Below are 144,179 nucleotides of genomic sequence, written 5' to 3' on the forward strand. Positions count from 1 at the left end.
CCTAGTACATTCATATCACTGATGAAGTGATGTACCACTTGGAAATGTGCAACTGGATGTGAAATAAATGCATTGCCCGACTTACTGGGTGATGCCTGTTGCGGTGTGGGCACTCTCCCGCCAGCGATCATGAAGGCAGGAGGCTTCTTCTTCCCAGAAGCCTCTGTGCCGCAGTGACTTTTTTCTGCCAGTTGGCCAGCTGGCCAAGCAGTGGCAGTGGCAGGCCCTGTCCTGTCCTAGGATTGTGGAGACCAAAATCCGCTGATAGTGGTGATATGAAAATAACTAAATTAACTCAATGTATATATTACAAATATACTAGGCCTGGGTAACAACGGAAAAATTTGTTTCTAAAATCGATTTGTATTTGGGTTTTTTTTTTTTCGATATTTAAAATAATTACAAAATTTTCCTTTTAAAAAGTTCGATATTTACGAAATTTCGTAAATGGTAAAAAATTAACGAATCGATTTCCGAAACAATAAAAAATCGATTCGTTAATGGCGGACGCGACCGCGAAATACGCTAAAAAACCTCCAAAACCTTCTGAAGCTTCCCTCTCCCTCTGTTCTTGACTGTTGGTGTGATATTATAATTTTTTTTCACTAATTAAACCATAAAACTGGCCCAGACATGCGGAAATAATAACGAAACGACCTCAGAACAATAACGAAACGAATACAATAACGAAATATGAAGCATTTACAAAACGTGTTTAAAAATTCGTTTTTTTTAATAATTGCTCCAGAATGGTTCGTTATCGTTTTGTAATTGGAAACATTAACGAATTATTAACGGATTACGAATTAACGAAACGAAACCGCCCAGGCCTAAAATATACATATCAAAAACTGCCACATACATATAAGTAGAAACAATAGGTTCTTCTCTTGAAGTATAAAGCAAAGTCTTCATTTGAGAAAATGTCCTTTCTATATTACATGTGAGTAGACTCCAGTAGTCACATGAAATGACTCCAACCTGCTATCGGTTTCGACTCACAAGAGTCTTCGTCAGGCGGTTGGGTTCAAATTATATATATATAAAAAAAGGCTCAACTTTTAAGTTGAGAAATTCACCAACAGTCTTCTGGTGGGGTGGATCAACTATTCTTTGTTGAGCAGTGCACTCTGCAAGAGGTTTTATTCTGTGGCGAGTGTGTATTCTGTGTAGAACCTATTGTTTCTACTTATATGTAAGTGGCAGTTTTTGATATGTATATTTGTAATATATACATTGAGTTAATTTAGTTATTTTCATATCACCACTATCAGTGGATTTTGGTCTCCACAGTTTCAGGGGAACCCATTTTTCTTTTTGATACTGTCCTAGGATTGGCCAGGGCCAGCCTCCTCCCTCCTCGCAGCAGCCCTAAAAGGGCTGCCCCGGGTACCGGCAGGCACAATGCCTGCTTCAACTTGCCATCCCACCCACCCTGCATGCCTGTTTGGTTTGGATATTGTTGCCTGTGTTGGGGTTATTGTTATCTCATCACAACTTCAGGAGCATGTGGAATGGGTTCTGGATCTGGTTTCCTTTCCTCACCTAATGGATTGGGGGGGAATGTCCGGTGGTTCCCAGGGGTGCCGAGTGATGCAACCCAGTATTGTGCTGGTGGCACCCTGACATATATGATCCAGAACCCATTCCTGGCAGCCAATCCTCAGTTCCTGTAATCAATAAACAAACAAATTGTAGCCAGTTTCTTCCCAGCTTGGTGCTTGTGTCTTCTTTCGTCCTGTCGGTGGGAGGGGTGTTGCACTTCCACACACAATTACAGCTGTGGAAATCTATACAACTGTGAACATTTCACTATGATTAAAAAAGTACAACCACATGCAACAATACAAAAACCTTAGTGTTAAACACTAGTAGGATGCCAACTATAATCATCACCCTGCATGGGTCAAATTTTCCTACTCCTGGTCTCATTGTAATCTTTTCCTCAGGGCTTCCTGGGTTCACTTGCTGAATGTGAACAAACACGTATTTCATTGCTCAATTCTATGAACCTAAATCACTTTTTTGTGAAGTGGTATTGCTTTAGCCTTTGTTGAGTCAAGCTGTTTTCATGTTTTTCAAACAACATATTTCAGAATGCCTTGTTTTCACTTAACCTTTCGACTTCAGTTCTGCCCAGCGTAAGGCACTGAATGATGTTTGATATGCTGGCTGGCCGCATATATCCAAGAATAACACAAATTACATAGCCTAAACCTGAGGCTGTTACACCTGTTAACACTGATTACATAACTGGGGTGTGTGTGTTATTTTGATGGTAAAAGTGTTAAAGCCAAAGGACTTCTATGAGCAATAACCTTTCCAGTTTTCTTACAAGTCAGCAAGTCCTGTATTGTCCTGGCAAATCCAATGCAAGAGTACTTCACCATTGATTTTTGGCTTCTTATTTTTGGTAATGATGAGAATGATGATAGAATTTGCTTTTCTCGTTACCCCTCAATCCCTTTAGCTATGTTTTCAAAGTAATATTCTACATTGGCTACTTAGTTAGATCTGTGTGATTTAGAGTGCATCTACACTGTAGAATTAATGAAGTTTGACACTGCTTTACTGCCAGGGATCAATATTATGGAAGTATGGGAATTGTTGTCTTTTAGCCTTCTCTGCAAGAGGGCTGCTTTCTTACCAAACTACAGCTCATGATTCCATAGCACTGAGCCGTAGTAGTTAAAATGGTGCATTAAATTTACAGTGTAAATGCATCCTTAGTAATACCTCCTGTCTTCCACCACCTCATCTTAAAAGCCAGCAACCAGATTGAACAATCAAAAGCAGGACCCCTGTCACAAATCCTTTTCATGGTTTTGGTCACCAGTTGGAGTAGAGTGGAAATGTCATCTTTCTTGGAACCTTTGCTTGATTCAGCTGTTAGATCATAATGAATTGTATTTACATAGCTTTATAGGAAGACTGCATAATGTTATTTATTTATTTGTTTGTTTATATGTTTGTTTACCATATTTGTACCCCACTCTTCTCACCCAGAAGGGGATTCGGGGCAGCCTTACAACAGGAAGCAATTTGATGCCATACACACAATTAAAATTAAAATTAAAGAATTAAAACATGAATTATTAAAACATCAGTTAAACTCACGCCATCCAAAACATAATCCAGGACTATTCCACTTATCAAACACACTGATTCATGGTCACTTATTGCACTGCCAATTTCTTATCCCAAAGCTTGGTCCCAAAGCCATGTTCTATTTTTTTTCCTGAAGGTCAGGAGAGAAGGGGCTGATCTGAATTAATTGCAGAGGGAGTTCCATAGATGAGAGGCCACCACTGACTACTAACGGGTGCTGGGTACAGGGAGCACACCACTCCGCTGTTACACCAGCTCCACTGGCTGCCAATTAGCTTCCGAGCACAATTCAAAGTGCTGGTGTTAACCTATAAAGCCCTAAACGACTCCGGCCCGGTTTACCTCTCCGAACGTATTCTCCCCTATGAACCATCAAGATTATTAAGATCGTCTGGAAAGGCCCTGCTCTCGGTCCCACCGGCCTCGCAAGCGCGTCTGGTGGGGAGGAGGGACAAGCCCTTCTCGGTGGTGGCCCCTCGACTCTGGAACTCTCTCCCACTGGAGATCCGAACCGCCCCGTCTATCCTGACATTTAGGAAACAGGTGAAGACTTCGTTATGGAGACAGGCCTTCGACGAGTGAGCCAACACCCTGAGATATGGATGGAGGATGATGAGCAACAATTTTAGTGTGATGACTGACCATTATAGTTATTGATTGTAATTGCTGTTTTAATGTTTTACTGTAATATGTATTATGATGTTTTATTGATTGTATGTGATACTATGGTTGGAAACCGGTCTGAGTCCCTCAAGAGAGGTAAGAAGGTCGGTATACAAAACTTTTAAATAAATAAATAAATACTGAGAAGGCCCTGTCTTTCGTCATGCTCGTCATGCCTATGAAGAAGGTGGGAACCAGAGTAGGGCCTCCCTGAATGATCTTAACCTCTGAGATGGTTCATAGAGGGAGATACATTCAAATATGTAATGTGCCGTCGCGCCTGGGGCTATAGAGAAAGAGGCATGGACGTGACTTCTTTCCCCAGGGGATTGCTTCTTGCCCTCCTTTAGGGAAACTGGAACTCCCAAGGACCAGAACACAGCAATTGACTTGAAATGATGTTTATTGTTAACAGTTCTCTTTATTAGGCACAAACTTTATGTTTCAACTGGGAAAAAAATACTTTATAAACTCTAAGTCCAGGAGTAATAAGCTGAGAAGCTTTTCCTGTTCCCTCTCTCTCAATGGCTATGGATGCCGGAGCAAACCACAACCCCAGTTCAGTGGCCTAAATTGAAGGACAAGACCTTCCTATGGTGCCAAAGAACTGGTGTGAGGGCGCCTGAGGTCTTCACATGTTCGTTCAGGGGGTTTGAACATAAAGAATAAGACTCAGGGGTAAAACTTAAGAACTGGTAGTAAAAAATGCCTTGACCAGGGGCTTTTGGGCCAAGCTTTTGGACACGTCCATCCAATGAGTCTTTTACTGAGGTAAAAAGGGTGAGGGAGAAACCTTCCCTTTCTCCCTTGGAAGGGGAAACAAACAACTGAACTGGGGAAACAAACCAATTGGTGCACAACAACAATAAAATTGACAGCTATAGTAACCAATGAAATTTAACTATACATGTACAAGGTAGACAGAAATAAAATGGCAGTTTAAAATTCTGCAACTAACAGTTCTAAATATATGAGGCGCCACACGCGCCGTCACATGTAAGCTGGGCTGGAACCGTTTAGGGCTTTATAAGAGCAGTTCTAATCCATTACTCTGGATTCAAAATCCATATTTGCAATACTGAACTCCAACTTTTTATTTGTTGTAATGTTTTTATTTATTGCACTTTGTTAATCAGCATCAAATTCAGCACCAAATTCACTCAGTACAGCTGCCTGGCTTTTGAGATGGCCTTTAGGGCAGTGGTTCTCAACCTGTGGGTCCCCAGGTGTTTTGGCCTACAACTCCCAGAAATCCTAACAGCTGGTAAACTGGCTGGGATTTCTGGGAGTTGTAGGCCAAAAACATCTGGGACCCCAGGTTGAGAACCAGGTTTTAGGGGGTTGGATTGGAGATGTATCATAGTTGCAACACCACAGCTGTGTATCTCATACGGGATCTCAGCCAATATTTTCTGCGCAGAAAATTTTGCAACCCTTTTTGATTATATTCAACACTTTCCATCCCTAGAATAAAGTCAGTGAATATTTATGTATAGGATGAAGTAGGTGCGAAAGACATTCATGTTTGGAAGCAGGGCCAGAGAAACTGCAAAAGGGGTAGCTTGGAAACTGAAAGCGGATTCATCATCCCAACATAATAGAAATACAGTATACATCCTAAATGTATTAGAAGCCTTCCCATTGCTTCATTCAACCTTTGGATAGTCTAGCTGAATCAACATTTTGTAAATCTCATTGATTCAGTTCACATTTCTGTGGGATACCGCTTGGACAGTTATTTTATAAAAGTAACTCATTCCCACTTTTCAATATCTAAATCCTGTTGTTAGTTCTGTCTAAAAGTAGACTGGATGGGATTTACCTGTGTGTTGATTCACCATCCTACCATTCATAGAATCATAGCATCATGGAGTTAGAAGAGATCATAAGGGCCATCCAGTCCAACCCCCTGCCATGCAGCAATAATGCAAGAATTAGAGCTCTTGTAGCCAGGATTAACCAACAAGATGCCAACCACAGTGTTTTAAAAATAGTTTGTTTTCATGCTGTTTTCCCTGATTGTAGTGCTTAGGAAGTTATTCACTTGTTGTACTGTTCGACACCTTTCCGTTGCTTTTTTTGCAACTGGGGTGGGGGTGAAACCATGAGATTGACAAGTGAATAGTTTAAGGCTTGCAATGATCCCATCAAAATGTCTTTAACATGCCCTTTAAAAGCAGGCTTGAAAAACAACCAGAAGACATACATCATTGCAACACTAAAATTACCCTGTTCATATGCATCATGTTTCTTTGGAAATGCAACAGTGCTATGCCATCAATTCGGACGAGAATTTTCAACCATTAGAAAGGAGTAGCAAATGCAATACAGTGGTTTAATTGTCAGAGTGCAGATTCAAAAGGTTCATTCAACTGCTAGTTGATCAGTGGCCAATCTTAAATTAATGCATCTCCTGGGATGATGTCAGGATCAACTGATTTGAGGAAATGTCATGGCCAAACTCCTACATTGAGGAGTTGAAGTGTTATACTATTGGAGAGATATGGTGGTTGCACAAATCTGTCTTGTTAGTGAATTGTGATGCTAGGCAAATGAATGTTCAATCTAATGTGCTTGTACATCTACATATGCAATGTTCAATGCACATCAGTGCACAATCAAACTGCATGCAGAAGATTCCTTTTTTGTTTTTGCCTTGAACCAAAAGCAATCATTTAGCAAAAGACATACATATCAAACCAGTTCTATGGGGAAATTATGCATGCATTAAGACACCAGCAGGAGTCCAAACTAGAGTTGGTTAGGTTCGCTTCGTTAAAACCTTAAATTCGTGAAGACCTATTGAATTTGGTCTTTTAAATCAATTTTGAACCATGCAGGAAAAGTAAGAGGTGTAATTACGATTTGAACCACTTACCCTTTTTATTCATAAATATTTTGTAATGTTCGGAACTCTACCAAGGTTATTTTAATTTTCACAAGCATGAAGTAACTTTTGTAAAGTTTTGCTTCCCCTCCCGGGTGATGCAAAGGAGGGATGAGGTGGGTGTGCCTAAGCACAGCCATTGTTGTAGTTTGTGAAGGGAAGGCCCCCAATGGTAGAGATTGCAAATGGTCCTGTTGTTAAACTACATTTCCCATTTCCTGCCTTGCTGTGCATTCGCCAAAATGGCCGAGCAGCAGGCTCCTCCTCCTCCTTTTCTGCATAACCCCCTTCTCACCTCAATCTCAAGGTTTGGCAACTGGGAGTTTAGCCAGGCAGGTTATCGATCAGTGGCACTAAAGGTTGATTGGGCTTCCTCTCTTCCTTCCTTCCCTCCTTCCTTCCTTCTTTCCTTCCTTCCTCCCTTCCCCCTTCTCTCCTTCCTTCCTTCTTTCCTTCTTTCCTTCTTTCCTTCCTCCCTTCCCCCCTCCCTCCTTTCTTCCTTCAATCCCTCTCCTGCCTCCCTCCAGATAAATCAGGCAGATCTTATCGAGGAACCACTTACAACTGCTTTGCCTCAATGCTGCACAATCCGGGGAGCTGTAGTTTTGCATGGTTTTTTAGCCTCCTTTGCCAAAGAGTGCCATACTACAAACCCCAGGATCCCATAACTGTGGCATGGCTGCATCTAATCCAGGCCTGGGAAAACTTTGTCCCCTCCAGGTGCTTTGGATTTCCACTTACATTATTCCCAACAGCCTGGCTGCCTGGCTGGAGCCTCCTCCTCCTGGCTGGAGCCTCCTCCTCCTCCGCTGCCTCCTCCTCCTCAGCATTGACAGCAGAGGTAGGCCTGGAGTGGAAGAGCCCCTCGGTCAGGAGTGCCCTGAGTGGAAGAGCCCTGAAATCTCCCCAGTGCTAGTGCTGTTTTTTCCTACTGCACATGTGTATCTGCCATTAACGAAGCTTTTTCAGAAGTTTCGGAAAGTTTTGGAAAATATTTTCAAAGGAAGTGACTTTAGAATCGAACCACCAGCGGCCCCTACAGCCGAAATGAGTTTTGAACCATTTTTTTTAATCAAACAAGCCTAGTCCAAACAATCCAATCCACTATTGTTCTGTGAGGAAATGGTCAGTTAATAATAATTGAAATGCTACACTACTGATTTAGATATAGATGTGTCAACTCATTTGCGATATAGTGCTTAGAAAGCAGTTTTTGATACTGTGGACTGCTAAAATAGAAATAAATGGGTCCTAGAACAGATCAAATCTAAACCTTCTCTAGAAGCCAAAATGACTAAACTGAGGCCTTTCTACTTTGTACATTTCATGACAAGAAAGGACTCACTAGAAAAAATGAAAATGCTTCATAAAGTGGAGGACAGTAGGAGAAAAGGAAATTATATTCTAGATGGCTAGACTCAATCACTGAAACAGTGTCCTCAAGACTGCAAGATCTGAGTAGAGCTGTTAAAGATACAACAACTTGGAGGTTCCTAACTCAACATAAGTTGAAGTCAACTTGAAGGCAATTATCAACAATTAGTAATGTACTTGTCAAGCCTACCAGCATCCATCTGTGAACTGTGGACCATGGGTGATGATATTTCCAACCTTTGCCTATGATGGTTGAAAGCAAGGAGGAGGAGCTGAGAAGGCTTCTAACCAATGTGAAAGAATAAAGTGCAAAAGCTGGGGTTGCAGTTAAACATAAAAACACGATAATGGCAGCCAGACTGATTAATAACTGGCAAATAGAGGGAGAAAATGTGGAGGCAGGGACAGACTTTATATTTCTAGGTTCGAAGATTACTGCAGATGCAGACTGCAGCCAGGAAACCAGAAGATGTTTACTTCTTGGGAGGAGAGTAATGACCAATCTCAATAAAATAGTGAAGAGTAGAGACATCACACTGGCAACGAAGACCCGCATAGTTAAAGCAATGATATTCCCCATAGCTACCTATGACTGTTGGGCCATAAGGAAAGCTGAGTGAAGGAAGATAGACGCTTTTGAACTGTGGTGCTGGAGGAAAATTCTGGGAGTGCCTTGGACCGCAAGATCTAACCAGTCCATACTCCAGGAAATAAAGCCCGACTGCTTACTTGAGGGAAAGATATTAGAGGCAAAGATGAAGTACTTTAGCCACATCATGAGAAGACAGGAAAGCTTGGAGAAGACAGTGATGCTGGGGAAAATGGAAGGAAAAAGGAGGAGGGACAGACCAAGGGCAAGATGGATGGATGAATGGCATCCTTGAAGTGACTGGATTGACCTTGGAGGAGCTGGGGGTGGCCACGGCTGACAGGGAGCTCTGGTGTGGGCTGGCTCATGAGGTCACAAAGAGTCGGAAATGACTGAAAAAATAAACAACAACAACTCCTATCAGTGAGCAAGGTTGTGGCAACCACAAGGATGATCTCTGTTGCAATTATTCATATTTGCTGGTGAAAGTGGGGTAGAAACACTATCTTCATTAAACCCCAGTTGAACATACCTTTGTTTAATATGATTGATGGATATTAGGTTGGGCTTGGGATTGCAGTTATGTCCTTAGTAATTGCACGATGATCTTCACTATACAGTCTTATGGAATACAAAGCAGTTCCGCATTTGTATCTCTAGATTACAAATTCATAACTGCAATACAGAATGCCAGCAAATATTCACAGCTAACAAAATCAGAATGGACCTTTCTGGAACCACGCTGCCACAATTTTCTTTTGGTTGAGCAAAAATGTATAGAAATTGCCTTTTAAAAAAAGAAAAGGGAGAAAAAAGAAGTGGACAATATCATTTCATGGCTGTGTGAATGGATGAATAAATAAAATGTCTACCCAAAAGTGTGTCTTAAATAGACTTTATGACAGTAGCAACTGCAGATGTGCCAAGTAAATAAATACACACTTTAGAATGAGGGATATTTAGGAGGAGAAAGAAGATTCAAAAATCAATTCTTTCCCCTCTTGCTCCATATCACTTTATGGCCACTCTGGAAGGGGCTATAAAAAGCTTATTTTTGGAGGAGGAGGGGAAAAAGGTTGGAACACGGATCAGTTTCAGATTATTATAGGATACTATGCAAATGAAAGCCTGTCACTCCTGTTGACCAGGGGAGCAACTATAAAAAATAATGGGAGCTATGGGATCTTGTCCTCAAATATATTGTCATGAAAAGGTAAAGTGGACAGAACTATTCAAATATTTGTTCCTCAAAATAGGAAAAGCACATGAATTAAAGAATTTCCGGATTGTGGTGAAATGGAATGAAATATTTATAATATAGCATACTTTATGTACATACACACATTTGTGCTCTTAATAGGAATTGCTCATATGATTCGGTGGGACTAGCATATATCACAAATGTATCCCAAAAGCACAGAAAAGCTGAGATCTGAACATCATATTCATATCCGAAGGAATCTGAATCATACTAGAGCTGAGTTGAAATTTCTCCAAAGACATTTTTCTGAAAATCTTTCTGATATTTTTCTGTTTCATACACCCTACACTTCACACTCTCTGAGACATAAACATTTGTATTTTTCAATATTTTTGTTAATCGGGAACTACCATTTCCCTCCCTCAGAATTATTCAGTATGGGACAATGTCAGCAATGCAAAACAATATTCATGCTTCTACTGCAGATGCTAGTTGAAGAGGCAGAGAGAAAAAATACAATTGCTTTCCACATCCATACCATCCACATCTTGAAAATATTTTTAAAAAATCCAAAATCAAACATCAATTTTTCAATTTTAGATGAGGGACATTATTTTACTATGGCACTGCATAGAGAGGAACTTAAACATCCATGGATTTTTGTATCCACAGTGAGAACTAGGAACCAAAGCCCAATGATACCAAGGGTCCACTGTACATGCATGCACACATGCACACACACACACACCAGTGCCTTAGAATAGCATTACAATCACTACTGATGGATCCTTCCTTCAGAAATTATTGAGACACGACCTCCTGTAGAAATATGGTACACCTGACTTCTCAATGTTTTTATCCATAAACAGGGTGGAAACATTTCAAATCCCATTTTAGTTTATCTCCACAGGATTCATTCTGAACCCAAACAGACTGATCGTGGCATAAATTGAATGGCTTCTCCCAATAGAATAACAAAATCTACATTAATACAAATCCTAATGTGCCACAAAACTTCAATGTGCAAATTTGATAAATGTGAATTTAATGATGTGTGAGAATGAATGGAAGAATGGAAGGATTTATGGCTGGAGCTAATAATTTTGGAAACACCAGTAAAAGATTAAGGCCTGCAACGATTAACTACCTGCTAGCTGGACTGTGATTAAAAGTTGCTAATAAGAACTGAAAAGTTAACTCTGATAAGAACTGGGGCAGTGATAACAGAAATGTTTACAATGTTAAGAAGGAAGTCAACACAAGCCTTGTGTTTGTGAACACCAATCAAGAAGATCAACATCTGGCCAGGAAACTGAGATGGAGCCAGGATGGAAGATATCTATCATTAACTTACAACTTCAGGGGACTACATCAGTAGAATATTCCTATAAAAGGCTCAATCTAATAATGTTCAAATTGTGATTGACCTGAGGAGTCTGGTTCACCCGCCATGCTCTGCTCCATGGGAAGGAGAGAGATGGTGTATTTGGAGAGTGGCAGATTTGCAAGGGAGCAGTCTGGTCACTTAGGGGCTTCTTTCTTAAGAGAAGAGGAAGAAGTGTACTTTTGGAGCCTTAGATTTTGTGCAGGGAGTCAGATTCTGCTGTATGGAAAACAGAGAACTAATCCTTGGCACTGTGCTTAGAGAAAGGATGCATTTTGAGGTTTTGAAATTTTGAAGTTATGGAAGTTTTGGAGCTATGCGTTGGCAGGCTGCAGGGAAGCAGGGTCTGGCCTAACAGGTGCTTCTCCAAAGAGGGAGAAAATGGTATGGTAATATTTGGATGCATGATGATGAATGCATGTACATGTGTGCGAATGGTGATTGAAAATGTAGTTCTCCTTTGTTTTTTATTTGTTTTTTTTGCTAGCCATGTAATTGTAAATCCAATGAAGTTGCACAGAATCTGTATGTATGTCTAATGTCATTCTTTCTGTAATCCTATATACCCTCTCACACTGGAAATTGCAATAAAAAGAAACTATGCTTTAAAGTCATTGAAAAGTCATTCATGACAATTTTACATAAAAAAATAACTATCAATTGGATTTAGACTTAAATAACCTGCTAAAGTCTATTGGTTCATGGGTTTCAACTGCCTCCCCATACTTGGATTTAACTATTTTCCTGAAAACAAAACATAAGCAGTGTGAGAAATAGATGAAATTGATAATATAATGTTTTCTCTATTTTGTTAGTCCACTAGCATCTAGTCACATAAACTATGCAGTCAACTCAATCTTCCACTTCACTCAATTCATGAGAATGGAAACTTGGTGTATACTGATGTGCATATATAAGAGAAACCTATGAGATAGTTGTTATTATTGAATGAAATGTCTGGGAGACCAGAGTTCAAATTTTCAATTACCACAGGTGTCTACCATCTTAAAGGAAGATAATGGAAAACCTTCTCTGAATCTTGCCAAGAAAAGCGTATCATGGGGATATTATTGGTTCGAGTCAACAGAGAGGTGCCCAACAACACATATGATCCATTGATCATAATACATTCTTAGACAATGATGGTTTGAGGGAGAAGGAGACACAGAAACCATGCTTTAGGTTGCAGTCAAGTGTCATCCTGCCTTTGTGTTTTCAGTCTTCCAGGAAAAAAAGAAACACATATATAGAATGTCATGAAACTCTAGGCTAAGATTTATTCTTTTGCTTCTCTCTCTCTCTTTTTAAAGAGAGAGAATTGAATTGACCTGCTTTGGTAAATTCCTAATGTAGTGTGGAAATAGGTTTATTGCCCATAGACGGTGTCATCTGGTTACCTGCCAAGCAATGTTAAGACTCTCTGGAAATCCTATTCAGTGTCAATTTGGAAATCCCAGTGAAACTAAATGGCTGTTAAATGAAAGGGTCAAAGGAGTGAGGATCATCAGCTGGATTTCAACTCTTTTCATTGCTATCTGTGTGTGCCATTCAGTTAGGCTTTGTCCGCTAATCCGAATGGGTTCTATTGGCGCTCTTCTTATTAATGCAACATGGTATTAGTAGAATGCAAAGTCTCCTGTCTCTGCAATGCACAATCACACTAGATTTTAGGACTGGTTGCTTGGCTTTGAGCACAAGTTCATGAGGAGAAGACATTCAAGTCAGGAAAAAACATTGTCTTGTCATGCAACTTTAAAAGGCATATATATATGTATGATCACTATAAGGGACAAGGGAGACACTTTTTAAATTTTAATGTGAAGGGAAATATTATACTTATTTAAAGATGCAGCCTCTCCTACCTGATGATTAATTAAAAAGTCTAAGATGATATGGTTGTTGTTGTTCAAGTTAGTTTTGATTTATGGAAAACTTATGAATGAGAGACCTCCAAGAGCCCTGATCACCAACAGCTTTGTTCAGCTTTAAGGCTGTGCCTTCCTAACTTTCTACTTCATCAGATGGGGTGATGTTAGTTGTCTAGGATGCTTTCACTCCATCTGGGGGATGGAGACAATGTTGTGTGACATTCAGCAGAGACCCTGCATACAACTAGGGTGAAAGTGTTGCTGGACACTTCCACCCAAACACAGAAATTGTATTGTGCTGGCTCCAATGGTACCAGCACAGGGCCTTCCCGCAAGGGTGATGCTTTCTCCATGTGATGGAGAAAGCGTTGTGGTGAGGGAGCTGTGCACAGAGGGACACGATTCACCCCGCTGCTCCCTCTTTCCTCACAGAAGCCCAGTGAAGCGGGACACTTTGCCTGGCTTTTCTGTTGAGATCCTGAGTCAATCCATCTGAAATGCTATCTTCCTCTTTTTCTATTGACTCCCCTTTACCTAGCATTAGTGGACTTTTTAATTAATTAATTAATTTATCGTACCAGAAGCAAACCAAGGGTATAGTTGTAATGTATTTAAAAAACACAAAGCTTAAAAACTTGGCATTATATTAAGTGTTCTTTGACCAGGAACTGGCCACTTGGAAGTGCCTCTATAAAAAGGTCCTCCATTATGCATGTGGCAGAGCTCAGACTGCATTGTAATAGGTGGTCTGTGGTTTGCTCTTCTCCACACTCACATGTTGTGGACTCCATTTTGTAGCCCCATTTCTTAAGGTTAGCCTGCCACTTTTGGACTCTCACATGCTGAGGTGTTCCTGTGAGTATCTCTGTAAATCTTATAAAACTATTTCTTAGAATATTTTAGAACTCTACTCCAGCACCGCATTCAAAATGAGTTAATTTTCTTCTGTGAGCATTCTTCATTGTTCAGCTTTCATGAGCATATATAAAAATCATAAAAATGGTGGCACGAATGATCCTGAATTTGGTATTTGATATCTAATCAAGGTGAAAGAAGAAAGTGCAAAAGCTGGGCTGCAGATAAACATAAAAAAAAAACCCAAGATTATGGCAACAAGTATGATTGACAACCATTGTCTTGTGGGGTTCATCAGGGTTCTATTCTGTCTCCCATGCTGTTTAACATCTACATGAAGCCGCTGGGTGAGATCATCCGGAGTTTCGGGGTACGGTGTCACCTGTACGCAGATGATGTCCAACTCTGTCACTCCTTTCCACCTGCTACTAAGGAGGCTGTCGAGGTCCTGAACCGGTGCCTGGCTGCTGTGACGGTCTGGATGAGGGCGAACAAATTGAAGTTGAATCCAGACAAGACAGAGGTACTCCTGGTCAGTCACAAGGCCGAACAGGGCATAGGGTTACAGCCTGTGTTGGATGGGGTTGCACTCCCTCTGAAGACGCAGGTTCGCAGCTTGGGTGTGACCCTGGATTCGTCGCTGAGCCTGGAGCCCCAGGTCTCGGCGGTGACCAGGGGAGCATTTGCACAGCTCAGGCTCGTGCGCCAGCTGCGCCCGTACCTTGGGAAGTCTGACTTGGCCACGGTAGTCCACGCTCTTGTCACATCCCGCCTAGACTACTGCAACGCTCTCTACGTGGGGCTGCCCCTGAAGACGGCCCGGAAGCTGCAATTAGTCCAACGCGCGGCAGCCATGATTCTAACAGGAGCGGAGCGCAGGGAGCACACAACCCCCCTGTTGCACCAGCTCCACTGGCTGCCGATTTGCTACCGGGCCCAATTCAAGGTGTTGGTATTGGCCTATAAAGCCCTAAACGGTTCCGGCCCAAGATACCTATCTGACCACATCTCGGCCTATGAACCCACCCGGACTTTGAGATCTTCCGGGGAGGCCCTGCTCTTGATCACGCCAGCCTCTCAAGCACGGTTGGCGGGGACGAGAGATAGGGCCTTCTCGGTGGTGGCTCCTCGGCTGTGGAATGCCCTTCCTGTAGACATTAGGCTGGCATCATCTCTCATGACATTCCGTAGAAAGCTGAAGACCTGGATGTTTGTGCAGGCGTTTGAGTAATTCAGTGCAATTTTGGTAATTTGAACATAGGAACGGAACAATGGACGACGAATTTGGATCATGCTTGGATGATGAGGCGATCGGAGATGGGATTGTGATACCTGTGTATTGATGATTGCTTATTAGTTATTAAGGGAAATGTGTAATTTAACTGTTATTGTATATTAATTATTGCTGTTTTTATTGTCTTTGCTGTTTGGAAACCGCTGTGAGTCGCCCTCGGGCTTGAGATACAGAGGTATACAAGAATAGTAAATAAATAAATAAATAAATAAATAAATAAATAAATTGGGAAATAGAGAGAGAAAATGTGGAGGCCGTGACAGACTTTGTATTTCTAGGTGCAAAGATTACTGCAGATGCAGACTGTGGCCAGGAAATCAGAAGACGCTTCCTTCTTGGGAGGAGAGCAATGGCCAATCTCGATAAAATAGTAAAGAGTAGAGACATCAGACTGGCAACATTGATCCGCCTAGTCAAAGCCATGGTATCCCCTTAGTAACCTACAGATGTGAGAGCTGGACCTTAGGGAAGGCTGAGAGAAGGAAGATCGATGCTTTTGAGCTGTGGTGTGGTGTTGGAGGAAAGTGCTGAGAGTGCCTTGGACTGCGAGAAGATCCAACCAGTCCATCCTCCAGGAAATAAAGCCTGGCTGCTCATTGGAGGGAAGGAGACTAGAGGCCAAGATGAAGTCCTTTGGCCACATCATGAGGAGATAGCAAAGCCTAGAGAAGACAATGATGCTGGGGAAAGTGGAAGGTAAAAGGAAGAGGGGCCGACCAAGGGCAAGATGGATGGATGGCATCCTTGAAGTGACTGGACTGACCGTGAAGGAGATGGGGGTGGTGATGGCTGACAGGGAGCTCTGGCGTGGGCTGGTCCGTGAGGCCACGAATAGTCGGAGACGACTGAACAAATGAACAACAACATTTCTTGATACTAGAGAATCTTGAGTAGTTCTTTTACAGTTGAACTCCTTGTCTGACTCCATCATGGGGTTTGTAATTTGGTGAGGCATCAGTACTCTTTGACAGAAGAGGCTAAAAACCTTGTAAAAAATATGATTTGATAGCATTCAGTCATGGCAATTAAAGTGGTGGCAAACATCATTAACCTTACTGTGTAGATCTACCAATCCTCTTCTGATTCTTGACTACAAGATCCATTTTGATTCATAAATGAGGCAAAGAAGAGAAAGTTTTTGACTATATCAGTGTCTTCGCCATGCATTTCAAAGTTTCATAAATCATTCATGGCCATTATTTTTCTTTAATGTTCAGCTGTAACCCTGCTTTTACGTTCTTATCCCTGAATTTCTTCAGTAGTTGACTGTAAACTATTCTAAATGCAGCGTCTCAGTTACCATATAGTCATCACCCAACTTCCTAGCATTTATTTTATAACCTTTTAAAATATTCTTCTTTGGGAAGAAACTAGACATATCAAATCATGACCACATTCTTTGTTGGATTTAGGAGCCTCTGTTGGAAAAATGCCAGGCCTTCTCTCTCTGTGGCTAATGTAAGACATGACTTAATTTGTACATATAAATGGAAGAGGAATTTATCACAGCTCTTTGCTCTATGCAAATATGCATTTCATTAGCTACGTTTGGAATTTATTTCTTCTGAAAATAAAAAAGCACAGTTAACATTATTCTGAGATATACATTTACACTTTAAATAGCTTGTGGGAATGAAAAAAAGAGAAGAGGTGGGACATTGGAGATGATGATTCATGCTCAGGTTTCTTCTTGGGAATTCATAAGTGATTTATGGAAACATTTTTCTCTCATAGGAAAACCTTGCACTGTTTCCTGTGAGTGTTATTGTGCAGTGTGGGAAAGAGGCCTTTGCTGTTGTTTGCAAGTATTGGTCAACGTGAGGTTATCTCTTTAAGTTCTAACCTGGCCTTGCCTTCGAACTGTCCCACATTGGAAGAAGAATATAATTGGTCCTCCACATTTGCAGGTTTTACTTTTGGAAATTTGATTATTCATTGATTTCAGGTTCAACTTCCAGAGGAGAACAATGGACCCGTCCAGACAATGTTCTGGGTAGTCCCGCATTAACACTTCTGCAATAGAAAAGGGGCTGTCCAGACAATGTTCTGGGTAGTCCCGCATTAATTCTCTACAAACCAGGAAAACCCTGGTCCATAGCGAATTAATCTATTAATGCATTTATTGTATTGTCGAAGGCTTTCATGGCCGGAATCACTCAGTTCTTGTGGGTTTTTTCAGGCTATATGGCCATGTTCTAGAGGCATTTCTCCTGACGTTTGGCAAGCTTCCTCAGAGGTGAGGTCTGCTGGAGCTGGGAAAAAAGGGGTTTATATATCTGTGGAATGACCAGGGTGAGACAAAAGGCTTTTGTAAGTTGGGTTGGGTGTGAATCTTTCAACTGACCACCTTGATTAGCATACAATGGGCTGACTGTGCCTGGAGCAAACTCTTCTTGAAGGGTGATTAGATGTCCCTGCCTGTTTTTCTCCCTGCTGTTTTTGCTGTTGTAATTTTAGAATTTTTTAATACTGGTAGCCAGATTTTGTTCATTTTCATGGTTTCTTCCTTTCTGTTGAAATTGTCCACATGTTTGTGGATTTCAATGGCTTCTCTGTGTAGTCTGACATGGTGGTTGTGAGAGTGGTCCAGCATTTTTGTGTTCTCAAATAAAATGCTGTGTCCAGGCTGGTTCATCAGGTGCTCTGCTATGGCTGATTTCTCTGGTTGGAGTAGTCTGCAGTGCCTTTCATGTTCCTTGATTCTTGTTTGGGCGCTGCGTTTGGTGGTCCCTATGTAGACTTGTCCACAGCTGCATGGTATACGGTAGACTCCTGCAGAGGTGAGAGGATCCCTCTTGTCCTTTGCTGAACGAAAATCCAACAAATGCTACACTAGAAATGATGCACTAGGAGAGCGGTGGGGAAAGGAAAATCACTCCCCCACCCGCTCTCTTGGTGTGTCATTTCTATACACTGGGAAAGCTCAATGGAGCTTCTACTGGAGAGCATGTATGTTTTTCTTAGTTTTCTAAGAGGTCTGGGGGCTTAGGGGAAGGGGTAGGGCCTTCAGGCGTTCTCTCAGGCTAGTCCTGAGAGAACGTCTGAACACCCAACCCAGAAAGTGCGTGCTTTCTGGGGTGGGTGTGGACAAGCCCCTGGGAAAATCTGTGTTTTTCAGACCTGGGTTCTCCCTTTATTTTATTCTTCCTTACTACAGAAGTTGTGCTGTCGTGTGCTGGGCCTATGACAATGTCTGTTTATAGGACGTGCTTTCTGTATGCCCAACGGGATGCCGGGTTGCCTCAGTTAAAGGGTCCCTTAGGTTTCCCAAAACAAAGTTCTGTAGAGGCTCAAAATAAGTCCAACAAAGTTCTTTATTAAGGCTTAAAATCTTCAAACAAATAAGTAAAATGCCATATAATTTTGGAAAACTGGTAGCTTTCTCGATTTGCCAACAAGGGACAGGCAACTGCTTGATAAACTGTTCCTATCTTCTTTAGGGAAACCTTCTGACCCCTCCTTGGGCAAACTTTCTTAACCTTGCTGATGTGAGACCCCAACTCCTGGCTCCAAGCTGTGTTATGGATAGCCCGAGTGTCCCTTACCAGGCAATGGTTGTGCAGATCTGCCAAGCTAGTGTCCTTTTAGTTTCTCCACAAAGGCTGTAGAACTGTAACTTTACTCTTCAGCAAAGCTGTAGAGGTTTTCCTTTTTCCCCAGCAAAGGCTGGCTGTAGATCTATACCTTTGGCACTGGCAGAGCTGTAAGAAGCAAAGCTTTTTACAGGTGGGGTAGAGAAAAGCCCACACGTCCTACTGTAGGGCTCCAAACTGTGAGACTGAACTGAAAGTCCCCTTTTCCCTCCAAAACCTGGGGAATGGGGTGGATCTAAAAGCTGTAGCGATGACTGATAGGTTGTTGGCCCTATGATTGCAATCTGGGGAAGCCACCTGATTGCAAAAAAAAAAAACAAACAAAAAAAACATAGCTTGAATAGATTCATGCAAACTGACAGTGCAAGATAAAGAATCAAATCTCCTGGCACAGCCGTGCCAGCACAGAAGTTGTTAAGATCCTCATTTTTTTTTTTTTGGGGGGGGGGGGGGGTTCATGTGGAAATCTCTAGAGAATTATGAAAACATCAAGTCTCTGTCAAAATTTGAACTCAGCTGCCTTTAGAACACATTCAGTGCTCTGCTCTATCCGCATTAGTTAGTAATGTCTTCAGTTTAAAAGTTTTCAATTTAATTGTCTTTGTTCCTAGGATTTCTCATGTAACAATGTAGTCAAGGAGTAATGCACCTGTTTTTTGAAAAAAAAATCTGACAATATATCAAATGTCTTATTAAAATTGCCTATCAGTGTAATAAATAATGATCGCATTTACATTAGTGGCATTAGTGGAATTCATTGTATTATCTACAAAGTAAGTGATATAATACCACTTTTCCTGTCAAAGCAATGTCGTAGAAAACCTAACAAAAGAGAGGTGTCCTTTGTTCACAGATACCACATGCAGAATCATATTTAGTACTGGTGTGCTGTCACGTGCTGGGCCTATAACAGTTGGCTTTTGAACAGGACGTGCTCTTTGTGCCCAGCGGGAAGCCGGGGTGCCTCGAGTGAGAGGCCCTAAGGATTTTCCTATACAGTCTTTAGAAGCTTGAAAGGTTTAACAAAGTCCTTTATTATTGCTTAAGTCTACAACAAACAATCAAATACTTCTCAGATCTTCAGCAAATTCAACAAATGCTTCAAGGCTTTGAATCAACTGGTGGCTTTCTTAATCTTGTCCACAAGGGACAGGCAACTGGCTTCATGAACTGTTTCTTTTCTTTAACAGGAAAACCCTTTTTAACCCCTCCTTGGGCAGTCTACTTTCTAAACTTTGCTGGTGTGGGCTCAACTGTGGACAAGTCTACATAGGGACCACCAAACGCAGCAGCATTGCCCAGACACGGATCAAGGAACATGAAAGGCACTGCAGACTACTTCAACCAGAGAAGTCTGCCATAGCAGAGCACCTGATGAACCAACCTGGACACAGCATATTATTTGGGAACACAGAAATGCTGGACCACACTCACAACCACCATGTCAGACTACACAGAGAAGCCACTGAAATTCACACGCATGTGGACAATTTCAACAAAAAGGAAGAAACCATGAAAATGAACAAAATCTGGCTACCAGTATTAAAGGACTCAAAAATCACAACAGCAAAACAACAGAGAGTAAACAATCAGGCAACAAAAGATTCCCCCCAGGCACTTCCAAACCATTAAATGCTAATCAAGGTGGTCAGTTGAAACATTCACACCTAGCTCCAGCAGACAAAAGTCCTTTGTCCCACCCTGGTCATTCCATAGATATATAAACCCTTTTTCCTACTTCCAACAGACCTCACTACCTCTGAGGATGCTTGCCATAGATGCAGGCGAAACGTCAGGAGAAAATGCCTCTAGAACATGGCCATATAGCCCGGAAAAACCTACAACAACCCATGTATTTAATAATAATAATAATAATCCAGTTCTTGTGGGTTTTTTCGGGCTATATGGCCATGTTCTAGAGGCATTTCTCCTGACGTTTCGCCTGCATCTATGGCAAGCATCTTCAGAGGTCTGCTGGAGCTGGGAAAAAAGGGTTTATATATCTGTGGAATGGCCAGGGTGAGACAAAAGGCTTTTGTAAGTTGGGCTAGGTGTGAATCTTTTCAACTGACCACCTTGATTAGCATACAATGGGCTGACAGTGCCTGGAGCAAACTCTTCTTGAAAGGTGATTAGATGTCCCTGCCTGTTTTTCTCTCTGCTGTTTTAATTTTAGAGTTTTTTAATACTGGTAGCCAGATTTTGTTCATTTTCATGGTTTCTTCCTTTCTGTTGAAATTGTCCAAAAACAGGCAGGGACATCTAATCACCTTTCAAGAAGAGTTTGCTCCAGGCACTGTCAGCCCATTGTATGCTAATCAAGGTGGTCAGTTGAAAAGATTCACACCTAGCCCAACTTACAAAAGCCTTTTGTCTCACCCTGGCCATTCCACAGATATATAAACCCTTTTTTCCCAGCTCCAGCAGACCTCTGAAGATGCTTGCCATAGATGCAGGCGAAACGTCAGGAGAAATGCCTCTAGAACATGGCCATATAGCCCGAAAAAACCCACAAGAACTGGATTATTATTATTATTATTATTATTATTAAATACATGGGTTGTTGTAGGTTTTTCCGGGCTATATGGCCATGTTCTAGAGGCATTTTCTCCTGACGTTTCGCCTGCATCTATGGCAAGCATCCTCAGAGGTAGTGAGGTCTGTTGGAAGTAGGAAAAAGGGTTTATATATCTATGGAATGACCAGGGTGGGACAAAGGACTTTTGTCTGCTGGAGCTAGGTGTGAATGTTTCAACTGACCACCTTGATTAGCATTTAATGGTTTGGAAGTGCCTGGGGGGAATCTTTTGTTGCCTGATTGTTTACTCTCTGTTGTTTTGCTGTTGTGATTTTTGAGTCCTTTAATACTGGTAGCCAGATTTTGTTCATTTTCATGGTTTCTTCCTTTTTGTTGAAATTGTCCACATGCGTGTGAATTTCAGTGGCTTCTCTGTGTAGTCTGACATGGTGGTTGTGAGTGTGGTCCAGCATTTCTGTGTTCCCAAATAATATGCTGTGTCCAGGTTGGTTCATCAGGTGCTCTGCTATGGCAGACTTCTCTGGTTGAAGTAGTCTGCAGTGCCTTTCATGTTCCTTGATCCGTGTCTGGGCAATGCTGCTGCGTTTGGTGGTCCCTATGTAGACTTGTCCACAGTTGAGCCCACACCAGCAAAGTTTAGAAAGTAGACTGCCCAAGGAGGGGTTAAAAAGGGTTTTCCTGTTAAAGAAAAGAAACAGTTCATGAAGCCAGTTGCCTGTCCCTTGTGGACAAGATTAAGAAAGCCACCAGTTGATTCAAAGCCTTGAAGCATTTGTTGAATTTGAAATTGTCCACATGTTTGTGGATTTCAATGGCTTCTCTGTGTAGTCTGACATGGTGGTTGTGAGAGTGGTCCAGCATTTTTGTGTTCTCAAATAAAATGCTGTGTCCAGGTTGGTTCATCAGGTGCTCTGCTATGGCTGATTTCTCTGGTTGGAATAGTCTGCAGTGCCTTTCATGTTCCTGGATTCTTGTTTGGGCGCTGCGTTTGGTGGTCCCTATGTAGACTTGTCCACAGCTGCATGGTATACGGTAGACTCCTGCAGAGGTGAGAGGATCCCTCTTGTCCTTTGCTGAACGTAGCATTTGTTGGATTTTCCTGGTGGGTTTGTAGATTGTTTGTATGTTGTGTTTCCTCATCAGCTTCCCTATGCGGTCAGTGGTTCCTTTGATGTATGGCAGGAACACTTTTCCTCTGGGTGGATCTTCATCTTTACTCTTGTGGCTTGTTCTTGGTCTTGCAGCTCTTCTGATGTCTGAGGTGGAGTATCCATTGGCCTGGAGAGCCCAGTTGAGGTGATTCAGTTCATCTTGGAGGAGGTGGGGTTCGCAGATTCTTTTTGCACGGTCTGCCAAGGCTTTAATGGTGCTTCTTTTTTGACTTGGGTGATGGTTGGAGTTTTTATGTAGATATCTATCTGTGTGTGTGGGTTTTCTGTAAACGGTGTGACCCAATTGTTGATCAGGTTTGCGGATGACTAGGACATCTAGAAAAGGCAGTCTTCCTTCCTTTTCTTTTTCCATAGTGAACTGGATGTTAGGGTGGATGCTGTTAAGATGTTCCAGGAACCTGTTGAGTTCTTCATCTCCATGGCTCCAAATGGTGAAAGTGTCATCCACATATCTGAACCATATAGTGGGCTTTTTGGTTGCTGTTTCAAGAGCTTGTTTTTCAAATTGTTCCATGTAGAAGTTAGCTATGACCGGGCTGAGAGGGCTCCCCATAGCTACTCCATCTTTCTGTTCGTAGAATTCATTGTCCCACTGAAAATAGCTGGTGGTGAGGCAATGGTGAAACAGCGCCGTGATGTCTTCTGGGAACCTCTGGTTGATGAGTGCCATGGTGTCTGCAACTGGGACCATGGTAAATAGAGACACCACATCGAAGCTGATCAGTTTGTCATTTGGATTTAGCTTGAGATTGCTGATTTTTTCAATGAAGTGGGCTGAGTCCTTGATGTAGTGTGTTGTGAGCCCAATGTGGCTTTGTAACTGTGCAGCAAGAAATTTGGCTAAGTCATATGTGGGGGACCCAATGGCACTCACGATTGGTCTGAGTGGGGTGGAGTCCTTATGGATTTTGGGGACAAGACAAGAGGGATCCTCTCACCTCTGCAGGAGTCTACCGTATACCATGCAGCTGTGGACAAGTCTACATAGGGACCACCAAACGCAGCGCCCAAACAAGAATCCAGGAACATGAAAGGCACTGCAGACTACTCCAACCAGAGAAATCAGCCATAGCAGAGCACCTGATGAACCAACCTGGACACAGCATTTTATTTGAGAACACAAAAATGCTGGACCACTCTCACAACCACCATGTCAGACTACACAGAGAAGCCATTGAAATCCACAAACATGTGGACAATTTCAACAGAAAGGAAGAAACCATGAAAATGAACAAAATCTGGCTACCAGTATTAAAAAACTCTAAAATTAAAACAGCAGAGAGAAAAACAGGCAGGGACATCTAATCACCTTTCAAGAAGAGTTTGCTCCAGGCACTGTCAGCCCATTGTATGCTAATCAAGGTGGTCAGTTGAAAAGATTCACACCTAGCCCAACTTACAAAAGCCTTTTGTCTCACCCTGGCCATTCCACAGATATATAAACCCTTTTTTCCCAGCTCCAGCAGACCTCTGAAGATGCTTGCCATAGATGCAGGCGAAACGTCAGGAGAAATGCCTCTAGAACATGGCCATATAGCCCGAAAAAACCCACAAGAACTGAGTGATTCCGGCCATGAAAGCCTTCGACAATACAATAATAATAATAATAATAATAATAATAATAATAATAATAATAATAATAATATTTTGTCACTTTTTCCTCCAAATCTGTCTCACATAAATTTATTCCCTCCCTCTCTTTCTCAAAATGTCCTCATTTCAATGCATACAATTTCCACAAAGGCTCAATTCCTGTTTTGTGGTTAATGTCTTTAAGCTGGCTGTCTTGAAGAACTGGCCATTGACATGAGATTTCTGAATGTAGCCTGTGCTATAATTCAACTGCTATGGGATCTGGAGACAGTGTGCTACATCAGGGATAAAATATAAGTTTAAAGATGGTTTATCCTCAGGCTGTTAAAAAAAAACCAACAGAAAACTGATTAGGTACCTGTGTTAGTTGCAGGCGCCCGGGGAAACCTCATGACTGATTTATCAGCTTGTCCCCCCAGCATTACTGCTTAAGACAGTGGTCTTCTTATTTCATGTTACAACGTTTGGTATTCTCCTGCCTCGGAGATAACATCCCTTATTTTCTCTTAGCTAGATTTTCTGGTTGTTGCTTGGGTGAGGTTTTTAACATCATTTGAATGCTAAGATGATCATCCTTAAAACCTCTCTAGGGTTCAATATTCTTTAATGCTCCTTGTTCTATAAAAAATAGGCTCTGTGCTTCACTTACTGTTCCATCAACAATACATATGTAATGGGTATGTGAGGCAGAAAGGAAAGGGTATGCATCTCTCTCTGTGTATTTTTTTTATTAAAATATGCCTTGTCGGAGCTGTACTGTGCTTTCACGTCATTTCTGATTTATGGCCACCCTAAGGGTTTCCTTGGCAAGATTTGCTCAAATGGGTCTGGTTCAATAGGTTTCCCCTTGCCTTCTTTTGAGGCTGAAAGGATGTGACTTGCCCAAGGTGGCGTTTTTTTTATGGTTGAGTGAGATTTTGAATCCTGGTTTCCTAGTGCAAGGCTCAAACCACTATGGCATGGTAGTTCTCTAAATCTATATAAATAAAAATGTAATGTTCGTTTGTGGGATTAACAGAACTCAAAAACCAGTGGGCAAATTGGCACCAAATGTGGACAGCATTCATCTAACAACCCAATGTATGTCAAAAAATTTTGATTTTGTCATTTGGGAGTTGTAGTTGCTGGGATTTATAGTTCACCTACAATCAAAGAGCATTCTAACTCCACCAATGATGGAATTGAACCAAAGGTGACACACAGGACTCCCATGACCAACAGAAAAGACTAGAAGGGTTTGGTGGGCATTGACCTTGAGTTTGGGAGTTGTAGTTCACCTACAGAGAGCACTGTGGACTCAAACAATGATGGATCTGGACCAAAATTGGCATGAATATTCCATATGCCCAAATATGAACACAGCTGGAGTCTGTGGGAAATAGACCTTGACTTTTGGGAGTTGTAGTTACTGGGATTTATAGTTCATCTACAATCAAAGAGCATTCTGAACTGCACGGATGACAGAATTGGAGGAAACTTCCCACACAGAATCCCCATGACCAACAGAAAATACTTAAGGCCATCCAGTCCAACTCCCTTCACTAGGGTAAGAAAATGTAATCAAAGCCCTCCTGACAAAGAGCCATCCAGCCATAGTTATAGATAGATATATATGATTCACACACCGAGATATAGTATCCTAGATTTGAAAGGGACCCCTAAATAAGGACAATGATGTGTTGCATGTTCCAGAGTAGGCAAATCAGACAATCTCCACATAAACACTGACAAAGAAACAACAAAAAATACTGTTTACCCACAAGCATAAAGAAAATACATATTTTACAAACCAACACCTTCTCATTACTTTATTTTTCAGATCACCAGACTGGGCCACAGCAACACGTGGCAGGGGACAGCTAGTATCTCCATAAATATGTCTGTTCAACCTATAGAGACATGTACCAGTGAGGACACAGGAGAAAGCCTTGTCAGCAGTTGCTCTAAAGTGATGTAACTTTCTCTCTGTGTACATCCAGTTGGCTCCATCCATGCTTGAAGGCCATCTTAAACCCTGCTCTTGGAGAAAGATGGAACTGGGCTGTGGCACAGCTAGTTAGTAGGCAGCTGCATTAAATCACTACTGACCGAGAGGTAATGAGTTCAAAGCCAGTCCACATCAGATTGAGCTCCTGACCATTAATAGTCTAGCTTGCTGTTGGCCATCCAGCCTCTGTTTAAAAGCTTCCAAAGAAGGAGCTTCCACCACACTCCGGGGCAGAGAGTTCCACTGTTGAACAGCTCTCACAGTCAGGAAGTTCTTCCTAATGTTCAGATGGAATCTCCCTTCTTGTAGTTTGAAGCCATTGTTCCGCGTCCTAGTCTCCAGGGCAGCAGAAAACAAGCTTGCTCCCTCCTCAGTTTTTGATCAACTTTAGATTCGGTTTGGGGTGCTGATTCAGAAAATTTTATTGGATAGACTATATCAGCTCTAGTTTCTGATACAGAACATATGCCATTGTCAGCAACAGGGAAAAAGTGGCAGGTGGCACAAAAGGAGAGGAAATAAAATAAAATAAAGAGGAAGAAGACTCATGGACCAGATTTTCACCCTTGCTGTCCACTGGTGGCCTGCGGCCCACAGGTTAAGAACCACTGGATGAACCTCTAGACCAGTGATTCTCAACCTGGGGTCCCCAGATGTTGTTGGCCTACAACTCCCAGAAATCCCAGCCAGTTCACCAGCTGTTAGGATTTCTGGGAGTTGAAGGCCAAAAACATCTGGGGACCCCAGGTTGAGAATCACTGGTCTAGACTGAGCTTGGATTTGAACTGGCACAGCTTTATGTTATTTTCTAAATTTCTTGGGCTCTGAAAATCACAGAGATTTTGAGAATTTCTGAAACAAAATTAATTTCAGGAAAAAAAATGTAGACTTGCAAACTCCTGAAGTTTCCACTACAAATTTAAAATACCACTTGAGCCCTGTTTTATTTTATTTTTTGTTTCACCTCTGTGTTTTCCACAGCTTAGTTGCTTAACAAACAAGGCAATGAAGAATTGCTCTACTTTTCCATCAATTAAAATTAACTCTAAAGCAGCCCTATTTAAAGCTGCCATTACATTACAAATTACCTCTGTAACTCAGATTAACGAGAACGCAAAGCACCTTTGAATTAAGATGAGGAATTTTATAATGCATTTGATGTTAAATATGGGAGCTGTTGTTTGTAGTCGGGATGGATTTACTGGGAACGTCAATTTCAAATGAGCGCCAAGAATTGAAAGCTCACCTCTGATTGTAACTATTGATATGTGGTGACTAAAGTATTTAAGGTGCCATTAATAACAGAAGGAAGTGTAATGTTTGGGTCATGTTAGGCTAGGAATACTTGGAGGTGGTTTGCAATTGCGTTCCTCTAAAATAGCACCTATAGCACATATGTGTCAAAGCCAAGACCTGTTGTCTGAATATGGCCTGTTACATCATTTGATGTGGCCCTTGAAGTTCAGATGCCCCCTGTGCTGGTGCTGCCCCCTCTGCCAAATTCTAGCAGTGTCCTCTGCATATCAAATGCAGCAGGAACCTAGTTGTGATGGAGCGAGTTTCCAGCCAGAGACCATTTCCCTCCTTGCAGTGTCTGGTATCCTGGAAGGTTTTAGAAAAACAGGAAGCAGTGACAATGCTACTGCTTTGGCTGCATTGAGAGGATGCTGAATGCAGATTGGCACAAATATCTGGATGTGGTGCAGGTAGCACAGCATGCGAGGCAAGTGGTGAGCTCTCCCGTCTTGTTCCCAGGCTCAGGCAGCCTTTTTCTTGAGGGCCAGAGGTGAGTCTGGAGGTGAATGCTTTAAAAAGGGCATGCCCTCACTCTGTGACACAAATTTTGAAGAAAGGTGCCCCTCCACCAAATTTGTTCTTCATCACAGAGGGTCTTTGGATAAGGAGACAGGCATGTAGCCGGGGGGGGGGGGGGGGGGCTCGGGGGGCTTCAGCCCCCCCCCCCCCCGAAATACTCATGGTGGTTCACGAAAAGGCCTTACTGGTGCATTATTTAAACTGTTATGTTTATTCATATCATGATCTGATCACCATACTCAATATATCCCATATGCATGGGGGTATTGGGGTAATGATACAAAAGGTTTGCTAGGCTAGACCCTCTTTCACTCAGACTCAGCCCCCCCAAAACTCAGCCCCCCCCCCAAAATCCCCCCTGAAAAAAATTCAGCTCCCCCCCCCCCCCCCCCGAAACGAAATCCTGGCTACGGGCCTGTAAGGAGATATATGAAGTTTGAGCCAACCTTAGTAATCAGTGGGCAGTTTTCACATGGGAGGTGCTTAATGTCTTCAATGCCAGAGCAACATAGTGTCATCTTTCTTCTTCTACTACTACTACTACTGCTACTACTACTACTACTACTACTATTCATTTGTTTATATAAAAGGTAAATGTTTTCCCCTGACATTAAGTCCAGTCATGTCTGACTCTGGGGGTTGGTGCTCATCTCTATTTCTAAGCTGAAGAGCCAGCATTGTCCGTAGATACCTCCAATTTTATTTTATTTATTTCCTATATTTATACCCCCCCCCCCTTCTCACCCTCGGGTGTGGGGGGAGGACTCAGAGTGGCCAAGGTCATGAGGCCAGCATGACTGCATGGAGCGTCGTTACCCTCCTGCCGAAGCGGCACCCATTGATCTACTCACATTTGCATGTTTTAGAACTACTAGGTTGGCAGAAGCTGGGGCTAACAGTGGGAGCACATGCCGTTCCCCGGATTCGAACCTGTGACCTTTCAGTCAACAAGTTCAGCAGCTCAGCAATTTAACCCATTGTGCCACCGGAGTCTCTCATTTGTTTATATAGCACCAGAACAACATAGCTTCATCATTCTGCTGCTGTTGTTGCTGTTAGTCATTTGACTATATAGTATTAGGCTTTTTGTGCTGGTATGGCTGTACCAGGAGCTTCAACTTCATTTTCTTTTTATTGAGTGTTTGCATATATTCCAAGGTTCCATGCATTTTGCAGTAAGGTGGCTTCCCTTGGTTTGCAATTATAGGGCCAATGACCTGTCTATCATTGTTAAGTTTTGGTTCTGCCCCCTTTTCCAGGGCTCTCGGAGGGAAAGGGCTGGCTGTCAGTCCACTTCTGAGCACAATTCAAAGTGCTGGTCTTGGCCTATAAAGCCCTATATGATTTGGGCCCAGCTTATCTGTCAACGTATGTCCCTCTACATCCCTCCTCATAGGTTAAGATCATTTGGGGAGCCCTGCTCTCAGTCCTGCCACCTCACAAGTGTGCTTGGTGGGGACGAGGGACAGGGCCTTCTTGGTAGTGGCCCCACACCTGTGGAACTCGCTCCCCAGTGAGATCAGGTTCACTTCATCCCTCCTTTCTTTTAGGAAGAAGGTTAAATCATGGCTCTGGGACCAGGCCTTTGGACAGCAAGCATGACAGCACCTTGAATGTTGAAACGGACTGAAATTGGCTATATGGTTGATGACAGCGTTTTAAACATGTTTTTAACTTAATGTTGTATTTACTTTTTTTAAACTGTTGCTATTTGTGTTTATATTTGTACTATATTGAGGCCTCGAATTGTGGCTGGTTTGTAAGCCGCCCTAATTCCCCCCATCTGGGGTTGAGAAGGGCGGGATAGAAATATTGGAAATGAATAATAAATAAATTAATCAATAAATGCTCAACCTGCAATAGTATCAGTAGTAATGTCCAATATACTGTAGATGATCATTCTCCTTTTGCTCAGATATGGGAAGAATTAGCTGCTATGCTATATCAGCATTCAGTGATCCTTCCTATGTGAACGTAGACGTATGTAAAACTGCTTTAGAAGTTAGTTTCTTTCAAAAAGAAATACGCATTGCCTTTCTTGCGTATCTTCACCCGGTCTCTCCTCCTGCTTTTTCAAGTAAAAACATTGTTAATATTTCCCCCCTTCAGGTGCATGGTGATATAATTGGTTCAACATTCAAACAAAAAGAAGAAAATCTGGTGCAACCTGTTGAATGTTCCCAAAGATTTGCAAAGGTTTTAAATCCCCATCCTGCACCTTGCGCCAAACTCCCTGAGGTAATTATGAAGCATAGATGAGAGCATTCAAATAACATCTTTACCAATTGCCAGGTGGACAGGTTCCAGAAGGAATTGTATATATTTAAAGGGAAGACTTCCAATCTGGAATGATCAAACTAGCCATCTGGCTCTGGTTAATAAATGTTGTTGATAAATATTCTGTTAGATGAAGTTTTGCATGCATCAAAGTACCATTCAAGATGTAATTGTGTAGGACAGATACACTGGTACTTGGGTTATTCCCTTCCACCATGTGCATAAATGGAAATAACTTGAAGCCTTTTCACAGCATTTAATTACATGATTCAAAACAAACTTAAGAGATTAGAGAGCTGGGCCAGAGCTAACAAAATGAATTCCAACAAGGACAAATGTAAGATATTTCACTGATGCAGAAAAATGAAATGCATGTATAAAGTCTTAGTGGGCGACAAGTTGAACATGAGGCAACAATGTGATACAGCAGCTTAAAAAGCCAATGGGATTTTGGGCTGCAGCAAAAGGTGTATAGCATCTAGAAATAATGGTGCCCCTCTATTCTATTTTGATCGGACCTCATCTGGAATAATGAGCCCTGCCACATGCACCATGGAGGACCTCCTTGCAGCATCCCCAGAAGCACTCCAAGTGGCCAGATACTGGTCAAAGGACATTTAATCAACTACCAAACTCACAAATTTTGTATTTTTCCTGTTTGTTTGCTTTGTTCTGTTAGAAATGTAATATAATTGACTGGTTGCTCTGACACGACAAATAAATCTGGAATAATACTGTGTTCAATTCTGGGCAATTCAAAAAAGATACTGACAAACTGGAATATGTTGAGAGAAGGGCGACTAGTATGATCAAAGGCCTGGAGAGCAAGAATCTCTCTGAGGAGCAACTTAAAGAGCTGGATATGTTTATTGTTTAGCCTGCAGAGGACAAGGTAGAGGAGACATGATTGCCATATTTGCATATTTAAAAAGATGTCATAATGAACTGCTGCCCTGGAGACAAGAACTCAGAGCAGTAGGTTCAAATGACAGGAAAGGAGATTCCATCTAAACATTGGGAAGAACTTCCTGACCATAAGTTCAACTGTGGAACTCTCTGCTTTGGAGTATGATGGAAGCTCCTTCCTTGGAGGCTTATTTACATAGATTGAATGCCCATCTGTCAGCGGTGCTTTGATTATGCTTTCCCTGCATGGCAGGTGGTTGGACTGGATGGCCCTTGTGGTCTCTTCCAACTCTGTGATTTTTTGATTCTATGATTTCATAGGATGTTGCCATGACAGTTGAAATGGAACCATATTGCTATCTATCTATATATTAAAATGCTCTGTGCATAATGAGTACCTTAAAAACAAAACAGAACAAAAAAAAACCCCTACAGGGCCAAATGACCCCAAATTTGGCAACAAAATTTGGTGTGATATGGATATACAACCTCCACAAAGCTTGTTAGGCTTCAAGAGTCTGGCTCTGGGGCGCATTGTATCACTTTGATAACCTCACTCCCATACCCATTTTGTGGATTGTGGAGAATTGAGTGAGTACCTGTAGCTCAGTGGATCCCAAACTTTGGTCCTCCAGGTGTTTTAGACTTCAGCTCCCACAATTTCTAACAACTGGTAAACTGGCTGGAATTTCTGGGAATTGAAGTCCATTTTTTTTATGGAGGACCAAAGGTGAGCCATAGACCATATTGTACCAAGATCATCTGGGATTCTCTAGAGATATGATACAAACATGATGTCTGTGACACTATCACCTCCATTCCCCACTAGTATTTTTTGTGTGAGTAAGTGGTTGTTGCAGTGGAGGGAACCTTGGTCATTGAACATGGAAGAAGGGGATGTGTACCTCTGCAGTGAGAAAGAAAGGAACTATGCAAGCATAAAAAGTTATGCATATAACTAACAGAAAAGTGGTCACGATGTGTTTTATTTCTATTAGACTCTGGGTATGATTACTCTCAGTTGTCGGATTTTCATCCTCAAGTTTCAAGATGTGGATACTATGCATCTTGATGTGGGAGCAGGGGTAGGTGAGGGACACCATTTTCTATACTGCTTCAGATGTCAAAATCACAATAGATGCCTCAACAGTTGGAAAGGCAACTGAAGAACATTTAACTGATTCCTGCACTATTATTTATAGAAACGTTTGGTTCATACATCCCCATTTCTTTTACATCTGCATTTTGGTTTGTGATCTCAAAATGGGTAGGTTAGGAGCAGATTAACAGATGAACACAATGTACCATTTGAGAACTCCGGGGGTTTCATGAATGTGTGAAAGGGCAGAAAAGGGTTTAATCACTTGCAACTTAAGTTGAAAGTATTATTATATACTAGCAGGAAATGCAACAGATGGTGGGTGTACATATGGAATATGGCCATAAAAATGTTCTGTAGCTGAGTGGGTGGCAGAGCTGGCTTTGCAGCACCTTCTTGCTCTTGGAAAAAAGTGCTGCCTAACAAGTGAATACTAGAGATCTACAGCTTTGCCTTTTTTCTTAGAACATACTTCTCAACCAAACATTCCCTTTATGTCCCTTTCACCCATTTGTTCTAAGAATTAACAAATGACTATTCCCTGGCTGATCATCAAAAGATCCAGAAGGAAATAATAATAATAATAATAATAATAATAATAATAATAATAATAATAATTCCCATCAACTGCGCCTGAGACCTGTGATGGAGGTGGAAGCAAGAGAAGAGGCTCCCCAGAAGATCTTAAAGGTTGTGTGGGTTCTTAGGGGAAGATACGGTCACAAAGATAGGCAGATCCCAAATCATTTAGAGCTTTATAGGTGATTTTTTTGTCGTGTCAGGAGCGACCTGAGAACCAAGTTGCTTTTGGTGTGAGAGAATTGGCTGTCTGCAAGGATGTTGCCCAGGGGACACCTGGATGTTTGATGTTTTTCCATCCTTGTGGGAGGCTTCTCTCATGTCCCCGCATGGGAAGCTGGATCTGACAGATGGAGCTCAACCTGCTCTGCCCGGATTTGAACCACTGACCTATCAGTCAGCAGGCCTGCTGGTACATGAGTTTAACCCATTGCAACTCTGGGGGCTCCTAATAATACTAATACTAATAATAATGCTTTATTTATACCCATCTCTCCAAGGGGACTTGGAGTAAGTTACAAGGAAAAACAACAACAATTACATTTAAGATCCAAAGAAAGTTAACAATAAAACAGCAAATCAGAAGGAAAATAAAGCATGATACATAAGGAAAAAATAAAGCACAAAATCATGTTAATAATAACTCAAAACATCAAAATATTATCTTCCAGCTACAGAAACATTCACATGTACCAGGATGGGGGTAGGTGGTGCAAATATGTTTGTTGAAACTTCACACTTCACTAAATTAATGAGTTTTTGGGGTCCACAAATATTTTTGCAAAGTCAAATACATGTTGAATGTGCTTTATTTGGAATTCCAAATCCAAACTACTGCAGAATTGTCCATGTGGATAGTTGAGCTAGTGACCCCTTTGCTTCCCAATGGTTCAGTGTACATACAAAACCTCTTCCAGTTAGTCAAAGCTTAGGCCATTTATATACTCTTAATGAACATCTCAAAGTACTTAGTAACGTTTCCAGCTGAGTCATTTACACATCACTTCTTTGTCTTATTTTGCTGAAGTCAGTTATCTAAGAATCAGTCTATTTGCCAAGGGAGGCTATTTGTAGTTGAAGAAAGGTAAACGTGTCAAGAAAAATAGAAGAATTGCAAGAGATAGGGAAGAAAAAGAGTCTTTGATGCATTTTCTCCTTTACCCCTGCTCTGAAACAATTGTTTCAAGCACTCTGAGAGATGATGCACAGAACAGCAACTTTAGATTTGCATAAGTTTTTACCCCATGATTAGAGGGGCCAGAAAAGCATATTTGGATTTGACAGATGACAAAGATCAAAACACTCAAAACACTCAAGGAGAATAAAAGATTGAATGGCTGACATTTTAAGGAGAAGACCACCCCTAAAGGCACCAGACTCCAGTTCATCTGGAAAATTTAGCAAGGTCATCCATATTTAGTACTTGGATGGGAGACCACTAATGAATACCAGATGCTGTAGACTAGATATCAGAGGAGGAACTGTCAAACCCACCTAGAATCACAGACTCATATAATCAAACAGTTGGAAGAGACCTCATGGGCCATCCAGTCCAACCCCCTGCCAAGAAGCAGGAATATTGCATTCAAATCACCCCTGACAGATGGCCATCCAGCCTCTGTTTAAAAGCTTCCAAAGAAGGAACCTCCACCACACTCCGGGGCAGAGAGTTCCACTACTGAACGGCTCTCACAGTCAGGAAGTTCTTCCTCATGTTCAGATGGAATCTCCTTTCTTGTAGTTTGAAGCCATTGTTCCGCGTCCTAGTCTCCAAGGAACCAGAAAACAAGCTTGCTCCCTCCTCCCTGTGCCTTCCTCTCACATATTTATACATGGCTATCATATCTCCTCTCAGCCTTCTCTTCTTCAGGCTAAACATGTCCAGCTCCTTAAGCTGCTATACCACTGAGACTGGATCTACACTGCCTTATATCTCAAGACTTGATTCCTGACTGTGAGAGCCATTCAGCTGTGGAACTCTCTGCCCCAGAGTGTGGTGGAGGCTCCTTCTTTGGAAGCTTTTAAACAGAGGCTGGATGACCATCTGTCAGGGGTGATTTGAATGCAATATTCCTGCTTCTTGGCAGAATGGGGTTGGACTGGATGGCCCATGAGGTCTCCTCCAACTCTTTGATTCTATGATTCTATCTGCTTTGAACTGGATTATATGAGTCTATACTGCCAGATACTCTGGGATAATCAGATAATCTGGGTTCAAATCCTGGGCTATAGGGCAGTGTGGAAGGGGTCCGGGTTGTTCTTATTTTTCTTTAAAAAAATCCTATGAAGTTTGTGTGGCAACCATAAGTCAACAAGCAATTTGAAGGCACACATCACCACATTACCAGGACTTTGCATATGTTCTCCTCTCATCTATGAACACCTCTGGGATTGGCTTTCAGGTGTGAGTGAAGTAAGTATGTGTATGTGTACAATAGGGACATGTCTTTTCAAATATTTTTGCTATCCTGAACCAATGCTTAACCTCTTGGCTTGTTCCCTTTCTCTGTCCTTTTCCTTATCAGACTCTGTTCTTTTCCCAACTTTGGTCTCTTCTTCAGCTCATATTCCCATTCCCACTTGAAATTTTCTCCTCTGATGTAACTCTTTCTTTGGCAAACAACCTTCAGCAATTTCACACACTTCCCTTATCTGTCACTTCTCCCATCCACCCTAAACCTAGTCTACGCACACCTTTCCCTTCTCCCCCTCAAGTGTATCTGTTAGTTCCCTAGAATAAACTGTCCTCTATTGTTCCACCCCTTTGCAATCTGTTCATTGTTATATAATCCAATGCATTTATTTCACTTTAAGTGGAATTTTAGTCTCTTTGAATAGAGACACACTCTTTGGTCACAAGCAAAAAGACCCCATACTGATTAACGGAGACAAAAGTTTGATTTTGGGAAAGTGTACATCCAAATCTGGAATTCTTTCTCTCTCAGATCTCATAGGGGGTTATGATAGTGTACGACTGTGAGCAATAATGAGATATTTTCATCATTTTCAATACAGAGTATTACATTTATGTATGTATTGGTATGCATATGTTTTGTCCTTTAATTGCCTTCACATTAGAGGGAATACCTGGGAGTCACTCTGGACCGTACTCTGACCTACAAGAAGCACTGCCTTAACATCAAGCAAAAAGTGGGCGCTAGAAGCAATATCATACGAAAGCTGACTGGCACAACCTGGGGATCACAACCAGACACAGTGAAGACATCTGCCCTTGCGCTATGCTACTCTGCTGCTGAGTATGCATGCCCAGTGTGGAATACAGCTCACCACACTAAAACAGTGGATATGGCTCTTAATGAGACATGCCGCCTTATCACGGGGTGTCTGTGCCCTACACCACTGGAGAAATTACACTGCTTAGCCGGTATTGCACCACCTGACATCCGCCGGGAAGTAGCAGCCAATAGTGAAAGGACCAGGCAGTGACATCTCCAGCTCATCCCTTGTTTGGGTATCAGCCAGCACATCAATGACTTAAATCAAGAAATAGTTTTCTTAGACCTACAGAGACACTCACTGGAACACCTCAGCAAGCAAGAGTCCAAAAGTGGCAGGCTCAAACCCAGCACCTCAATCCATGGGTGATACCAGATGAGAGACTCCCCCCTGGGCACACAGAAGACTGGGCAATTTGGAAGGCACTGAACAGACTGCACTCTGGCACCACGACATGCAGAGCCAACCTTAAGAAATGGGGCTACAAAGTGGAATCCACGACATGCGAGTGTGGAGAAGAGCAAACCACTGACCACCTGCTGCAATGCAACCTGAGCCCTGCCACATGCACAATGGAGGACCTTCTTGCGGCAACACCAGAGGCACTCCAAGTGGCCAGCTACTGGTCAAAGGACATTTAATCAACTACCAAGCTTACAAAATTTGTGGGTTTTTAAATCTATTTCTTTGTTTTGTTCTGTTAGAAATGTAATACAATGGTATGCTTGCTGATGACACGATAAATAAAATAGAGGGAATCAATGTCCATTGGAAAAAAAAAATGAATTTTGCATATCCTAAATCAGTGATGGGCAACCTTTTGAGCTTGGTGTGTCAAAATTTGCCAAAAACCTAAGCATAACTTGGGTGGGGTGTAAACTTTGAGAAAAAAAACACATAATTTTGCAATATTTATAGTTTGAATAAGAAAAATGTATATTATATTCCATGCTGAGTTATGGAGTGAACAATGCTCAAACGTGAAGATGTTAAATTTGTAGAGCCTTTTACAAATTTAAGGATGGAATTAGATTGGCTCTTATAAGGTGTACTACTATTAACAAGCTGGAATGTGTCCAGAGGAGGGCGACTAAAATGATCAAGGGTCTGGAGAACAAGCCCTGCGAGGAGCGGCTTAAGGAGCTGGGCATGTTTAGCCTGAAGGAGAAAAGGCTGAGAGGAGATATGATAGCCATGTATAAATATGTGAGAGGAAGCCACAGGGAGGAGGGAACAAGCTTGTTTTCTGCTTCCTTGGAGACTAGGACGCGGAACAATGGCTTCAAACTACAAGAGAGGAGATTCCACCTGAACATGAGGAAGAACTTCCTGACTGTGAGAGCCGTTCAGCAGTGGAACTCAACAGAGGCTGGATGGCCATCTGTCAGGGGTGATTTGTATGCAAAATTCCTGCTTCTTGGCAGGGGGTTGTACTGGATGGTCCATGAGGTCTCTTCCAATTCTAGGATTCTATGATTCTGTATGCAGCCGCATGTGGCCGCGTGTCATCAAAATAGCCATCTGTCAGTGCTGACACGCGTGTCATAGGTTCACCATCACAGTTCTAAATACTGCAGTGTTAGTGAATTTTGTATTTTTGTAACCCCAATCATGTAAAGGAAAGGATTCATTTTTGGTATCCACATCTGAAGGCAGGTCAGAGAAAGTAATTGAGAAGAAGCATTGCTCAAGGAAGTATTTTTGTTTAAAAAACCAACACATTCAGAGCATCAGATGCTCCTTTTGGGGGACTCCAGCTACCAGATGGGTCATCTTGGCACATCTTATCTAGGGGGATTCTGGAAGTTTGCAATCGAAAATATGAAGTTTTTCAAACTCTGTGATTTGCGATATCTACTTCCCTATCATCAGTCATCTAGCATTCCAGTCTCTCTTCTATTCGGTATCTTTCCTTTATGAAATATTCATAAATTCATAGCTATTAAATAATTATAGCCATAAGGTATGGGCATCATCTGCTGTGATCTTCCCACTTGACATGGCAATTGAATTTTGAAAAATGACACCTTTATACCTCTTTCTAGAAAATAGTTAAGTAGGACTTCCAAGCCATAATGGATGGCAGCTTCCATGTTGATAGGATAGTTGATCTGATCTGGGTTTTATCTGAAACTTTGAAGGCACTGTCGACAGTTCTGAAGAAATTTGTTTTCTCTGTCTTCTCTTGTGGGGAATAATTCACCTTGTGTGTTGAGTAGCTCAAAAGCATTTTGAGGTCTCACAGGGGAAAGAAAAGCTTTATTCTAAACTAAGGAGGATTAAACAGGGTATTTAAAGGATCACACATCTTGAAGGATCATTCTCCTGACTATAGCTTAAAAAGCTGCAAGAAACAAGTTAACATTTAAAAACACCTTGAAGTCACAACTGCCAGAGGAATATCAAAGAAATTCCTGATGCCCCCTAATTCAAAATTGTGTTTTGCCATTTACACAAAAGTAGAGGCTCTATAGTGGGATTTTCCCAAGACTATGGAAATAGGATTCTGATCTGTATTAGGATCAACTTCTATCAGGTCTTCTTCTTGTATGCAATAGGCTTTGTGCATTTCATAGAATCATAGAATCAAAGAGTTGGAAGAGACCTCATGGGCCATCCTATCCAACCCCCTGCCAAGAAGCAGGAATATTGCATTCAAATCACCCCAGACAGATGGCCATGTTTAAAAGCTTCCAAAGAAGGAGCCTCCACCACACTCCAGGGCAGAGAGTTCCACTGCTGAACGGCTCTCACAGTCAGGAAGTTCTTCTTCATGTTCAGATGGAATCTCCTCTCTTGTGGTTTGAAGCCATTGTTCCGCGTCCTAGTCTCCAGGGAAGCAGAAAACAAGCTTGTTCCTTCCTCCCTGTGGCTTCCTCTCACATATTTATACATGGCTATCATATCTCCTCTCAGCCTTGTCTTCTTCAGGCTAAACATGCCCAGCTCCTTAAGCCGCTCCTCATAGGGCTTGTTCTCCAGACCCTTGATCACTTTAGTCGCCCTCCTCTGGACACATTCCAGCTTGTCAATATCTCTCTTGAATTGTGGTGCCCAGAACTGGACACAATATTCCAAGTGTGGTCTAACCCGAGCAGAATAGAGGGGTAGCATGACTTCCCTAGATCTAGGCACTATGCTCCTATTGATGCAGGCCAAAATCCCATTGGCTTTTTTTGCTGCCACATCACATTGTTGGCTCATGTTTAACTTGTTGTCCACGAGGACTCCAAGATCGTCCACGAGGACTGCAATCTCGATCTCCAAGATCGAGATTTCATCTGAATCTCGATCTGTTTGTGCTGATTGGATACTGGTAGACCCCCATATCCATTTTTGCATGCCTCCCAAAATGGTTGGGTAGCTGGATAGCCATTTTCAGTCTGTAGCTGCAAAATGCTGCTAGATCCAGCCCATTGATGGCAATGGGGAACTTATGGGGTTCCCCTTTCTGTTCCTGGGAGCCTTTCCTTTTTTCCTTTGAGGGAACCTGGGTGTCACCAATGTGTTTTTAAAAAGCACCCTATCCACTTTTTCTGCAATTCTTTCCCTTCTATTTGAATGCAATATTCCTGCTTCTTGGCAGAATGGGGTGGGACTGGATGGCCCATGAGGGCTCTTCCAACTCTTTGATTTGATTTGATTTGATTCAGGGCAAGACTTTGCTGAAACCACAATTTCACTGCCTTATGATTGAAAGTTGTCCTTTCCTGAAACGAACACATGTGCCTTTATTTCATCTGCAAACTGGGTAATAAAGTCCTTGTTTTCAAATGTGTAAAAATTATTTCCATTTAAAGCCAAGAGCCATTTCAAAACCATAAAGCCAAGAACCCCCATAATGCAATCTCTCGCTTGCCATTATATAAAACATGCAGCCGTAATGCACAATGCTGTGTATTTCTCTAGGCTTAAATTGTTGTTTCTGTGGGCATTCATTTAACATCTAGTGTTTTATTTCTGCAGGGTGGTGCAAATGAAATTTAAATATGAGCAGGAATGATGAGCCTGGCAAATGCGGGAGGCGGGGGGGGGGGGGGGCACAACTGAAGAATTTGTAAAATATTTAATACCTATTTGGATTAAAGTTCCACTTTTGACTGCCAGTTCATGCATAAAATGCGTTACACCCATGTTATTTGAGTATAAAACAGAAGGAACGTGAACTAATTTGCTGGGCAAAGTGCTTTCAGCTTTATTCTCAACTAGGAAGAAGATTAATAAGGGATGTTTCAGCAGATGCTATTGTTCAATTCAATAGTTTTTGAGCACACCCATGATTTCCGTTATCAAGGGCCCCAGCTTTGTTGACTATTAAAAGAGCTGCAACAGCCGCTGTTGTTAACCAAGGTAGTTAATGCACATTCCCAGTACTTCCCCCTATTAAACCTTAGGGGAAAGCAGTGGAGTGCATCTTCATAACACTTTCCTTGGTTGATTGTTCTACACTGGTTGAGTGTTCCTAGAACAGCTGGGGCTTTTGGATCATAGCTCCTCTTAGCCTGGATATTAAACAATAGACGTGAGAAGCCATCAGTTCTATTTCCACTGCAGTTGTTAGAATCTCACTGACATTCTCCTCTTTTGCAGTTTGGTATAAGGGCACATCTACACTGCAGAATGAATGCAGGTTGACTGTACTGAAACTACCATGGCTCAATGCTATGTAAACATCATCATCATCATCATCATTGTGCCGTCGCGCCTGGGGGCTATTATCCTCAATAAAGGAGGGATGGACATGGCATCTTTCCCCCAGGGGATTGCTTCTTGCCCTCCTATAGGAAACTGGAACTCCCAAAAACCCAAAACGCTGTAAATAGCTCAAAATATGTTTTATTTATCACAAAGTCATTTCTTCAAAGCAATGAGCTGGAAAACTTTAGAGGGGTGAAGAAAAACATACGTTACAGTCTCAATTAGTCCTGGGTCCAAGGGGTTTGAAGCTGAGAAGCCTCACAAAATTTCCTCTTTCCTCAATGGCTGTGAATGCCGGAGCAAACCACAACCCCAGTTCAGATGGCCTATGTTTTAAAGATTCAGGATCTTCCTTTGGTGCCAAAAGAACTGGCTTGAAGGCACCTGGGTCTCCTCAATAATTGTCTAGGACGATCTGGACATAAAGCATGAGTCCCAGGGGTAAAAAACCTCAGAACTGGTGCTAAGAGGTAACTTAAATCAGGGTCCTTTATTTATTTTATTTATTTATTTCATCTACTTATACCCCGCCCTTCTCACCCCGGGGGGGACTCAGGGCGGCTTACAAAGGAGGCACAATTAGATGCCCAAATCACACAACAAACAATACAAAATATAACAGTTCAACAATTAAAATGAAACATCAATTAGAGTCAGGTCTCTTACTCACGTCCATCTGGTATGAACTCTGATGGCGGAATGAAAGGAAAAAGGAAGTTCTCCCCTCTTGCAGGAAGAGGTGGAGCCAAACAGTACTGATTGACAGCTACGAGCAACCAATCCATACAACTATACATAAACAGGGTAAAAGGGGCAGGATTAAGCATGATACAACAGTTTAAATCTTTCAACTAACAGTTCTATACATAGGTGGCGCCACTCGCGCTGTCACAATCATCATCATTTAAATACTTATTAATCACCCTCCATCCAAGATGCTCTAGGCGATTTACAAGCTAAATTGTAAAGGATAAAAATACATACATACAGATATTGATAAAATTAACAGAGATCAAAAGCTCTAGTAAAAACCAGGTCTTAAGTGCTAGGGTAAAAGGCCCTAACTCATACATGGCTCTCATATAGGGTGGCAAGGAATTCCACAAGGCAGAGGCAGAAATAGAAAAAGCTCTGCGTCTGGTCCAGGTGCACTTCTCTAGGACCCAGGATATAAAGTAAGTCACGTTGGGATGGTCGTTGCGACCTCCGATAATGGGAGAATGAGAGACGGTCCCTAAGATACAATGGACCTTGACCGTAAAGAATTTTAAAAGTCAGAACTAGCATCTTATATAGACCACGGCAATCAGTTGGAAGCCAATGCAAATGCCACAACACTGGTGTGATATGGCATTTCATGGGTGTTCTTGTGAATAGCCTGGCTGCCACATTCTGAACAATACGGAGCTTTCGGGTCGTAGACATTGGAAGGCCAACATACAGGGCATTGCAATAGTCCAGCCTAGACGTGACCGTAATCTTGGGAGTCTAGACGTGACTGTAATCTTGGGAGTTGTCGTTTTATAAGGTCATTCTTCTCTCTGCCTCACCAAACTAGAAGTCCCAGGCTTCCATAGCACTGAGTCACAGCAGTTAAAGTGCATTCATTCCACAACGTAGATGCACCTACGGCCTTAGGAGCCCCCGGTGGCGCAGTGGGTTAAACCCCTGTGCCGGCAGGACTGAAGACGGAATCCGGGGAGAGGCAGATGAGCTCCCTCTATCAGCTCCAACTCCTCATGCAGGGACATGAGAGAAGCCTCCCACAAGGATGTTAAAAACATCAAATCATCCGGGTGTCCCCTGGGCAATGGCCTTGCAGATGGCCAATTCTCTCACACCAGAAGCGACTTGCACTTTCTCAAGTCGCTCCTGACATGACAAAAAAAGCCCCAAAAAAACCTAAGGCCTTGGCTGATATTGTGCTAGCAGGCTAAAATATTTATTTTCTCCCACACCATGGCAAGGCTCAAAGCGACTGAGAATATACAAAGTAAAAATTAAAACATATTAAAACCCAACAAAATCCTGAAGTAACCTATCTAAATGGTAACAGATCTTGGAAGCAAAGCAAGGTCAGCCCAGCTTAGTGCTGGGATGGGAGTTAAAGTAGTGTACAGTACCCGTTGCTCCTATTTCATTCATTCTTTCATCCATTTCCTTTGGGTGCACAAAATGGGACACTCCTCCTCCGGTCTGAAAATAAGCTTGACACGAAAGCATGCAGGAGTGGGTACTGGCTCCAAGTTTGCTTTTTGTTTTCACAGTTTTATCTTTTTTATTAATTCCTCAGCAAACAAAAAATAAACCCTCATTTATTCTTCTCTTCCAGAAAGTCATTGCTCTTCCTTATCTGGAAGTGGGAAGCCTACTTAAAATACCTTGAAGAATGTGTGGCAACCAAGGCCTTCTCCTCCTCCCTCCTGCTAGGGAAAGGAAGGCACCCAGCTAGGCAGCAACAGCATTGGGTCGTTGCTGTTGCTGCCTAGCTGGGTGCCTTCCTTTCCTTCTTCTCCTCTATCTCTATGCAAGGAAGGTTCCTCCAGTCCCCTTCTCTTCCTCCTTCACGCTTTCTACTCTTACCCAAAGTGGCAGCTCCAAGACCCAAGGAGGACGGAAGAGAGGGCTTGGATGCTTTTTTCCAAGGAGAGTGCATGTGTGGGCCTGTGGCTGAGAGCCTCCTCTAGAATAGAAACAGCAGGTAAGAAGAAGTCTCCTTAAAGTGAACGCCAGGATGGGGAGCTTTGGTGGAAAGCCCTCCCTCCCCAATAATGGGTCGAAAGAAAACGGATCTTTCAGACCCTGCCCTACCAATTTTGGAAGGCTCCCTAAAAAATGCATCAGGGCCCCACTGAAAGCCAGGATATGAAATGGGTCAGGGTTTATCCCAAATGCCCACCTGTAACAGTTACACAAATTATTTATTTATCACTTATTTAATTATGCTGGGGAAAGTGGAAGGCAAAAGGAAGAGGGGCTGACCAAGGGCAAGATGGATGGATGGCATCCTTGAAGTGACTGGCTTGACCTTGAAGGAGCTGGGGGTGGTGACGGCCGACAGGGAGCTCTGGCGTGGGCTGGTCCATGAGGTCACAAAGAGTCGGAGACGACTGAACGAATGAACAACAACACTTATTTAACAATAAACATTAAGCTATAAGGATTTGTTTTAAAAAATGCAACCATATGTAAAAAGGGAACTTACCAATGTGTAAGACACAAGCAGGACACCAGCCTTAATTTTTCATTCCAGGTAGAAATGTGTGTATATCTTTGTGTATCTTCTCCTAACATGTATGCAATTATTCTTCACTGTTTTATTAATGTATGCATTTTAATACATTTTTCTCATTAAAAACCAATTGCAAACTTTCTTGTTTTGCAAAGCTTTTGGAGTAATGGTTTAATACTGTTTTATTATTTTGATGATAAACATTTTTTATTTGGCTTTATTTTAAACTGCACTGATTTTTAAAAATTATATCGGAATAATTGTTTTATAATTATATTTCATAGTAGCCTATTTGTAGTATTCTGCCCTTTACTTACAATGTGTAAGTAATTGCTTTACTTACACATTGATGGCATGATATAAAGAAATATATAATGATCATCAGATAATTATGATGACAAATGTAGTGTGTGTGTGTGTGTGTGTGTATAATGGCTTTTCAATAACTTTGAAGCATAGGTTCTTTTTATTGCAATTTCCAGTGTGAGAGGGTATATCAGATTACAGAAAAACATTTAGACAGAGAATGACATTGGACATACAGACATACAGATTCTAGGCAACTACATTGGATTTACAATTACATTGGTTAACAAACAAACAAAGGGGAATTACATTTTCATTCAACATTCACACACATGTACACGCATTCATCCACATGCATCCAAATATTACCATATCATTTTCTCCCTCCTTGGAGAAGCACCTGTTAGGCCAGACCTTGATTTCCTGCAGCCTGCCAATGCATAGTTCCAGAACTTCCATAACACCAAAACTTCAAAATGCCAAAATGCCAAAACCTTTTTCCCTAAGAACAATGCCATACAGCAGAACCTGACTCCCTGCACAAAATCCAAGACTCCAAAAGCGCACTTCTTCCTCTTCCCTTGAGAAAGAAGCCCGAAAGTGTTCAGAATCATGCTTTCCCATAGCATATCTGACACTCTCCTTAGATACACTATCTCTCTCCTTCCCATGGAGAAGAGCATAGCGGGTGAACCAGACTCCTCAGGTCAGCCACAATTTGAGCATTATTAGACTGAGCCTTTTATAGGAATATTCTGTTGACATAGTCCCAAAGTTGTAAATTAATGATAGACATCTTCCATCCTGGCTCCATCTCAGTTTCCTGGTCAGATGTTGATCTTCTTGATTGGTGTTGATCTTATGTTGACTTCCTTCTTAACATAAGGAATGTTGCAAACATTTCCTTAACTTGAAAGAACCATTGTCACAATTCTTATCAATTCTCATTAGCAGGTTTTGATCACAGTTCCAGCAAGCAGGTAGTTAGTCATTGCAGGCCTTAATATTATACTGGTGTTTCCAAAATTATTAACTCCAACCACACATCCTTTCATTCATTCCCACACATCATATTAAATTCATATTTGTCAAATCTACACATTGAATTTCATTGAACCCTCTTGCATATTGATTTCAATTTTAAATCGATATGCAACATATAGTCTCAGTCCCGCCTGCATCACAAGTACGGTTGGCGGGGACGAGAGACAGGACCTTCTCAGTGGTGGCCCCTCGGCTGTGGAACACCCTTCCCACAGAAATTAGATAGGCCCCCTCCCTGTTTACATTTCGGAGGAAAGTGAAGACCTGGTTATTTGAGCAGGCATTTGAATAGGCAGTGTAACTAATATAGAAATATGGAACACTTGGATGATGAGACTGGATCTTGATTTTAACTATGAGACTAGATGAGATGTTATGATGTTTATTGATTGTTATAATGTTTTTCTTTTAACTTGTTTTTAACTGTTTGTATCATGTTTAAGTATTGTATTTGCTTTGTTAACTGCTCTGAGTCGCCCTGAGGGCTGAGAAGTGCGGTATACAAATATAGTAAGTAAATAAATACTATTTAATGTAAGTAACCACATTACTTACTCATTATCATCATTACAATTACATGAACCATTTCATATAAACTGAACATTTGCATATAAACCTTCAAAACATTTGTTCGGTAATGTAAGACCCTTTCTTCATATGCACAACATTTTCATATGCACAACATCTAAAACCATGTTGTTCCCAAATGTTTCCTTCTTTGTTCATTTTCATTACATTTCCATAGCAAAACTTTATTTAACTTGATTTCTCATCAACAATCTTTCAAATATATCACATTTCTTTTGACTACCCATGTTTGTAGCCCATATGCCATTTATTGGTTTATCTCCTTTATAAATCTATGTATCTGAACCCAAATTAAGGTATACAAATGTGTCATTTCCTAAAACCACCATTATATTACACACACACACACACACACAGTACTTACTTAGGCGATCCCTTGTTGGACAAGTAAGGTGGTCTTCCGTGATGAGTAATCTTGTGGGTTCGTAGGTGGCCGCATCTTCTCCCACAGTGAGGGCATTGGTTTCCAGGTGGAAGGCGGTCCTGGTCGGGGTTGGCTTGACATGCCTTCCTCCTGGCACATTTCTCTCTTTCACCCTCCACTCGTGCCTCCTCGAATTCTGCAGCACTGCTGGTCACAGCTGACCTCCAGCTGGAGCTGTCAAGGGCCAGGGCTTCCCAGTTCTCAGTGTCTATGCCAGAGTTTTTAAGGTTGGCTTTGGGGCCATCTTTAAATCTCTTTTCCTGTCCACCAATGTTCCGTTTTCCGTTCTTAAGTTCAGAGTACAGTAACTGCTTTGGGAGACGGTGGTCAGGCATCTGGACAACGTGGCTGGTTCAGCGGAGTTGATGGCAGAGGACCATCGCTTCAATGCTGGTGGTCTTTGCTTCTTCCAGCACACAGATGTCCCGGTCCTCAAACACACACAGTAGAGTTGATAGCTAGGGCTGGGCGGTTTCGTTTCGTTAATTCGTAATTCGTTAATAATTCGTTAATTTTTTCAATTACAAAATGATAACGAACCATTCTGGAGCAATTTTTTTAAAAAACGAATTTTTAAACACGTTTTGTAAATGCTTCGTATTTCGTTATTGTATTTGTTTCGTTATTGTTCTGAGGTCGTTTCGTTATTATTTCCGCATGTCTGGGGCAAGTTTTTTGTTTAATTAGTGAAAAAAAAATTATAATATCACACCAACAGTCAACAACAGAGGGAGAGGGAAGCTTCAGAAGTTTTTGGAGGTTTTTTAGCGTGTTTCGCGGTCGCGTCCGCCATTAACGAATCGATTCGTTATTGTTTCGGAAATCGATTCATTAATGTTTTGTAATTTTTTTCACATTTACGAAATTTCGTAAATATCGAACTTTTGAAAAGGAAAATTTTGTAATTATTTTAAATATCGAAACAAAAAAAAAACCCCAAATACAAATCGATTTTAGAAACAAATTTTTGCGTTGTTACCCAGGCCTAGTAGATAGCATAAGAGCATCACATCAGTGCTGGTGGACTTTGCTTCTTCCAGCATGCTGACATTGTCCGTCTGTTTTCCTAAGAGATTTGCAGGATGTTTTGGAGGCAAAGCTGGTGGAATCATTCTAGGAGTTGAGTGTGACGTCTGTAGACAGTCCACATTTTGCAGGCGTAAAGCAGGGTTGGAAGGACAATAGCTTTATAAACAAGCACCTTGTTACTTAAACTGGAAGGAAAAAAGAGTCTGAAAGATCACATACTGATCCTTGATAACCTTGTTTATTTCTTCTTTCACATAATTATTGTTGGTTTTTCAAAAAAAGAGATGAGAATAGAATGTGGTAGCCAGTTAACAAAGACTTTATTTTTGTTTGAGATGAATGTGAAGGGCCATTGCTACTAACTACACCTTGGATAACAATGAAAAGGGCATTTTCTGTGGATAGTTAGAACAAAATAATGATTTCATAGAAAACTTTTCATAATAACCAGGCCATTCAGTCTTGAAAACAACACAATAAGTAAACATCAATATAAAACTTTCCAGATCACATAATTCAAGCACAAAACATCAGTAAATATCTTAAGTGTAAGCTCCTATTTATATCAATCATTTTCCGATTAAACGAGAGCAAATTATTCAGCAGGAATGTAGACAGATTTAAACCCTTCATTGATGGAGTGGTTACAGAATGCAGACTCTTCAATCCTTTTCTTAGAAGTTTTTAAGATGCAAGGATTTAGTAGTCTGCCCTCTGTGAGGAACACCGCCTTGCATATCTGGGAAGTGTCATTATATTGGCAGAATCAAGTAGCAAATTCCTGCACTAGATAATTTCAGCTAAACTGCGAAAGATTTTACATGTTTGAATGCCACTACATGAAATTAAGAATTCCCCCTTCCCATAAAAAGAGAGCCACTAACCTTTGGTGGAAAAGACTAGGTGGAATTATATTCAGGGTTGGAATTCATAGCAAAGATACAAAGAAAGGTGAGCAAATTGTGCAAATTTAAAAGAGAAGACACAAAATGGATTCAACACTATAGGATATAGGGTTACAGCCTGTGTTGGACGTGGTCACACTCCCTCTGAAGGCACAAGTTTGCAGCTTGGGAGTTCTTCTGGATGCATCGCTGAGCCTGGAACCCCAGGTCTCAGTGGTGGCCAGGGGAGCTTTTGCACAACTAAAGCTTGTGCACCAGTTGTGCCCATACCTTGGAAAGTCAGGCCTGGCCACGGTAGTCCACACTCTGGTGACATCCGGAATAGACAACCACAATGTACTCTATGTGGGGTTGCCTTTGAAGACTGTTTGGAAGCTACAATTGGAGCCAGGTTGCTCATTGGAGCAGCATACAGGGAGCATACAATTCCTCTGTTACGTCAGCTCCACTGGCTGCCAGTCTGCTACCAAACACAATTCAAAGTGCTGGCTTTAGCCTATAAAGCCCTAAATGGTTCCATCCCAGTTTACCTGTCTGAACATATCTCCCCCTGTGAACCACCTTAGAGATTAAGATCTTTTGGGGAGGCCCTGCTCTTGATCTCATCTTCTCCACAAGCTTGACTGGTGGGGATGAGAGATGGGGCCTTCTCAGTGGTGGCCCTCAGCTGTGGAACTCCCTCCCTAGTGACATTAGATTGGCCCCATCCCTCCTAGCATTCAGAAGGAGAGTAAAAACCTGGCTCTGGGACCAGGCTTTCAGAGATAACTGGAATTTGTGCAATGACTACAGAACTTCCTCAGACTACAATTTTTGGATGGCATGATTTTAATATTGAATATATATTTAAAAATATTAAAATGTATTAATTTTAATACAATGGCTTTTAAGCTTAATGTTGTATGTGTTTAAGGCCTTGAATAATTGCCATATGTAAGCCGCCTTGACGCCCCCTTGGGTAAAAAGAGGCGGGGTATAAATTGGGTAAATAAATAAATAAATAAATAAATGCTGAATTCAGGTTCTTTAGGACTCTGGGGTAATTCCTAAAATAGACATAAGTCAGTAAGTAAGGCACAGAAATAAAAGCACGAATACATAAAATACATAATACAAAAATTCTCTAAAGGTGCCAGATCACATCTGATTTTGGAAGCTAGGGAGTACTTAAGACTCAGGACTTCATCATAATAGAGCATCTATCCACTTTAAATCCAGTTTCTGTCTCATGCAGAATTCTGGGATTTGTAGTTTAGTATGACCAGCACCTCTCTAGCCGAGCAGTTTAAAGGCCAGCAAGGAGCGGTGGCAGTGATGACAGAAAGGAAGTGAAATGTGAGTCACTCACAAAGCTCCTGAGCCATTTGATGAACTCCTGAGCCATTTGGACAATGCTAAGTTACCCAATGTAGAGATGCCCAAGTTGACCACTGCCAGCCTAGTCCTTAGTGACTAAAGTAAACACCCCCAGAAGACCTTAATGTACAAATTGGATTGAAGAGGAGAAGGTGATCCAATAGGTGCCGGAATGCAATGTGTGCAGGTGAAGGGCTGAACTGATCATTTTCTTTCTGCTCAAACCTATATTTTCTCTGATATCACAGAAGCATTTCATCTCATCAGCTGGCTCTCATCCTACTTGCTTTAATTAAGGGAATGTCAGCATGCTTTGCCATGATTAATGCACTTGATTCCCCCTCACGAACCTACAGGGCGTCATGCTGTTGACAAGTGTCTGACATTTGAACAAACAGGAACCACCAGAGCTGAAATGACAAAGAGTGATGGATTTTGCAGGAATCATAGAAAAATAGTTGGAAGAGACCACATGGGTCTTCTAGTCCAACCCCTTGCCATGCAGGAAAAGCACAGGCAAGGCAGCCTTGACAGATGGCCACCCAGCCTCTGTTAAAAAGCCTCTATCTATCTATCTATCTATCTATCTATCTATCTATCTATCTATCATCTATCTATCTATGATAACCCCCCCCCCCTGAAATTTTCAACCCTCCCCGATTTTTTTTTCTGGCTACGGCCCTCTATCTATCATCTATCTATCTATCTATCTATCATCTATCTATCTATCTATCTCTACTATATTTCTACCCTGCTTTATCTCACCACGAGGGGGACTCAGGAAGGAGCTTCCACTACACTCTGAGGCACAGAGTTCCACTCTTGAACAGCTCTGAGAAGCTGAACAGGAGGAACGGATGTCACCAGAGAAACTCTTTCCTTCCATTTGCTTCTCTGGGGTCATAATTTACTTCCCTAATAATATGTCGACATTTATCTCTCTTTCATAGATTGGCAAATACTATACACCCAGATACCTGGGAGTTACCCTGGACCATTCTTTGACCTACAATATCTGCCTGAATATCAAGCAAAAAGTGGGCGGTAGAAACAATATCATACTAAAACCGACTGGCACAATCTGGGGATCACAACCAGATACAGTTAAGACACCTGCCCTTGCATTATGCTAATCTGCTGCTGAGTATGCATGCCCAGTGTGGAACACATCTCACCACACTAAAACAATAGATGTGGCTCTTAATGAGACATGCCGCATTGTCACGAGGTGTCTGCGCCCTACACCACTGGAGAAATTACACTGTCTAGCCGGTATTGCACCACCTGACATCCGCTGGGGAGTAACAACCAATAGTGAAATGACCAAGGCAGTGACATCTCTGGCCCACCCCCTGTTTGGGTATCAGCCAACTCGCCAATGACTTAAATCAAGAAATGGTTTTCTAAGATCTACAGAGACACTCGCTGGAACACCTCAGCAAGCAAGAGTCCAAAAGTGGCAGGCTCAAACCCAGAACCTCAATCAATGGTTGATACCAAATGAGAGACTCCACCCTGGGCACACAGAAAACTGGGCGACTTGGAAGATGATGAACAGACTGTACTCTGGCACTACGAGATGCAGAGCCAACCTTAAGAAATGTGGTTACAAAGTGGAATCCATGACATGCGAGTGTGGAGAAGAGCAAACCACTGACCACCTATTGCAATGCAACCTGAGCCCTGCCACATGCACAATGGAGGATCTTCTTATAGCAACACCAGAGGCACTCCAAGTGGCCAGCTACTGGTCAAAGTTTGCAAACTTTGTGTTTTGTTTTGTTTGTTTGTTTTAATGCTTGGTTAGCTCCTGACACAATAAATAAATAAATTGACTGGCAATATTTATCACATGCAAGTTGGTGTCCCACTCTTTTACAATGTTGCTCAGAACAGCTTAAAGGTTAAACATTTTTCAGTATTACCTTCACAATGGAAGTCAAAAGGCAAAACAGACTCCTATAGCTGATGCGGCGATGACAAACATGCCTCCTTTGGAGAGTCAAACAACCAAATGTAAAACAACAATGACCATCTTTACCGTACACAAGTCTAACAGTTGGATATCCTCATAACTGTCAGATATCCCTATAACTGCCACAGTTTCATCTTATGGGCTCCTGGCATCAGTCGTTTGGCAAGCTACTTTGAATTCTGTGCTGCATTTCAATAGAGTGCAATAAAAATCCAGTTTTCTTTGAACTAAAAACAGGCATTTTTCTCCAGCTGGAATTCTAAACCATACAACATTAGCTGTTTTGAGTCTCCTTGTGTAGAGAAAAAAGCAGGGTATAAATAAAGATAATAAACATAATAAGATGAATGCAAGAAGAGTCCTATAGATGAGGGACAATGTTGTTTAGAATTTACACTTTGAAAAATAAGGCATGTGCTGAATATGTGTACAGTTGTCTCTTCACATTTGCAGTTTCATAGAATCATAGAATCATAGAATCAAAGAGTTGGAAGAGACCTCATGGGCCATGCAGTCCAACCCCCTGCCAAGAGGCAGGAATATTGCATTCAAATCACCCCTGACAGATGGCCATCCAGCCTCTGTTTAAAAGCTTCCAAAGAAGGAGCCTCCACCACACTCTGGGGCAGAGAGTTCCACTGCTGAACAGTTTTTATATATTCAATTTTTCACCTACACGAGTAAAGATGTTATCTCTTTGTCTCCAGTGTGATTCTATGGTCACTTTCCTCCAGTCATGCTGGAGAACTTCGAGATTACTATAGTAGCTCTATGTCCTCCAATGTTATCCTATAGTCAATTTCTAGCAGAAGTTAACCATGCTGGAAGACCTATCAATTCTTAAAGAGATGTGCACACAGGTTAAAATTAATAGCTATTTCTTTATTTGTGGTTATTCACTTTCATGGAGGTCCTATGCCCCTAACTCCAGCAAATCTGGAGAGGTGACTTTATTTCGTTGACAGTAATTAGTCCTGCTACCCTCACTACCTCATTTTAGAACTGGTTTCTGAAATGGTTTTTCATTTGGTTGAAATAATACTGGGTTGCTGTGAGCTTTCCAGGCTGTATGGCCATGTTCCAGAAGCATTCTCTCCTGACATTTCACCTTCATCTATGGCAAGCATCCTCAGAGGTTGTGAGATCTGTTGGAAACTAGGAAAATGGGGTTTATATATCTGTGGAATATCCAGGGTGGGAGAAAGAACTCTTGTCTGTTGGAGGTAGGTGTGAATGTTTCAATTGGCCACCTTGATTAGCATTTAATTGCCTAGCAGTTTCAAGGTGTGGCTTCTTACTGCCTGGGGGAATCCTTTGTTGGGAAGGTGATTAGCTGCCCCTAATTGTTTCCTGTCTGGAATTCCCATTTTTGAGTGTTGCTCATTATTTACTGTCCTGATTTTGGAGTTTCTTTTAATACAGGTAGCCAGATTTTGTTCCTTTTCATGGTTTCTTCCTTTCTGTTTAACTGTCCACATGCTTTTGGACTACTATTAAAAAAAATTATAAACTCATAACTCTAAACTCATAACAGTAAATAAAGAACAACAACAAGAACTCTGTTAAGGTCTTCAAAGCCCTTTCAAACTCTAGAATTCTCTGATTTCACAAGAAAGCTGATGGTTGCTTATCTAAAATCTCCATAGGAAAGGGAAATCATGATACCCATATGGCATGAGGGAATATCTAGAGTCCAATAATTCTTTGAAGGAAATGATAATGTGTCTAATGGGTACAACTAACAATGATGATCCTGCAGGCTTAATGCAATACATTTCAGATATAGGTGTTTTAGAGACCTAGGGATGTATGTGGATGCATATCTAATTGCAGGGATTATATGGGAGAAAAGAGAATTATGTATTGCTACACACATTGTATTCCCTCATGCTATATCACTAGAATGGTGTAGCAGAGAATTTGAGAAGAGTTGAGAAAACACCATTGGGTGGAATGGACTGAGTGAAAAGGTCACAACATCAGACCTAACACATGGGACATGATGATGCAGCCAAAGACTTGGGAAAGTGCATGAGATGGAAAGCCAGGGGTATTAGGTGTAGATTGGATGATGAGAAAATATTAGACTCAAGGGGAAGTGAAGGAGATAGTAGGTAATTCAAAAGGCTGAGATAGGAGGAGGACTTCATAAAGAGCTTGAGGTGGGATTGGGGAAGGAAATCTACAGAGAAAGAGTGGGACCTTAAGAGAGTCACGGGAGAGAGGAAATGTATTTGATTCTAGAGCAGTTTACCAAGGAGAGTAGCAAAGAAAAATCCCTCATTGCACATGTCTACTCATACACACAAAGCACACATTAGCTCACTTATGTTTAAAGTAAGGGTTGTTCTTTTAGGATTCAGAGTCAACAGATATATCAGTAGGTAAAAGGCATAGCAGATTTATGAAGTTTTAAAGCAATATCTCTACTGTAGGCAAGATCCAAGACATCTCATCTCCAATCACCAACTGGGAGCCTAGGGAAGCAACAATGGAGAAGTCAGAGAATGAAGACTTGCAGCTCTTTGCTGTTTCTTCTGGTCTACACCAAGCTTTCTTAGGACAATTCTACAGGTTTTTTTAATAAATAGATTTATCCCTCCTGAAATATACACACTTCCACATCATCAATCACACTCTTGACTGCTGGACATGTGCCTCTGACTACTTACATTATACCTATGTTGATGGATTGGCTTCCAGTTCTTATCAGTTAATTATAATATATCATCTTTGATCATTACAGCCCCTGTAGAGGCAACTTGTTGTTTCAAGATTCACTTCATGGTGTAATGCTATACAAAATCAGAGATCAAGAATCCAGAGTCATGGTGTTGGCTAAAACTGCAGAAACTTCTGATAGAAACAGGCCAAGCAGTTTAGCATGTTGAGACAATTTTCACATGTCACTCTAATATTTCTCCTAGGAAGTTGTTTCATGCTCAACCAACAACCTGGAGTCAATCCAGGAGAGCATGGATGGAGAGGTTCAGTGAGATTTGGTTTTAGCAGCATGGTCTTCTCTCACACTTATCTGTTGGGGTGGTCTTCTCAAAGTTTCAGGCCATCCTTAGATACCTCTTTTACCCATGTGGTGTCTTCAGTGGGCCACCCATCAGTTTCAATGACACGTCCTAGTTCCTTTGAAAAGGGAAGACAAGTCCTTAGGTCTGGGTCCCTTTGTGAATCCCAAGTTGCTGTTGGGCATGCCCTCTCAGAGAGGGTTTCAAACAGTTGCTTCAGAGCTGAGCTAAAGTTCACATTCAAGAGCTCCTCTGTTAATCTCCATCTGAAAAGGTGTTCACTAGGCCTGGGTAACAATGGAAAAAATTGTTTATAAAATCGATTCGTTTTTTGGGGTTTTTTGCGTTTCAATATTTAAAAGAATTCCGAAATTTTCCTTAAAAAAAGTTCAATATTTACGAAATTTTGTAAATGGTATGGTAAAAAATTACAAAACAATAACGAAACAATAACGAATCGATTCGTTAATGGCGGCCGCGATCGCGCAATACGCTAAAAAAACTTCTGAAGCTTCCCTCTCCCTCTGTTGTTGACTGTTGGTGTGATATTATAATTTTTTTTCACTAATTAAACAAAAAACAACTATAAAACTTGCCCCAGACATGCGGAAATAATAACGAAACGACCTCAAACCGATAACGAAACGAATACATAACGAAATACGAAGCATTTACGAAACGAATTGAAAAATTCGTTTCGTTTTTAAGTTGCTCCAGAATGGTTCATTATCGCTTCGTTAACAAAAAAAATAACGAATTTTTAACGAATTACGAATTAACGAAACGAAACCGCCCAGCCCTAGTGTTCACCTATTTCTTCCTCCTGGCTAGAGTGTTTTCTTCTCTCTCTGGTCACCAGGACATGTGCCTTTATTGCATACATTACTTGCCATGGACAGACACAGATATTTTCACAGAACCAAATCAGCTGTTCAAAGACAATATTGTTTCGGCTTTCCGCTGAGCCAGGCTGTTCACTGATTATAACAAATGTTCCCTCTTGCCACATTTTCTTGGCATGAGCTTAGTCATGCCTAAGGCACAGAATGGTGTTAAGTAAGCTAACCAGCATCAGCCACACAGACATATTATAAATTGCAAGGCTTATTACATTGATAATGTAAGGACAGATGCTATTTATATCACAGAACTGTAACAAACAAGGAATTGAAATTATAGCTGGCAAAATGTTCGTTTGCTGTGCCAGTGGCTGCACTTTTTTCTTTAGGGTTATGCAACAGTGACAATGGAAAAGAGATGCAGAACGTGTTGGCTCTGAAAAAAGACTTATTCCTTCAACCCATTTCTTTGTTTGACCACTGCACTGATGGCCTTTTCTTCCTTGTCATCATCACATCAGCATTATTAAAATCATAGTGTTGGAAGAAACCCCAAGGGCCATTCAGTCCAACCTCATTTTCTCTTGCAGGAATCCACAATCCAAGCATTCTTGATAGATGGATATCCTCCTTCTGTTTAAAAACCTCCAGAGAAGGAGACTCTACCACACTGTCAGGCAACAGCATATTCCACAAACAGTTTTTACAGTCATTAGTTTCTTCCTAATATTTAGGTAGAATTTCTTCTTGCAGTTTGACCGGATTCCATTGCTCTAGAACAAGCATGGGCAAACTTTCTAACTTGGGGACCACATGGTGGGCCGGAGCAGTATGGGTGGGCCAGGAGGGAGAGGGCATTCTCTCCAAGTCTCTTCCCTGCCCTTTCCTCCCCTTCCTCTTCTAATTTGGAGGCAGAAAGTGAAGGAAAGATGGGAAATATTTGGATGCCAAAAGAGTTGGACTTGTTCAGGATGAGATGGTGGACAGGAGAGATAAAGTGTATCCATGAGACCCCATATTGCCTACTCCTTATATAAAATTCTAAAGTTGGAAGAGACCCCCAAGGTCCATCCAGTCCAACCCCCTGCCATGCAGGAAAGCACAATCAAGGCACTCCCAATAGACAGCTTCTGCAGAAAAGCCTCCAAGGAAGGAGACTCCAGAGGCAGCCTATGTGACTCTCCAGGAAGTTCTTCCTAATCTTTTCAGTCAAATCCCTTTACCTGCTATTTGAAACATTGCGCCCTTGTGCCCTGGTCTTCAGAGCAGCAGAAAATCAGCCCTCGCCTCCTCAATGGGTCATCCTTTTAAATTTTGAAACATAGTTCTCATGTTTCCTCTCAACCATCTCTTCTCCCAGCTAAACATCCCCAAGGAGGAAAGGAGGAAGGAAAAAGAGAAGGAAGGAAGAGAAGGATTAAACAGAGAGAGGGAGGGAGGGAGAAAGAAGGAAGGAAGGAAGGAAGGAAGGAAGGAAGGAAGGAAGGAAGGAAGGGAAGGGAGAAAGAGAGAGAAGGAGGGAGGAAAGAGAGGAAGGAAGGAAGGAAGCAAGGAAGGAAGCAAGGAAGGAAGCAAGGAAGGACAAAAGGGTGGAAGGGAGGGAGGGAGAAAGAGGGAGATAAGAAAGGAAGGGAGGGAGGGAAGGAGGAAGGAAAGAGGGAAGGAAAGAAGGATAGGATAGTGTGAGAGAGGAGGGCCTGAGAAAAGAGCCCAAGGGGCCACATCCAGCCCCTGGGCATGGGTTTGCCCATACCAGCTCTAGAATAAATTACCAGAATTCTGGCCACTGGAATACTCTCTTGGTAATATAACTATATTGTTGGCCTCAAGACTAGCAACTTGTTGCTTTTGACCAAATAACTTTTCTAAATGTGCATAAAAACATTAATACAAGAACATGAACAAGATATGTATACATATGTTGTGTACATTCCCCCTGAAGGCGCAGGTTCGCAGCCTGGGAGTGATCCTGGACTCATTGCTGAGCCTGGAGCCCCAGGTTTCAGCGGTGATCAGGGGAGCTTTTGCACAATTAAAACTTGTGCGCCAGCTGCGCCCGTACCTTGGGAAGTCTGACTTGGCCACAGTGGTCCATGCTTTGGTTACATCCCGTTTAGATTACTGCAACGCTCTCTACATGGGATTGCCTCTGAAGACTACCTGGAAGCTTCAATTAGTCCAACGTGTGGCAGCCAGACTACTAACAGGAGCGGGGTACAGGGAGCATACTTCTCCTCTGTTGCCCCGGCTCCACTGGCCGCCAGTCAGCTTCCGAGCACAATTCAAAGTGCTGGTCTTAACCTATAAAGCCCTAAACGACCCCGGCCCAATTTAGCTGTCCGAACGTATCCTCCCCTATGAACCATCAAGATTGCTAAGATCGTCTGGAGGGGCCCTGCTCTCGATCCCACCGGCTTCACAGGCGCGGTTGGTGGGGACAAGAGACAGGGCCTTCTCGGTGGTGGCCCCTCGACTCTGGAACTCCCTTCCACTGGAGATCAGAACTGCCCCTTCTATCTTAACGTTCAGGAAACAGGTGAAAACTTGGCTTTGGGGATTGGCATTCGACAAATGAGCCATGATCCTGTGATATGGATGGATGACGACGAATAATGATTTTTGATGACGACTGACCACTGTAATTATATGATTGTATTTTGCTATTTTAATGTTTTAGTGTGATTTAGAATATGATATTTTAATGACTGTCTGTAATATTGATGTTGGAAACTGGCCTGAGTCCCTTGAACGGAGGTGAGAAGACAGAACTGCTAAATAAATAAATAATAAATATTCTCTCTCTCTCTCTCTCTCTCGTGTGTGTGTGAGACAGTAGAAGAAATAAAGCCATCTCTTGAAATTAACAAAGATAACTTAAAATATAAATATATCAAGAGGAAAACATTTTAGCTTCTGTTTTCATTTGGCAAAGACAAAATGGAGCTGTTTAGCAGGTGTCAGTTGAGAACACTGTGTTATCAACATTCTTAGTGAAAGATGGCATTATCCTCTATGCTGAGTCCACATGGTGTTAGAATTTCTAGTTTATAAATAAACAAATCTCCTCTTTGTCCAAAATAGATGGTGCCTCAATGCCAAACAGGGACATATCAGAGAGACTGAAGTCTTACTGGTTACTTTAGCCTCCTGGTTAGAATAGTAGATTTATGATTCCTGAAGCTAGTACACCTGTGACTGTGGTAGTTCTGCCCATATACTGCAGATGGCATTCTGTATGCCTGCATTCAATCACTTATATAAAATTACAGGACTGGCAGGTGATGTGCTGTTTAATATAGTAAGTCCCGCTAGTCACCGAGCTCCTAAAAGTGACAGTCTGCTTGAGATATTTACAGGTGATGCAACACGTTGAATCACAAGGGTGCTATCATGGATTGCTGACTGCGTCTTCTGGACAGCTTCTATCCACAGTCTCTGTAGATTTGGTGGCTGGCAGAAAGCTATAACTGGAGACTTGATGATGGCGCTAACAAGATATTCAGAATTTGTTAACAATGGGTAGCTTTCTCTAATTGCCATGTGCAACAAATGAAATGTGTTCTTGCTTGTTACTTGACTCATGTCTGCTGCAAAGATTTTCTCTCAAAATGAAGGTTGTTCTCCTGATGCTGTCATCAATTATATGAGGATATCCTCTTTTGAAGCAGATATTGCTTGGGTTTACTGTTCCTTCTAGAGGTGTTTTATTTGGTGATATAGATTACTCATATATGCTGCTGTTAGGTGGATTGGGAATTGGTTAATCAGCCAGAAGATACTTACCAATAGCTTCTCTTCATCCTGGAGAGAAGTGACTCCTGGGATGACACTGAGGTCTGTGCTGAGCCCACTACGATTCAACATCGTTATAAATGACTTGGATGATGGAATGGAAAGAATGCTTAGCAAATTTGGAAATGACAGCAAATTGGGAGAGATTCCCAGAGGATAGGATTAAAATCCAAACAGTCTGGAAGCATAAGGAGTGTCTTAGGGAGCTAGGTATGATTAGCTTGGAAAAGAGAAGGTTGAGTGGAAACAACAAAGCCATGTTTAAATATGTGAAAGGATGTCATATGCAAGAGGTGGCAAGTTTGTTTTCTGTTGCTATAGATAATTGGACACAGAGGAATAGATTCAAATTGCAGAAAGAGATTTCACTCCAACATTTCCTGATGGTAAAGCTCTTTGGCAGTGAAATACACTGCCTCGGGGTGAAGTGAAATCTCTTTCTCTGGAGGTTTTCAATCACAAACTGGATGCCAATCTATTAGGAGTTTTTGATTGTGTATTCTGCATGGCAAGAGGGAGCTGAACTGAATGGGCCTTGTGGTCATTTCTAACTCCTTGATTCTATGCTATATGGTGTATATATATACAGCAAGTCCTTGATATCTGCTGGAGTTTAGTCCTAGGGCTCTCTCTGACTATCAAAATATGTGGATGCTCAAATCTGCTAAAATTGTGTCCCTTATCTAAAATGGAATAGTTAAGTTCCTTTTTCAAAATTCAAACCATGCATGGTGGGACCCTTGGGTGAAGCCATCTCCCTGGTTCACTGAAGAGTTGGCTGTGATGAAGCACACGAGAAGGGGGCTAGAGCGCATTTGGAGGAGATCTCGGGATGTGTCTGACCAAGCATGGGCTAAAGCCTCTCTTAGGGCGTATACCGTTGCTATACGGGTAGCCAGGGAGTCTTTCACAACTGCCCGTATAGCGTCTGCAGCAAATAGATCATTGGAGTTGTTTCGGGTCGTCGGGGAACTCCTTCAGCCACCTGTGGTGGAGGAGACCTTCGACGACCCAGCAACTCAGTGTTGCGAGTTTGCACACCATTTTGCAGGCAAAGTTGCTCAGATACGCCTTGAGCTCAACTCCAATTTCATCACAGTGCCAGAGGAGGTGATTGAGGCATCTGCTTGTCCAATTTTGTGGGAATCTTTTAGGCTTGTTCTCCCTGAGACCGCGGAAGAGGTCCTTGGGGCTGTGAGGGCGACCACGTCGGCTCTAGACCCTTGCCCATCTTGGCTAATTAAATCGGCCAGGGAGGGGTTGGTTGATTGGTTTGTGTTGATCATTAATGCATCGCTGGAGCAGGGGATTTTTCCATCTCATCTGAAACAGGCTGTGGTTCGTCCACTCCTCAAAAAGGCCTCCCTTGACTCCACGGTGCTGAACAATTTCAGACCAATCTGAAAGCATCTGTGGATATGGAGGACTGAGTGCATGTAAACATTATGATTACTTCTGTATCCCTTCAGTCACTTTGAACGGCTCTTCAAATTGTTGATAATGCAAAGCAGTGCAGTAAGATGAAATAATTTCAAATATGCAGTCAAAGTAATCGGTTTTCACAAAGATTTCTCACATCTCCCTTGCTACAATAGCAAAACAGGCTATAAACATTACCTCTAAGCAATAGGTGGTCATATTATATGACCCTGTTGCTTTGCCAAACATTTGTGCCTTATCTTCTTTTGTTGTTGTTTTTCATGTTCTTTAGAATTGATCTATCAAGTCTCTGCTGGACGCTTGCGCAATTGCAATCTCTAGCAAAACCACTCTCTGGAAGCAGGCATTAATGGTGCTCCCTTCCACCCCAGCTCTGTCATCTCTGCTAGCATTAAATTTGGGGGAGAAATATATTTGCATAGCATGTTTCAAAAATAATGCAAAAAAATTGATTGCTAGAGACACGATCTTACTCCTCTGCCAAAGAAATACATATTTGGAGACCAATAAAAGACAAACAGGTTGTCTGATATTCATTACCAGACCAAGTGTATTAACAACTCCAAATATTTTGATGCCAGCAAAAATCAATTTCACGTTTCTGAGAAAAATTCCAATAGCTAAGGGAAATGAAACAAGAGGTTTACATATACCAAACAGATATTGGTCAAAATGAAATCACTGGATTTGTGTTGTTGTTGCGGCTGCTGTTGCTATTATTGTTGCTGTTGTTGTTATTATTATTATTATCCAATTAATCTTTCTTTATTACAATCCATGACCAGCACAAAGTGGGGCACAAATGCTCTGGGAAGGGGAAACATAGTTTCCTAGTGAAGCAGTTACCAAAAAAAAACAAAAAACAAACAGATTAGTAAACAGCCTGAAATCACAGCCCAAAAACACAGGTATCATAGACTCATAGAATCAAAGAGTTGGAAGAGACCTCATGGGCCATCCAGTCCAACCCCCTGCCAAGAAGCAGGAATATTGCATTCAAATCACCCCTGACTGATGGCCATCCAGCCTCTGTTTAAAAGCTTCCAAAGAAGGAGCCTCCACCACACTCTGGGACAGCGAGTTCCACTGCTGAACGGCTCTCACAGTCAGGAAGTTCTTCCTCATGTTCAGATGGAATCTCCTTTCTTGTAGTCTCCAGGGCAGCAGAAAACAAGCTTGCTCCCTCCTCCCTGTGGCTTCCTCTCACATATTTATACATGGCTATCATATCTCCTCTCAGCCTTCTCTTCTTCAGGCTAAACATGCCCAGCTCCTTAAGCCGCTCCTCGTAGGGCTTGTTCTCCAGACCCTTGATCATTTTAGTCGCCCACCTCTGGTAGCAGGAATGGGATGGGACTGGGGGGACTGATAGGAGGGGTCAAAGCACCGGGAGGGGACACTAAAGGGAATATTAAATTATTATTATTATTATTATTATTATTATTATTATTATTATTTGAAACACAACAAGATGAGTCCACAGCAAAGAAGATCACTCTGCTGGCTGTTGTATTGGATCACACATTGGACACTTTCCAAATGTCTAGGACTGTGTGGTGTATCGGCAAATAATGCATGCAGATCCCAGTAAGATGGCCTTCTGCAGACGGCTGATGGTAATTTTGTCAGCGTCAATTGTGTTTAAGAGCAGGCCAAGGTCTTTAGGCACTGCACCCAGTGAGCCAATCACCACTGGGACCACCTTGACTGGCTTGTGCCAGAGCCTTCAATCCTGTTGTCACCTGGGATTGCAACATCGACAATCCATACTTTGTTTTTTGACACAATTGTGAGGACAGGAGTATTATGCTCCAAAACTCTATTAAAATCTATTATTATTATTATTATTATTATTATTATTATTATTATTATTATTATTATGTAATGCTATCCTCATATTCCCTTTTGCATATTACTTTTTTGCCAAATTTATATTTGGACTTAGAGGGCAGTGAATGATTGTGAAAGTTGCTATAGTGATAGAAAAGCTGGGGGGATTTAGTGTTTTTCTCCCACCCCCTTTTCTTCTTGGTTAAAGTTTAATGAGTCTGTCGGGGGTGCTTTGACTGTGCTTTTCCTGCATGGCAGGGGGTTGGACTAGATGGCCCATGTGGCCTCTTCCAGCTCTGTTATTCTATGATTCTATGAGTTTGAAATTATTAAAGAAACAAATGCAAAAGGTTGCCAAGGGAAGGGACAGGATGGAGGAAAACACAGAGAAGGTGCTGAAAGTAATTGGCATATTCCATGGCAGAGAGGGAAAGAAAGATGAGAGGCAGATAATGAAATATTATACACCTGGCTGCTCATTTTCATTCCATAGCAATTGTTATTTGCTTAATGGATGGGGAAACATGTCACCTATAAACAAGGAGATCTGACACCCGCAGAGATATAAATAGTGAAAGACTATCTGCTCATTAACTATGACTCAAGTCAGCTAAAGAAACCGAAAGACTTCAGGAAGAATCTTCCTTGTCCTTTGGGAAGTGCATGGGGGAAAGCCTGAGAAATGTGTGCAAAGTCTTCTTTGGATCCTTTCAAGAACTTTTCATCAAAAATTGAGCACCTAAGAAGTGAGCATCCAGTGAGGTGTGATAGAATTTCATGAATTTTGCTCACCTAATAAGTTTACACAACCATGGTAGAGTTGGAGAAGGATTCAGTTCCATGTGGCAGAACATGGAAAACTTACAACTTTAGGCAAAACTCCTAATGGCCATCCATACCACAATATTTCCAGTTTCATAGTAGTGAAAGCTGGACAATGAAGATAGCAGACAGGTGTCCTCCAGCTTCACCAACTGGGTGCGATCCTCCAGGAGGGATTGGAGTCACTGCAAAGCAGTGCCCCAAAGATCCATTCTGGAGAGCCACCCCAGAAGGATACCCTGGTTGATGGTATCAAAAGCTGCTGAGATATCCAAGAGAACCAACATGGGCACACAGTTGTTTAATACAAAGTAATCCAGGGACCCCTTCTTCAAAATTGGCCTTACTATTGCCTTTTTAAGGCTTGCTGTTATTTGTCCCTGCTCCAATGAGGCATATATAATCCTTGTGAACCACTCAGTCAATCCACCACTGGCGAGTTTAATAAATCAAGAAGGGCAAGGGTCTAGAGCAGTGATTCCCAAAGTGGCCGTTACTGCTCCCCGGTGGGCACTGCAGTGATCGGGGGGGGGGGGGGGTAATGGCCACAGGTGCATTTGGGGGCAATGAATAACTGTAAGGGGGTGGTGAAAGCATAAAAGAAAGAAGAGAAAATTTAGAAAAATTGATTTCCAGGGGGTAGGCCAAATAAGTTTGGGAACCACTGGTCTAGAGTACAAGTGGTTGCTCTCACAACTCTGAGAATCTTGTCCACATCATCAGACTGAACATGCTGAACTGAATCCATCAAAACCAGACATTCTTGTTTCAGAATTAATTAATTTACATGACTTTGATAAAGATGACTGGCCAGCCATGTCTTCTTGGGATAGTTAACATACAACACACAAGTCCTCTCGGAGATTTCATATACCATGCCTTCAAGACAATTAGTGTATTACAACTGCAAACCTACTTTAGAATGAATATTATATTGTCTGCAGCATGCAAGAATCTGATTTTTCCCTTAAATAATATTTCTTTAAGAAGCTATACACCATATATTGTCCTTGGCTCCCCAAACAAAAGAGAATATATTAAGGGTATCAGGACTTCCTTGATCAAACACCACTTTCCATCCCAAGGTGTCTGGTATTCAGGCCAATACTGTCTTTTAACATGGATGTTCTATTTGGCTAGTAAGTAAGAAAACTTTATTATGGTTGATGACCAGATTTTTTTGGTCGTGTCAGGAGCGACTTGAGAAACTGCAAGTTGCTTCTGGTGTGAGAGGATTGGCCATCTGCAAGGACGTTGCCCAAGGGACGCCCGGATATTTTGATGTTTTATCATCCTTGTGGGAGGCTTCTCTCATGTCCCCACATGGTGAGCTGGAGCTGATAGAGGGAGCTCATCCGCACTCTCCCCAGATTCGAACCTGCGACCTGCTGGTCTTCAGTCCTGCCGACACAGGGGTTTAACCCACTGCGCCACCGGGGATTACCAGATCATAGGTTCTATTTAATTATTGCTTCTAAAATATGTTTTTCATAAATTTGACAAGGGACATGTTTCTTATACCCATATCACATTAAGTACCATTACAGAAGATTAGCAAAGTATGGAACCAGTATCATAATATAACAAAGGTAAAATTAAAGTATATTTTACTTTCAAATTATCTGGATGGTGTCACTTTTGCTTGATAGAAATCAAGCTAGCAATTTGGTACATGCAAATCATTTTCTGAGACAAGCTAACATGGTCTCCTGGTACCATCCATTAATTAAATCAGAGGATTTGTTTACTCACTAATAATGCATTAAAACAAAGAGTTCTTCTGAGCTGCTCTTATTGAGAATGGCAGGCAAAATCTTGTTTGAGAAGATTCGTAAGTGCCAGCCTTCCAATTTGCGAAGTATACCTCCCTGAGTTCAAGTCCTTCCTGAATAAATCTAATGGAAACATGATCTGAAGCTAAATTTATCCAGCATACAAACATGCATTTGGGATCCTTAACTGAATCACAATGAGTCTGAATTCATTATTTAAGTTCCATTCTGAGCTGACCTTCCAAGACATCTGCTGGGAGACGAATTCCAATTTCAAGATGACTTATTGGAACAAGCACTGCATTTCTCACTTTCTAAGAGGGCTGTGTCAGGAAAAGTCAGTATGTAAGAAGGTAAAGGGTGAAGATTTGTTACCTAAATAGGTCACTGTTCTATCAGCTATGATGTCATAGCAGAAGAAGGCATGAACCACAAGCCATAAAAAGAGAAAGTGAACATTAAATGCATTATGTGGGCTGCCAAGATGTTCCCCCAGAGATAGGTCCTATAATAGAAACAGAATTATGGGAGAACATGAACAACAACCATCTAATCTCCCTTTTTGTTCAAGGGTGAAAGAGGTAGATGTTTCTAACACACTCTATATAGCTTTTAGAACAATCTGATTGATATCATACTTTGAGATTGTGTGGCATAAATCTCCAAAAGTGTGGTTACACAGATTGGTTATGGCACATCTGTTACCTCTGAAAACTAAGACAGCTAATATGTAATGAGATGCTTAATCAAGCATGAATGTGACATTTCTCATGCACACCAATGCATCACTGGCATTGCACATTCATGTGAAATACAACTCCATGTAAACAGTGCTACCTGCACAACTCTGCCTCCATGAACGGAATGCCAATCTTCAACATGAGAGAAAACAGTCCAGTTGCTTGGATATGCATAAGCCATAAATAGGATGTTGGTCTATATATCATTCCCTAGAAGGTTTACAACTGTAAACATGCGTCTTAATGCAATAAAAAATGAGAACTATCAACCCTTCAGAACAGCTATGAGAGATTTAGGATACATGAAGTAGTATATAACAATTTTGAACATGGGTTGACAAACTTTGGTCTACCTGTTGCCCAAGCACCCCAGATACCTCAACATGTCCCATTCACTCCCACGCCCTCTAGGTCTAAAGATAAAGAGTGTTTCAGGTTCACAGCAAGCAATGTGCCTTTTGCGCTTGGGGGGGGGGGGGATACTGATATTGCAAATCACTCATTTCCTTCATTGTGAGGAAAGACAGGGGATGTGGTCCTACTTGCAGTTGACCGTAATTGATGACCAGCCAATCTAATTTGGTGTTCTTAGACCCAAAGAGGTTCAACATATTGATGGTGGCCAATTTGGAAACAGGATCCTGTGGACCCCACTTCTAAATAGTATCTACTTGGGTAGAAAGGTTGCTCCTGACACCATCTGCAGTGATTTCACAACTGAAGGAGAACAACAGCACAGAGAAATGTTGTTTACCAGAGTTTTTGAATCTTTCCACTTGGCCTGGGAAATTTTTATCTGATCCTTGGTATGTAACAGTACAAATGGTATAATAAAATGGTGCACTTTATATAAAATGGCAAAATCTGGATTTTTATAGGGGGTCGAGGTAAGATATTTTCAAGCCATGGGTGGTTGAATTTGTGGGTGCAGAATCCAAGGATATGTAGGACTGACAATATAAATACTTCCCCAATGGCAATATCTTTACAGAAGATAACTTTGGATATTTGGAAGAAATGTTTGTTTTGAAGTTGTCAGTGTACAAGCTGGGATGGTTTCCATCTGGCTTGGCAGGTATGAATATAAAGTTATAATTTCTACATTAGCATATGTTTTATTGCTCCGGCATTTGTTTATGGAAGAGAAATTATGGAAGGAAAATTAATGTAGCGTGTATTTTCCACTTGATTCTTTTTACACTGTTATTGACTGGCTTGTAGAAAATATATTTTCCCCACTAAAATGCAGATGCTGATTTCATTAACAACATTAAGGAAATAAGTCCTCTGGTGCTAAATAGCCTACGCTTTGGATTGATTCCAGAATTAAGGTAAGAAAAAAATGTGAAGCGGATAACTCGCCAGTCCAATGTGGCCTAAAGCGACGCTCAAAACAAAATTGAGTACTAGTTCTGAGCAGTGCATGGAAAGTTACTTTCAGGAACAATTCATATAACAAAATAGTGAAGTTACCTGCCATTGTGAGAAAAAACATGATGGTGACTTGGAACTCTAATTTGTGGATGGTTTAGAAGGAAATAGAGACACTTATATGACTTTGCCAGGTGTAACTATATGTGCATCTACACTGTAAAAGTCACTACTATAACTGCCATGAGTCAGTGCTCATGGGATCTATAGTTTTATGGGGTGTTTCACCTTCTCTGCCAAAGAACTATAACTCCCACAGTTCCATGGCATCGGACCACAGCAATTAAAGTTTGTGACAAGCTGTGTTAATGCTACAGTGTAAATGCATCTTTAGAAAAACACTTCCATTTCCTGTGTACCTTGATCTCACCGCCCCCACCACAGTAAAACAATCTGACACAGTTAGCGTGACATCTTGCAGGTGAGAATTGGAATTCTTCCTATAGCATGCACTTTGGGAGTAGTTTGAACCAGCTCGGTTCAGATGCCTAGCCTGGTCAGGATTGTTGGTTGAATATGAAGTTACCACGGTGCATATGCAATGCAACTTCATCTGGGTCTGGTCTGTCATGGTGTGGGATAGCATGCATTTTGATTGTATTAGAGAATGCAAGGAATCTGTGAGTGTGTATGTGTCAACTTTAAAATAAAATGCATGATTGGTCGGCAATGCACACGATGATGGCTGAGCCTAGGACTTTTGGATAATGTTGCATTTTGTTCAGGCTTGAACTATGCAGGCACAGAGTGAGATTAAGAGAAGCAGAGAGAGACAGACAGACTGATTTGCTTCTTGGCTGCTGAAAGAAGGTTTCTTCATCTGGATAAAGAAATACAATTTTAAATCCCTCTAAAAGGACATTATTTGAGTTGATGCAACTGATCATGTTGTACATACGTTGTTCTGAACTATGAAGAGAAAACTACTTGTTCTCTATTGTTCACCTGTGTGGCATGTTTTCTTTCTCTGGCAAAGCAATGTGTGGGCTGATCCAATGTGAACTACACGATTCATTTGACATTCCACCACAGATTGAACATTAGAAGGAACTTGATATGATGAGGGCTTTTGTAGGTTTTTCAGGCTATATGACCATGTTCTAGAAGCATTCTCTCCTGACGTTTCACCTGCATCTATGGCAGGAATCCTCAGAGGTAGTGAGGTCCCACAACCTCTGAGAATGTCTACCATAGATGTAGACAAAACATCAGGAGAGAATGCTTCTAAAACATGGCTATATAGCTCAAAAAACCTACAACAACCCAGTGATTCCAGCCATGAAAGCCTTCAACAATACATTGATAAGAGCAGTTTGGTGATGGGGTTTCCTTCTCTGCATGCCTCCAAAAAGAGGTTGGACATCTACCTGCTAGCATGACTATTATGCAATAAAGTCCTAAGTCTCTTGCAGCATGAAAAGGAGGAAGGAAGGGGGAGGGAAAATGTAGCAACATCTTTAAGGCTAATTGGGGGAACTTATGCTAAAGTAAAAGCCAGTTAGTCTTAAGGGCACTACCGCAGCCTCTTTTTCTTTTTACTCCTTTCCTCTTTTTATCTAGTTAACTAGAACTTGCTGTTTCCATCAGGGGTATAGAGCCATCCATCAGTTAATCTCAATTGGCTCTTTCTCTCTCTCCTCCTTGTCTTTCTTTATATTGCTCTCTTCAACCCCCCTTATGCTCTCCTTTCTCTAGCAGTAAAAGTCACACCTGCTGTTGTCACCTCATAAAAATTCTAACACTAAAGAAAAGGTGTCAGTGCTGTGTTTTATCTCTGGACTTAAGTTTCCCAGGTGGAGCTATTCAACAAACATTTAAGGTGTCTGTTCAATAAGGCCACCGCTTGCTCAGCAACATCGTTCTGCAGATCAAGGAGATAAGACCTCTAGAGACCTTGGACAAAGTTATCTGTCCATTAAGGTTGGTTTAGGGCATTAGGCTGGAGACTGTACCAGTTTGGGAACTTCCCTCGAGAAAACGAGTTTCTCCTATTCTTATTGCCACTTTAATATGCTCTCGTATCGCAGTGGGCGCTTGGAGAATGGTAAGCTTTAGATCAATGGTTCTCAACCTTCCTAATGCCGTGACCCCTTAATACAGTCCCTCATGTTGTGGTGACCCCCAACCATAACATTGTTTTTGTTGCTACTTCATAACAGTCATTTTACTACTGTTATAAATCATAATGTAAATATCAGATATGCAAGATGTATTTTCATTCACTGGACCAAACTGGGCACAAATACCCAATGCACCCACATGTAAATGCTAGAGGGGTTGGGGGAGGATTGATTTTGTAATTTGGGAGTTGTAGTTGCTGGGATTTATAGTTCACCTATAATCAAAGAGCATTCTGAACTACACCAACGATGGATTTGAACCTAATTTGTCATACAGAACTCCCATGACTAATGGAAAACATTGGAAGGGTTTGGTGGGTATTGACCTTGAGTTTGGGAGTTGTAGTTCACCTATATCCAGAGAGCATTGTGGACTTACGCAATGGTGGATCTGGACCAAACTTGGCACAAATACTCAATATGCGCAAATGTGGACACTGGTGGAGCCTGGGGAAAATAGACTTTTGGGAGTTGTACTTGCTGGGATTTATAGTTCATTACAATCAAAGAACATTCTGAACTCCACCAATGATAGAATTGGCTCAAACTTCCCACATGGAATCCCCATGACCATCAGAAAATGCTGTGTTTCTGATGGTCTTTGGCGACCCCTCTGATACCCCTTCGCGACCCCCTCGGGTACCAACCCCCAGGTTGAGAAACACTGCTTTAGATAGAAATGGCCAAATCAAGTTTTGCTTTTTGGATTTTTTTTAAAAAAATATTTTGAATCCATGGATAAAGAATCTGTAAATACTTAGGGCTGACTCTACACTAAAAACAAAAGCTACAATACTCAGATATAAAAGGTTTTCCCTTGACATTAAGTCAGAGTATCCTACTCTGGGGGTTGGTGCTCATCTCCATTTTGAAGCTGAAGAGCCAGTATTGTAGACACCTCCAATGTCATGTGGCCTGCATGACTGCATGGAGTGCCGTTAACTTCCTGCCAAAGTGGTACCAATTGATCTAGTCACATTTGCATGTTTTCAAACTGCTAGGTTGGCAGAAGCTGAAGCTAACAGTGGGAGCTCACCCTGCTCCCCAGGTTTGAACTGTTGACCTTTTGATCAGCAAGTTCAGCAGCTCAGTGGTTTAACCTACTGTGCTATATATATATATATATATATATATATATATATATATACATACACACACACACACACACACATGCATACACAGTATATTTAATGAACAGAAAAAGGCTACCCTTTCAATGTCCACTTTATCTTCTTGATCCCATTTCCTCATGTTTAAGAAAAGAGAAAATCCAGAAACATGAACACAAAATTCACATTTAAATGTACATTTAACCTATTTCAAGTTTTTTAAAATATATTTTCTTTTTTGTCTCTCATTAAAATGTGTCAATTGTGTCAAGTCTTGCTAAATTTTATGTGGTTGTATACTGTTTGATAAGTCTAGGTACAAGTCATTATCTTCCACTTCTTGGATATATAATCCTTTATTCTGTGATTTGGCCATGCATTTTAATCATGTTGTATTCTGTCTATTTTAGACAGATGAAATAAAGATTTATTTATTGACTTATTGATCATTTTTTCAAGACATGTTCTCTGAAAAAACGATTGTAAATTAGTTTTCTTTTAAAATATGCATTTGAATGTATATTCAGACAAAAATATATAGGCCTGAACCCTATGAATACTCTAATCTACAGAAAATGCTTTGAATCAGTTGACTCAATATTCAGTTACTGATTTAGTTGTCTTCTTCAGTTTGGACTAAGTAATACAGTGGTTCTCAACCTTCCTAATGCCATGAACCCTTAATACAGTTCCTCATATTTTGCTGACCCCAACCATAAAATTATTTTCGTTGCTACTTCATAACTGTAATTTTGCTCCTGTTATGAATCGTAATGTAAATATCTGATATGCAGAGTGTATTTTCATTCACTGGACCAAATTTGGCACAAATACCCAATACATTTGAATACTGCTGAGATTAGGGGGGGTTGAGTTTGTTATTTGGGACTTGTAGTTGCTGGGATTTATACTTAACCGCAATCAAAGAGCCTTCTGAACTCCACTAATGATGGAATTGAACCAAACTTGGCACCCAGAACCCCCATGATCAATAGAAAATACTGGGTTTGGGGGGAATTGACCTTGAGTTTTGGAGTTGTAATTCACCTACATCCAGGGAACACTGTGGACTCAAACAATGATGGATCTGGACCAAACTTGGCATACTCAGTATGCCCAAATGTGAACACTGGTGGAGGTTTGGGAAAATAGACCTTGACACTTGGGAGTTGTAGTTGCTGGGATTTCGAGTTCACCTACAATCAAAGAGCATTCTGAACCCAAACAATGAGAGAATTGGGCCAAAATTCCCACACAGAACTCCCATGACCAACAGAACATACTGTGTTCTCTGATGATCTTTGACAACACCTCTGACACCCCCCCCCCCCCCGGGGTCCGACCCCCAGGTTGAGAAACACTGAACTAATAGGAGTCATGCCAGCCACATGACCTTAGAGGCATCTACGGACAATGCAGGCTCTTCTGCTTAGAAATTGAGATGAGCACCACCCCACAGAGTCAGGCACAACCAGACTTAATGTCAAGAGGAAACATTTAGCTTTACCTTTAATAGGAGCCAGGTAATGATGTGAGCTGAAAAGTGGACCCGAATATTTAATAACCATGAAAGATAGGGATCAACTAAATTCTGACAAGTTTTCAATATAAACAAAATGACAGTAGAACAACATGGTAAAAACCATAATTATAATCATATTTGCTTATTTCATACCCAAATGAAAAATTCCACCATTTTTGTTCCTTTGGGGTACAAGAATAGTTTTTCACTTCCAAAAATATTTTTAACATTTCAAGACTTATTGTGAACATACTGTTTGCAAAAAAATCCATTAAATTGTGTACCAGAAAATAGTGTTTCTATCCATCCAACCCCTATTTAAAAATTCAAATAAGAGTCCTTCATCCCCTACAACAATCCATTCCATTGTTGAATACTTCTTACAGTCCAGAAGTTTTTCAAATGTTTGGAAGGAATCTCTTTTGTTTCACTTGAATATATTCATTTGTGTTGTAATCCCTGGAACAGCAGAAAATGAGCTTGCTCCATCTCCTATATGATGTCCCTTCAGATATTTAAAGATGTCCACCAAATCAATCCTTACTCTCTCTTCTCCAAGTTAGACATACTGAGTTTTTAGGTCCTTCTTCCTAGGACTTGTTTTCCAAATATTTGACCAGCTTGGTTATCCTTCTTTGGGCACATTCCTGTAATCTCCTCCTTGAACTTGCCCAGAACTGGACACAGTATTCTAAATGACTAAAGCAGAGCGGAGTGGCACTTCTATTTCCCTTGATGTAGATATTATTCTCCAGTTGATGTCACCTAGAATTGCATTGGCTTACCTCCTCTTTGCATCAAACTGTTGAGTGATATTTAACTTGACCCCTACATCTTTTTCACATACACTGCTTTCATGCCAAGTGTCACACAGGTGGCTCAATAACCAATTTAAGTCCAGTGCTTTGTTTTGTCAGAGCAGGCTCTTGCAGTCTTCATCTCTCCTTAGATTAACCCATGAGACAATGGTGTCAGTGTGTCATTCAGCCTCACTCCATGATATTGATCTATCCTGTTTTTTCATTATGCCTTTTGTCCTTTCTCTAGCAATGTCCACTGGACTTTGGCTCCATTATGCACTGTTTGTGGATGTTTCCATCAATAGCATGACCCTGCTCCAGGCAACCATATTCTTCCCAATATGACTTTGACCCCCTCCCATTAAAAGGAAAGAAATTAGAATGGCTTCTAACAAAAAGAACACAAAAAGGAACTGATAATCACAGGAAATAACATCTTAACATTCTAGCAATGGGAATCCTATAAACGTATCTCAATTCCTGAATAATTATATGCTTTGTTTGCAGTGATACTATATAGCACTCTAGGGGGTAAGTACATCACTTGATTCCCATTTAAGAATCCGTGCTTTCAAGACAGCTGGCCCACATGGAGGAATCAATCCTTTTATGTTCTGTCAAAGGAATTGGCTGCTAAAATAGGAAGCATCTGATTGTTTTTGATTGGGTATCGAAAAAAGAACTCTGGGAGAGAACTGCTAGACCTCCCAAATTAAACATTGCTTCACGGGGGTTTTCTTTGTAAGAAAATGTCTGTTTCTATTTTCTTTGTCTACTGAAACAAGTATGACACCTCATGCATGGAAGTGATATGAATAGTGGTAGAGAGATTGGCATTATGAATCCTACCACTGCCAGATGATCAGCAAGAAGAGGGGCATTTGAACATAACAACCAAGCAGGCAACCCCGCCCCACCACTCCCTCCCTCCAAAAAATGGTGTAGCACCTTCTTTTAGAAAAGCATATTGGGAACCAGTGGATTTCTACATCTGTGGAAGACTGAAAACTCTAAGGTAGGGGTCCTCAAACTAAGACCCGGGGGCCGGATACGGCCCTCCAAGGTCATTTACCTGGCCCTTGCTCAGGGTCAACCTAAGTCTGAAACGACTTGAAAGCACACAACAACAACAACAACAACAACAACAACAACAACAACAACAACAACAATCTTATCAACTAAAAGCAGGCCCACACTTCCCATTGAAATATTAATATGTTTATATTTGTTATATTTGTTCTTCATTTTAATTATTGTATTGTTTTTAAGTGGTTTTTTTTTTTTTTGCATTACAAATAAGATATGTGCAGCGTGCATAGGAATTCATTCATGTTTTTTTCAAATTATAATCCAGCCCTCTGATAGTTTGAGGGACTGTGACCTGGCCCTCTGTTTAAAAGGTTTGGGGACCCCTGCTCTAAGGGTTTTAAGGAGGTAACCAAGGTACTGGACTTTACCTCTAGCAGATTGAAATAGACTCATTGCCTCACTGACATCGAAACTAGATTTGTGCACAGATTCAATTTCCTTCAGTACTTCTGGGAACCCATAATGGTAAGGGCCCTCCTGGTACAAAAATCTGCCAGCAATGAAAGCAAGTGAGAGTCGATTTTGGCTCCTCCTCTCCTATTTTCTAAATGCTTCTCTCCAATATTCCTGCTTCTTGGCAGGGGGTTGGACTGGATGGCCCATGAGGTCTCTTCCAACTATTTGATTCTATGATTCTATTTGGCAACTTTAGCTTCTTTTTCTCCTTCCCTTACTCTCCTTCAGAAAATACTTCTAAAAGACAATAATAATAATTAATAATAGTAATCCCAACAAACAAAAAAGAGGAGCCTATCTCCCCTCTGGAGTAGAAAGTAGAAACAGCTTTAAGGAAGCAAAGCCCCAAGCAGAAAGGAGATTGCATCCTTGCAGGCAAAAGAGGGCATTTTCAAGATAGTCCTGGGAGGATAGCTTCACTGAGCTCCACAGGTCATTGCTCTGACTTCCTTGGGCTGCCTTAAAATGCCTTGAAAGGAAAGCTGCATGTGGCTGCTGTGTGTGCCTGCCTCTCCTCTAGAGGAGAACAGTTTTAAGAAGCATTAAATCCAGTCTCTTCCTCTACAAACAGAAGGGAAAGGATCCAGAAACTTAAGAGTGGTGATGCTGATCCCTTTGTTAATCTAGGTCTTGATGAAAAATAGGAAAGGGAAGTCTGTGGGAAGTCCCCCAATAATGGGCTGAATAGGGTGGTTTCTTAACCCCATTGCTGACACCTAGGCTCCCTTGAAGGGAAGAATGGAAAGGCCACCAGCGGAAAAGAGATCCTTGTAATTTCACAATTGCCATCAGTGGGCCAAAAAGAGACACTTTTTACAGATGCAGAACAAAAATGTCCATACAGCAGCACACCTATTTTCGGGAGGTTTTGGAAAATGGATATTGGGGGGGGGGGGGGGGGGGTACTGGTATCCAGCAAGCAGAAACATAGACCTCACTACCTCTGAGGATGCCTGCCATAGATGCAGGCGAAATGTCAGGAGAGAATGCCTTAGACCATGGCCATATAGCCCGAAAAAACCTACAACAACCCAGTGATTCCAGCCATGAAAGCCTTTGACAATACAAGAAACAGCAATTCATCTGAAATGCACAAGCCTAATGGAAACAACTAGAGGCCCCTGGAAAAAAAAAAAAGCTTCAATTGAATTGTCTTGGTGCTGTAGCCTCCATTGATGCTTCTCTAATCTCTACACTTATCTAGGCACCTCTTTTACATTCATAGAGGAATTGATTCTTTTGAATACTCTGAATCACACATTTGTTTATTAAAAATTTAAACCACTTTTTAGAGCTTCCACAACCACATCTCTTGATACTGTTTCAACTCCCATCATGAAATAAAAGACCTGACACAGAAAATCGACCTAAAGGGCAATTTCCTAACTTATTTATTTATAACTCCTGGAACCATCTGTGAATGAAAACACCGTTAAGGGGAATTAAAGACTTGACTCTTGTGTTATTAGCAGGATACCTAGAAAGAAGTGTCCTTGTGTCGGGTGTCACTCCCAGAACATATGAGCACCATAGGTCCTGAAGGCCAACCAAATTTATTTGGCTGCACCTCTCAGCAATCATCAATGGAAGGCCATACTGAGACCACCCTCTCCCAAACCTCATAGTTTTTCAAGAGTGTGAACCTCCATCCCAGCCCTAAGGGTAGCACCTTATTGCAGACCCACATCCCCCAAAACTGATAGGAATTGTTATGGGAGTCAACCCGTCACACCCAAAGGGGAGGGGCTGCTACAGTGTCTACTGGCACTATCTCATCTCTGCAATGCCAAAGGAACCTATTTAAGCGACTCCATTTCTAAGCCAATTATCACAACCAGCTGAAACACTGAGGGGTAGGAGGAAAAAAACTCCATGGGGGGGGGGTCACCCACCTCACACTGTTTCATATGAATTCAGACCCAGTCCATAAACAACGATTTCTACTCATACTGCCCATAGGATGGGAGGGTGGATCACAAGACGAATGACCAAAGACCATTGCAAGTGTGGATCGGCTCCCCTTGTCACGTGATGAGGAGCTGGTGAAGCCAGCCAGCCCCAACCAAGTCTGGCCTTTTTCATGGGGATCTTCAAGTGCTCACCCGTGCCAAAGGCTTTGCCTGCTTGCTGCGGGTGGGTTAATTTATTTATTTCTCGTGTCAGGGCAGCCAGTCAATTATATTACATTTCTAACAGAACAAAGCAAACAAACAGAGAAAATACAAAATGTGTGTTTGGTAGTTGATTAAATGTCCTTTGACCAGTATCTGGCCACATGGAGTGCTTCTGGTGTTGCTGCAAGAAGGTCCTCCATTGTGCATGTCGTAGGGCTCAGGTTGCATTGCAGCAGGTGGCCAGTGGTTTGCTCCTCTCCGCACCCGCATGTCGTGGATTCCACTTTGTAGTCCCATTTCTGAAGGTTGGCTCTGCATCTCGTGGTGCCAGAGCGCAGTCTGTTCAGTGCCTTCCAAGTCACCCAGTCCTCTGTGTGCCCAGGGGGGAGTCTCTCATTTGGTATCAGCCATTGGTTGAGGTTCTGGGTTTGAGCCTGCCACTTTTGGACTCTCACTTGCTGAGGCATTCCAGTGAGTGTCTCTGTAGATCTTAGAAAACTATGTCTGGATTTAAGTCGTTGACATGCTGGCTGATACCCAAACAGGGGATGATCTGGAGATGTCTCTGCCTTGGTCCTTTCACTATTGGCTGCCACTTCCCGGCGGATGTCAGGTGGTGCGATACCGGCTAGACAGTGTAATTTCTCCAGTGGTGTAGGGCGCAGACACCCCGTGATAATGCGGCATGTCTCATTAAGGGCCACATCCACTGTTTTAGCGTGGTGAGATGTGTTTCACACTGGGCATGCATACTCAGCAGCGGAGTAGCACAAAGCAAGGGCAGATGTCTTCACTGTATCTGGTTGTGATCCCCAGGTTGTGCCAGTCAGCTTTCGTATGATATTGTTTCTAGCACCCACTTTTTGCTTGATGTTCAGGCAATGCTTCTTGTAGGTAAGAGAACGGTCCAGAGTGACTCCCAGGTATTTGGGTGCGCTGCAATGCTCCAGGGGGATTCCTTCCCAGGTGATCTTCAGGTGGGTTGCCCACTACCATTTTTCCATAGCAAAGTTATGAACAGGGAAGTGATAAGACGTTTTGCATACACAGTCAGCTCTCCATATTCATGGAATCTGCATCTAAGATTCAGTTATCCTTTGCTTACAAATATTGTATATGTATTCCAAAAAGCAAGCATTGATTATCCCATTTTGTATAAGATACACTATTTTGCCACAGAATTCTATATAAAGGAATTTAAACATAATGAAAGTTGGCATGCAAGTGGAAGTCCTGGAACCAAACCCCAACAGGTATCAAGGAACCATTGTAATGAGTTCTAATTCTAATTTAATAATGGAATTATATAGGAAGAAATTGTTGGCAGAGTATTCAATTCAATTGGGATTTTCAGCTATGACCTCAAGTTCTATTCCAGATTTTTAAAAAGTTGTTTTGGTTTTCAGCTCAGCTTTACATTCAGTTCAACTCTCTGGTTATAAATACAAATTATCTTGGTGTGCTGTTGGCGTTCTTTGTATTTAAACCCATAAAGTGCCTCCATTTCACGCCATGTTGAATATTGGAAAATATTGCCAACAATTTGTTCAATTTATAACACCTGGATAGCTTCTCTGCATTCCTTGCCTTGCTCATTAAAAAGGGTAATCCACAATGTATTAGTACCTATGAAAACACCAGAATTTAGTGCCCAAACCCCAAAGACAGAGAAGCTGGAGTTTAATAACACAGAGCAGACTGAATTTATGTGATGCCTAAGTGTTGTCTCTCCTGGCATTACATTTAGTTTCTAATGCACAGAATTAGCAGTCATAAGGATACACAGCAGCAGAACAAAGTGAAGGGCATTGGCTGCCATGGGCTACCCTTGAATTAGCTGAGACAGATCAAGATATTATGGAAAACATGGGATTCTGTTCCCTAGCCAATGCTGTGTTCCAGATTGAAATGCCATTTGCAGAGAAGGGAGAAAAGGAGGAAGGTCCAGAAGGTCTTTACATGTTGGCACACAAGAGGTGCAGTGCCAAGGTTTCTTCCTACTCTGACCTCCTTCTTCTCAGTGGCTTGCCTCCTTGCCCCTCCCCTGTTTCATATAATCTGTGAAGAGTCACTGGTTGCCCTAACATGCCAAGTAGGAATAGTCAACTCATGTGTGGTACATATTTCCCTCCTCCCATCCATCCATCCATCCATCCATCCATCCATCTATGCAACACAAATTATTCAGCATTTAGCTTAAATTGTACTTGGTGTTGTCCTCCTTGAAAATATGTTAGTTAGTCACAATTGGCAGAGATGTGCAAGTAGTGGAAAATCAAGACATATATGTGTGCTCCTGGAAGATCATTTTCAGAGATTGTCCAGGCCAGAGATTTGTCTGTGATTGTTCCAAAACTCTGGAACTCCCTTCTTGGGAAGGTTAAGATTGATCCTGCTTAATTGTGGACAATTTCAACAGAAAGGAGGAGACCATGAAAATGAACAAAATCTGGCTATCAGTATTAAAAAACTCTAAAATTACAACAAAAAAACAGCAGAGAGGAAACAACCAGGCACATCTTAACACCTCTCAACAAAACATTTTCCCAGGCTCAGCCAGGCCTTCAAATGCTAATGAAGGTGGTCAGCTGAAACATTCACACCTAGCTTTAGGAGAGAAGAGCTCTTTGCCCCACCCCAGTCATTTCACAGATATATAAACCCATTTTCCTATTTCCAACAGACCTCACTACCTCTGAGGATGCTTGCCATAGATGCAGGCGAAACGTCAGGAAAAATGCCTCTAGAACATGGCCCTATAGCCCGAAAAAACCCACAAGAACCTAGTGATTCCAGCCATGAAAGCCTTCGACAATACCCCTGTGTTCTGATTAACTGAAAGTCTACTGTGTACTGTTTTCTGCATATTCATTCTGCAAACTTGTTTTTCACATAAAATATTTTTTCATTCTCACATGCAGGGATGAAACACCCCTAATTTGTACTCAGAAATCCAGAAATTGGGAAGAAGTGGAAGGTGTAAGATGTTAATCACTCTCCTATCCTGTTTATTATCTTGTAGAACGATTTAACTGATTCCAACCTGGGGAGGAGGTATATATCGAACCAGAATATGGATATAAAGAATACACTCTCAGTAATCTCATTCTCAGTAAGAAAGAGTGTCTCAACATCTCAACACTTCCGCTGTGGACATGTTCACGTCTTGAGATTTTTGTGTGTGTGTGTATCTTGATATTTTTGTGAAAATGTTGTTTGCAAAAAATCAAAAAGAAATATCAAAAATGTATACAAACATTTGCAATATTTTCCACAGAAGAGAGAACTTTTGCCATTATTCCTATTTGTGTGTGAACAGGAAACAAAACAGATTTTACATCCAGAAGGGCATTGGAATAACAATCCAACAAGTTTCTCCTTGAATTGCTATGTTCCTTTTCTACATTTAGTGCAATGGATGACAACTGTTTCGTTAAACATATTCTAGAATATTTGACAGGCATCAGTGTATTAAATTTGGCACACTCTAATCCCTCTGACACAAGTGAAGCTCCTTGGGCATTTCATTAGTCGGTCAAAAGAAATTAAATCAGAAGTTATACTCAAATTCAAGAGGAATACTTGCAGGGTAAAATCAGATCATTAAGTGGCATATATTTTTGACAGATTTCAATGAGTTTACTGCCTTTTGGCTTATGAAGTCTGACAAATTGGAAGACCACCCTCTACATCATTAGGAATATGAAGATGACAACAGACATAATACAGCAGGAGACTGTGTTAATGATAAAAGAGAAGAAATTCTCAGAGAAAGCAGAAATTAGTTTCTGGTGCATAAGCCAAAACGTTCAACATTCCTAAGGTGTAGCCACTTCTCTGCTTTAATAAAATAATAACATATTCTTAAATATGGAATAAAACACAATTTGCCATTGCTATGAAAAGAAAATGCTTGAAATAATTGTAGGATCGAAATCCAACATCATGATTATGTATTATAGGCCTCCATTCATGTAGTTACATGATTGTTGCACTATACAACTTTTCTGCACAGTGCTGATGTTGAGGAAACAACGGTCTACCTATCAAAATGTCTGCTAATCATCCCATTCTGGTTGGTTCTTTTATTCCAGCAAATCCAACGGTAGTGTGCACCATCCTTGAATATATAACTGCAGGGCTGGAATGATGATGATGATGATCATAACAACAACCACAACAACAACTGTATTCTTATATCCTGCCACTATTTCCCCAAAGGGACTTAGAGTGGCTTACAGGAGGCACAAAGTGCCTAAAAACAAACATAAAAGTGAACACAATATACCTACTTTTCTTACTTAGATTGATAATAATGGTTCTCCAAGTATAGTGTCTTGGCGGTGGGTCCGTAGGTGGCTATGGAGCCCTGTTCTTGATCCACATATTCTCCTGCAGTGAGGACATTGGTTTCCCGGTGGAAGGCTGTCCCAGTCAGGATTGGCTTGACACTCCTTCCTCTTGGCATGTTTTTCCCTTTCACCCTCCATTTGTGCCTCTTTGAATTCTGCAGGACTGCTGGCAGTGGTCACAGCCGACCTCCAGCGAGAGTGCACAAGGGCCAGGGTTTCCCAGTTCTCGATGTCTATGCCACAATTTTTAAGTTTGGCTTTAAGCTCATCTTTAAATCTCTTTTCCTGTCCACCAACATTACATTTCCCATTCTGCTTTGGGAGATGGTAAACAGGCATTCGGACAATATGGCCAGTCCAGTGGAGTCAATGGCATAGGAGCATCACTTCAAAGCTGGTGGTATTTACTTCTGCCAGCAGGCTGACATTCGTCCGCCTGTCTTCCCAAGAGATTTACAGGATTTTTCAGAGGCAATGGTGATGGAATCATTCCAGGAGTTGAGTGTGACGTCTGTAGACAGTCTAAAATAAAACACATGCACATATAAAAACATCAATTCAGACTAAATCAAGCTTTGATCCCCTGTTGATTTAGTCCCAATCTGGGTAGAGGCATGAGATCAAATGTGGAATGGTCAGTCAACAACTTGGGTAATAACATTGATTCTATAACTGTATATTATTTTACAATAGGATTTAGACTATGTAACAAGGGCATACTTGTAGAATTCTGTTTACTCCACCATGAATCCAAATGGTATGTTTCACAATGGCCAAAGAAGAACAATGCCATATGTAATAGAGCTTGCACATGTGTATGTCACCAACAGGATTGTAAAAATTGTTTTCTGAAAGAAACTGGCACTGGTAACATCTTCATTAGGAAGAGTACATATTCTGCTACTCTGGGCTGCAGTTTTCATCATGCGTACACAACATTCTCTTTCTGCACTTTGTTGTCTCTAAGTTTCCATTAGCGCTGCCATTTGAGGCCAATGGCAGGGCTGGCCATGTTATTTCTCCTTTGTGTTATCCAATGGTGTACTTTGTCTAACTGTAGGGATGACCATCCCATTCCATCCCCATTCTGTCTTGTGGCAGAGTTGGCTGAGCACCCTATCATTCTTCTGGCCAATGATGGGTTCCAACCATGTTGCCCCAACTTCATTCTGTCCAATGCCATTTTCCTCATTAGACTTTCTTTCCACACAATATGTTGCAGCTATGATGTAGGTAGGTCCCTCAGGTTAATGCTTCATGGTACTAGTAAAATATGTACAAAACCAGAAACAAACAGCATAGGGTAGCACCACATCAAAAAGGCATAGGGGATGAAAGCTCAGCATCTGTGGACACTCCTTCCCCGAAATACTTTCAGTCTGATGAAGAGGCTTTGCTTTGAATTGGAATAGAATTTTGGAATTCCAACAGGAATAAAGCAATGTCTTGTCCATTCATTTTTTTACCCATGAAGATCTTGTAAGTGCCTTTAATAAAATGTAGCTAAATCCATTTAAAAGTATTAAGAGCATCCTATTAAAATTGCCTGTCAAAAAGCAATAAATCATATGTCGTAATGCTAGGCAACTGATAGTAGTTGCGTGCCTTTCCGTCTTTCTTGGGAATAACAGAGATATAACTTTTCAGAGTGTGTCCCTATTCTTTGCAGAAGACTTGCTTTGGCCATATGTTGTGTTAGTTGAAGGAAGCCCATCCGCCATTGATCCCAAAGCCAACAGAGAGTTTGTTCTGTTTTGCTATAAAAAGAACATCACTGTCTGCAATGTGTGGCAAGCCAGCTCATGAATATACATCAACAGTTGTCCATATGCAATGTTAGGAGCAAAGGATGAAAAAGTTATTTTTCTGGACTGTGAATCTGAAGAGTTGTACAGTTAGCAAGAGTATTGAGAGCTGTAGTGGTCTGAGTATTGGATTAGAACTCTGGAAATAAAAAATTCTTGTTTGGCCTTGCAAATCCACTGAGGTTGGATCGACGCTGCCGTATATCCCAGCATCTGATCCCAGATTATCTGCTTATTTCAGATTGTGCTGTCGCACGCTGGGCCTGTGCATAAGACTGTAGACAGGACATAAATTCTCTGTGCCCAACGGGATGCCGGGGCTGCCTCAGATTAAAGGCCTTTGGATTTCATTAAAACAGAGTCTCTAGATTGCTTAAAGGTTCAACAAAGTTCTTTATTAATGAAAACAAACAGGTACTTTAAGGCTTTCTTAACAGTCTCTCTCAATCTTGTCCACAGGGAACAGGCACTATCTTCATAACTGTAACTAATGGGGAAATCCTTAACTTCTAATCTGGGCAGTCTGTCTTTGCCTCTGTTGGCGTGAAGCCCCTGCACCCAGTACCAACTGCTTCTGGCTTCCGCGAGTGACCCTTACCAAGCAGAGCTTTGTAGACTTCCAGGGGAAAAAGAATTCAGGTTTCCATGATAGCTGACTGAAGTCCTTCAGCAAAGGAGCTGCAGGGCTGTATAACCCTGGTCAAGCTGTAGGCTGTATATCTCCCCGGCCAAACCGTAGAAGACGAAGCTTTCTACAGGAGCTCTTGGTATTATGTCCTGCATGAAAGGCTTCTCTGTGTGGACTGAACCTAAACTGGCTCCTATTCATTCCAAAACCCAAAAAAGGGGGCAGGACCAGGGAACCTCACTATAATTGACAGGTGGTTTGCCTTATGATTGCAGCCAAAAGAAGCCACCTATCTGCAGAGCCCCTGAATCTTAGGACTACAACAAACATTCAATGCAAAGCAAACAAAATTGGAGCTCCTGGTACAGCTGTACCTGCACACAGATTATCTGGCAATGTAGACATATAATACAGGATCAAAGCAAATAATCTGGGAGTGGGCATGTGCACATGGTAACTCAAATTCTGTTGGTATGCTATGTTGGTATATTCAGTAGGAGGAAAAGACTATTTATGGGTACAAAGGAAACTGGCAATGGAGAAATAGTGCGTCCAAAGCCAACAAATTTGAGCCTGGCTCTCATTGTTAGTCTCATGTTGAGCAAATCAAGTAATTCAAAGTTATTTATCTATCTCCTGGTCCATCATTCACTTATGTAATATACACCCTACCTTTGCCCCACTGTGGGACCTCAGACAACTTTACAGCAGAGAAGCAAACAAAACACAATTTTTTCAAATCCTGTTAAAAAGGGACATAAGGATGAGAAAATTCTACGGCTCTCCAAAGATGAGATAATATGTTGTTGAAGGCTTTCATGGCTGGAATCACTGGGTTGCTGTGAACATTCTGGGCTGTATGGCCATGTTCCAGAAGCATTCTCTCCTGATGTTTCACACTCATCTATGACAGGCATCCTTAGAGGTTGTGAGGTTTGTTGGAAACTAGGCAAGCGAGGTTTATATATCTGTGGAATAATGTCCAGGGTGGGAGAAAGAACTCTTGCCTGCATGAGGCAAGTGTGAATGCTGCAATTATAATATAATAATAACTTTATTTTTATACCCCGTCTCCATCTCCCCGAAGGGACTCAGGGAAGCTTACAGGGGCCCAGGCCAAATAGTACAGTCAAAAATATGGTGCATTAAAATCACACCAACAAAATAATAACAGAAACAATGTAACAGAATAAAAACAACATTAAACAATATATAAAACCAAACATCAGGGCCAACAACCAGTGATAAATTCAGTGTCTTGTCATGGGTGGGCGGACTGGTGCCACATCAATAGAGGATAGAGCTACTGAGCAAGATGCATGTATCATATAGCAGATAAGAAAAGTTATTAATATAGGTCGGAATATAGCAGTAGTAAAGTGCTTAAGGACATATTTGTGTGTGTGTGTGTGTGTGTGTGTGCAGAGGCGGCCTTAGGTAATTTTCAACAGAAAGCAAACAGTATTTCCCCCCGTCCCCAACCAATCACTGATATATATATTCTGTTCATCATGGGAGTTCTGTGTGCCTTATTTGGTTCAATTCCATCATTGGTGGAGCTCAGAATGCTCTTTGATTTTAGGTGAACTATACACCCCAGTAACTCGCATATGTCAAGGTCTATTTTCATGCCAGGAGCGCCTTGAGCGCCCCTGGGCAACATGAACTATACTGCAAATGCTTACTTTGTGTAATGGGTTGAGCCCCCCCCCCCCCCCGTGTGTGTGTCCTAACTGGGAACAGCTATCCAAGGAATTGCCTAGTCGAAGGCACAGTGGAACATCCAAGTATTTAAGTCCTTGTGGGAAGTTATTAGGGAGGGTGCTAGCCAGATCTCCCTGGGGAGGGAATTCCAGAGCCAGGGGGCCATGACTGAGAAGGCCCTTTCCCTCATTCTTACCAACTGTGCCTGAGACCTGAGACCAGAGACGGAGGTGGAAGCAAGAGAAGAGCCTCTCCAGAAGATCTTAAAGACTGTGTGGGTTCTTAGGGGAAGTCGCGGTCACGAAGATAGGTAGATCCCAAACCATTTAGAGCTTTATAGGTGATGACCTGCACCAGGCCCGTAGCCAGGATTTCGATTCGGGGGGGGGGGGGGGGGCTGAGTTTGGTTTTTTTTTTTGGGGGGGGGCTGAGTCTGAGTGAAAGAGGGTCTACCCTAGCAAACCTTTTTTATCGTTACCACAATACCCCCATGCATATGGGATATATTGAGTATGGTGATCAGATCATGATATGAATAAACATAACAGTTTAAATAATGCACCAGTAAGGCCTTTTTGCAAACCACCATGAGAATTTCAGGGGGGGCTGAAGCCCCTCAAGCCCCCTCCCTGGCTACATGCCTGACCTGCACCTTGAAACTTATCAGCAGCCAGTAGAGCTGTTTAAATATAAGGGTTGACCGCTCCCTGTGATTTTCTCCAGTTAACAATCTGGCCACCTACTTTTGCACCAACTGCAAGGACAGCCCCACATAGAGTGTATTACAGTAATCAAACCATGAGGTACCTCTTCACTTGTTCCTTGAAAGGATTTATCACTGAGACACCCATTTTAAAGAATTATTTATATGAAGGCTCCTGGTTTCAGACAGAGGCCTTGGGCAAGTATGCCAGATTCTTGTGTTACTCAGAGAAGATCAAGCTTCATTGATCCAGTCCAACAAATTAATTTCCTAATTCATTTTTGACACATGTCCTATTCTCAAAGGAAGACACTTGTGTAAAATAAAGAACTATACCAAGGAAATCAGTGACGATGAAAAAGAGACCCAAGAGACTGGGTAAGGCCACCAGGTCCCATGTTGATCCAATCCATTTTGATCAGTTTGTCTTATTCTTTGATGGACATAGTGGAATGCAGGCAGCTATCAATTATTGGAAGGTCAACACTGAACTTGGTATATTCTGCAAACAATTTGAAAACATGTTTAAAAGCTTTGCGCCAAAAGGAGCCATTTTTAGAACTTTGATATCTGTCGAAGAAAACAAATAATTAGACTGTGGAGGTGCAAAAGTGAACAAGCAGGCAAACAAATAAACAAACCCTTAGCTCAGTGTGTTTTCAGAGGCCAAGTGACCTGTTGCCTGTATAAAGCTGAAGCCTCTTTTTTTGCACAGAGAAAAATGTTTTGCGAAAGAGACTAAAAGGAAAGAAGAGCCTTCACTTCAAAGTCCTGTGTGTTTTCCATTTGCGCACCACAGTCTAAAAAAAGAAATAACATGGTGCAAATAAAACAGAACAGAAAGCAAGAGTGGAAGGAAAATACAAAGACGATGGTCTTCTAAATGGGAGAAATGTGCCAAGAGATGTTAGCATTTTGTTGCTGTAATTCCTGTGGTTTTAAAAATATCCAAATTACATTTCTGTTGTCTGTGAATATTTTCTGGTAATTCCCAACCTCAGCGGTCAGAGTTTATTCTTTTCCTCTAATGTGAGTATTATCTACACTTCACAATTATATTGGCTTTGTAAAACATTCATGGCTTATGGCTTCATCCTAATCATTCAGGGATGTGGAGCTCAGAAGTATTCTCAGAAACTGCAGGTTTCTGGCATAGAGTTCTAACTGTCTAATGAAACTGTATATCCCTGGACACTATAGAATGCAGATGTTACTTTGAAACTGGTATCAAACTTCCATAGTTGTGTAGTCTGGAATCATCCTAAGTGTAATTTTAATTCTGAGATATAGCAGGGCAAAAATGTATCCTTCACCTCCCTTCTGCCTCCTTACCTTCCTCCCCACTCCTTTGTCTTAAAAAATATCGTCTAGTGCAGTGGTACCCAGCCTTTTTTTTTTTCACCAGAGACCACTTTGTTATCTACCTTTAACTGAACTTCAACCTATGGTGACTCTATGAATGAGAGACCTCTAGGTTATTATATCCTCAACTATTCTGCTCAGATCTTGCAGACTCAAGACTGTGGTGCCCGGATTGAATCTATCTGCCTGAAATGTGGCCTTGCTCTTTTCCCATGGCTCCCCATCTATAAATAGCTTCCCAAAAAAGATTGAAATGACATGGAGGTGACAACAATTGGCAAAACTCAAGAAGCTATATGGTGACACACTTCATTAGACCAATCTTGCAAAGCCTGTTACTGCCTTGGGGAAAACATTTGTTGAGGTACTGGAGATAAGCGGCAGCAAAGGAGCTCCGTCATAACATTCAGCACGAATTTCAATGAAAAGCACCTGCTGCAAAATGTTGTGGGAAGTTTAATGTTAAGCTTCATTTGCTCAGTGAGTGACTGTATGGAAGCCAGAGTGGCTATTTGTGATTGCAAAGGAGAGGACAAAAGAGAACACTGATTTGCACAAAATTTGCATACGCTAATCGATATTTACAGGTAACAATTTTAGTCACAATGCATGCAATTTTAATAGGAAGACAAATGATGTTGAAATTATTTAAAAAAACAACATTGGGAAGAATTCTGTTTTCCATTCAGCAGCCCAGTTGCTCAAGACTACAAACTTCACTCACCTCCAGCCAGAAAAGCCAGCCATATGGATATGGAGCCTTTGAATCCCCCCATCAATGAGACCAGTGGTGTCTTGAGGCTGGTGTTGTTGCCAGTCTGAAGTGGGGAGGGGCTTAAGGAAAACAGCTTGGGTGTTCCTGCTGCATTCAGTTCCAGGCAGCACAACCCACCCTCCTGCCCTCAGTTCAATGTGAGACAATACTGGTCGCACTAGGGCTGGGTAGAAATTCTTCCCTCCTTAAAAGGACCTTGAAATGCCTAGAGAGTTGTCTTCCCTAGGCATTTCCTATATTCTCTTGTGCAACTTTCTGATATGCTTTCACTAGAAGTCATTTGTTCAATAGAGTTCTCTATTACCCACAGTTTCATGTGTCAATGCTTACCTGTCCAAAGTATCTCCCTCTGTGATCCACCTTGGAGGCTAAGATTGTTGGGGGAGGCCCTGCTCTCAGTCCCACCCCTCTCGCAAGTGCAACTGATGGGAACAAGAGACAGGACCTTCTCAGTAGTGGCCCCTTGTCTATGGAACTCCCTCCCCAATGAAATTAGATTGATCCCGTCCCACATGACCTTCAGGAAAAAACTAAAAACATGGCTTTGGGACCAAGCTTTTGGTCAGTCAGTTGGAGCAGAGCAATAAGAGATTGGAGGGAAGGATACTATAGACAAAGTTGAAGTACTTTGGCCACATCATGAGGAGACAGCAAAGCCTAGAGAAGACAATTATGCTGGGGAAAGTGAAAGGTAAAAGGAAGAGGGGCCAACCAAGGGCAAGATGGATGGATGGCATCCTTGAAGTGACTGGACTGACCTTGAAGGAGCTGGGGGTGGTGATGGCCGACAGGGAGCTCTGGCGTGGGCTGGTCCATGAGGTCACGAAGAGTTGGAGACGACTGAACGAATGAACAACAAGAAGAAGTAGAATCTTTGTTCTCTGCTGTTCCAGAAGGTGGAACCAGATCAAATAGTTTGAAGTTACAAAAAAGGAAGATTTTGACTTAATATTAGAAGAAATTTCTTGACAGTAAGAGTAGTTGGACAATGGAGGCAATTGCCTAGAATGGTGCTGGAATATCTTTCTCTGGATTTCAAAAAGAAACTGATCAGCTACTTGCTACTGATGATCTATCTCAATGGTTCCCAACCTGTGGGTCACCAGATGTTTTGGCCTTCTGCTCCCAGAACCCTAACAGCTGGTTAACTGGCTGGGATTTCTGGGAATTGTGGGCCAAAACATCTGGGGATCCACAGGCTGAGAACCACTGCCTGAACGAATGAACAACAACAATAAGAGATTACAAAATAACATAATCGTGACTTGGATGGGCCTGGAGTGTGATTTAAATTGATGTTTTAATGTTGATGTTTTAATTGTTTAGGATTTAAATGCATTTGTTTGTTTATAAATATGTATATGCATATGTGGCATCAAATTGTTTTCTTTGTAAGGCTGCTCTGAGTCCCCTTCAGGGTGAGAAAGGTGGGGTACAGTAGTGTTCCATAAATAAATAAATACCAGAAATGGCACCCGTTTATCCCTATCAGTTCTATGCCAGTCACCATCTGCTTGCCCATAAACCATGATAGCCATATCTAAGAAACTAAAGCTGATGGGATCTATCCAATGCAATTTTTGGAACCACCACCCCAAATATTCCTAGGAACTAACAAAAAAACCAACACACACACCTACACACACACACCTACACACACACACACACAAACACAATTATGCTGGGGAAATGGAGGGAAAAAGGAAGAGGGGCCGACCAAGGGCAAGATGGGCAAGATGGATGGATGGCATCCTTGAAGTGACTGGCTTGACTCTGAAGAAGCTGGGGGAGGTGACGGCCAACAGGGAGCTCTGGCGTGGGCTGGTCCATGAGGTCACAAAGACTCGGAAATGACTGAACGAATGAACAACATATATATATATATATATAGAGAGAGAGAGAGAGAGAGAGAGAGAGAGAGAGAGAGAGAGCTATATTATGGATATGACCTAGATTTAGTCATTTGTAACTTTTCAGCATTCACTGTGATTGTGGCATTAGGAATTAAAGACCTGGGTGTTTCGTTGTGCTTTCAATTGACAACTCCTATGACATATGACTTATATCGTGACTTGAATCATCATTCAACCTGAATTCCTATATCACATTACTTTTCAGATTTTGTAATTAAAATTACACTGAATTGATTCTGATCCTGTTGAATTGCTATGTTTTCATGATATTTCCTATGCTATTATACGTTTCCATCCACCCTATTGAACCAATTATCCTTTAATCAGCTCATATATTGGCCTTCCTCTCTCGCTTTTTTCAAAATTTTATTTTGCTGCTTGATGCTCTTTACTATTGTCATGCTGTTTTATGCTTTTTAAATTGTAATTTTTTATTGCTTTGGGTTGTTGTAGGTTTTTCGGGCTATATGGCATTCTCTCCTGACGTTTTGCCTGCATCTATGGCAAGCATCTTCAGAGATAGTGAGGTCTGTTGGAACTAGGAAAATGGGTTTATATATCTGTGGAATGACCAGGGTGAGACAAAGGACTCTTGTCTGCTGGAGCTAGGTGTGAATGTTTCAACTTGCCACCTTGATTGGCATATAATGGCCTGATTGCTTTGCTTTTAACTGTATGTTGCTTGGGCTTGGCCCCATGTAAGCCGCCCCAAGTCCCTTCGGGGAGATGGAGGCAGGATAGAAAAATAAAGTTGTGCTTGTTGTTGCTCTTCTTTCTTTCTTTCTTTCTTTCTTTCTTTCTTTCTTTCTTCTTCTTCTTCCTCTTCCTCTCCTCTTCCTCTTCTTCATTATTATAAGGAGGAAGAAGACCATTTTGCCAGTGATCACAGCACTGATTATGATGTTTCCATCAGATTTGAGGGGAGGAGAGAAGAGGAAAAGTTATTTGTTAAGTACCTGGTGTACAGTACTGACCATTATTCATAAAGCAACTCGCATGACCACCACACGTGGATCAAATACTGGAAAATTATAATATTCCAGCCCTCGCTTTTGTTTTCAGTTTTACACTGATTTCAAGGGAAGGCACAGCCTGCTTTCTGCTGCCTGTAACATGTCATGTCTCATCTACAAAGCATTAAAAGCAGGCATTCCACTACTCTCACTCAACAAAGGAAATGACATTTTTCAGACAGGTAGGACAAACACATCTCATTGTAGGGGCAATTAACTATGGAACATCCAATGAGATTCCATGTACTTTCAACAAAAGAGCCATCCTACTGTTCTCTTAATCTCTCCAAATAGCATGACAGTTTGGGATATTCTACTATTCCCCAGTGACATCTGACACACTAAATTTGACCAAGAATCTCAATTTTAGAGTCAATTAAACAAAAAGTAAAGTGAAAAAGGTGAAACCAAAGACAGGCATTGTACTTCTTCTTTAGTGAACGTCATACTAGTATACTGTGAGTATCTGCACATATATCTTTTTAAAAATATAGATATTTTAAAAAAATTGAATATGATTGAGCTCACTTCCTTGTAGGAACAATCCCATGACCCATGTGAGGTCATGGTCACCTCACACCAACTGCCTTTGACATGTCACACCAACTATTTCTGGACACTCTTAACTTCTTCCCTATTCCAACAGGAATCCACCCATTGGAACTGTTACACAACATCAGCAAAAACAAAACCTGGAACTGGGTTGTTATAGGTTTTTTCGGGCTATATGGCCATGGTCTAGAGGCATTCTCTCCTGACATTTTACCTGCATCTATGGCAAGCATCCTCAGAAGTAGTGAGATCTGTTGGAACTAGGAAAAAGGGTTTATATATCTGTGGAATGACCAGGGTGGGACAAAGTGCTCTTGTCTGCTGGAGCTAGGTGTGAATGTTTCAACTGACCACCTTAATTAGCATACAATGGGCTGACAGTGCCTGGAGCAATCTTTTGTTGAGAGGTGATTAGATGTACCTGATTGTTGAGAGGTGATTAGATGTCCTTGTTTGTTTCCTCTCTGTTGTTGTGCTGTTGTAACTTTAGAGTTTTTTAATACTGGTAGCCAGATTTTGTTCATTTTCATGGTTTCCTCCTTTCTGTTGAAATTGTCCACATGCTTGTGTATTTCAATGGCTTCTCTGTGTAGTCTGACATGGTGGTTGTGAGAAACCTGGAACTTATTTTAGTCTTTGGCTAGAATGGAGGGTAAAATGAATTCTTTTTAAAGTGGTTTAAAGACCAAACAATGTTGGGAGGAGAAACATCACAATCATCACGTGTTAGGATAGCAGCCAATATGAAATTAGTATGATTTTTTTTTGTCCGTGTAGAAAGGACCTTAGCTTCCTTTTGTCATGCTGATAATTCACCTGCTACTATTGCATTTCTTTTTGAACCACTTATCATCAATATTCAGAGGTTGGCAGTAATAAATGGATTTTGTTCCCTGTGTTCTGTTTGCCAACCTGCTTTCTTGGCTCCAGAAGTTGTTTATAGGAAGGAGGAACAAACTTTCCTTTTCTTCTCTTGCCTTCTTTATCCTGGTACATCTTTGTTTATGTAAGAACATTAAAAGACACAACAGAGGATGTCTAGTTGCCATCTCTGCTGTTACAGCAGAACTGAAAGCACTTGAGCACTGGGGTGAGTATTTCATTCTCCCCTGAAAGAAGGGCTGGAACTATAAAGAGCTCCCAAACCAGCAATGCCACATCCCTCGTCCATGAAGCAAAGTAATCATCAAGAACCTGGTGCCCACCAAATATGCTGACCTACAATTCCCATAAGGTCCCAGCCACCTACATTCCAGAATGGGCCAAAAAGAATATCTTTTCCTGCAGTTTGAATCTATTGCTCTGTGTCCTAGTTTCTAGAGCAGCAGGTTACATCCTTTCTCCTTCCTCAATATGACATCCTTTCAATATTTAAACATGACACCTCATAAACTTCTCTTCTCCAAACTAAATACACCCAGCTCCCCAAGCCACTACTTATAGGGCTTGGTTTCCCAAGCTCTAACAATTTTGGTCATCGTCCTCTGGACACACTCCAGCTTCATTATCCATAGTGTAACAGTGCTACTGTTTCCTGCTCATTCCACAGTTAATGTAACAGATGCACATTCCATAAACCCAAACACTGCTGGATCAAACAACCTACATTGGATGAGAAGCTGCCTTGATTTTAGTATGTCAAAGCGTTATTGTTATTATGTGCCTTCAAGCTGGTACCAACCCTATTATAGCATTTTCTGGCAAGAGATGGTTGGTCTTTGGCTTCCTCTAAGGCTGAGAAATTTGCCCAACGTCACCACATAACCTCCAACATTTCAGTCCTCTCAACTGAAAATAGTTGTTCTTTTATGATTTTGGGGTGCTGAAAACAAAAATGACATTTAAAAATGTATATTGGCTCTAGTTTTTATGATATAAGCAATCACGTGATCACGTATGGTTGAAAAAATGCATGTTGCGACTTACACTATGGAAGATTCTAGAAGATTCTAGAAAGTTTGATGACGCAGTATTAGTGCCGTGTGCAAAAGCCAGAAAGCCCTATATAAGGCCAGACTTTTGAATGGTGAGGGTCAGTCAGTTGAAGACTGAGACAGTATCGTTAAAGATCGTTTTACATTGTTCTTTTTACTGTAGTTATGCCTCACACGTGTGTAAATAAAGCACTGTGGAAAAAAGATATCAAGGTAAATGGACTCCGTCAATGCTGTCAGACTACTGCTGGAGGATTGTAAGAGACAATCCTTTCCTTGAATACAAAAGAAAAGTCAAGAGAAGCAAACAGGATAAAAACTAAAGTCACGATTAAAGCGACATTTAAACTTTCAGACTTTTCAACTGCATTAGGCCTACTAATATAGTTTCTTGCTGCACAAACATAAACAATAGACTAATTAAATAAATATTTCTCATGTATAAACTATTGGCAATATAATTTGACTAAAATTTAGTAAATATTCACGGTTTATATACATGCAGTAAGGTTAGGCGCATTATCATAATATTAACGAATTACCGATTGTGGAGAAAATTGAAATAGCTATTGCATAAAAACCAGAGCCAATTAACACATTTAATTATTATATTTGAATTCAGCATGTTAAATTTATTAAGAAACGGCACATTTTGTTTCCACAACTGAGAAAAACTGAAAATTTGTAGAACAGTGTAATTATTATTACATGTATGGCCAAGCAATGTCGGAACGTGGTCAAAGTGGCAAACATTATTAATGAGTTTCCAAAGATTACTTTTGAAATGGAATAAGGAAATAAACAAATTCATATGGAACGGGAAAAGACCGAGAATAAAATACAAATCCATGATAGACAGGAAAGAAAGAGGGGGATTGGGGCTTCCAAACCTGAGGTTATATTTTGAAGCCTGCGCCCTAGTATGGCTAAAAGAATGGGCACTATTGAGAAACGAAAAGACTCTTGGTCTGGAGGGCTACAACCTAAAGGTAGGGTGGCATACCTATATGTGGTATGGAAAAACAGGCACAGAAAAAAACTTCGGTAATCATTTTGTCCGATCAGCCCTAATAAAGGTATGGGACAAATATAAGAGGTGGTTCTACACCAAAACCCCGCTCTGGATATCACCATTAGAAGCCAAGCAGAGACGGCTGCTAGGATGGCAAAAATGGCTGACTTATAAAGATCTTCTGGATTATGACCCCCGCACAAAAACTTACTCCCTAAAATCACAAGAAGACATGTCAAACAACCTAGAGAACATAACGTGGTTAAAATACTACCAGATAAGGGAGACCTTCAGACAAGATCAAAAGAAGGGTTTCGAGACCAACGAAACAGCATGGGATAAAATATTGAAAACAGAGAAAAAAACAATAACTAAGATCTACAGCCAATTACTAGATTGGGAGGTAGAAAGAGAGGGGATAAAGAACTGTATGGTGGTATGGGCCAAAAACATCGGCAGAGCAATCAAACTTAGTGAATGGCAGAACATCTGGAGAAAAAAATTAAAGTATACATATTCATATTCCCTAAAGGAAAACTGGATCAAGATCTTCCACCGTTGGTACATGACGCCAAAAAACTGAGCCAAATGTACAAAGGTTACAAAGATACATGTTGGAAGTGCAAAGCACAAACAGGCAGTTACTTTCACATGTGGTGGTCCTGTCCAATAGTGCACAAATACTGGAAGGCAATAAAAGAAGAATCACAGAAGATCCTGAAGAAAAAAATACCGTTTAAACCAGAGATCTTCCTATTAGGGCTCACAGAAGAAGAACTACAGATGGAGAAGAATGACGACATCATTTAGCACAACTAATGTTACTGCACCCCGCACTTTTAATCCTACGTTCCTCCTGCCATCTCAGCACTTTTAACCCTGTACCCCATTGCGTTGGCCGAACCAGTTTTAATAGTGTCTTGATGTATTGTCATTGTGGTTATTTTGCTTAATTGTTTGATTTGCTTTGTTTATTGCTGTGTTATGTTTTCTATTGTATTGTGTTTTGTGGCTTCGGCCCGTGTAAGCCGCATCAAGTCCTTCGGGAGATGCTAGCGGGGTACAAATAAAGTTAATAATAATAATAATAATAATAATAATAATAATATTCACATATATCATCACTGCAGCAAGAATTGTCCTCGCAAAGGTCTGGAAAGAAGATCATACCCCAACAACAGATCAGTGGCTGGATAAACTCAATGATATTAAAAATATGGACAAGCTAACATTCTATCTGAAAAGAAGCTCCGGCTCACCAATAAAATTTACAAACTGGAAAGTAGTGGAAGAATACGAAAAATTATACTTAAAAGATAGAACTACTCAAGTTGTATAAGGACTAGGAAGCATAGATAAATCTCTGAGAAAACAGGGTGAAAAGGACAGAGGACCCCGAACCCACAAGGGTCGAATGGGGGCCTCTCCCAAAAACAAGTAACAAAGATTCTCCGACAGGACACAAAACAGGAAGTCTTTTTAAGTTTTTTGTATTGTATATGTATTGTTATCGTCTAGAGGATGTATGGTAGTGAGAACAGAATGATAGGTAGCACCCTAACCAACCCTATCTCTCCCCAGGCCCCCCGCTCCCCCCCCCTTTCCCCCCCCCCCCCAGTATCCCACCCTTAGATAACCATCCCTATCCCCCCCATACCCCTTAATTCCCCCGTCTGAGTGTTGTTATGTGACTGGAATCTTGTGATATATGTTGTTTTAACTATATGAAAACCTTAATAAAGATTATTTTTTAAAAAAAACATGTATGGCCAAGCAATGTCGGAACGTGGTCAAAGTGGCAAACATTATTAATGAGTTTCCAAAGATTACTTTGGAAATTTGTCAAGTTTCCAAAGATTACTTTTGAAATTTGTGTGTGTGTGTCAGGAGTGACTTGAGAAACTGAAAGTTGTACATGACTCCACAAAAATTAGGCTTAATGTATAAAAAAGCAAACACAACAAATGCTGGAAGTGAGAATCTCAAGTTGGAACCTTTTACCATGCATGGTGGACATGTATCAAAGTAAAAGCTTATTGGAAAATAATACAGGATTCATGTGAAAAAATACTCAAAACAAAAGTCCAGATGAAGCCAGAATATTTTTTTATTAGGATTAACTGATGAAGAGATTGAGCTTGATCACAACAAAGATATTTTATTTACTTTCTTAACCACTGCGGCCAGAATAGTGCATGCAGAAAAACAATAGAAACTAAGAGAATTAACAACTAAAGAAGAATGGTTAAATAACGTCAAGGAAATAAGAGATAAGGACAAATTGACATTTGCCCTGAAAGACTCATACGGAAGACCAGTTAAGACGACTGACTGGAAACTATTTGATGATTATATGACTGACTTTCAAGGATAGATAAATTGCCGGATAATTGGCGCCGACTGAAACTAGAACAGAAATCAACAACTTAGAAGAAAAAAGGAAAAAATCAAAGAATCTGAAGAGGGGAGAAGCCTTTATTGGAAAGAACTATACAGACAAGAAATATATGTTAAATAGAAATCGCGGAGAAAGGGATTAGGGAGTCAACAACCAACCCTAAAACCAACCTTCCAACCTTACACTTGCAGATGGCCATACCCTTTCTCATCGATACCCACCATAATATACCTACCCCATACTTGACCGATCGCTTCACCACCACCCCCATCCCAATTTTATTCATGTAAACATAGAAAAGCACTCAATAAAATTATTTTTTTTAAAACTGCAAATTGCTTCTGGTGTGAGAGAATTGGCCATCTGCAAGTTGTTGCTCAAGGGACACCCAGATGTTTTGATGTTTTACCATCCTTGTGGGAGGCTTCTTTCATGTCCCCATATGGGGAGCCAGAGTTGACAGAGGGAACTCATCCGCACTCCTTTCCGGATTCGAACTTCCAACCTGTCGGTCTTCAGTCCTGCTGGCACAAGGGTTTAACCTGCTCTACTTTTGCACTTAATTTCCAGAACTTGCTTTCTGAAAGCTGTGAAATAAAGAGGAAATGTAGAAGGAAGAAAAAGAAACTAGAAATGAGCAGTTGAGGAAAAATTGGGATGGCAGAAGATTAATTGGGACTGTTCCTGCCCCCTCGGAATACCTGGAGGGTTTATACTCAGTAGTCTCGATGTAAATATTTGGACGGTCATCTCTGAGATTCCTAACCCATCACTAAAACTGTTAAATCATGCCAACTTTCACTGTCAATAGTGGTTGATGTACACATATCCATTCATTCTTTGTCACTGCATATTGAGCCAAAGTAACATTTGAACTACAGAGGGACCTGGTTTCCCCCTATCCTTCTGTAAATTATACATTTGCTCCTCCTCACTTGCCTGATAATTAAACATGTTTTAGACTCAGGCACGTAATGTGTTTCATCCTAAATACAAGAACCATGGTTTATTGCAGTAATTTGCTGCAGTGGCTATAAATTAGATAATTTTTCTCTCCAATCTTTTCAAAGAAAAAAATTGTGGTGAAATAGTCAAAAACAGGGATCTCTCTCTCTCCCCCACCCTCAGTATTATGAGCATTTTGAGTAATTAAACAGCATGACCAAATAATTCATTGGAGTCCTGAACTAACACAGTAGTTGCTAAAAGCAACACAATGAAATGGTGAAGGAGAGACAGAGAAAAAAAATTCAGACACAAATGTTCATCTTTTTTGGATGAAACTCATCCTTTCTTTGGTGTGTCCTGGATATGAGATGCAAGACAAGATGGGAAAGAGGTTGAAAACTTCAGTTTTCAGCAGATTGTTGTGGAAGGGGATACTTTCTGAAATGACCTTAAAATAACACAAGCACAGGCAGCAGAAATATGTGCCGTTGTATGTCACTAACAGGATTCTAGTCATGATTTTATGCATAGAGAACAATGTTTTCTATGTAAAATAATACATCATTTGTTGTGCTGAAAATGTGTTCGTTTGCATGGTCTCCTCCTTTCTGTTGAAATTGTCCACATGCTTGAGGATTTCAATGGCTTCTCTGTGGAGTCTGACATGGTTGTTGTTGGAGTGGTACAGCATTTCTGTGTTCTCAAATAATATGCTGTGTCCAGGTTGGTTCATCAGGTGCTCTGCTATGGCTGACTTCTCTGGTTGAAGTAGTCTGCAGTGCCAGGGAAAACAATCAGAGACATCGAATCACCTATCAACAAAAGATTGCCCCAGGCAATGCTAATCAAGGTGGTCAGTTGAGGGTTAGGTTGAATTAGTCTGCAGTGCCTTTCATGTTCCATCATGTTCCTTGATTCATGTTTGGGCACTGTGTTTGGTGGCCCCTATGTAGACATGGTCACAGCTGCTGGTATACAGTAGAGTCCTGCAGAGGTGACCTATTTATTTTTTTTAAAAAACCTCGTAAATATGGCTACCAGTTTTTAAAAAATTCTGAAATCAGGACAGTAAATGAAGAGCAACACTCAAAAAGCAGGGGAATTCCAGACAAGACTCAATCAGGGCCAGCTAACACCTCCAAACAATGGATTCCCCCATGCAGCAACCAACCAAGCATTGAAGCTGCAAGGCCATTAAATGCTAATCAATGTGGCAATTGCAACATTCACGCTTGCCTCCAACAGACAAGAGTTCTTTCTCCTACCCTGTACATTCCACAGATATATAAACCTCGCTTGCCTAGTTTCCAACAGACCCCTCAAACTCTGAGGATGCCTGCAGTATAAATGGGTGAAATGTCAGGAGAGAATGCTTCTGGAACATTGTCATAGAGCTCAGAAAACCAAGAGCAACCCAGCTGTCATTTTCCTCCCTAAAATCCAGTGTTTTTTCTTGCATTATACCTTTTTTCTGCAGAATGTATGCATTTTGTACAACTAAAGATGGATCTGAAATCAAATTTACAGGACACAAAAAGAGGCCTTAATTCAGAAGCATAGCAGGCCTCTGTTTTTCTTTTTGGTATGAACCTCTAGACCCATTTGGACATTTGGAAACATGGCTTGAAAGGGTTTATATAAAAGCTGTTTGTTGTCACCGCCCCCACCACAAACCCTTATCTCAATCCTTTTGCCTGAAGGACTTCAACACCCCAGGGTTAAGCGAGCCAAGATAAAAAGGGTCTTGAGTGGGAAGAAAAGGTTGTAAGAGTTTGGTGTGTTTACCCCAGAGGGAATGAGTTTAAAGGGATGGCTCAGCCATCACAGGCTTTGGGTAGCTCAAAAGGTTGTTGGGGAAGACGTAGGAAGACAGTTGTATGTTTTTGAATTTTACAAATAATAAAGCTGAGAATGCTTCCTCTGCGTTTCCCTCCAGGGATAGACGGATCATCTCTAGCACTTCCACAGCATATCCTGCTCTGTTCTATTTCTGAATTAAAATGTGAGTTCAAGTGGGGGAAACATGTATTTTGATAAGTATTTTAAAACAAATTTCCACTCAGGAACACACATGGAAATGCACTTTGATAAAGTTTCAGGGAGCAAGGAGATGCATCAGAATATCCAGGAAGTAGGAAACCTGGAGGATATACAACTATTAGTTTTGGATATTCACCTAGAAAAAAAATGGACAGCTTCCATGAGCTAGAGGACACACTATTCTTCCAGGACCATAGAGGTATGTTTCCACCTCACACCCACAACAGTTGCCCCTTGTACTTCCTGAATGCGTTGAGGTATGGCTCACCAGAAATCACCAGAAGGCATTGTCCATTTTGGTTCATTTACCTCTCCTTGGACTGGAAAGAAGTGATGAGTGGAGTGCCGCAGGGTTTCATCCTGGTCCCTGTCCTGTTCAACATCTTTATTAACGACTTAGATGAAGGGTTAGAAGGCACGATCATCAAGTTTGCAGATGGTACCAAATTGGGAGGGATAGCCAATACTCCAGAGGACAGGAGCATGATTCAAAATGATCTTGACAGATTAGAGAGATGGGCCAAAACTAACAAAATGAAGTTCAACAGAGACAAATGCAAGATACTCCACTTAGGCAGAAAAATGAAATGCAAAGAGACAGAATGGAGGACAATGCCTGGCTCGAGAGCAGTACGTATGAAAAAGATCTTGGAGTCCTTGTGGGCAACAAGTTAAACACGAACCACTGATGTTATGTGACAGGACAAAAACCCAGTGGGATTTTGGTCTGCATCAATAGGAGCATAGTGCCTACATCCAGAGAAGTCATGTTACCCTTCTCATCTGCCTTGGTCAGACCACACCTGGAATCACACTGTGTCCAGTTCTGGGCACCACAATTGAAGGGAGATGTTGACTCTAAGCTGGAATGTGTCCACAGGAGGATGACTAAAAGTGTCTGGAGAACAAGCCCTATGAGGAGTGGCTTAAAGAGCTGGGCATGTTTAGCCTGAAGAAGAGAAGGCTGAGAGGAGACATGACGAGGGCCATGGATCAAGATGTGAGGGGAAGTCATACGGAGGAGGGTGAAAGCTTGTTTTCTCCTGCCATGGAGACTAGGATGTGGGACAATGACTTCAAACTTCAGGAAAGGAGATTCCATCTGAACATTAGGAAAAACCTTCAAACTGTGAGAGCTGTTCAGCAGTGCAACTCTCTGCCCTGGAGTGTGGTGGAGACTCCTTTGGAGGCTTTGAAATAGCCTGGATGGCCATCTGTCAGGGGTGCTTTCAATGTGATTTTCTGCTTCTTGGAAGGGAGTTGGCCTGGATGCCCATGAGGACTATTCCAACTCAATTATTCTGTCTTAGAATGGGAAGATTTTTTTTCAAACCTGGTAGGGACCAGAATTCTTTTCAAGGGGGTAATGGTCTGGAAAAAGACCATTGCCATCTATAACTATTCTTTGGCCCAAATTGTTGGAGGAAAAACATGAGGGATCCTTAGGGGTTCAGAGTGTGTATAAACATAATCTCAGGATTGCACTTTGACCACCTCCAGTATACTATCAACCTGTTCCCATAGAACTTATCTAAGACTAAATTCCAAGATGAATCCCCTTTAAAAAACCATGCCTCCTTCTATGTCATGGGCCAAAACCCCATCAAATTTCATTGCTATAAAATGCATAAAAATAATGACCATTTGCAGTGGACTCTATAATTCTTTGGAAACATCCTCCAATAGGTTAGAATTACTGCAGCTTTTGATATTTGCCTTAAGTAAAGTAGTCAAAAACGTCTAGAAAGAATTAAAGGCTGGGGAAGACCAGTGTATTCTGTGCTCAATAGAATGAATGGTTTGACATTGTTTAAGGTACAGTGCACAGCTTTCTTGAAAAATGATAGCTTTGCTCAAAGGTGGAATCAAATGCAAACATAGACTTTTATCTGTCCCTCTGTTGATTGTGTAACCTCAGACACCCACTCTTCAATTTAAGGCAACATTACTTTATTTTAAACTCCACACAAATATTAAACCAACAAGCATTAAGGCAATATATTGTTGAAGGCTTTCATGGCCAGAATCACTGGGTTGTTGTGAGTTTTCTGGGCTGTAGGGCCATGTTCCAGTAGCATTTTCTCCTTACATTTTGCTTGCATCTATGGCAGGCTTCCTCGGAGGTTGTGAGGTCTGTTGGAAACTAGGAAAATCGGGCTTATATATCTGTGGAAGGTCCAGGGTGGGAGAAAGAACTCTTGTCTGTTTGAGATAGGTGTGAATGTAGCAACTGGTCACCGTGATTAGCATTCAATGGCCTAGCAAGGTCTGGCTTCTTACTGCCTTTGTTGGGAGGTGATTAGTTGGTCCTGATTGTTTCTTGTCTAGAATTGAATTCCGCTGTTTTTGAGTGTTCTTTATTTACTGTTATGATTTTAGAGGTTTTTTTTTAATATTGGTAGCCAGATTTTGTTTATTTCCATAGTTTCTTCCTTTCTGTTGAAATTCTCCACATGCTTGTGGATTTCAATGGCTTCTCTGTGTAGTCTGATATGGTGGTTTTTGGAGTTGTCCATCATTTCTGTGTTCTCAGATAATATGCTGTGTCCAGGTTGGTTACCCAAGTGCTCTGCTATGGCTGACATCTATGGCTGAAGTAGTCTGTAGTGCCTTTCATGTTCCTTTATTCGTGTTTGGGCAACGCTGTGTTTGGTGGTACCTATGTAGATTTGCCCATAGCTAAACAATGGATATTGCCCATTAAGGCAATATCAAACTAAAAATTAGAATGTGTCCCATCCTGCTTTGCAGGGTTTTTTTTTTTACTTTATAATGAAGAGTGTCCAGTTCTGTATGCTTTCATTATGTTCTTTTTATGGGTTTATAAGACGCCTCCAACTTATATCTTGTGGGTTTCCTCAGGGGGCCATTCTCTCCCCTCTGTTGTTTAACATCTATATGCGACCACTTGCTCAGCTGGTTCAAGGTTTTGGGCTTGAGTGTTATCAGTATGCCGATGACACTCAGCTGATGCTGAAGATGGAATGCCGACCGGACTCTGTACCCAATTATTTCCATCAGTGCCTTGAGGCCGTTACTGGATGGCTGCGTGCCAGCAGGTTGAGGGTGAATCCAGCAAAGACTGAGATCCTATGGCTGGGTCAACCGAGCAGTGGGGATATCCAGCTGCCTACCCTGGATGGCGAGGCGCTACGCCCGTCATCATTGGTAAAGAGTCTTGCAGTCCTTTTGGACCCTCTGCTGACAATGGAGGCCCAGGTCTCTGCCGTTAGCAGAACTGCTTTTTTTCCTCTGCGGCAGGCTAGATGGCTGGCCCCCTCCCTGTCCAAGGACGACCTAGCTACGGTGATCCAGGCTACCGTCATCTCAAGACTGGACTACTGTAACGCCCTCTACATTGACCTTCCTCTGTCGGTGATCCAGAAGCTGAAGTTGGTACAAAATGCAGCTGCTCGGCTTCTTGCGGGAATTCCGATGAGATGCCACATAACCCCAATCCTACTACAGCTGCATTGGTTACCAATTGAGCACCGGATCACTTTCAAAGAGATGGTACTTACCTTTAAGGCCTTGCATGGTCTGGGGCCTATGTACCTGAGGGACCGCCTCACCCCCTACCAACCCCAGAGATCCCTCCGTTCTGAGGACCAAGATCTATTGGAAATTCCCAGTGTCAAGACCTTGCGTCTAACAGCAACCAGGCGCAGAGCCTTCACAGCAGTGGCACCATCGCTCTGGAATACTCTGCCACCTGAAGTCCGTGCCTTGAGGGACTTATCAGCTTTCCGCAGGGCATGTAAGACATACCTGTTTCGACAGGCATTTGATTTTTGATATTGCTGTTTTTAAATTGTTTTAAATTGTTTTTAAATTGTGTTATATTTTAGCCTGTTCTTGTAAGCCGCTCCGAGCCCCAGGGGAGTGGTGGCATATAAGTTCGAATAATAAATAAATAAATAAATAAATAAATAAATAAATAAATAATAAATAAAAATAAATAACAACCCTAACATAGGGGTCTCTTGGGAAGATTTGCCATTGTCTTCCCCTTAGACTTGCCCATACTCACACAGGGGATTTCCATGGCTTAGCAAGGATTTCAGTCCTGGTTTCCCAGTCAAACCAGTGCCCCACAGGTATCATCAAATTGTGATTCTTCAGTTGTTTGGGCATCCAACTCCCAGAATTCCAGACCATTGAACAAGCTGGCTAGAGCTTCTGGGAGTTAAAGGCCAAAACAGTCTGAAGATTACTAATCTACAATAACAGAATAATCTTTGTGATGAATCACCCCCTCTTTATCCTACACATTTGTTTTCACAGAGACTCTCCTTATTCGTTAATCTTTCTTTCACAATCTCACCCTTTCTTTTATTGCTTCCTTTTTAGGAATCATTTCCTTCTTACAGATGTGGACATCCTGTGCTAAAGGTGCATGAGCCCCACTGAAGATGAGGAAGAACCGGGCAACGTCAGTTCAAAAGCAAATTTGCAAGATAAAAGTGCTGTGTGCACAATGCTCATTAAAGCCCATGAAGGTGTGCTCTCGAAACATAAATCAGCTGGAAAATAAAATCACTTCCTGCACTCAAAGCAATCTGTGTTAAAAGAAAGAAAAGAAAGAAAAAGTCTCTGAGAGCTTATGTTGGCTGTGATCCTACATCAAGGTAATGTCATGCCAATACCTGGATATATGGAGTTAAGCATTCATTATGCTGGGAAACTTTTGGGTTTAATAGTAGTGCTGAACAACTGAAGCAAGGCATTAAAGCCACAACTAAATGTATAATAAGCATGTACCTGCACCCATGTGCATGTGCAAACCACATTTGGACACAATTCACTTGTGCATCAATATCCATATCCATACGCTGTCAGCCCCAGCTTCTGCCAACCTAGCAGTTTGAAAACATGCAAATGTGAGTTGATCAATTGGTACTGCTCCGGTGGGAAGGTAACGGTGCTCCATGCAGTAATGCTGGCCACATGACCTTGGAGGCATCTACAGACAATGCTGGCTCTTCGCCTTGGACATGGAGATGGGCACCACACCCAGAGTCACACACAACTGGACTTAATGTCAGGGGAAAACCTTTACCTATCCATATGCAATGGTATCACATGCACACCTTTGTCTGAATAACTATGAAGTGAATACATATATTATTCAAGTAACAAAAATGCCCAAGCATTTCTGTATGGAAACATATCCATCAACAGGATTCCACGCAAGTGCTGCATCTACATTGTAGAATTAATGCAGATTAACACCATTAACTGTTGTGGCTATGGAAACATGGGAGTTGTACAGGCAAACCCAAGTTAAAAAACATCTGACTTACAAACAACCCATAGTTAACAACGGAGGTGAAAAAACAGGAAGTGAGAGAAATCTACCCCCCAAAAGCAAAATTAACTCCTGAAAGAGTTATCATGGGGAAAATGTGTCTCTATTAAAGCTTTATCACAAATCCTTGTTTTCACAGCAAGCCAAATTTTCAAGATCCAATTCTCACAGGGATACAAAGTGAGGTGAAATCTTCTGAACAGGGGAACAGACAACAAAACAAACACCACAGGGGTGTTAACTCTCCCTTGTGCTATCCAAACACACACTCCCCCCCCCCCCAATCTATATAAAATCTGGCTCTCTTAATCCATTTTGCCAAGTTTTTGGTTCCTCTCCTCCTCATTCTGTTTTTTCTATGAAATGGACCACCAAATATTAAAAACCATTTTCATTCAAACTGATTTGGACCTAAGCCTAGTGCTGATGCTGGTGTCCCATTTTGACAATGGACCAATGCAAATAAGATCTAGTTCAGCTCCACCATGTCCGCTACACCATGGGATGTTCCAGAGATTCCAGCAAATGTCAGATTGTCCTACAACTTTGTCCAAAGTGGGGAAAAGCCAGTTTAACCCACAATACTCACTGGAAGTAGTAGAACATCCTGGGGAAAATCAGAAGTCAATTCATGGTTTTCTTGACCATGTAGACTCATCCCAGAATTGTAGAAATGATGAATTCCCTATTGTCCTTAGGACAAGAAGGAAGCACATCAACAGGGACATCTTTGATTGCATTCAAATATTACTATTCAACAGAAGTGTGGTCTAGTTCAACCACCATATAACTTACTTTACTTACTTACTTACTTACTTAGGCGATTCCTCGTTTTCCAAGGATGATTGTCTTCCAGTATTCTTGTGGGTCCGTATGTGGCTGTGGAGCCCTATTCTTGCTCTGCATCTTCTTCCGCAGTGAGGGCATTGGTTTCCAGGTGGAAGGCGGTCTCGGTCAGGGTTAGCTTGACGTGCCTTCCCCTTGGCACACTTCTCCCTTTCGCCCTCCATTCGCGCCTCTTCAAATTCTGCAGCACTGCTGGTCACATCTGACCTCCAGCTGGAGCGGTCAAGGGCCAGGGCTTCCCAGTTCTCAGTGTCTATGCCAGACTTTTTGAGGTTGGCTTTGAGCCCATCTTTAGATCTCTTTTCCTGTCCACCAACATTCAGTTTTCCATTCTTGAGTTCGGAGTACAGCAAATGTTTTGGAAGACGGTGGTCGGGCATCTGGACAATGTGGCCGGCCCAGCGGAGTTGATGTTGGAGGACCATCACTTCAATGCTGGTGGTCTTTGCTTCTTCCAGCATGCTGACGTTTGTCCACCTGTCTTCCCAAGAGATTTGCAGGATTTTCCAGAGGCAGCGCTGATGGAATTGTTCCAGTAGTTGCATGTGATGTCTGTAGACTGTCCACGTCTCACAGGCATAGAGCAGGGTTGGGAGGACAATAGCTCTATAAACAAGCACCTTGGTATCCCTACGGATGTCCTGGTCCTCAAACACTCTCTGCTTCATTCGGAAAAATGCTGCGCTCACAGAGCTCAGGCGGTGTTGTATTTTGGTGTCGATGTTGACTTTGGTGGAGAGGTGGCTGCCAAGGTAGTGCAAATGATCAACATTTTCTAATGTTACACCATTAAGCTGTATCACTGGCATTGGAGAGGGGTTGGCTGGTGTCTGCTGGAACAGCACCTTGGTTTTTTCAATGACAGGCCTTATACAGGTATTCACTTACACTATGCATCATGATGGAAGATTTTGGCCACTGAGTATAGGATTTTGGCTACACGTTCCTCCATGCCTAGACATGAGAGGAGACTCGAAAATGCATTGAGATGAGCTCCCAGAGAGGCAGAAATGAAAGCAGAGATACAATGCCTCAGTGTCACTTAAGGAAGAAATGCTTCACATCAACAACACGAATGTTCACATTTCAATATTCAGCTTAATGCTTCTGCATTTCTGAGGGTTATTTACTTCAATTTACAGCTCTTTCCCGGTTCCAATTACACTGCAAACAACATTTGCAAGCAGTGTATACATAGCCAATTCTAAGGCACTTTGTTTGGAATGAAACTCAGATGAAATGTGCTCGGTGTTTTCACCTTTAACAAATCCAATTGCATCCATCTCAGACAAATACCAATCCACACTCATACACACACACACACACAAAACAAGACAGAACACATTGTAGCCATCCATGGGAGCATTCTAATGAAGAAAACAGATTATATAGAGTTCATTTAATGCACTGTAAAAATATAATTTCCAATTTGTAATAACTCTATTTATTCTACTTATGAGGATGGCGGTAAAACACCATAGTGCGGCATAGGTATAGAAAATAATCTGTGTGTATTGTTGCACATTAGAAAAAAAAGCTTTTATAAATGTTCTTGCCACAATGGTAAAATACAATTCCAGTTTTGGATCACAAGTTACTGCAATTTCTGTTTTAAAATACATACTTTTTGGGACTTGCAGTGCATTCTGTGAAAAAAGAAATTAAGAAGTCATACAACCTTCCTGTTTCTAAAGTGCATACAGACACTTTTTTAGACAGATAAAGGCATAAAATACACATACACATTTAAATAATGTGCTTAAAATTGTATAAAATGTTTCCTCCATAGCAATAAGAAAAGATGTAAATGGAACTGACATTATATTGAATGGGAAATGGGAAAAGGACGAATCCAAGGAAAATGAATTTTCTGATCTGCACACATGCATTTTTGGTCTCTATACACTTGAACACTCAACAGGTAACCTAGTAGATTCACACATTAGTTTTCATATTTTAAACATATTTTTTTTGTCGTGTCGGGAGAGACTTGAGATACTGCAAGTCACTTCTGGAGTGAGAGAATTGGCCAACTGCAAGGATGTTGCCCAGGGGACACCCAGGTTTTTTTTTTTTTATGTTTTATCATCCTTGTGGAAGGCTTCTCTCATGTACCCGCATGAGAAGCTGGAGCTGATTTATTTTATTTTATTTATGGTGTCATCCTCAACCAGAACATTGTATTACATTTCTAACAGAACAAAACAAACAAGCAGATTAAAAAAACAACACAAATTTTGCAAACTTGGTAGCTGATTAAATGTCCTTTGACCAGTATCTGGCCCCTCGGAGTACCTCTGGTGTTGCCGCAAGAAGGTCCTCCATTGTGCATGTGGCAGGGCTCAGGTTGCATTGCAGCAGATGGTCAGTGGTTTGCTCTTCTCCGCACTCGCATGTCATGGATTCCACTTTGTGGCCCCATTTCTTAAGATTGGCTCTGCATCTCGTTCAGCACCTTCTGTCTGTTCAGCACCTTCCAAGTCACCCAGTCTTCTGTGTGCCCAGGGGGGAGTCTCTCATCTGGTATCACCCACGGATTGAGGTGCTGGGTTTGAGCCTGCCACTTTGGGACTCTTGCTTGCTAGGGTGTTCCAGCGAGTGTCTCTGTAGATCTAAGAAAATTATTTCTAGATTTAAGTCATTGACGTGCTGGCTGATACCCAAACAAGGGATGAGCTGGAGATGTCTCTGCCTTGGAGACATCTCCAAGCTGATAGAGGGAGCTCATCCACGCTCTTCCCGGATTCGAACCTGCAACCTGTCGGTCTTCAGTCCTGCCGGCACAGGGGTTTAACATGATTGAAATCTAATTTCTGTTCTCAACTAGAACACAGAAGAATAATTGATAAATCAACATTTGTGATAAATCATTGACTACTCTAGTTGATATTAGCAGTTGGATTTGGCTTCATTATGTTAGGGATGTTGGAGAAATCCACTCAGGTCCACTTTTGCGAATGCAAAATGGCCAGTCTTACACTTTTGAAGCTATACATGAATCAACATTTATTTTTATTTTATTTTGTTTGATTTATTTCCCACCATTCTCCTAGCATGGGATCTAAGACAGCTTATAACAAAATAAAACAAAGTTCAATGAAAATCTAACCAAGCTAAAATCTTATCAAAGTGTAGCTAAATCAAATCAGTACTTTAGCAGCACTTAATTTTAAACAACATTCCCAAATGATTCCATTAAACCAGAAGCATTTTAAAAGTTTAAAACAAAATGAAAACATAATAAGATTGTCAAAACTTAGAGTGCTGTAGTGTTTTTAAGGATTGGGCTCAAACTCTGGAGATCAGGGCTTGAATCTCCACTCATCCATGAAACCCACTGGGTGACCTTGGCAAAATACACTCCCAGGCTCAGAGGAACATAATGGTAATGCTCTTCTGTGCAAATTTTGCCAAGAAAACACTATGATAGGTTTGCCTTGGGCTCCTCATGGTCCAGAAATGACTTGTATGCACACAGCAACAAGAACAAAAAAAACAGCACATCTGCATTTAAATAACTTTTGAAACAATGACTTGTGTCAAAGGTCTTGTCGGGCCAATATGTATTTGCTTGTTGATGGAAAAAAATACCCAGAGAGGGGGCCAGCTGGGCTTTCTTTGGGCAGGAGTTCCACAAATATGGCTGTGATGGTGGTGTATTGAACTTTGCTGTTTCCTGTGTGTTGTGAACCGCTGTGAGTCGCCTCCGGGCTGAGAATAGCGGTATAGAAGTAAAGTAAATAATAATTAATTAAATAAATAAATAAATAATTGTGAGATCTTAAAACAAAAGCAGGGTTGAGAAGGGCTTTCTAAATCATAACTATCACTTCGAAGGAGAATATTCAAGATAGCCTTCAACATTTATCATTCTTCAGAGTTCACAGTACAGTATGACCATGAGAGATATGTTTCACAGTACAATATGATCCCCACATCCACGAGGGATAACTCTCATATCCACTATAGAAATGTGATTTCTTTTGAAAAGAATGACTTATGGAGGAATTGATCATAGAATGACAACTATAGCATTTCTAGATCTTATCATAGAAGGTTGCAACTCCGACATTGCTCTAATGTATGGAGGCAATGAGTTCCACAGAATTGGAGCATAGGTCGAAAAAGCTCTACGCCTTGTAGCTTCCAGGTGTACCTCCCTAGGGCCCGGTATATACAGGAGATTTTCTCGGGTGGATCGAGGTGACCACTGATGGAGAAAAGGAATGAGGCGGTCCCTAAGATATAAAGGTCTTTGGCCATTTTGAGCTCTAAATGTCAGGATCAGGATCTTGTAAGAGATCCGATGTTCTATTGGTAGCCAATGCAGTTGTTGCAGAATCGGTGTAATATGGGATCTTATAGATGATCCTGCTAGCAGCCTGGCCGCCACGTTTTGGACCATCCGAATCTTCTGGGTTGTTGACTTTGGAAGGCCGGCATATAAGGCGTTGCAATAGTCCAACCTAGTGGTGACTATTGAGTGGATTACCGTTGTCAATGCTTCTACCGAAATGTAGGATGCCAATTTCCTTGCCTGGTGAAGATGAAAAAAGGCCTGCTTACTTATGGCAGTGATCTGGGCCTCCATCGTCAGCGATGAGTCCAACACAACCCCAAGGCTTTTAACAGTGGCAGATGGAACCAGAGCTTCCCCATCGAAATCAGGCAGAGACTGGGTTAATTCTGGCGGCTGGGCGGGCCAGAGTATCTCAGTTTTAGCAGGATTCACTTTTAGTCTGCTCGCTCGCAGCCAACTCATCACTGCTTCCAAACGCAGCTTAAAGTTCTCAGGAATCGCAGTTGTCCCAGGTTCGAAACACAAGAGTAGCTGGGTATCATCTGCATACTGGTAGTATTCTAGGCCAAAGCTCCGTACCAGTCCAGCAAGTGGCCTGATGTAGATGTTAAATAACAGGGGCGAGAGGATACCACCCTGGGGAACTCCACAGCAAAGGCAGGAGCTCTCAGCCCTCTCCCTCCTACCCTTCAGAAGGAGAGTAAAAACCTGGCTCTGGGACCAGGCCTTTGAAGATGCAGTGCAATATTATAATATAACTGGAATATGTGCAATGACTACAGAACGGCCTCAGACTATGATTTTTGGATGGCATGATTTTAATATTGAGTGTAATTTTTTTTAATTTTAATATGTATTAATTTTAACTCATTGGATTTTAAGCTTAATGTTGTATGTGTTTAAGGCATTGAATAAGTGCCATACTTTGACCTCACAACCTCTGAGGATGCTTGCCACAGATACAGGCGAAACGTCAGGAGAGAATGCCTCTAGACCATGGCCATATAGCCCGAAAAAACCTACAACAACCCAGTGATTCCGGCGATTAAAGCCTTTGACAATACATTGCCATATTTAAGCTGCCTTGAGTCCCTCTTGGGGTAGAGAAAGGTGGGGTATAAATAGGGTAAATAGATAAATAAATAATATTTTTAAAGTACCTTAGATTGCAAAATGACTTTTCACAATAACACCAATTTTAGGAGAAATACCCTCCAACAATGTTAATGAATTTCATTGCTTTCCATGAAATTAAAATATTCAACCAGAGAAGTCAGCCATAGCAGAGCACCTGATGAACCAGCCTGGACACAGCATATTATTTGAAAACACAGAAATGCTGGACCACAGCAACAACCACCATGTCAGACTACACAGAGAAGCCATTGAAATCCACAAGCATGTGGACAATTTCAACAGAAAGGAAGAGACCATGAAAATGAACAAAATCTGGCTACCAGTATTAAAAAACTCTAAAATTATAACAGCTAAACAACAGAGAGGAAGAAACCAGGCACAGATTAACACCTCCCAGCAACAGATTTTCCCAGGTTCAGGCAGGCCTTCAAATGCTAATGAAGGTGATTAGCTAAACATACACACCTAATTGCAGCAGGGAAGAGCTCCTTGCCCCACCCCAGCCATTCCACAGATATATAAACCCATTGTCCTAATTCCAACAGACCTCTACCTCTGAGGATGCTTGCCATAGATGCAGGCGAAACGTCAGGAGAAATGCCTCTAGAACATGGCCATATAGCCCGAAAAAAACCCACAAGAACTGAGTGATTCCGGCCATGAAAGCCTTCGACAATACAATTAAAATATTATTATCCTTCAGAACAAATCAAATTCAATATTGGAGCAAAAAGGGAGGGGGGACAAATTTAAGTATAAATCAAGGTTAAGATTAGAAGAAAGAGAATCTGAAAAATCATCATTGACAGATTTCTCTCTCTTATTTATTCTCCATCTGAACTCTATAAGTTGCAAACTGAGTTGAGTACACTCACTTCAATGTCTTTACTAGCCTTTTAGTCATAGAAAGTCTTGAAAAATTCTCCCTGGCCATGGATGATCCCACCAGGGACCCAAAGCAGTAGCATTCAAACATCTAGAAATCCTCACTGTTTAGCCTGTGCTCAATTAAATGGTAGAAGTTGGGATTTTAGAAGCTTTATTAGCAGAGCTTCTGGTCTTTACTCCGTAATCTTGTTTGATCCTGGGTTTTATTAACCATTTTGCATGGACTAAAACTTCATCTTCAGGTTCTAAAGGGCAGTCAGATGAGCAGAGCCTTCTTTTGATATACAGTTTCAATCAATTTCATTCTGTTATCCTGCTTTATCTTTTTGGCTGGCGGCGTGGTATTCTGGTGAAATTTATGACTAAGTGCAGTGAAGGCAAGTTTACCAAGCTGTTCTTTTCTTTGCAAGGATTGCACAGGGTACAGGAAAAACACGGCCATTTAATTCAATGTTTTTCATGTTTTCCACCCTCTGTGTTGACCTATCTTATAAAGAACCCAAGTATATTTGCCACCGAACACAAGAACATTGCAGACAGTTCTGGAAGAACTTTCTGGTGTATGCATAGAATCATAAAATCATAGAATCATAGAGTTGGAAGAGACCTCATGGGCCATCCAGTCCAACCCCTTTCTGCCAAGAAGCAGGAAAATTGCATTCAAAGCACCCCCGACAAATGGCCATCCAGCCTCTGTTTAAAAGCTTCCAAAGAAGAAGCCTCTACCACACTCCAGGCAGAGACTTCCACTGCTGAACAGCTCTCACAGTCAGGAAGTTCTTCCTCATGTTCAGATGGAATCTCCTCTCTTGTAGTTTGAAGCCGTTGTTCCGAAAATGAGTTCGTTCCCTCCTCCCTATGATTTCCTCTCACATGTTTATACATAGCTATCACATCTTCTCTCAGCCTTCTCTTCTGAAGACTAAACATGTCCAACTCTTTAAGCCGCTCCTCATAGGGCTTGTTCTCCAGACCCTTGATCATTTTAGTTGCCTTCCTCTGGACACATTCCAGCTTGTCAATATCTCTCTTCAATTGTGGTGCCCAGAATTGGACACAATATTCAAGGGAGAACTCAACTGTTGCTTGAGCTCAGGTCCTGGCTTATATAGGTTAATGTTCTATATATAGGGAAATGTTCTAGAACTGGTGTTATCTAGGGTGCATCTACACTGTAGAACAGTGGTTCTCAACCTGGGCTCTCCAGATGTTTTTGGCCTACAACTCCCAGAAATCCCAGCTAGGCATACATTCAATTATTTTGGGCAGATTTCTCATTTCCATCTTATATTGAGCTGGTAGCAGCAGATGACACATTCTTTGTCTGTCCCCTCTTTCAGTTGCTTCTGTTGGTTATCTATTCTTGCCCACCACACAGTCTTTCAGTGCTGTACCTAACTCAGGCCATTATTTCTGTTTTGACTTCTGCTTTTCACTGCAGCTGCATTTGGAGTCTGAAGTTGTGGGTGCTCACAGGGATGCTGTCTTGATGACTTCAGCCATGTCCATTAGAAACAGTTCCTTTCCTGCTGTCTCACTTTCTTTAGTCCTCCCCCCATTGTGCTAATCCATACTGAGTGTGCATCAGCTAGAGACAGAGACAGAGAGACCGTGTCTTCTCTGCTGGAAGCAAATATACATCACAGACACCACTAGGCAGAAATCAGCAGGAACTGGCAGGTTTTAGAATTCAGCAGACTCCACAGGCTTCTAAAAATATGCCATTTGGCTTTTCAAAGAAAAAAAATACAATTTTTAAAGTGGTTAGGAAAAAAACGCTTGCTAATGGTGTACATACACAAGGCTTCCTCTACAGAAGCAAGGGGCCCTTGTTCAATGGGGAACATTTTGATTTAGGGTCTCTGAGGGCCCTTCCAAACCACCTATATAATCCAAGGCAGAAAATCCCACAATATCTGCTTTGAACTGGGTTATCTGAGTCCACATTGCCATATATTTCTGTTCAATCAGATAATGTGGGATTTTATTCAGCTGTGTGGAAGGGGCCATAGTGTGATGAAGCCCCTTAGTCTAAATGGTTATAAGGTGCATCATGCATGGATTGGATAATCCAAATTCTAAGATTTTTTAATTCTTCTTTTCCTCCCATTCTTCTTTGGAAAAAGAGGGTCTGTGAAGCATATTGGGAATGAGAATGTTAGAGGAGTTGAGACCTTCTTTGACTAAGACCTATCTCCCAGGGCTGCTCCACCCTAGAAATTGCTCTTGCTGAGGCATGGATGATAATTTAATTTGAGTTTTTTAATCCCACAAGTAATTGTTACCATACCTATATTGCCTTTAAGAAATGAGATAGGAAGCCATTGGTGGAGGATGTTGGAGTCTCTTTCTCTGGAGGTCTTTAAACAAAGCTTGAATAGCCATTTATCAGGAAGGCTTCCATGGTATATTCCTGTATGACAGAATGGGTTTTGGCTGCATGGCACTTGTGGCCTCTTCCAACTCCATGATCTTATAGGTATGTGGATAACCAGGCTAAGGACCTTGTTCTGTTGTGCGCTGGGCCTGTAACAACTGTACTTTTCTATAGGACATATACTTTAAGCCCAGCGGGAAGCCAGGGGTGCCTCAAAGAGAGGTTCTCAGGGATTTTTCTGAAATGATGGTCTTTAGAGTCTTTAATGATACAAGAAAGTCTTTATTATGGAACAAACAACAATTCTTCAATGGTTCAAACAACACTTCAAGGCTTTCTTAGTCTAGTCCTCAATGGACTGGCACCTGACTTTGATTAACTGAAACTTCTCTGTAGGAAAAACCCTTTTTAACCTCTCCTAGGCTGTTTACTATCTATGCCTCATCGGTGTGGGTCCTACTACCGATTCCAAATGCGCCTGGGTATCGAGTAGACCTACCAGCTGAGGCTTGAAGATATTTCAGCTGGAGTTCTGTGGATGTGTAGTGCTGTCCTCCCTCAGAAAATTCTTTGAAACTTCAGGGCTGTTTTCCCTCTGATTGCTGTGAGGCTGAGAGGCTGTGAATTCTCAGCGAGCCTTAGGACTTTTTCCCTGGAATTTCCTTTTCCCTGGAAGCTCTTTTTCCCTGGATAGTCCTTTTCCCTGGAAGTTCTTGAGAAAAGAAGCTTTTCTATGGGACGAGCTGGTCAACGTCCTATAGTTTAGCTTCCTTGTGTGAGACTGCCCAAAAATGGCTCCTTTCCCTCCCAGAGCCCAGAACAAGGGGCGAAACCAAAGCTTAATTATGATGGACAGGAGGCCTGCCCTATGACTGCAAACAGATAACAGAAAGAAAATAAAGTTGGAGCTCCTGGTACAGCCGTACCAGCACAGACCTCATTATGCAGATGATCCCCCTCCCCTCCATTTTGCCAGCAATTGCCTGTGAAATGGTAGGCACACGGGGTGCCTCATAATTCCTCACCCATACTTCCTCCTTCCCCCATCACATGTGGGGGTCAGGACAAGATGCATTGCTACCCTGTCCCTATCCCCATCATATGGGGGAAAGGGCAGCAACAAGTGTTGTCCCATTGCCCTTTCCCCCATCAGATGGGGAAAATAGCTGAAAATGTGGGGAACTCCATTGGAGCTGCCAAAAAAAAATCAAACAAATACTTAGGCGTGATGGTCAAGGAGGCATTTTACAGTGCTTCCTTGGCACTTCAAGGGTCAACAGGATGGGGCCTGCCAGGCATCATGAGATGGTGCTTGGCAGCCTCTTTCCCAAAAGTGTAGCAAGGGGTCAAAATGCCCCAGTGCGATAAAGTGGTATAATCCTCATCAAGTCAATGCTATTTTTGGTGGTTCAAAGCACTCGGATTATGGAGTCAATCTGGGGCTTCCATGATAGAGATTCAGAAGTACTCCCAAACTATACACCTTGAAGCTTGCATGAAGTATAACTCATTTGAAGTTAGTAATTCGCCCCCAAACATTAGATATTAAACAGCTGGTGTGTGTGTCTCTGTGTGTGTGTCTCTGTGTGTGTGTGTGTACACACACACACACACACACACACACACACAGATGTTGCTTTGAAATATATTTAGATAGGATAAGCTCTCCACTCTTTCATGGGTTAATGGTACAAGATCCCTATGATAATAGAAAAAAAGCACAAATGTTTTAAAAGTTACTTCTTTTCTTTAGAGTAGGCCTATCTAGAAATCTCTAGAAGAAGTTGTCCATGGAATCATGCTGGAGGCTCTAGAGCAGTGGTTCTCAACCTGTGGGCCCCTAGATGTTTTGGCCTACAACTCCCAGAAATCCCAGCTAGTTTACCAGCTGATAGGATTTCTTGAAGTTGAAGACCAAAACATCTGGGGACCTACAGGTTGAGAACCACTGCTGTAGAGATTTCTAGTGAGAACATATTAATAAAATCCACAATGAATCAAATCTATAAAAGTTAAACTTGCAAATGTAGAGAAGTGATGTGTTGACAATTACTTGAGTTTAAATACGGATTGAGAAGTGTTCATGTTGATTGCCAGAAGCAATCGTCTCATCTCCATTCTTTTGAGATCTGTGAGGATGCAAACCACTATATGCCAATTGGGGTGTTGTTAAATGGGTGAAAGAGAGGCAAGAGACTTTGTTTTTATTGCCTCAGTTGTTTTCACTGAAATCTGGGCAAAGCCTACATTTTTTTTTTTTTGCAGTACAATTTCCAGAATTACCCAGTCAACACTGGGGGATTTGGGAACTTATATTCCCAAATCCAATGGCCACAGTGGTCCACACCCTTGTTACATCCCGAATAGATTACTGCAACGCACTCTACGTGGGGTTGCCTTTGAAGACTGTTTGGCAACTTCAACTAGTCCAACGGACGGCAGCCAGATTAATCACCAGAGCGTCATACAGGGAGCACACCACTCCTCTGCTACGTCAGCTCCACTGGCTGCCAATCCAGTTCCGAGCACAATTCAAAGTGCTGGTTTTGACCTTTAAAACCCTCTACGGTGCCGGCTCAGTGTACTTGTCCTTCTATGTCCCACCACAGAGTTTAAGATCTTCTGGGGAGGCCCTGCTCTCGGCCCCACCTTTTTCACAAGTGAGGCTGGTGGGGACGAGAGACAGGGCCTTCTCAGTGGTGGCCCCTCGCCTGTGGAATTCACTCCCCGGGGAAATTAGGTCGTCAACATCCCTCCTCTCCTTCAGGAGAAAGCTGAAGACATGGATATGGGACCAGGCATTTGGGTAATCTGGCAGGGTAACAAGGTAATGATGACTAGAGTTGGAAAGGACTATGGCAATGCTAAACAGATTGACGGATTTTAGAACACGATGAATGCGAGCTATAGAGCGGTTTTTTAGTTGATATTGTATTGTGTTGTATTGTACTGTATTAATTGTCTGTTTTTAATCTATTGTGTTATTGCTATTGCATTTTATTGTAATTGTGGGCACTGAAATTGTGCCGGATGTAAGCCGCCTTGAGTCCCCCCCTAGGGGGTGAGAAAGGCAGGGTAGAAATGACCAAAATAAATAAATAAATATTCTAAGAAGTACCATTTCCAAAGTCGGAATTGGTATCCATGCCTTGTCTCAGTGTGAGCCTGTTAAAACACACTGTTTCACAATGTATGCATTTAAGAAACATATTCCAATACATTTCAGCTGCCACAAATGATGTGGCAACATTCAGAGAAGTGTGAAATTGGCTGGATAGTTAAATTATAACCTGTGCATTTGCCACAGTGATACACAAGAAGTCAGTTCATGGTGGAATCTGCAAATACTGGATTTCTGTAGCATCTATGCAATTGTGTGAATTATATGGATTGTGATTGTAGGAAGTGTTTTATCAGTGGGTCTTAATAATGGGAGGTGGGGACATCTATATAGATAAAATTATGGAACAACATGGGATCATCAAACCATAGCATAGAAATTGAATCCATGGACCATTGAGTCCAATTGTTTTATCAGGCATAGGAACTTCCACTAGGCAGTAGTTCTCAGCCTGTGGGTCCCCAGGTGTTTGGCCTACAACTCCCAGAAATCACAGCCAGTTTACCAGCTGTTAGGGTTTCTGGGAGCAGAAGGCCAAAACATCTGGTGACCCACAGGTTGAGAACCATTGAGCTAGAGCATCAGTATCAAGTAACTGATCCGTTTATTTTTTGAAATCCAGAGAAAGATATTCCAGCACCATTCTAGGCAATTGCCTTCATTGTCCAACTACTCTTACTGTCAAGAAATTTCTTCTAATATTAAGTCAAAATCCTCTTTTTTTGTAACTTCAAACTATTTGATCTGGTTCCACCTTCTGGAACATCAGAGAACAAAGATGAAGTTTATACTTGGTTGCCATTGTTTAGATATTTAAAGAGAACAAGAATGGCTGGATTTGCCAAATTCCATCAACATTTTCTCAATATCTCTTATTATCCTTGTTATCCCCCACTCCTACTTGTCTATGGGTGCATCTGCATTGAAGAATTAATCCAGTTTGTCACCACTTTAATGATCATGGCTCAATACTATAGAATTACAGATGTAGATTTACAAGATCCTTTGCCTTCTTTGCCAAAGAGTTCTGGTGCTTCACCAAACTACAAATCCCATGATTCCATAGCATTGGGACATGGCAATAAAAGTGGTGTCAAACTGTATTTATTCTCTAGTGTAGGTACATCCTATGTCCTTAAAATTAAGCTTCTGGGACTGAAATGACACAAGCTTGTATAATGTTTAATCCAAAATTCAATGTTAAACAATACAAGGAGTATTGTCTAAGGCTTTCATGGCTGGAATCACTAGGTTCATGTGGGTTTTTTTGGGCTATAGAGCCATGTTCTAGAGGCATTTCTCCTGACGTTTCGCCTGCATCTATGGCAAGCATCCTTGCCATAGATGCAGGCGAAACGTCAGGAGAAATGCCTCTAGAACATGGCTCTATAGCCCGAAAAAACCCACAAGAGCCTAATACAAGGAGTATTTGAACAAATTTCTTCCACTTCATCATACCTTGGGCTTCTTCCCACTGTACAGTTATAGTTCTTTGGTTCCACTTTGACTGCCATGACAGAATCCCATGGAATTCTGGAATTTTTTATTTATTTATTTATTTATTTATTTAGACCTTTTATAACCCGGTCTTCTCAACCTCTGAAGGGGGACTCAGGCCAGTTCACAACAGAAGATTCATAGACAATAGTATAAAAACATCACAACCTCATAATACACTAATCCATTAAATACATTAAAATAAATTCATATAATTACATAAGGCCAAGTCGTCAGAATGAAATCACAATTCATCACCACCCGTCAGTGTGATCAAGAGTTATTGACTCAATCATCAAATGCCATATTCCAAAGCCAAGATTTCACCAGCTTTCTAAAAGTCAGGAGAGAAGGGGCAGATGTAATCTCCAGTGGGAGAGAGTTCCAGAGCCAAGGGGCCACCACCGAGAAGGCCCTGTCCTTCATCCCCACAAGACACGATTGCGAGGGTGGTGGGATTGAGAGCAGGGCCCCTCCAGAAGATCTTAAAAACCTTGATGGTTCATAGGGGAGAATCCGTTCGGACAGGTAAACTGGGTCCGAGTCGTAGTTAGCAAGGGCATTTGATATTCCCAATCTGAGAGTTCTACTATACTTCTTTGAACTAAAATACCACATCTCTGTAACATAACATTTGAAATGCTTCATCAAACTATGTCACAATATTCCCTAGGATACAGTCTTGGCAGTTAAAGTGGAATCATAGTGCTATAATTACGTAGGATAAATGGGCTGTAGGTAATCTAGAATGCTAAACGTGAGAGAGAAAATTATGTGAAATAGGGGCAGGGGAACACATTCAACTGATCTTGGAAATCTCAGTACTAACCGCAAGCAGAGTGGGGTTCATGAAACAAACTGAGTACATTAGATTCAGTAGTACCTCCGCTGCACAAAAATGGATTAATGAAATGGAACATTTTCAACTACTAGTTCCACTTACATGAGCCATCTCTTTCCTGCCTCTCACTTCCTAATCATGAACGATTAAAAAAAATGAAGCATAGTGTTTCCTCTTAGTGGCTATCTTGGACATAATGCTTTTGCATTATGTTATAATCAGTGCATCTTCCATTCCATTAGAATATATAGCAGAGGGTGGTTGGGGGTGCCACCTTCCATTATCAGGAATTTATTGCTTGGCAGAACCCACAGGGAGTAGCAACAAGGCGGCCTCTGGTGCACTTTATGGGAATATATTGCATCGCGAAATGCAGGATGTGCTGACTCCTGAGAAAATAAGTGGAATGGATTTTAAAGAAGCAAATGCCATCCTATAAAAGCAGCATTAAAATAACTCCCAGGTCTTTGGCTAGGACACACTAAATCCAAGAGCCTAAAAATAATTTCTGTAATACAGGTGTCATCACTGCATGCAGCATATTTCAAAATTACCTCCAGCTTGTATAAGAAGACTGAGGAACCTTTCTCCTGTCAAGGCTTCTGGTGGAAATCTGGTGGAAATCTATCTGGGTCTGTACTCATAAAAGGGTTGCAGACAGAACCAAACTGGGGTGGAACTAGAACTTGCAATCAGGCTTGGCTCTACACATTAGGTACACTGAAGCAACCACCAGAGGTGATGGAGTCATGGATTTATGAATACCATCCTTCATGAGAACTTATGTCATTGAGGATGTAAACAGTGTTCCATAGCAAGCAAGCAACTAATTCAGCTCTGGTGGCAGCAACAGATTTCTGCAGAATCCTCACTGTCATTTTTTCCCACCTCAATAAGATCTCATTGCTCTCCAACTGCAGCAAAAGCTACAGCCAGATAACATCTGGGCAGGTCTCTGGAATGTGATGGTTTCCAAATTCCTTGCTCTGAAGCAGTTCATGGAGAAAGGCATTATGAGCAGTGAGACCAAGGATATCGTCCACACCACCATGATATGGGCAAGAGGTGGACAAAGGGTGCAAGCTTTCTTTCTTTCTTTCTTTCTTTCTTTCTTTCTTTCTTTCTTTCTTTTCTTTTTCTTGAAAAAACTTCCCAAGTGCCCTTCAACAGTCTCAGGAAGATAGAGGACATTTTCACAAAATTTTTGTCTCTCTCAAGGGTGATATGTGGCAAAAATCCCCACTGGGTCCCCAAGAAGGCATTTGGGCCATTTTGAGTCAAAATAAATGTTTGTTCTTTTTGGTATGATCAGAGTCCTATTGCTCCACATAGCTTCCAAAAGTTGACCTTGCCCTAAAGCCAATCTCCATGGCCATGCTGAATACTTTGTCTTATTCTGAGGAAGAAGATCATAGAGTAGAATCATAGAGTTGGAAGAGACCACAAGGGCCATTCATTTAAAGCTCCTGCAATATGGAAAAACACAATCAAAGAAATCCCAACAAATTGTCTTCTTGCCGCTGTTTAAAAAATTACAGAGAAGGAGATTCCAGCACCCTCCAAGACAGTATAGTCTGCTGTCAAACAGCTCTTACCACCAGCAGGTTCTGCCTATTATTTGGTTAGTATCTCCATTCCTGTAGGTTTGAAGCTTGTTTCATCTTCAGTTGCACACATTTCAGCATTTAAACATCATTCTCAAGGCTAAACATGCCCAGCTCCCTAAGCTGCTCTTCACCAAGCCTTTTACCCTTTTGGTTACACTTCTCTGATTGTATTCCAGCTGATCAAGATCTTTATAGAATTGTGATGACCAGAACTGGACACAGGATTCCAGATAAGCAAAGCAGAATAGAGTGGGATTATTATTTCTCCAGATGTAGAGACTACTAGCACTGCAGAAATGTCACACCACTATAACTATCATTTCTCCATCCTACAGAGTCCTGGGATTTGCAGTTTGTTGTGTGTTTGGAGAGAAGGGTAAATATCTCACAAGTCTACAAATCCTAGAATTCCATAGCATTAAGACATAGCAGTTAATGTGGTATCAAATTGCTATAATTCTTCTGTGTGGCTACAGCTGTAGACTCCTATTGATTGCATTGGTTACCTAACGTGAGCCATTTCCCAATAAGGTGGGCTAGATGGGAAATGCTATGAGGAAACAATGGCAGGAGTTGTGGTGGTGAAGCACTAATAAAGACTGAAGAAGTTGCAAGACAGGCTATTTGGATTTGGAGAGATACAATGTTGAGGTTTCTTCATGCTCCTGTTGTGAAGAGACGGACAATACCGAGGGACCAATGACTTAGCTCAGAAGGAAGAAGACACTCAATATCATTCTCAATGTAGAGTTATGAGAATTCTAATCTATGTTCTTCCATTCAGTTCATTTGCTTAAAACTGAAAAGCAATAGAGCGTAAAGGAAAAACAGTTCCATCCACCCCAAGCAACAATATCTAGGTCAGAAACTGAAGCCATCACATTGCCACAGTATCCTTGCTTACGGCAATTCTATGCTTTGCAAAATGCTGTCCTCACTAGAGAACTGCTGTGGCTACACCTATTATATTAGACAGAAATAAAGAAAATACAGTTTTTACTTATTTCTAACCTCTCTATTCACATTTAAGACCCTTGTTTGCTGCCTTTGCCTTATTCAGAAGCATGTTTTGCTTAATAAAAACTCCAGTAATTTCAGTATGTTAGAAAATAATATCCCTCTCATCTCATAAGCTACAATTTCTCTCAGCAACAGCTATCTTATTTACAAAGGAAACCAACATAAAGGATTTCTTACACTTAAGCAATTATTCCAGCAAATTTTATAAAGAGAATAGGATGTTATACCATTAGTCAAAGATTGATAGAGGAAGATATCCAGTTAGCTTTGTGTCCCTGTCCCCCCATCTGGTTTTTTTTAAAGAACTACTATAGTATGATTATTTCTGCTTTGCAATTTATCAGATTCTCCTCTTTTATTAAGGTTTTGTCTGCTTTTGTTGTTTCTGCAGGGTACCAATTGCAGTTTTTTCCAAGTTGTTTTCCATATACCTGCCCCCTTTTCTCTAAACATATTTATTGATGGCTGTAACTTAGGAAACATTGAAAGCATTTGGATGAGTTGTAGTTGTTGCAGCCCAGCCACATATTTGATCCTCTTTTCACCCAAACACCACACAGATGAACAAGAATAGTAAATTTATTAAGAAAATAGTATCTAATATAAAAAGAGTTTCAAAATACACCCAAAAGCTAGATTTCCAGAAGCTTAACAAAAACAAGAAGAACACCCTCCTCACACCTGGGTTCCCTTTGTTTATCTTTCAGTCTCTGGGAATACCAGATTTGTCTCTGTTTGACACTATCTCTTCTGATCTGTAAACACCGGGTTATCTGTTCCCTCCTGTCTCCTCCACATTGCTTTCAGAGTCAATCCATGGCCAATTCTTGTGAGAATCATTGCCTGTTTTCCCGATAACAGAACTACCCAAAACATTCCGATTGCCTTGAAAAACACTTTTGCTTTACCCTACAGAAATACCAGGCTCAACCAGAAAATCCTCATCCTCAGAGGCTTCACAGGCCTCAACAGTATGCCCCAAATGCTTAAGCTGTGATAGACTTCTTAGTGTATATCTGCACTAAACAGGTATAACAGTCAGATACCATTTTAGCTGTCATGTCTCTGTGCTCTACAACACTGAGATTTCTAGTTTGGATAGAATTATCTACTAGAGAGCTCCAGTGTAGTAGGACAAGCGTGGACTGGAGTTCTCTAGCAGGTTATTCTAAGTTCCACACCAAACTACATATCCTAGCATTTCAAAGGATGGAGTCATAAAAGTTAACCTGGGGCCCATTCATACAATGGAATTAGAATATTTATTACTCCATTTTAACCATCATGATTTCAATGGATGCAATCCTTTTGTTCTTGTAAGTCTTCAAGTAATTTCTGACTTATAATGACCAAAGAGGAACCAATCACAGGGTTTTGTTTTTTGCAAGATTGGTTTTGAGAGGGTTGTCCTTGCCTTCTTCTGAGGCTGGGAGATTGTGATTTGCCCAAGGTCACCCAGTGGGATTTGAACCCTGGTCTCCAGAATAAAAGCCCAATGCTCAATGCCCTACACCCCAACGGCTCTCTATGGCATTTTATGGGGATATATTTTGAATTCTCAACCAGAGCATGTTGTTGGTTCCACACACTACAAACCCCAGGACTCTGTAGGATGGAGCTATGGCAATAAAAGTGAAGTAGCAACACTATAAGTCTGTCATATTGGTGTAGTGGAGACAGACTGTTTGCTGTAAGAAAATTCCGATTTCAGTGCACTAACACAGTATGTTCTCTAAGATGGTCATTATCTTTATTTTATCTTTATGGCAGTGATATGTTGTTAGTAATATATTTTTAAAACATAAATAAGTTGAATAATTGCAATGCTATTCTTCTGTTTTTCACCTCCTTCTAAGAATCTGTTGCTGTTAAATCTGAAATTTGTGGGTGGGTGGGGAAATGCATCTTGATTCCAGTGTAGTGATGTAAATCTTTGCCTATAAGAGTGAATGCTTTCAAAAGTTTTGCTTCTGTTGGCTAGACTGGTGAGAGTTTTTCTTCATTATTTTTTTCACCTTACATGAGCTTTCTGCAAAAAAGAAAATCTACAAAATCCCTTGAAATTTTGAACATAAAACAGCATGAGTGCTTTTCTTGCACATCTGATAAAATTGCATTAAAATTGTTCCTGAGCACACGCGTATAGTTTTGATAAAGACTTTGCATGATTCCTAGTAATAATTAAACTGCCTATTTTGCTGTGGCATCACACCATGCCCTTGGCTCCAATCTCTTCTGGAATGTTATCTTCTTGATCTTTCTTAAACTGGAATTTATCCTCTGAGGCTGGAAAAGTTCCATGTCCCTAATATATCTGGAACTGCACTGTAATGATTTGGGCATCTTAGAAAGTTTTGGCAATTCAAGAGAATTTGGAATTGTCATAAGTTTCAGCTCACTGAAAATAATAGGATACTGCAGTCTCATGCTTTTCTCCTTGGTTTACTGTTACCTTCAAGAATTAAGCCAATATCCCAAGCCCACTGACTATCCGTAGTACTTAGTAGGTTGTTTTCTGATGGGTCTCCTGTCTGAGGGTGCTTCCAGACAGGGCTTAAATCCACTTCAGAGTGGGTTAATGAAACCAAGTCCCCAAGCCTGCCCCAAAACAACAAGCTTTCCCGGTTGGTGTTCCCAACTTCTGGGAGGACATGGGGCCACAGATATATCCCCTCCAAAAAAATCAAAATAAGAGAAAATTTATCAGGCAGCTCCAACAGACCTCTTGGCACATAGAAATGATGTACCAGGAGATGGGGGGGGGGGGAGTAGTGATTTTCCTCTATGTCCCCCGGCCTCCTGGCATGCCATTTCTATGTATCTTGAGCCCTGCCAAAGACACCTCATGGCTGCCACATAAGTTTTCTCTTATTTCAAGGGGTTTTTTTTGGGGGGGGGTCTAATGGGGTATTGAATAAATTTGGGACAAAGCAGGATTTTCCTGCTTTGACAAGAAACAATCCTCTTTTATGTGAGGCATTGTTTGGATGCCTCAAGTAAAAGTCCAACAGGGCCCCCATTCTGTTCCCTGTCTGGAAGGGCCCTAAGTTTCTTGGCACTTTTTCCAATCACATGATTCCTCAAATTTTCTAATGCATACCTGTACCACTAATGCATCGATAATGCTGTTTCAAAAATCTGTGTACTACCTTTTGGGACTTCAGTGGCCATTTTGTCAGTGAAATTCTGGAAATTGTAGTCCAAACTCATCAGATTTGTAGTTTTGCAAGGTCTTTACCCTTCTCTGCCAAAGGATGAATGTCTCACCAAACTACAACTTTTGTGATTCCATAGCACTGAACCACAGCAGTCGAAGTGGCATCCTACAGCAGTCTAAATCTTAAAGGAAGGCCTATGAACAACTCTGAGAAAACTTCATAAATGCGAATACAACTTAAAAACACACAACAACAATAGTCATATTGTGTGTGTGTGTGTGTGTGTGTGAGAGAGAGAGAGAGAGAGAGAGAGCAATTTCATCCAGGACAGAGGATTAAAGAGTCTATGCGAGAGTACCTGCTTTCATCTGCAGTATGTTAGATTATGTGCAGTAAGCATTCGTGTCAGTCTTCTAGGCAATTGGGCAATGCTTAATAGCCTTTGAGAACATCCTTATTTTCATATGCATATGCTCTTTCAGACATGCAGCAATGATCAAAGTGTTCCAGAAGCCCTTTCTTTAATGCTTAGCATTCATCACTTCAGTAGACCTGTCTCCGTGCCAAAGAGAATATATCTCCCCATCTCTGATTTCGCCCTTTAATTGAAAGGCAATTAAAGTCCTTGCCATTTGCAGTTGTGGTGGTCATCATACTCTATCACCTTTCCTCCTGCCTTGACTGTGGGCATCACAAACTGCAGTTTAAATATATATATATTATTATCCCTGTCTTCTTCTTTTTACAGAACAGGTTTTTATTCTCCCTCTAAGCTTTCTCACTTGGTATGGGTTTTGTCGGCTGCGATTGCTTGTGATGAAAAATTCATCTGTGCACACCTTGGCCTCATAGAGCTTTTCAGACACATCTCAAAACATTATCAAGAATGACCATAAAAATTGCTTCCAGGCTTCTGTTTTTTGAGATTGCTCAAGGAAAGAAATACTTGTATTTCAGGAATAATCCATCTAAAAACAACGTTGTAGAAGCATTTCAAACAGAAATTCCCCATCCTAAAATGGCAATGATCTGTGATTATTGTTTGGGTGACATTTATTTCTATCTTTTTACAGGTTCTACTTCTGATGCCATGGAAAGTGCCACCAGCAATACAGAAAATTTCAACTCCATCAAAAGAATAAGTTTGCGGAGAAAAGAATTCAGGTTTCCAGTTTCAAGTTAAATGTCATCCTACCTGTAACTCAAGAATTACTATTGACATAACACATTATTTCAATAGTCAGGATAATGGTCCAGTCAAGCAACAACAGCAACAACAATAATTGGTGGTAGTAGTAGTAATAGTAGTAGTAGTGGATCTGTAGACCAATACAGCTCCTTAGGACCATAGAATTGCTCCATCACTCAAACTTTTCTGAATACCCATGGATTATTCCTGAAATACAAGTATTTCTTTCCTTGAGCAAATAACATTTGATAATATTTTAAAATGATAAAACAATATTTATTTATTTATTTATTTGTCATATCAGGAGCGAACCAACATATTTGAGAAAACACAAAGTTTAAAAAAGTTGGCATTCTATTAAATGTCCTTTGATCAGTAGCAAGCCATTTAGAGTGTCTCTGGTGTTGTTATAAGAAGGTCCTCCATTGTACATGTGACAGGGCTCAGGTTGCATTGTAATAGGTGGTCTGTGGTTTGCTCTTCTCCACACTCGCAAGTCATGGACTCCACTTTGTAGCCCCATTTCTTAAGGTTGGCTCTGCATCTCATGGTCTCTTAAGTCCCTTCCAAGTTGCCCAGTCTTCTGTGTGCCCAGGAGGTAGTCTCTCATTTGGTATCAGCCATGGATTGAGGTTCTGGGTTTTAGCTTGCCACTTTTGGATTCTCACTTCCTTTTCACAAATTTTCACCCAAACTCCACAGATCCAAGGAAAAATAGCTGAAAGCACACAGAAGATGTTGTAATCTTGCTTGTTGAAATGATTTATTAATGCATGCAAAACAAACCAAAACAAAAAGCAAACAAAAAATAAAGATTTATTTTCCTAAAATGTCACCCACTTTCAGATCCATGATTGGGTGGATCACAAATCTTTAAAAGAGACTAAGCCATGAAGAAAACTGCTGGAAATAGAGAGAACTAGTATATACATACAGTCCTAAAGCTAAGAACTGGGAAGTGTAAATCCTCATCCAGTCCATGTAGGGTATGAGTAAAGCCATGACCCTAATCCAGATATGTCTTTTGATTGTAGGATTCATTGATAAGGTCTAGATGGAGGATACTATAATGCCACTCTGGTCTGCTTTGGTCAAACTTCTCTTAGAATACAGCAAAGATGGAATCATAAAATCATAGAGTTGGAAGAAACCTCATGGGCCATCCAGTCCAATCCTCTGCCAAGAAGCAGGAATATTGCATTCAAATCACCCCTGACAGATGGCCATCCAGCCTCTCTTTAAAAGCTTCCAAAGAAGGAGCCTCTACCACACTCCGGGGCAGAGAGTTCCACTGCTGAACGGCTCTCACAGTCAGGAAGTTCTTCCTCATGTTCAGATGGAATCACCTTTCTTGTAGTTTGAAGCCATTGTTTCGCATCCTAGTCTCCAGGAAAGCAGAAAACAAGCTTGCTCCCTCCTCCCTGTGGCTTCCTCCGCTCGTCACTTCTTTCCAGGATGAAGAGGAAGCATTGGTGAGCACCCTCTGGGTTCATCCATTTAACCACTTACAAATCCACCTAACCGTAATTTTGCCTAGCCCACATTGTACTAGTTTGTTTGCAAGAAGATGACCAACAAGATCAGCTCCCTCCTTCTTCCTGGTTGTTTGGGCACCTCTGCACTGGGCACATGCAATGATCAAGATTTCACACTGATCTCTGTGGATGGCTTGAAGTGTCAGTGGCAAGGTGGAAGATGAGGTGACAGTCCAAAGGGGTGAGCACAGCCCTGGCACCACTGTGTAGACTGCAACCTGTTGCTTTGGAATTCAGAAGGGGGCATTTGGCTACATCTGGGCCTTCTTAGGGCATTTCTGCTCCAGACCAGCCACAGATTATGGGCTAATGCAGATGTGGTCATGGTCACCACACCCATATGATTCTAGGTGAAGAGTTAATCTGGCAATTGGGAAAGCAGCAAAAAGATTTTGAATCAGCACCTGATCCAAGACTAATGTGGTTTACTGTAGCATCTTTACTGTTTATGTTCTAGAATGTTGCATAGACTGAGTGTTGTTAGAGAAGCGCATGAATTAAACATGCTGAACCTATCCTTTTTACTTTAAAGCATGTTGTCCTTTTCTACCACAAGTTAAGTACTTAGTCCCAAGCAAATGTGTTTATCATCAGAGCAACAGAAGCAAACTCTATTTTGTTCCTGTTGTCATGATGGGGCTGTGGTTTAAGTGAGCTTAAAATGCAAAGCTGCAAAGGCTCAGAGTATTTTTAATGAGGGTTAGGGTTTTTAAAAAAGTTTTCTACATCCTTTTTTTTACTAACATATAAAGTGCATAGACACCGCTCTTAAGAATTGAATGGGGAAAATGGAATGGAAACACATTTTAGTGTGTCTCTTAACTGAATATAAATACATGTCTAGCTCGATAGGATGCATCTATATTGTAGAATTAATGCACACCACTATAATTGTTGAATCTCAGTGCTGTGCAATCTTGGAAAAATTGTAGTTTAGTGATGTACCACTTACTTACTTACTTATTTACTTAGGCGATCCCTCGTTGGACAAGTAGGATAGTCTTCCATGATAAGTATTCTTGTGGATCCGTAGGTGGCTGTGGAGCCCTATTCTTGACCTGCATCTTCTCCCACAGTGAGGGCATTGGTTTCCAGGCGGAAGGCCGTCTCGGCTGGGGTTGGCTTGACACGCATTCCTCCTGGCATGTTTCTCTCTGTGATGCACCAACACACTTGCTCACAAAACTATAACTCCCAGGCTTACATAGCATTGAGCCAGGCCAATTAAAGTAGTGTCAAACTGCATTAATTCTACAGTAGAGATGCACCCTAAGAATATTAAATTGAGTCTCTAAACTTGTCTACTGCTCTACTGGTTGCATGCAATGTAAGGAAAACTTGTAAATGTTTTCATTATCATTTTCTGATTCTGGTTAGTGGTTAGGTATCTGAGCACTTTGACACAATTGCATGAGATGTTACCATTATTTTTCTCAAAAATATGCTAAAACATTTTGTTTTGTGAAAAGTCATTTTGTTGAGAAGTTAGTGTATTTTCTGTTGCCTTATCTAAACCCTTAATAGAACATACTCATTGTATCATTAGCATTTACCTACATATTGACACTTCATTCGACAAAAATGATCAAGGGTCTGGAGAACAAGCCCTATGAGGAGCGGCTTAAGGAGTTGGGCATGTTTAGCCTGAAGAAAAGAAGGCTGAGAGGAAATATGATAGCCATGTATGAATATGTGAGAAGAAGCCACAGGGATGAGGGAGCAAGCTTGTTTTCTGCTTCCCTGGAGACTGGGACGCGGAACAATGGCTTCAAACTACAAGAGAGGAGATTCCATCTGAACATGAGGAAGAACTTCCTGACTGTGAGAGCCGTTCAGCAGTGGAACTCTCTGCCCCAGAGCGTGGTGAAGGCTCCTTCTTTGGAAGCTTTTAAACAGAGGCTGGATGACCATCTGTCAGGGGTGATTTGAATGCAATATTCCTGCTTCTTGGCAGGGGGTTGGACTGGATGGCCCATGAGGTCTCTTCCAATTCTATGATTCTATGATTCTAATTGATCCAGTGCATCTGTTCTAAGTGAACTTAATCAACAGGATTGCAGCCACTGAAGTTCTAGGTACAAATAATTCTATATGAACCAAATTCACTTTTTGTAGGGAGGATAAAACAAATATGTAATGCAAAGAATATTTTAATCAAAAAGTGCCTGGATATGAGAAACTGTTGCAAAATGCATGAAAGCTGTTGCAATCTTTGCTCAATAAGGAGCAAACATTTGAAATTATTTCTTAGTATGTGCAAAAACAAAACAAATACAGTAATATGAAGATTTCTTTCCTCAATCATAAGATTTTACCCATATTTTGAGTAGAAGTTGACTTTAAAGTGACTCTTGAGGACTTAACAATTCCTCGAGAGATATTCTCTCAGATACAAAAAGGCATTTTTAATTTTTCTCCAACCACAGTGAATGTGGAGGGCTGATGACGATGATAACACAACTAGCTATTTTGAGTTGGATTTCTGACCCATAATAAGGATGTATTGTCGAAGGCTTTCATGGCTGGAATCACTCAGTTCTTGTGGGTTTTTTCGGGCTATATGGCCATGTTCTAGAGGAATTTCTCCTGACGTTTCGCCTGCATCTATGGCAAGCATCCTCACAAGAACTGCATAATACGGATGGTTTTAAAAGTTTCAGCCATTCAATCAGACATACCACCTTTTTGAATTTCCCTCCTTTTAAATTTCTTTGTCCGGTCCTGGTTTTGATTCCAAGCAGAAAAGGGGAAATCATCTGCCTTGTTTGATGTGTAGATAATATACATACAATCTCACACAAACTGTGACAATCTTTATCTGTGCAGGAATAAAGCCCTTTCCCATCCGGAAAGCAGCTCTTCCTTCTTGAATGCAGATTGCTTTTCTTTGCATGAGCTTTCTGCATGAGCCGCAAACAGGAGGCTCTCTGCCATGCTGCACACCAAGACATGTTTCTGCGTGCGGAAGAGGACAGAGGTTGATGGCGGTGATGAAAATAACTGCAGCCTGTTCCCTGAACAATAATACCCTGTATTGCTCTCTAGCAAATTACTGCAATCTTGAATCACACTGTGTCTCTCTGTCTCGGTGCCACACTCAGCAGGTTTCCAGTCCTCCCTCACCTCGAGATGGAGGATTCATTCTCCCTTTTAATTCTCAGTGTGGTGCTCCTGCATTTATTGAATAATAGGGGCTCCCCCTGGTGACTAATTGAATACCTGCAAATTCCCATAGCTCATCACCAAGACTGCAGGATAAAGTGTTTGCCTTCCAATCAGAGAGGAACCCTGTGGTTCTTTGAATCTGCTTTTGCATTTGGTTCCTGCAACAGCTGAATGTACACAACATAGTATGGATAGGCCCAGGAAGTGAGCTCAACCCCATTCGGTGATCTAGGCCAGCAAAGTCTTAATGAAGAAGAGGTCCCCAGGTAATGGCAAATACAAAGGGGGGGGGGTATGTAATTCAGGAATCTGAGGGGATCTGCAAGAGCAAGGGGCAGTGCCCCAAAGAAAATGCAAACAGGAGCTGTTGGCTAGTCTCTGCTAAAAGCACCGAACCAATTGTTGAATCGTAATGCTATATGTAGATAAATCCAACATGCAATAGTTCAAATCTAGACAGGACTAGGATTGTATATTGCACTATTTAAACACCTTAACACCACATTTTAACTACCCCATCCTATAAAACTCTGGAATTTACACATTTAATAGGGTCTTTGGAATTGTCTCCTAGGAAAACTCTACAGCTGTAATTTCAGGAATGATATTGGTGTTATTCAACAGGGAAAGCTAAGGACCTCACCAAATTACAAATCCCAGGATTCCATAGAATGAAGTCATAATATCAACAAATAAACAAAATACCAACAAATTGCCACAACTACATGGTGCCAATATTGTTGTTGTTATTGTTATTGTAGTTGTTATTATTATGTATACCCTGCTTTTTTCTGTCCACAAAGGAAACTCAAAGCAGCTTACATTAAAACCACTTCAATACAATTTAAAACTTCATCAGAGTGGGTGACATCAAAAGGATTTCCACTGCTGCCAGCTCTAACATTCCCCAACCTGCATAGGATACATGATGCTCCCTCGTGTACCTCCTCTCATACCTTAGTTCCTCCACTGGAACTCCTCCACTCCTCCTTCTGCTCTACTTGGAGTTGAGCAGGCTGGAAAAGCAGCTAGAACAGGAAATTGAGTGTGAAGCCTTACCAGCCAAAGAGAAGGAGGAAGCAAAAGCTGCAGTGACAGCATCAAGTGAGATGGGACGCAGCCTGGGCAAAGAAAAGGGGAAGACTGATCTACAATGTGCTTATTCATGAGTAAAGTTTTACCACCCCACTGTAAGCAGACCCAAAAGGACAGGCATGTAATGTCAGAGTGAGACACTCTGGTCTGGCACAGTGGACTTGAGGTTTCCAAAACACACAGACTCAATTACCACACAGCATTCTTCTTCGGTTTCAAAATAATAATGTAATAGGAGTGAAGACCATGAGATGAGGTTTCTCAGGGTGACATGTTAAAAAACTGGGGTGAGACCAACCCTATTGAAAAAGATCTTGGAGTCCTTGTGGACAACAAGTTAAACATGAGCCAACAATGTGATGTGGCGGCAAAAAAAGCCAATGTGATTTTGGCCTGCATCAATAGGAGCATAGTGTCTAGGTCCAGGGAAGTCATGCTACCCCTCTATTCTGCTTTGGTTAGACCACACCTGGAATATGGTGTCCGGTTCTGGGCACCACAATTCAAGAGAGATATTGACAAGCTGGAATGTGTCCAGAGGAGGGTGACTAAAATGATCAAGGGTCTGGAGAACAAGTCCTATGAGGAGCGGCTTAAGGAGCTGGGCATGTTTAGCCTGAAGAAGAGAAGGCTGAGAGGAGATATGATAGCAATGTATAAATATGTGAGAGGAAGCCAGAGGGAGGAGAGAGCAAGCTTGTTTTCTGCTTCCTTGGAGACTAGGACGTGGAACAATGGCTTCAAACTACAAGAAAGGAGAGTCCATCTGAACACGAGAAAGAACTTCCTGACAGTGAGAGTCGTTCAGCAGTGGAACTCTCTGCCACGGAGTGTGGTGGAGGCTCCTTCTTTGGAAGCTTTTAAACAGATGCTGGATGGCCATCTGTCAGGGGTGATTTGAATGCAATATTCCTGCTTCTTGGCAAGGGGTTGGACTGGATGGCCCATGAGGTCTCTTCCAACTCTTTGATTCTATGATTCTATGATTCTATGATGTTTCTGCTCCTATTTCCAAGGAAGTCCTTGCTCATGAGTATGCATTGTCTTTAGTCAGTGGTTCACAGAGTTGAGGACCTGACTTTTTAAAGGAAGATCCTCACCATGAACTATCATAAAATCATAGAGTTGAAAGAGACCTACAATAAATACATAAATAAATCATAAAACCATAGAATCCTAGAGTTGGAAGAGACCTCATGGGCCATCCAGTCCAACTCCCTGGCAAGAAGTAGGAAAACTGCATTCAAAGCACCCCTGACAGATGGCCATCCATCCTCTGTTTAAAAGTGTCCAAAGAATGAGCCTCCACCTTCTATAATCTGTAAGGCCTAACCCAAGTTGGTCCTCTGCTGTGTTGGCCCTGAAAAACACATCACATTTTTAAATTATTTCCTCCAATTTTAAATTGGTTCATGTTTTTGCTATATTTTGTAGTCTAACCCTATGGTGTACCCAGCTTTGAGGAGTAAGAAATTTTAAATATCTTATTCTTATTAGTATTGATCTATGACAGCTTCCCCAACCTAGTCTGAGAAGGAGTGATTAACTGTGTTTCCAGTGAGTTCCTTTTGCATCTGTTCCATTCTTTCTGCTTAGGGTTTTTCTTCCTCTTTTTAATTAGGATCAGAAAATTCTGGGATTTTGGTCTTCTGAATTTTAGGCGTTGCATGATGAACACATTCCAGTAATAAGTAGGGCAGTCTCTTGAATATGAAAGATGTATTCATGGCAGTGTGATTTATTCTCTTCCAATCTCTCTCTCTTTCTCTCTCTCTCTCCCTCCTGCCCCTCTCATCCTCTCTCAGCATGATCTACTCTTACAGATTTCCTACAACCACTGTCACAGCTAGAAGGTTGCTGACATTTCCTTCTAGATGAGTGACCATCTATGCCAAGTAATATCTCACTCTGATCGGCTTTCACCACAGAGCCAGGCACTGTGGGGGAGCTGACCCTCGGGATCAGCTCTCAGTGGCAGTTCATGTCTCCCACACCACTGGCTCCATGATTTAGGATGCATCCACAGTGCAGTCTGATTCTGTTATGAAATCATAGGATTTATAGTTTGCATTAGCTCTCTTTGGCAGAAAAGGCTAAAGATCTTGTAAAAACTACAATGCTCATTATTCCGTAGCATTAAACCATGGCAGTTAAACTGCATTAATTCAACAGTGTAGCTGCACACTTAGTCTGGATGTGGAGGAGCTACTCAAGCGACTGAATAGAATCGTAGAATCATAGAATCATAGAATCATAGAATCATAGAATCATAGAATCAAAGAGTTGGAAGAGACCTCATGGGCCATCCAGTCCAACCCCCTGCCAAGAAGCAGGAATATTGCATTCAAATCACCCCTGACAGATGGCCATCCAGCCTCTGTTTAAAAGCTTCCAAAGAAGGAGCCTCCACCACACTCCGGGGCAGAGAGTTCCACTGCTGAACGGCTCTCACAGTCAGGAAGTTCTTCCTCGTGTTCAGATGGAATCTCCTCTCTTGTAGTTTGAAGCCATTGTTCCGCGTTCTAGTCTCCAAGGAAGCAGAAAACAAGCTTGCTCCCTCTTCCCTGTGGCTCCCTCTCACATATTTATACATGGCTATCATATCTCCTCTCAGCCTTCTCTTCTTCAGGCTAAACATGCCCAGCTCCTTAAGCCACTCCTCATAGGGCTTGTTCTCCAGACCCTTGATCATTTTAGTCGCCCTCCTCTGGACACATTCCAGCTTGTCAATATCTCTCTTGAATTGTGGTGCCCAGAATTGGACACAATAGTTAAGGATTGGGTCTAAATTTTGGATTAAAACCCAAGTGGAATCTCTGGTATCAGTTATAATTGATGTTCTTGGAATAAGAAAGATGACAAAATAGAAAAGGTAAGAAATATTGGCTTTCTTCTTCTGCCACATGCCATCTTGTGACAGTTCTACTTTTGTGCACATTATCCAGAGGTATTTACTAGTCTACTATGGGTAGTAGGGTGGATGATATTTATGGGATATATAAAGATAAAGATATGGATGTAGATAATCTGAGAGCCGCCTTGGTGTGGTAATTTGGATATTGCACTACGGCGCTTGACTTCAGACTTCAAATTCACCAAATAAAGAAATCCAATAAAACCATGTAGAATGAGAGATAATTTCAACAACTCAACCTTTATATTTGAAATTGCACACCAGGACTTCAATCCACTCATTTGTTTCAGCTGGAGGGGATCCGCCAGAGTAGATCATTAAATAAATGAAACTTTTTACAAGCATTAAATTATAAATGAGGGCAGTTCCATACAGCCCTTCAACCCGGGAGCAATCGCATTTTAAAATACGAGTAGTCCTGTAGTCCACACACCCCCTCCAGAAACCACATGCTTTTTTAGAGGGGGGAATTATCCAGATGCCCTGCCAGCCTTTCTAGCAGGGCACTGGGACACAAAAGAAAACCTCTTTAAAAGGACTTCAAAAAAGGAAAATAACTCACCCGTCCACCATTTCACCTTCTCTGACTAGGAGAGCTCTGGAGAAGGGGAAATAGTGGCCGGGTGAGTTATTATCCTTTTAAAAGGCCTTTAGAGGGCTTTTGAGAGGAGGGGAGGCTGAATCCTAAGCCCAAGAATCCAGAGACAGATGTGTAGATGGGCATGATCCTGGTCCCATCTACACAGCTCCTGCACGTGGAATTACACTGGTCATGTGAAAGACCAAGATCTTTCCAGCAGACAAATTACCTCGGCATAAAGCAAGGTTTTTCTGCTTGTGCCAAAAGCATTTTCCCTGAAGTGTTGTCTGGATGCCCCAGAGGAAAACACAGGAGGGCGTGCACTATAAGTGCCTTCTGGGTGTGCCCTGATTAGGTCCTGCATCTAAGATGTTTAGCATAACGAAGTGTAGTGTGGCAGTTCCCATTTTCCCTTGCTTTCGATTTTTGCTTCATTGGAAACCATTTCAAAAAGTAAACTGGATCCTCCATGGGACATACATTTCAGGTAGGTTTTCAGTTTAGCATGCATATCTCAATATGTTATTGAGAAACCAGACTGTTGCGTGGGAGACTACATTGCATTTTTAAACAACCTAAGGGGGTTCTGTTCTTGTTTCTTCCTCTTCTTCCCGCCTCCTCCTCGCCTTCCTCCTATTCCTCTCCTTCTTCCTTCACTTTTCCTTTCTTCCAACCTTTCATACATTTCTTCATAAACAAAACAAACATAATTCAAGAGTTAAGAGGAAAAGTAAGATTTTAAATTCTATTGCTCGACCTGACAAAAGTAGAGCCATTGAATCAATTTGACTCAGCTATATGGTTCTACTCTAGTTGAGACTATCCCAACTAAAGATGGGAAAATGTAAAATTCATTCATCCTCCAAAGCAGTAGGGATTTTATCTTTAAAATCAAGTTATAAATATTCTCCCCTATTTTTCACAGTGAATTACCACCTCTTTGCCACTTTCCTTTCCCTCAGACAGGTAGTTACAAGGCAGGCATTTTTTCTTCATGTTGGGAAGAGATTAATTATTGAATGTACTGAATCCTTGAATTGAATTATTTAAGAAACTATCCAAAATCCAGACATTTCTTCATAAAAGGGGGGTGAACTCCAGAAATGAAAGCAAACAAACAAACATAGGAGGTAATGAAATATGGTGGATTTATCCATCTTTACCTTCATTTTATTTTTATGCTTGGATTGTCTAGCCACACTATTCTGAATTGAATAGAAGATATCATTGCACAAGCCCTGTTAGATGACTTCTGGTACAGAAAATGGTCATATCTTGATATAAAATACACTTAGCATCTGACATTCCTATTTAAGGGGAGGGGATCACAAGAAGAAAAGCGAGAATCATTCCCTTTGTACGCAGTACCTGAATATTACTGCTAATAGAATAATTAGTTCCTTATGCATTGCTGATTAGACTAAGAAGTTATAAATATTTATGTTCTTCCTTTGAATCATATTCTAAGCTAAGAAAGAGGGGAAATTAATAGTGAACTCCCTTTTATAAGTTCGTCTGATTTACATGCTCCAGCTAGTAATGTGGAGGTTTTTCAAATATGGTTTCTATAGTAACCAGGCAACCCAAATGATCAAATGAAATGACTGTATTATCATAATGGAGCAATTATCATAGCCTTTGGAGTTTTAAAATTATTTATTTATATACTTACCTTCTACTACAAGTTTAAGAGTTGTAAGCTGATTATCATAAAACTTGGATCTCCTTGCCATGACCACAAATGTGTCCTTACATCAATGGTGACCTCTATTTCTGAAAATGACCTTTTGCTTTCTTTTACTTAGTTCTTCTTGGGCAGTTTATTCACTTAAGATTGATACTAGGAAACCAAATGGTTCCTTTCTTTCCTTTATCATTTCATCCTCAACATCTTTCATCTATGATATTTACATGTTACTGGCTGAAATGTCACCTGTTTGTGTCAACGAGCGTAAACCCACTGAATCAGTAGCCTAATGGTGAATCAATATATAGGTCAACTAGCGGTCCCCTGCCACGCGTTGCTGTGGCCCAGTCTGGTGATATGGAAAATAAATTAATTAGAAAGTACTGGTTTCTAATATATGTAATGTCTTTATGCTTGTGGGTAAACGGTATTTCTTGATGTTTCTTTGTCAGTGTTGAAGTAGGGATTGTTTGGTTTGCCTACTCTGAAACATGCAACATATAATTGTCCATCTTTAGGAGTCCCTTTCAAATCTATAATACATCTCTCTGTGTGTGAATCATATATATCTATATCTATGGCTGGATGGCTCTCTGTCAGGAGGGCTTTGTTTTCTTACCCTGGTGAAGGGAGTTGGACTGGATGGCCTTAAGTATTTTCTGTTGGTCATGGGGTTCTGTGTGGGAAGTTTGCCCCAGTTCTGTCATTCGTGGGGTTCATTCAGAATGGTCTTTGATTGTAGGTGAACTATAAATCCCAGTAACTACAACTCCCAAATGCCAAGGTCTATTTCCCCAAAACTCCATCTGTGATCATATTTAGGCATATGGATTTTTTGTGTCAAGTTTGGTCCAGATCCATCATTGTTTGAGTCCACAGTGCTCTCTGGATGTAGGTGAACTACAACTCCCAAACTCAAGGTCAATGCCCACCAAACCCTTCCAATGTGTTCTGTTGGTCATGGAAGTCCTGTATGCCATGTTTGGTTCAATTCCATCATTGGTAGAGTTCAGAATGCTCTTTGATTGTAGGTGAACTATAAATCCCAGTAACCACAACTCCCAAATGCCAAGGTCTATTTCCCCAAAACTCCATCTGTGTTCATATTTGGGCATATGGATTTTTTGTGTCAAGTTTGGTCCAGATCCATCATTTTTTGAGTCCACAGTGTTCTCTGGATGTAGGTGAACTACAACTCTCAAACTCAAGGTCAATGCCCATCAAACCCTTCCAGTATTTTCTGCTGGTGGTCACGGGAGAACTGTGTGCCAAGTTTGGTTCAATTCCATCGTTGGTGGAGTTCAGAATGCTCTTTGATTGTAGGTGAACTATAAATCCCAGCAACTACAACTCCCAAATGACAAAATCATAATTTTTTGAGTGATGGTCACTCCTTGTGTTGTGAGACATTTTGTTGCCAAATTTGGTGTGATTTTGTTCATTGGTTCTTTTGTTTTTAAGGTACTCATTATGCACAGAGCATTTATATATATATATATAGATTATATATGCATTCAACTAATATGTATTTATATTTTACACTGACAAATCTAAGGCTAGATTTTTCAAACAGTATTCAAAATATTGTTTAAAACTTTTAAGTGTTAAGAAACTGGGAGGGGAAGAATATTGGACTGATCAGAATATTCACATTTTGAGGAGTATTACATACAAAATTTGGCAAGGTTATTTTATAAAGAAGGCAGCAGGAGTGGCTTGGGGGGCTGGCATGTGATATTGAAGATGAAGATGGTTTGTTTTCTGCTGCTCTAATGTCTCTAACATGGGGCGTTGGATGCAAATGACAGTAAAATAAGTTCCACTGAATATTTGGAAGGAATTGATGCCTATAAGAGCGGTTTGACAGTGGAATACACTGCCTTGGAGTGTGGTGGTCTCTTTCCTTGGAGATTTTCTAACCAGGGTCTGGTTGGGTGTTTTTTTGGGAGTATTTGGTTCCTGGGGTTTGGATCATTAGAAGATGACCACTGAGGTGTCTTCTCTACAATTCCATGAACTTTATCCATGGACAAGTGTTACAAAAATTATCCTGGTAAAGTGTTTTGAACATCATCAGTCCATGGTCTATCATCACAGATGAACAAATTACAGCCCTCTGTATGTTGCAGATAACTGCAGTTCCCAGCAGTCCTCACCATCGGCTTACCTGATTAGAGGTAATGTGTATCTCAATACGCAGATGATCTGGCCTTTGCCAACTCTTGGTTTATGGAACATCTTGCACCCATGCTCAATAGAGAAATCTTTCGTTGCAATGTTGTTGTTGTTTTGCTTGATTATCGGTTCTTACTCCTTTTCTTTTCAGTTCCAGTCTTGATTCCATAAATATATTCCACTTCTATCATCAATTTGAGGAAAGGCTTCTACTGGAAACTTATTCTGTGTACATGTGAATGCAGGCCATATTACCACACTGTGGTTTGGGAGGTGTGAATCCTAGGAAAGTACAGCCTATTCAGCTCTTTTCCATTTTCTCACCAAATTCCTCTCACCACGATGGGACAATCCTGTTCAGAAAACCACAACTGCAAGATTTATTGTCTCCTATGTAAGAATGAAATGCCAAGTCCTTTCCACTTTTCTTCTCAGTTTCTGCATAATTTGTGCAAGAAACCTCTGGGTAAAATTAGTCTCTATTCCCTTTGTCAAGCAAAGCACACAGAGAGAGCTAGCACAGAAAGTATGGATTATTGACCCAGAAGATGCAAACAATACATCAAAGGCTCATGCATTGAAAAGGTCTGTGCAAGAAGGCAGAAACAATTGTAGTTTATGTCAAAATTGTTCACACGTTTCCTGCAAAATAAAGTCTTGCAAATGCAAATAATCCCTTTGAAAGAGCACAGAAATATCTCACCCAGCAAAGAAAAAAAATACAGTATATGTCTTTTTTGGATGTGAGAATGAAAATAAGCAAGGATTTACATATCTAGTGAAACTCATAATCAATTGTATTAATCCTGACAAAGCTCCTGGGCTGAAACTTAATATCAGCTCCTGAATATACCATTCAATTCATGTGAATTGCCTATATGTTAACTTTCCATTTAACTATTGATGAAATCCATGTAGTCAACAAAATTTTGGCTTCTGTGAGATTCCTTGGCTGTTTCAATTAAATAGGAAGCTACTGATTTAAAATAGTTGCTTTAGAATAGATGGAAAAATTGAATAAATCCATTAAAGGATTCAGGTAAGAATTTACAAAAAATCTGCAGATTACTTCATGTTTAAAAGAAATAAACTTGAGCTTGTATACAGGAGAAATATCTCAGTAGAACAAACCTCGGACTGGACAGCGGAGAAATTGAATCTGACAGATTCATCCATTTTGACTCAAGGTTTTAAGTACTTAAGTCTTAAAAATCCAAGGCTGAGATTCTATATCAGAAGTTACGATGTGTAACTTTACAAAGACAGAGCTACATTGCTGACAAGTTGCAAAATCTTGCTATTGAATTGTGCCATTGCACAACAGGGCATAGCAGAAGAACCTAAATGCCCTTAGAGATATCCTGGAATTATGTATCCCAATTGTTCACCAGAAACCAGCTAAGTCTTGGTCTCATCTCAAGTGTGTTTTTTCCAGTGCCATCAATGTATGAATAAGGACAAGTTGCCAATGAATAGATTAGGGCATTTTTGTATTATTACTGGCCTGCCAGAAAGCAATGGCACTATCTCTCTAAATATAACCAAGTAAATCATAACTTGAAGGAACATAGGAACAACAAGAGATAGAAAGGAATTTGTGGCCTTGAGATTTCCATAGAAATTACCTTTCCTACACATCTTACAAACCATATCTTGCCACAGAAATCTGCACATTTATTGAAGTTCATAGTGGATTTCTTATACACAATGTCATGGTTTTTAACTCTTTGGTTAGGCCACACTAGAACAGACCCACTGAATCAATAGAATATACCGGAGTGTTGGCTCATCATTTAACAGCTGATTCAATACATTTACTCTAGCTGGGACTAATCAATAAGATTCAGTCCAAGAGTACATTGAAAAAGGACAACAACTAAAATGCTTGGAGTTGGAATATGTGCAGAAACATTTTACTGGCTGGGGAAGATGTCTGTAACCATGTGTATGCCAGAGAGAATGTGAAATTAAATACATGGAAATGTATACAAATTTCCATTAAATAAGAGAAAGAGAAACTTTATAATCTGGTATGGACAATGTAGGTAGAAACTGGAGAAACTAGACAGGTGAAGAATTCTTCCTAAAACAGTTGTTATCAGAAAACTAGTGTCCTTCAATATTTGTCTTCCAAAAATCTGAGATTCTCAACAGATTGTCCTTGGTGATTGTCCCACCATATCATGCTTGCTTGGTGGGAGGACCTTGCAGAGCTTTCTCAGCACCAGCATCTTGACTCTGGAAGTCCTTCCCAAGGAATGTCAGAGTGACTCCATCACTTCTGATTCTTCAGTGGACAACAAAGATCTTCTATCAATCTTGGCCATTGATTCTTGAAATAAGGGTGGCTCCTTTGCCTGTTTTGTTCTTCTTCTATAATCTGGTCTTAATTATTTATGAGTTTTGAAGTATTCTTAGACAAAGGAGTTTTCATTTGGTTATTAGTCATGCATTTAATGTCATGAATATTTTTGCTCATTGCACTTCAGGGGCCCTGAGAGTTTCAGAGGCAATAAAACAAATAGCATAAAAAACCTAATTCCTGATATAACAGACAATCTTGACCCTTTCAGATAACTTGTCAAATAAGCATTGACCTACATGAGATTTTTTGCCTCTAATCTGAGGACAAGAAATGGAGTGATTTCTTTGTTGAGGCTGGTAAAATTTGTGCAAAGTGTTTCTGAGCAAAGCATCTTTTCACTGAATCATAGAGTTTTATGATTGAAAGGGACCACAATGACCGTCTCATTCAACTCCCTGCAATGCAGGAATAGAAAATCACAATAGTCTTGAAAGATGTTCATCAAACTTCTTTTTGAAGATTTCTAAAGATGGAGATTCCACCAGCCTCTGAGGCAGTCTTTTGTAATGTTGAACAGCTTTCACAGTAAATATGTATCTCCTAAAGTTTAGGTGGGATCTCTTTTCCTTTTGTTTGAATTCATCGTTCCATGTCCTAGTCTAGGGAACAACAGAAAAAGTGCTTCCTCCATTCCCAATATAATTTCCCTTCATTTCTTTTTAATGTGGCTATCATATCACCTCTTAATTTTCTCTTCTCCAGACTAAACATACTCAGATCTTTAAATCATTCCTCATGAGCTTGGTTTTCAGATCTTTGACCATTTTGGTTGCTCTTCTCTAGATAAGTTCCAGGTTGCAAATAGTCTTCTTCAACTGTGGTGCCCAGAATGGAAAATAGTGCTATTCCAAGTGAGGTCTGACCTAAGTTGAATTCAGTGTCACTACTATTTCCCTCTAATCTGGACACTATACTCCTATTAATGCAGGGTTACACACACTTTTTTAAAAAGTAAATTTTGGTTGGGCACCAAACTATTGGCTCATGTTTAGCTTGTAGCCTACTAAAATCCTTCGATCCTTTCAGATACACTGCTTTCAAGTTATATTAACTCATCCTATATTTGTACATTTTCTTTTGAGAAAACAGAAGGCACAGATGTCCCAAGCACAGAGCATCTGGATGATTCATCAAAATGTTCCAAACAATCTAATTGATGGGTTGTTGTATGTTTTTCGGGCTGGATGATTGTCTAGAGGCATTCTCTCCTGACATTTTGCCTGCACTTTGGCAAGCATCCTCAGAGGTAGTGAGGTCTGTTGGAACTAGGCAAAAGGATTTATATATCTGTGGCATGACTAGGGTGAGACAAAGGACTCTTCTCTGCTAGAGCTAGGTGTGAATGTTTCAACTGACCACCTTGATTAGCATACAATGGCCTGACTGCGCCTGGGGAAATTTTTTGTTGAGAGGTAATTAGATGTCCTTGTTTGTTTCCTCTCTGTTGTTGTGCTGTTGCAAATTGCAAAGTCTGTCCAGCAAGGTAGCTGTAAACATAGTGTTGTGCAAACAGTTCATTATGCCCCCAAATCATTCCCAGAAGCATGAAAACAGTCATCAATAGTAGTAGAAAGAACATAATTTCAAGATGGGGGGGGGGGGTAGTCAGTGGTTTCTTGTCCTCACATAAGACAAAAGTAAAAAAAAATATCTCCCTCAGAAAAAAGTGCAATAAGAAATAGGATGCTTTTCACATCCTACTTCAAACTTCAGGCGATTGAAGCCCATTTCCTCTGACACAAGCCCAAAGGCATATTTT

Source organism: Anolis sagrei, chromosome 5, assembly GCF_037176765.1.
Source record: "Anolis sagrei isolate rAnoSag1 chromosome 5, rAnoSag1.mat, whole genome shotgun sequence".
Lineage (NCBI taxonomy): Eukaryota > Metazoa > Chordata > Lepidosauria > Squamata > Dactyloidae > Anolis > Anolis sagrei.